The 126,934-nt window shown below is 42.3% G+C and overlaps 3 protein-coding genes across 6 annotated transcripts; all 3 read right to left on the bottom strand.

The window, feature by feature from the left end:
• Positions 1–6,898: 6,898 nt before the first annotated feature.
• Positions 6,899–16,697, bottom strand: SLC35A2 (solute carrier family 35 member A2). 2 transcript variants are annotated; one of them, XM_070741257.1, is made up of 4 exons: positions 16,564–16,697; positions 13,122–13,304; positions 11,049–11,200; positions 6,899–9,500 (listed from the first exon to the last, which is right to left on the bottom strand). In XM_070741257.1, the coding sequence occupies exons 1-4, from the start codon at positions 16,616–16,618 to the stop codon at positions 8,760–8,762; spliced, it is 1,131 nt and encodes a 376-aa protein (XP_070597358.1). In that variant the 5' UTR covers positions 16,619–16,697; the 3' UTR covers positions 6,899–8,759. The 2 variants fall into 2 exon arrangements, with proteins under 2 accessions (XP_070597358.1, XP_070597359.1); XM_070741258.1 differs by lacking the exon at positions 16,564–16,697 and adding an exon at positions 13,951–14,115.
• An 11,169-nt stretch (positions 16,698–27,866) lies between these two features.
• Positions 27,867–38,251, bottom strand: PIM2 (Pim-2 proto-oncogene, serine/threonine kinase). Its single transcript, XM_070741260.1, has 6 exons — positions 37,947–38,251; positions 33,744–33,850; positions 33,319–33,369; positions 31,991–32,363; positions 30,165–30,341; positions 27,867–28,607 (listed from the first exon to the last, which is right to left on the bottom strand). Exons 1-6 carry the CDS (start codon positions 37,984–37,986, stop codon positions 28,441–28,443), a joined length of 915 nt encoding a protein of 304 aa, XP_070597361.1. The 5' UTR covers positions 37,987–38,251; the 3' UTR covers positions 27,867–28,440.
• An 11,506-nt stretch (positions 38,252–49,757) lies between these two features.
• On the bottom strand, positions 49,758–119,417 carry OTUD5 (OTU deubiquitinase 5). Of its 3 annotated transcripts, none has more exons than XM_070741254.1 (9): positions 118,685–119,417; positions 104,628–104,721; positions 59,238–59,302; positions 57,297–57,453; positions 57,032–57,180; positions 55,545–55,730; positions 55,167–55,377; positions 53,156–53,269; positions 49,758–51,512 (listed from the first exon to the last, which is right to left on the bottom strand). In XM_070741254.1, the coding sequence occupies exons 1-9, from the start codon at positions 119,255–119,257 to the stop codon at positions 51,391–51,393; spliced, it is 1,671 nt and encodes a 556-aa protein (XP_070597355.1). In that variant the 5' UTR covers positions 119,258–119,417; the 3' UTR covers positions 49,758–51,390. The 3 variants fall into 3 exon arrangements, with proteins under 3 accessions (XP_070597355.1, XP_070597354.1, XP_070597353.1); XM_070741253.1 differs by having other exon boundaries at positions 57,128–57,180; positions 118,685–119,352; XM_070741252.1 differs by having other exon boundaries at positions 104,628–104,718; positions 118,685–119,352.
• Between the last annotated feature and the right edge of the window lie 7,517 nt (positions 119,418–126,934).

The raw sequence follows: 126,934 nt of genomic DNA, 5'->3' as shown, positions 1-126,934 counted from the left end.
TCTTAGCATTGCAATTTGTAACAGACCTCTGGCAGAATTTGGCAAATACTAGGAACAAATCTTAGAATTCAAAATTATATACCAGGCTACTAGGACAGTCAATTAAGGGTATTGCTTCATTTCTTTAAAAAATGCTCTAATAGCTCCTTTACTCCTCTGGGAAGATACAACAGATCATCTAAATCAGGGGTGTCAAATTCATAATGTGATGTATCGTGATTTTCTCCCCACTTCGCTAAACTGGGTGTGGGCATGGCCAGCGCATGATGTATCCAATCCCAGGGCCGCAAGTTTAACAGTCCCGATCTAAATGAACCATGAATTGCTATTGGAGCCCCTATGGTTGAGTTCTGTACGTGAGGCAGATCTTAATGGGAGACCATTAAATTTAGCTTGGTAAAGTGCATCAGGCAACCAAAAGGCACATCAGAGAAAATGAGTCCGATCCTTCCTGTGTACTCAGTGCCGTGAATTGTTCTGTATCTTGTAAGCGCAGGCAGATTTCGTTAATCTAGGAAAGCATCACTGGCACCTTTCTCTGCGGCTTTAAGAACCTTTTTCTTTAGCTGAGACCCTGGAAAAAACAACAGAAGAATGGTTGACCTCAGTCAGGGACAGGAGAATTGTCAGCTCTTAAGATATTTCATCTGCCACTAAGCAAATTACTTATTCTCACTTTCCGCAATCTGGATATTGATTCACTAAACTAGAGGGTGATCACTCATATTTTTTTCTTTCTCTGCAATTTATGCCTTACCAAAATCATGAATTTAGATATAAATAATCTTCATTACTACCCTAGCCTTGATTGAACTATATACAGTACATTATGTGATCAGGGTAGGTAGCCTTATGTTGAGAATCTCAGCCTTTCAGAATTGCCATTTTTACCCCCAAAAAAATTCAACCCAGCAAACTTCTATCCTTTTATCCTTATGCAGGTGATTTTAATAATGGCTGAGTTTGCCAATAAGCCATTATTTTTGTTTACTGCGTTCTCTGAACAATCATGGTTTATGAACAATTTATAATAATGTATTAAAGCAAATCCCACCATGGATAACAACAAACATATATTGTCCTTAAAATATTCTCAGTCTATTGGTCCTTGCTGTTACCAATTGATTTTTAATTAAAGAAGAATCTCTTTTCCCTAGTCTGCCGGAATCAAAAACATTCTGCAACAGGTAACAACTATGGAGACCGTAGCAACTCTGTGATTCCCGATGGCTTTCTTGAAGACATTTCATTACCAAATTAAGTAACTTCATAAGAGCTAGGAGTAACAAAGAAACACATTTCAAGTTTGGATAAATTAGAAAACGAATTTTGTCTAGAAAGCAAGAGAAGCGTATAACTCTCATGATTTCTTTTGTTTGTGGAGGGTTTTTTTAAAAAAAAATTGGCCTGTTATAGTTTTTCCAAGTTCTTTATACTTTATGAGGACTGGGGCACTGGGTTTGTGAGGGTGGGGGTGTTAGAGGCAAAATAGTAGGCGTAGTTGGGAGGATCAAAGTCCTGCCTCTCTTTGGTTCATGTAGAAAGACGGGCATGATCAGTGATCACTCAGTTGCACACTCATTTTTACGCTGCTGACACCTTGTGGATATACCTAGAAAAACTCTTTGATGGCTAATCTAGCAGGATCGGAGAGCATGCCATTGGTTTTCCCTGACCTGAGACTTTTGAGTTGAGTCTCAACTTCTTAGGGCAGTTGTGATAGCTTTGCTTAGCATGGTACCCTTAGACCAACTGCCAGAATGGGTCATTTGTGGCCTTCCAAACAGCACTAAACCACATCTCCCAGCATCCTTCATTACTAACCAAGCTGGCTGGCAATGTTGGAGTGGCAGTTTGGTAACATCTAGCATACAATATGGGATCAACCCTATTCCTGATAGTACTGCATTGGGATCAGGGAAGGCATCTTCAAAGTTCTGTTTATCTTAGAGTTGTCCCCTTCTGGCCAGAGCCACCTAAAGTGATTGGCGTGAAATAAGCAAAGAATATATCTGAATCTGGGGTGGGTTCCTCCCCAGACCAGTTCAGGCGAACTGGTAGCAACTGCTAGTGACATCACAATGATGTCATCGACCCAGTTCAGTCAGTGCCAATCAGTGGGCGCCATCTTTTTTTAAAAAATTGCTTTTTTTCTTCTTTGCATGCACAGAAGCCGAGTTTCTGGCACTGGGCAAGACGGCACTATTTGTTTTCAGTTTTTAAATTTTTATTTTTTATTTTTCACATGCGCATGTACATCCGGCGCCCCCATGCGGCATGGGAGGAAGCAAAGCGGCAATGAGGTAAGTAGGAACCTACCCCTGAATTCTGAATGGTTTCTATGGGAAGACCCCTAATGTAGTAGTTATTCCATTTGTCCACTTAATAGATCCTCATATAGATTAGGGGAAACGGTGCCCATTTGGCAAAGCGGAATCCTATATAATATTATATAATCTTATATCCTATAGTTGGGGGAAAGATCAAAAGCAACGTGAGAAAATATTATTTCACTGAAAGAGTAGTAGATCCTTGGAACAAACTTCCAGCAGACGTGGTTGGTAAATCCACAGTAACTGAATTTACACATGCCTGGGATAAACATCTATCCATTGTAAGATAAAATACAGGAAATAGTATAAGGGCAGACTAGATGGACCATGAGGTCTTTTTCTGCCGTCAGTCTTCTATGTTTCTATATGCAGGTTCCATGTTGTACAAACAATGGCATATTTTTGAAAAGCTTGCTGGGTTTCGATTGCATCCCCAGCCATTTATACCAACCAATGGTCGTCTACTAAGTTAACCCAGATTCCTGGATTTGCAGGATGCAATGAATTATAAATGAACTGCTCAATCAGAATTGGCACCATAAGCTAGGCTAAAACCTTTAGTACCTTGTGGTACATTTTGTTCTGATTTTAACAAGGTTGCTACGACAATGTTGTCACAGTAACGGGGACACTGACCTATTTAGTAATTCCTACTTTTGCTCTTTGAGCCAGATCTGCAGGTATGGAAAGCCAGAATAAATCATGCCAACAAGCAATGTGGATTAAAGAAAAGAAAAACCAAGATGGGAGAATATTACACTGCTCAAAAAAATAAAGGGAACACTTAAAAACAGAATATAACTTCAAGTAAATCAAACTTCTGTGAAATCAAACTGTCCACTTAGGAAGCAACACTGATTGACAGTCAATTTCACATGCTGTTGTGCAAATGGAATAGTTGTGCAAATGAAATATTCAATGAGAATATTTCACTCATTCAGATGTAGGATGTGTTATTTGAGTGTTCCCTTTATTTTTTTGAGCAGTATATATTTTGAATTATTTCCTGAAGCAAACTCCAATTAGAAATTAAACTTATTAGAAGGAAAAGTCCTGCTTTAGCTGCACTTTTAGGCAAGAAAGCATTTAAAAACAATACATATATCTCATTCCAGACAGGGTAGAATTGCTTCAGAGAAAGGCATATCATTGAAAAGAAGGATAGGCTCTTGTCCAAGTCCTCTAGTCCAGGGATCTCCAAACCTGGCAACTTTACAACTTGTGGACTTCAACTCCCAGAATTCCTCAGCCAGCATATGCTGGCTGAGGAATTCTGGGAGTTGAAGTCCACAAGTCGTAAAGTTACCAGGGTTGGAGACCCCTTGCTCTACTCCAGTGTTTCCCAACCTTGGCAGCTTGAAGATATTTGGACTTCAACTCCCAGAATGGCTGAGGAATTCTGGGAGTTGAAGTCCAGATATCTTCAATAATTATCTCTCATATCTATCAAAGAAAAAAAAAGTAAAGTGCTAAAGCAGGAGTTATTTCCACAGCAGTTGTCTGTTGTGTGGAGCAAGCAAATATCTCAACTTGCATTTGAAATAGACTCCCAAAATGAAATTGAACATTGTGCTAAGACATAATTGCGGCTTCCTTAGTTGGTTAGCATGTTGTGTGAATCAAGTCCACTTCGGTTAATTGATATCCATTAGTTCATTATTAGTTCTATCATGGCTCAGCATTTTGCGCAAAAACTACGTAGGTGTTTATTCAATAAATGCATAGTTAAGCATATGTGAATCATGGCAACTATTTCTGCCTGGGAAATAGCCACAGAACTCACAATATTAATAACATTTTGTAGGAGAGATGACAGCAAACAACAGCTGGTGGTTCTAATCTAATTATAAATTAGTGCTCAAATATGAACGTCCAAAGCAGGAAAAATTTGTAAGTACGGTTACAAATCCAGAATGCAGAAAGGAGAAGTGGTAAAATCTCCAGGTAGTGGTCATTAGTAGTGAAAATTAATCCCCAGTAGTAAAATAAAATAGTGAAAATTAATCCCCAGGTAGTGAAAATTAATAGTTCCAAGGGAGGCTGAGGTTTCCCAAGAGATTTGCAGTACCATTTGGAGCTACCCAGAAAACAGGCTGGTTAAGTCTGTTCAAATCCCGCAAAGGTATGGCTAGCTGATGAGAGCTAAACAGCTTAAAATAGAAATTTTTACCGCTCCCTTTATTTCCTTGTTGGTAAACATAAATTCAGCACAAAAATCATTTGTTGTGAAAGCAGCTGCCTGCAAAGGCTCCTGGATTGGGGCTGAAAGGCGAAAGTGGAAATGGTACACTCCATCCCATAATTGGATACACCAGCTTGCGCTAATAGACCAGTCTCGTTGGAGGACAAAACACTTAGGCTATAGTTCAGCTCATGTAACTGGATCCTATAGAGCAGAATCCATGCTGAACAGAATCAGGCTGCAGTATAGAAATTCCTCTGATCTGATATGGCTCAGCGATTCCTAGTTCATCTGCAGCTCACATCAAGTATTTTACCTTATCCTGGGTGGATCCTGTAACTTTAAAAACAAAAATCAAATGTTCTGAAAGCAGTGGTTTAGATCTTCCAAAATTGATCAGTTAAGCAAAATGTGCATGGTTTTGCTTCCTTTTAAACTGTATTCCTCCTTATTCCGGTCTTCTTGTGAGATAAGGAAATATCGGGAGACCACAGAAAATCCTTTCGATGGATTTTTGAAAATGCCATTTAATCCTGTTCATTGGCCACTAAAATTTCACAGCCAGATCTTTAAAAGCTTTTGTGGACAGCTTTTTTCCAGATCCACTTGGAGATCTCAAGACTGACCCAATCCCATGCTACTTACCTACTACTCTTCCCCATGGAAACCAAGGTTTTGGTCTTTGCCATTTTACTTTCTACTTTAGCCATGGAGAGGGACGTATCAATTCAAGGAAGCAAATATTTCATCTGCAGTCTGAGCTGGTGCATCAGATCTGACAGAATGCTACATTGGGCCACATTCTCACAAGGAGAATGAACCTCCCCAACATGAACCATTTTCGTATACTCCAGATCTGGTTCCTTGGAATAAATCATGGGTCAAAGAATAGGAGTAATTACGGTACCTATGTTGCTACGCTGTGCCTACTATGTTTCCCCCTCTCCTTCTGCATCTTCAGTCAAACTTCATTAGAACTTCTTTTCCCAGGAAGGGTTTCTTAAAGAAATTGACTAGTTTTCCCAGCATTTGGTAGTAATTTTCTAAAATAATAATAATAACGCTCATGCCTATTAAGGAAATATTTTACTATCCAGAGAAGTAGGGAGCAAACCAAAAACAGATCAGCAGAACCTGGTGCCTGCAAATTTGCCTCTGGACCAGAGATGAACAATCTCTGGATCACAACAGTGTACCTTTAATAATTCTCCAGGGAAAGAGGGCTACTCAAGACTTAAGTGAAAAATAGACAAAACTCTTTATTTTGTGGGCCGGGATTTCCCCCCAGATTTTGAAAACTGTTTGGATTTTGCAGGATCCATAATAGGAAACTGCATCTCTCCTGTTTGACCGGGAGGGGCATCTTACGTTTCTTAGGATCCCGTCTTCCATTTTGGTTTAGGTGTCTGATCCCTGAAGTTCCAAAGGCCCGAGGTGGAACCTCTATAGGAGGCGGCGGCTATAATTCTCAGGAAATAATTTGCATGAGCCATTTTATTCCTCAGTTGGGAAAGGCAATATTGGATCATAATGCATGTAGACTTTGTAAGTAGCGTACATACACTTTAGATCAGTTTGAACTGGGAAGTACATCATCGGTTCCTGGCCCTTGAGTTATCATGCAATTCCAATTTCAACATGTTTAACTGTCGGTAAAGTCAAACTCAACTTTCAGGATTAGCGAGTGCGAGTGAGTCGCCCCGAGTCTGCGGAGAGGGGCGGCATACAAATCTAATAAATAAATAAATAAATAAATAAATAAATAAATAAATAAACAAAACAAACAAACAAATAAATAATCGAATGGAAAGAGTAAGGCTATGGCTGTTCCTTCTGATAGGGACGGATTGAGGCCTTGAGGCTGTCGGTGGCCATTTAAAAACCTGAGTGTGGTTCCCAAGAGCCCCTTTAAAAGCTGCCACCAAACTGCAACGTTTCACGTGACTGACAAGTCAATGGCTTTCTGCATTTCAATAGGCCGTCATGTGCATGTATTATTTCAAATACGACTATCCGCAGCTTCAGTCATTACACTCCATCGGATTCACAGGTATGGGGAAAACACTCTATGCCAGAAATTTTTGTTTGGATGTCCACCAACTGGTTTGAGCTACAGTTCCCATCATCCACCACCACCCCAGCCAACCAGCTCTTTGGTCACAGGCCGACTGAGGGGAGGACTACCAGGCTGATGAAGGCTGGTCAGAGTTCTGGCTCAGAATCGCCTCAATCCCTCTCCTTTAGAGGCAGCTGACCCCAATCTCAAGGGAAAAGGCCATCCCCGTTCTTGCCCCAGCCATCCCCCAGTGTTAATAGGGTTAGACATGCAGCACGAGACAGATCTACCCCTTTCAAGGCTTCCTCAATCATTAAGCAGTAAGGCTAAATAAATACACGCTCTTTATTCATCTGTAATTTATGTACATTGACAAACAGTACAGGCTTTCTTTGATTGTTTTCCTTAAAAAAGCAGAAGTCATTAAAAAAATGATTAGCAATGTAAAAAACATGTACATACACACTCACACACATCACGGTGACTTGTGTTCATCCTCCCTATTTCAAAAGGAAACAAAACTCACCTCCCACCCTCTTCACACACACTCCGGGGTTAGTGTACTCCCACTCAACCAACAAACCTAGTCAGTATAAAATACAGAAGGATTAGGGAGAGACAGTTCACACCCTCAAAAAGCCTCCTGTATTAACATAAAAAGGAAACTGAGGCAGAGAAGGGTCCTAACTTCTCAGAATCTCAGCCTCTCCTACCTTCCTGCCATTTTTAGGCTCAAAATTTACACAACATGTGAACCGTCAAGCTGGACAGTATAGACGATTGCCTGGAAGTGCAGATCAAAGGGAGACCCCTGTTTGGGAGTGAGGGTTGGCAAAGAGGGAGAACACATATTTCAAACGGGCTTTAGACATTCACTAATAACCCTGTTTTCATTTAATCACCTCTGCTCCTCACAAAATACAAAAGAAATGAATGGCACTCAGATTCTTAGCTTCTGCTCCATAGACTCCCCAGTGGTTGACCTGGAAATCCAGAAAGGCTAATTTTGGCTTTCTAATAGCCACAGCACCAGCAGATAGTCGTCCTTTTAATCTCTGGCTGATGCAAATTTCCCTTCCTATACTGTATAGACATTACATGCCCATATCTGGTGGCTCTATCCTAATAACCTTTACCCTGAGATTCTTTTTTTACTTCAAGCCAAGTCTTCCAGTCTATTTTCTCTGTCCGTAACAAAATCTTAAATTAATTACTAATGATTCAACATTTGCCCAGTAACTCCCAAACACTTAACATTCTGAATATACACTGAAGGAAGGAAAGAATTAACTACACTTCAAACTCGGTTCCCTTTCCACAATGACCCAACAACATTTGCTAAACAGTCAGAGTTGGAGAAGGAACAAAAGCAAGAATGCCAAGCAACTCAAATACCCAACACCTTGATTTCCCTGGCCTGGTACTGCCACATGCACGCAACCATACACAACCCTTCTTGTTCAGTTTTCATCTGCTTACAGTAGATAAATGTGAGAATTTTTGAGCAAGCGGCTCTAAACAAGGTAATCCCTGTTACTTTCATATACCTGGCATTTAAAAAAACAACCATTTGTACGTTCTCAAAGGGCAAATGACATTTTTCTTTTTATGTGCTGATATATATCCCCCTCTCAATCCTTCTTGGGATTATACCTTGTGATTGTGCACTTTTATTAAAAGTACACTTCTTTATAAAATTTCTCCCTGCTGACCAGACATAAGGAAGTTCTTGGGACAGAATATTCCCAAAATAGTTCTGCCTCAAGTTGCTTTTCAGAAGGGCAATGTCATCAAGGGAGGGACAATGGAGAAAGAAAGAAAGAGGAAAGTTAGAAGTCAAAGAGAAGGTGACCAATCCAAGCAAACAATGGCAGATACCAGCTGAAGTGTGTGGAGAATTATACATAAATATGTAATCGGATAAAATAACACTTTATGGGTTTGTAAAATGGGCAGCTGAATATGTTGGGAAGCAGATGAGAGAGAAAGGAAGACAAGGTGAGTGGTCAGCACACAGTTAAGGACAGAAAGACTAAGGCAAAAGAAGGGGAGGAGATGAAAGAGCAGAGAAGACCTAGGGAAAGGGAGGTCAGAAACGGAAAAGGTGGACATTGCGAAAAAGGGCTCCGGGTTTTGTGAACTCCACAAGAAACCAGTGACAGGTACTGCAGGAGGCGTTCTGTTCTTCTCAACTGATCAGTACTGACTTGGACAGGAAGCCGTCTGTAGTCACGGAAGGAAGTTCCTTGTTTTGTGCTCCATGGCTCTGCTGCTGGATAGCTGCACCCACCAGGGATCGACTGGACAATGGTCCCTTGGGCAAGCTGTACAGATAGACAGCTCCTATGACCAGGCCTGCTCCTAGAGCAAAGAGTAGGTTGAGGTGGAAGTCAAAGAGGTAGATAGAAGCCACGGTGGACACCACAATGGAGAAGGAGGTGGCAAAGCCTTTGAGGATGTTGTCGGCATACTTCACAACCAGTGCCACCAAGAGGCCACCAAAAGCCTGATTCAGGATCACGCCCCACACCAGTGGGGTGTAGCCAAAGAAGAATCCATGCTGAGCTACGGCTGCCCCCTCCGTGGACCACAGCCCCAGCAGCCCCAGCAAGGTCCCGAAGATGCCCAGTTGAACGTTACGTAGCCAAACCGAGGCTGTGCTGCCTTTGAGGATCTTTTCAAAATAGACCCCAGCAAAGCCAGACGAGAGGCAGGACACCACCACGGCCACGAGTCCCACCATGTAGCTTTGTTGCGTCCCCTGGCCTTTGTGGGCTGGTTTGCCCCCCGCCTGCTGCTGCTCCACCTGGACAATGGCTACACCGGCAAAAAGGAGCAGGAGGGAAAGCCACTGGAGACGGGAGAGGCTCTTGCGGAGCATCAGCACCGAGAAGACAGCTGTGGTGAGGATCTTCAGCTGGTAGGTGACCTGGGAAAGGCAGTGAAGTTTAGTAGCCACCCCAACGTGCCATGAATCAGGAAGCTGCCTGCCGCCAAGCCAGGGGCCCAAGGATTAACTTTCCCTAACCAGATACCTTCTGGGATGAGTGGAGCTGCAATTCCCCCAAGCTGCTGGGAATTCTGGGGATTGTGATCCAATCAATCTGGAGATTTCTTGGATGGGACTAAAGAGAACTACACAATCTAAATCAGTGTTTCCCAACCTTGGCAACTTGAAGATATTTGGACTTCAACTCCCAGAATTCCCCAGCCAGCGAATGCTGGCTGGGGAATTCTGGGAGTTGAAGTCCAAATATCTTCAAATTGCCAAGGTTGGGAAACACTGATCTAAATCACTATAGGGATCCAGATCCCTCTTCTGTTCTTGTTCCCTATTTGCAAAATGGGACCAAAGTTTCAAAATCCTGCCCCACTGATTTAATCCACCTTAAATCATTAATCTTATTTTTTTAAAAAAAGATTACTGAAAACTAAAGTGGTTTAGAATCAAATATCGGATGTCCAATGTTGTATGTGTATCCTCTAAAAGTGGATCAAAAAATGAAAATTGGAACAGTTTGGCTAATTCAGCATCCCATTATTGTTCACTTTCCTTTTTAAAGAGAGGAATTCTCTACTATTTGTGGTAGTGTGTCTATTTGTTTGAGAATAGCAAAAATACATATTCTTCCCAATTGATGATCAGAAATGAAGTAAAGGTTCCGCTCGCACATATATGTGCTAGTCATTCCTGACTCTAGGGGGGGTTTCAAAGTCGAAGAGCCAACGTTATCCGAAGGCGTCTCTTTGGTTACGTGGCTGGCATGACTAAACGCCGAAAGCACACGGAACACCAAAGGTGGTCCCTGTTTTTCTACTTGCAATTTTTACGTGCTTTCAAACTGCTAGGTTGTCAGAAGCTGGGACAAGTAACGGGAGCTCACCCTAGGGATTCAAACCACTGAACTGCCGACCTTTCGATCAACAAGCTCAGGGTCTTAGCCGCAGAGCCGTCATGCCCCTCTACATATAAATCAAGTATATTAGACCAAATCATAAAAATACTCAAAATTGTGCAGAGCAAGAGATTTGCTTAAGCTCCACAATTTACATAAACATCATTCAGGGATTTTTTTTTTTTTTAGAAAGACAGAAAACAGGCTCCCTTTGCAATTCATCCAGATATATATGGTTTTGAAATAATGTGACATTGTCAGTCTTCTCCAGGCAGGTAATTACAGTTCCCACCTCTGTGGTGAACAAGCTTAATGCCACCCAGGTAAATGAAATCAAACAATAACATGGAGAACTCTTTGTATTTCTAGACTTCATAGGATAAGAACGGGCCAGGAGATTTAAAAGAACACAACTCAGGATCCTCATCTTCATTACTGTGATGTGGGGGAGAGGAGCACATTTTAAAAAAGAAGAAGAATGGCAGGTATATATAAGTAGATGAAACTGAAGGACATTCTCCTTTGGAAAGATGCTTCTAACATTTCGGAGAGAGGAAGTGACAGTAGGAGGAGCATCTCACCTGGAAGGTAGCTGCTGGCAGGTTGGAGATGGCCACATACTGCAGATTGTTTTGCAGGGTGTAAATGAGAGAAGGCACTGCTAGCTTGAGAGTGTCCATATACTGTACCAAGATGGAATCGTACAAAGAGACAACAAACTGTCTCAGATTACCTGGAAAAGGATACAGACAAGAAACTGTTTCTTGCACATATCAAGACACACACACACAAAAATTCAGTCTTTTTTGCTTATGACACGTTGCAAATATTTGTTCCTTTCCTATCTTTGAGAATACTCAGGACAAGCCAAAAAAAATAAATCCCAACAACCCAGAAATACTACTCTTCCCTGAGTACATGGTGTGTAATAATTCTTTTTCCAGTGCTTGGACTTAAGAAAAAGTCCCAGGTCTTTATAATTGAGAGGGGGGAAAACGTCACACAAGGACTTAGTGTCTTCATTGCACATCCTAGAACAATGTTTATCAACCTTGGCAACTTGAAGATATCTGGACTTCAACTCCCAGAATTCCCCAGGCAGCATTCGCTGGCATGGGAATCATGGGAGTTGAAGTCCAAATATCTTCAAGTTGCCAAGGTTGGGAAACACTGTCCTAGAGCAATGATGGGGAACCTTATTTCCCCTAAGGTGCCGAAAGAGTGTGGGTGTGCGCTATCGTGCATGTGGAAGAGTCCACACCCATAATTCAGTGCCTGGGGAGGACGAAAACAGCTCCACCCCCAGAGGCCCTCTGAAATCCTGACACAGCCCATTTCCCAACTTCTGGTGGGCCCATTCACCCTCCCCAGACTTCCCCGGAACTGGGGGAGGGTAAAAACACCTTCCCCATCCCCCCCGGAGGCTCTCTGGAAGCCAAAAACGCCTTCCCAGAACCTCTGTGCAAGCTAAAAGTCAGCTGGCTGGCACACACATGCAGGGTGGAGCTGAGCTAGGGTAATGGCTCGCGTGCCAGCAGATATGGCCCCGTGTGCCACCATCACTGTCCTAGAGTTTACAGCCCAGAAGAGATCCTTGAGTTAATTTCAATAAAGCTTCTATGAGTAAACAGCTAAGACCCCTGGCAACACAGGGGAAGAGCCTTCTCTGTGGCGGCCCCAACCCTCTGGAACCAGCTCCTCCCGGAAATTAGGATTGCCCCCACCCTCCTTGTCTTTCACAAACTCCTTAAAACCCACCTCTGCCGTCAGGCATGGGGGAATTGAGACATCACCCCCAGGCCTATATAGTTTTATGTATGGTATGCTTGTGTTGTATGTTCTTTTAAATTATGGGTTTTAGATATTTTTAAATATTAAATTTGTTCTCTCTACATTGTTTTATTATTGTTGTGAGCCGCCCTGCGGAGAGGGGCAGCATACAAATCTAATAAATAAATGAATGAATGAATGAATAAATAAATAATAAACTGTTCCTGCCGGCGGTAGAGAACTGGAGTGGTGAGATTTGAACTGCTGAATTACAGCTAGCAGTTAGCTGAAGTAGCCTGCAGTGCTGCACTCTAACCACTGCGCCACCCCAGCTTTTAATAAAGCTCAGGGATAAACTTCCTCCATTATAGCTCCCTCTTCTCTAGAATGATATCCCATCCGCAGATCAGACTCTTCCCTAGGCAGAAACACACATCTCAATCCAAAAGACTGTTAATGAAACATAGAAACATAGAAGACTGACGGCAGAAAAAGACCTCATGGTCCATCTAGTCTGCCCTTATACTATTTTCTGTACTTTATCTTAGGATGGATCTATGTTTATCCCAGGCATGTTTAAATTCAGTTACTGTGGATTTACCAACCACATCTGCTGGAAGTTTGTTCCAAGGATCTACTACTCTTTCAGTAAAATCATATTTTCTCACGTTGCTTTTGATCTTTCCCCCAACTAACTTCAGATTGTGTCCCCTTGTTCTTGTGTTCACTTTCCTTATTTAATCCTTTAACATATTTAAATGTTTTGATCATGTCCCCACTTTCCCTTCTGTCCTCCAGACCATACAGATTGAACATGGAACAAGGTTGAGAGAAGCAAACCCTTCCCCTGAGGGCCTCCATTTTCCTTGGGGGTGTATTCCCACCTCGCTTTTGGATAAAGATGAGCAGGAGGCAGGTGATTCCCTTAAGAACTTCAGCCATAACCACCGCTGTGGTAGCAAAGAATCGGTCTCCTGGCAAGGTGCGCACATAGCGAATGCTGAGGATGAGAGAGGCATTTTGCACCACCAAGACTGCCAAACTAATGTACTTCAACTGTCGGTTACCTAGAAAAAAAAGAAGAGTAGAAAACAGCTCAGTATCCTTCTACCAGTGTCACTCCCCAGGAGATTCACAAGAGACACTGCACTGAGAAAATGACCCCCATCCAGAAACAGCACTAGAAATTTTGATGGAAGGAATAATTGTGAACCTCTGGGTCCCCTTTAAGTTTCTTGTACTGGAAACCACTAAGACGGGTGTTAGAACATGGAGAATCAAAGTCTGAATTCACACAAATCAACAGACACACCTGCAGATCAGTTCCCACCTTCTTCCCTTAGGTGCCAGCCCACTAGCTAGGATGAAAAATGAGGATTGTCAACAAGGACAATCCTGGCTGACACAACCGATCTGCAGTCTCATTTTCGTAGTCCCTAGACTCCAGCTTACACTGTCAAAATTCAATGTCAGAGCCACAGGTTTCTGCAAGCACCATTTTTCTTATCAAAATGTATTTGTCCTTTACATTTAACTTAACTGGGGCTTATTTCACTCCTTAATCTGTTGCCTCTCCAAAGGGCCAACAATGTCAGCCACCACCCGATTAAATTTCCAACACTAGTTTACAGATGTAACCGAAGTTCAAAGTGCAATCCTATAGAGGCAATTAGAAGTCTGAGGAATGGAAGTGAAAAACTCTAACTTACCCACCTTCGTTTTCCAAGAGCAGGAATCTTAATAAATTGCTGGGAATAGTGTATGGGGTTTTTTTGTTGTTTGAAATGTGTCTGGTTCTGATAAATATAATGAGTGGTAATAGGAACTTAGATCCAACACATTCAAGCTTCTTGACGTCAAATAGAAAAATGTTTTCTCTCTAATCTAATTAGCAAATAACAAAAGTAATTCAGAAACAATATTTTTCATATCTAATGACCCATTATCTCAGAACTCCAGCATTATCAAAAAAAGGTTAAGGATTTTTATCCGTCTGTGCCAACGCTTAAACAGGATTATTTCTTTTGCTCTGTTCCTTTTGCCTGTCAATTTAAGAGGCACATTAGACAGGAAGTGGAGGGGAAAATATATAAGCCTTACCTTGCAGAACCACATTCCTTTTTCTGGAACAAAAGCTAATTTGTTTCTTTAATGAAAACCAAGCATAAGGAGAATAATGTTTCAAAAGGACATTTGTAATCTGTTGCACTTCAAATATAGTATCTCATTACCGGCTCAAGGTTGACTCAGCCTTCCATCATTCCAAGGTGGGTAAAATGAGGACCCGGATCGTGGGAGCAATATGCTGGCTCTGTTAAAAAGTGCTATTGCTAACATGTTGTAAGCCGCCCTGAATCTAAGGAGAAGGGCAGCATTAAAAAAATCAAGTAAATAAATAAATAATAATAATTGTCTGCAGTTGGTCCTTGACTTACAACCATTCATTTAGTGACCATTTAAAATTACAACAGTACTGGAAAAAACTGACTTATGACTGGTTTTCACACTTATGACTGTTGCAGCATCCCCATGGTCACATGACCAAAATCCAGGCATTTGGTATTTGTAACCTACTCAGCTAGCTTCCAAAGAAAAGCTAAGTCAATGGGGGAAGCCAGATTTTCTTAACAACTTCATGATTCACTTAACAACTGCAGTAATTCATTGAACAACTGTGGCAAAAAAGGTAATAAAATGGGGCAAAACTCACTTTAACAACTGCCAAACAAAGGAAATTTTGAGCTCAATTGTGATATTTACTACTTGTATATATGAAATATTTCAATTAATTTTGCCTGACAATGAATTGCTCCCGAATCACACCTGTCATCTTAAAGACAGGACGGTTTTATCCCTGATATACCACACTAACTTTGAAATGTACCTAAATTAGTTTGCAGTAAGTAGTCTATTTTAGGTAGACCATTTGTCCACAATAACAACTACCCCAGCACATGAGGAGACTCACATTAGCAAATTGTGTGTAACTTAATGTTTTCAGGATTATCCCCAATACCTCTTACTCAAAACCTCAAGAGAACTCTTCTTGCAGCCACTATGATAACTACCAGACCTTCCAATGTGCTTTTTAAATTAAGTAATTGCCTAACATACCCCACTCTCAGCAGTAAATGGGATTTTCTCTCTCTCTCTCTCTCTCTCTCTCTCACACACACACACACACGTATGTATATATATGAGTGTGTGTATGTCTGTATACTGTTGAAAAAGATAAAGGGAACACTCAAATAACACATCCAAGATCTGAATGAATGAAATATTCTCATTGAATACTTTGTTCTGTTCAAAGTTGAATGTGCACAACAGCATGTGAAATCAATTGTCAATCAGTGTTGCTTCCTAAGTGGACAGTTTGATTTCACAGAAGTTTGATTTACTTGGAGTTATAGTGTATTGTTTAAGTGTTCCCTTTATTTTTTTGACCAGTGTATGCACACACATACATACACACACACACACAGAGTGTTTCCTGAAAAATAAGACCCTGGGTTTTTTTGTTTTGGATCCCTGAAATATGGGCTTGGCTTTATTGCCATGTACTCAAAAGCCCGATTGGGCTTATTATCAGAGGATGTCTTATTTTGGAGGGAAACAGGGTACATATATACATATACACATATACATACATACATACCGTACATACATATACACACACACACACATATATATACACACACACATGCATATATATATATATAGAGAGATATATAACAAGATCTAAATAGATCTATACTAGGCTCCCTTCCTTTTCACTTATCAGCAAAAATATGTAAGCATACATATATACATATATATGTGTAACATATTTTTGCTGAATTTGAAAATGAAGGAAGACTAGTATAGATCTATTCCGGCCTTGTTGTGGCCTTATCAGCTAGCCATACCCTCACTGGGATTTGAACATGCAGCCTTTGCCTTGTAAGGCAGAGAATTAACCTCTAGGCCACAGGATCTCATCCTCTCAGCTTCTACACACACATTCATACATATACAAAGAGGGGGGGAGGGAGAGAGAGAAATATGAGGGAAGAAGGATGTGGAGGGTTATTTCATTTCTTCAAGAATCCCCATCCCTTCCAGCACATTAGCTACACTTCTCTCTCCTTTCACGAAAACAACTCCCCTCCCCCCCCGCCCGAGCCCAAAACTCAGACAAGTGTCGCTGGAAGGAGAAACCTTCCCGCAGAAGGAGGCAACACAGCCTCTCTGGAAGGAGATGAGAAATCGGTCATTTGGGGAATATTTGTAATTTGGTGGCTACACCAGGAGACACTGGAAACGTCCCTCCTCCTCCTCCTCTCTCACCTGCCGTCGCCACCGGAGCGTCAACGCCGCCTCCCGGGCCCCCAGCCGCTGCCATGGTGGCAACCGCGGGGCAGCCGAGCTTTCCCACTCTAACGGATACTTCCGCATCCTACTTGCCAACCTATTTCCGCTTCTGGGAAAACCATAGAGAGGGCGCAGAAAGCAAGAGGGTAGGCGGGGTCAAATCCCAGGTTTGGTAATAGCCTTCCTAGAGCGTCACAACGGGGGAGGGTGGGGCGAGATGGTGGTGATGTTGGCGAGAGCGTCTGGCGGTTTTTGCAAAAGAGACCGATCGATTCCGTATTTTTCGATTCGTGAAAACACAAAAGTGTTGGGATGCCTTTGCAGGAGCCAGAAAGCTGTAGCCCAAGGGCAACTGGTTTGCAGAGGGTATTGATCAGAGAAGGAGGAGTAGTGCTATGGGAAAGGGGATGAAGACGAGGGTTTAGCATAGTGGTTAAGGAACATGGCTAGAAACCAGGAGATTGTGTCCCATTTTAGGCATGAAAGCTGGCTGGGTGACTTTGGCCCAGTCACTCTGTCTTCAGCCAATGATATCAGGCTCAGGCAACAAACTGGTCAGTCAATTAATGTTGCAACCAGGTCATCCTGATACTCCTGCCTTTTATTTTCCCTACATCAACAGCCTTGACAGGGTATGTTGGGAATGACCTATAAAGCCCTACATGGCATCAGACCAGAATGCCTCCGCCTTCTGCCGCATGAATCCCAGTGGCCGATAAGGTCCCACAGAGTTGGCTTTCTCCGGGTCCCATTGACTAAACAATGTTGTCTGGCAGGCCCCAGGGGAAGAGCCTTCTCTGTGGTGGCCCTGGCCCTCTGGAATCAACTCCCCCCCTGGAGATTCGAATTGCCCCAATCCTCTTTGCCTTCCGTAAGATGTTGAAGACCCATCTATACTGCCAAGCATGGGGGGATTGATTTCTCCCCTTACCTTTCCTGACTCAACATATGAGATTGATATGATTGTTTTAGAATTGTTAGTTTTTTATAACAATGGGGTTTTAAATACAGTTTATATTGGATTTGTATTTTATTGTATCTATTGTTCAGTAGCATAATTGGGCTGGACTCCGCTAGCGCTCAGAGCCACAGAGGCAAGCACATGTCACCGTTCCACCTTAGCAGCCCCATCTCTGAGTATGAGCCAGGGTGTCACAGTGGTTAGACTGCAGCGCTGCAAGCTGCTTCCGCTGACTGCTGGCTGAAGTTCACCAGTTCAAATCTCACCAGGTTCAAGGTTGACTCAGCCTTCCATCCTTCCAAGGTAGGTAAAATGAGGACCCAGATTGTTGGGGGCAATATGATGACTCTGCAAACCTGTAAACAGTGAAGGGCTACCAAAACTTTTACCACTGTGAGCGTGGCTTATGCAAGACGCCCTGCATTTTCTTTCAACATCTTTCAGTGCAAATTGGGTGCTATTTTTGCTACCCCACTGCATTCCTCCCCATCTGGGCAGCAGCCCATCCTGGCTGTAAAGCACTGTGAAGCAGTGTACAAGTGCTATTGCTATACTGCTATTGCTATTGGACTGAGAGAAAGACTGGCCCAAAGTCACCCAGTCGGCTTTCATGTGTGGAACTGGGGTTCGAGCTCACTATCTTCTGGGTTCTGGGTTAGCACTTCCAAAACTATATGAGATGCCCCAATACCAGGCACTCAATGTATCCTCAACCAAAGCATTCAACAAACTAGGGAAATTGTGCAAGAAGTGAAAGAACACTTTAAGATTGGAGAACCAAACATAACTTTAAGAGGTGCTTCTGGTGAGCTTAGGACAAGGCAAATGGAGCATCCATAGGATGTGAAATGAATGAGACTCAGACAAGGAGTACAAGATGGTTCCGTTTATTCAGCTCTCTCGAAGTGACTTCAGCAAGGAACGCATCTGAGCTGTCAGTGTCAAAACAGCCCTTTTTATACCTTTAAGGCTCGCGCCTAAAAGAAACGGCCGTGCGTCTTAGCCAATCAGACGCGGCCAAGGTTTATTCATAGTTTAAACAGTATTTACAAGATCTTTTCTTTTACAGAGTTTACATTGGTTATATACAGACTTAACACCCCTCCCTCATTAGTTGAGTCAAACTGTCAATCAGTGAGCCAAGTGACGTAGTCCTCCAATCGATTGGGCCGGCGTGACGTGCGCTCAGACCTGCGCAGATCATTACCGGCTGGTATGTCTATGGTGGAGGTTGGCTCGCAGTTGTCTCCTGTCCGCGGCTGGGCCCAAGTTGGGGCTCTGGCCTGCGGAGACAAGTATGCTGATGGCGCACCGTGCCCAGAAGAGGAGGAAGGCTCGGCGTCGCTGGAGGATGCATCTGGCCGTGGTAAGTCCTTTTGTAATTCCAAAAGTTCGAGTTGCGAATTAATGTCTGCTTGGGGGGAAGAATTTCCGTTAGCGGCCGGCTCTTCATTTGGTGTTATGCGCCCCCTTAAATGATCGATGTGCCGCCTCCATGTGCGGCCATCTTCCAATTGTACCACATAAGATTTTGGGGCTGTTTGTTGCATTATTTTTCCTTTCAGCCAACTCAACCCCCCATCAAAATTTCTAGCAAAAACAAGTTGCCCTAGGTACATATTTCTTTCAGGTGCTATACATGTTTCATCATTTACATTTTGAGTACAATAACGAGGGTGCAACCTGTCCAGGGGAGACCTTATTTTTCGACCCATTAAAATCTCTGCTGGGCTTTTGTTTGTGATGGAATTTGGGGTGATATGCTGCATTAGTAGAAATTGATCTAATTTGTGTTGTATTTCCCCTGGGCCTGCCCTGCGCAAGGCTTCTTTGGCCACACGTACATAACGTTCTGCAAGGCCATTAACCCATGGCGAGTAAGGGGATGTGAGTGCGTGTCTGACCCCTAAGTTGCTTAAAAAACACTCAAATTGTCTGGCAGTCAATTGTGGCCCGTTATCTGAAACTAGGATGTCTGGGCACCCATGTGTGGCAAACAAATGGTATAATGCCTTAATGGTGGCACAAGTAGTAATGTTTTGCATAGCAATGATTTCCACCCATCTGGAGAAAGCGTCTACCACAATTAAAAAGTTTTGAGTTCCAATAGGCCCTGCGAAGTCAATATGAATGCGGGACCATGGCCCAGTGGGTCTTTCCCATTCCAGAGGTGTTGTTTTCGGGGGATTGGGTCGTGACTCCTGGCAAGGGTCACAGTTTGCTACCCATTGCTCAATGTCCCTATCTAAACCTGGCCACCAGAAGTAACCCCTGGCTAAACCCTTCATTCTAACAATGCCTGGGTGGCCTGCATGCAACATACTTAGTACCTTCTGTTTTAATGTATTGGGGATGACCACCCTGTCACCCCATAACACGCATCCCTTCAAGTAGGATAATTCCAACCTCTTAGATTTAAATTCTGACAGCCCAGTCTCCTCAGAGTCTCCCAACCATCCTTTTTGAATACAATTGATTACTTTTAACAATAGTGAATCCTTCTTAGTGTGCTCAGCCACCTCTTTGGCAGTGGTCAGGCAGTTTTCCTCAAGGTCAATTAGTAAAACATCCTCTGTGGGGGTTGGATCTGAGACTAACTCGGGCATGGGGCATCTACTTAAGCCGTCAGCATGGTTTATTGATTTTCCCCCCTTATGTGTTAGTTGGTATTGGTATCCAGACAGGAATAGAGCCCATCTTATTAATCTAGGGGACATGAAGGGAGGAGTTGGTTTATTGGCAGCTAGAAGACCAAGCAGGGGTTTGTGATCTGTTATTAGTTCAAAATTCCTCCCACAGAGATAGTAATGGAATTTCTTAACGCTAGAGACTAGGGCCAATGCCTCTTTGTCTAATTGGCTGTAATTTCTCTCTGCCATGGACAATGTTTTAGAAAAGAAGGCGATGGGGGCCTCTGTATTGTTTGGCATTATGTGAGCTAATACCCCGCCAACCCCATACGCCGAAGCATCGCACGTGAGCCTTATGGGCAAAGTTGAGCTATATTGAACCACTACGCTTTTAGAGGTCAATAACTGTTTTATTTTATGAAAAGCTTCGCGCTCCATTGTGCCCCAGGTCCAGGGAACTCCCTTCTGCAGCAGTCGGTGTAGCGGTTCTGCTGCCGTTGCCTTCTGTTTCAGAAAGACAGAATAAAAATTAAGGAGGCCCAGAAATGCTTGGAGTTCTGTCTTATTATTTGGCTCGGGTGCTTTGGTTATGGCCTCTAATTTATCTGCTGTGGGGTGTATTCCCTCACTGTCTATTCTATAGCCCAGAAATTCTATGCTATTGGCTCCCCACACACATTTGTCTGGTTTTACTTTTAACCCCTTAGCTTGAAGTCTAGCCAACACTTCTCTGATGCGCATGTTTAATTCTGCTTGGTTTTTTCCTGATATAAATATATCGTCAAAATATGGGGAGGTTCCTTTTATACCTGCTAATAATCGTTCCATGAAACTTTGGAAAATGCCTGGGGCGGTGCTGACCCCGAATTGCAGGCGGGTGCACCTGAAAGCACCCCTATGGGTCACTATGGTCTGGGCCAGGGATGTGGCCTCATCGACCGGAAGCTGTTGGTACGCTTGCGCCAGGTCGATTTTTGAAAATACTCTCCCTTCCCCCAAGGAATGTAGCAATTGTTGGACTACTGGGATCGGGTATGGATGGTGTTGAAGGGCTTTATTGATAGTGGCTTTGTAGTCTGCACAGACCCTTAAGGAGCCATCAGGTTTAACTGGGGTGACTATGGGGGTTTCCCATGGCCCTTGTTCTACAGGGACTAAGATGCCCTGGGCAATCAGTTTGTCCAATTGGATGTCTAGTTTAGGCAATAGCGGTAGGGGTACTCTGCGAGGCTTAAGTCTGACTGGGGGTACCTTGGGATCTAGAGAGAAGGAGATAGGGGCCCCATTATAGGTGCCCAAAGTAGGGCTGAAAACCTCAGGAAATTCTTGGATAAAGTTAGGAATATCAGGTTCAGCATTTACATGACAAAGACCCAGTATTTCAATACCCAAAGGAGACATCCATGTTAACCCCAGGAGGGAGTGTTTGGCTCCCTCAACCACAATCAGAGGAAGAAAATATTCACAATTTTTAAATTTTACAGGCACATCTACTTTCCCCAAAACAGGTATGACATTACCTTGAAAATCCCTTATTATTAAAGTTGAGTTAACAAAGTCAGTTTTAAGAAAATTTGGCATATACATTTTGAATTTGTCCCAAGGCATAATAGAATGCTTAGAGCCTGTGTCTAATTCTAGGTTACAGGGTTTGTTATTTAAAAGTAGCGAGATGATAATCTTGTTCCCGCCTTTAGCAGTTGCGCAATTTACGTAAGTTTGTGCTTTACCTCGTGCGTAGTCACGGTTAGCGGTAGAGTCGTTTCTGCGATTGAAGCCTCTGGAAAATTTGTTGTCTCGCGGTTGTTGTGCCTGGTTGTTGAAACGTTGTTGGCGGGGTGTAGAGAAGGACTCCTCTGGAAGGGGCGCTCTGCAAGCCTCGGCGATGTGCCCGCGTCGATTGCAGCGGCGGCAAATGGCGTCCCTGAAAGGGCAACGCTGTCGTGGGTGATTTCCTCGGCAACCGGGGCATGGGTTGGAGGGACGTTGGTATCTGGGTTGTCTGGCTTGCTCGGATGGCAGCAGGAGACAGGTGTCGTCGTCCGTGGCAGCTGGGCTGAGGTCATCTGTGGTTTCGGCGCGGGAAACAGCAACGGAGATTTTGGAGACGGTCTCCTTCTTTTCGTGTTCCTTGAGTTCTTTGGCGGCCGCGTCAGCTACTTCGGCTGTTTGAGCCAGCTTGATAACTGACTGAAGCGTTGGGTCGTCCTCTGTCAGGATTTTGTTTCGGACCGTCGCATTCTTCATCCCAAAGATTAGAGCGTCTGTGAGGCGAGCTTCTGGGCTGTCAAATTTGCACTTTGACAGTACCGTGCGAAGTCTCATGGCGAATTGATTGATTGTCTCAGACTCACGCTGGGTCATCCTGGAAAATTGATGTCTGTAGACTACGGCAGGCTTCGTTGGTTTGAAGTGGTTTGCAAGTCTTGCTTGGAGGTCGTCCCACGGAACGGATTTAGCTGGAAGCGGGTCGGTGAGCGTTTGGACGAGGTCAAAAATCTCAGTCCCGCAATAGTTCAAGAAGATCGCCCGCTTCCTGTCGTCTTCAGCTTCTCCCATTCCTGCCGCTTCTAGGAAGATTTCAAATTTCGCCATGTAGGCGTCCCAAGACGACTTCTCGGGGTCGAAGTAGTCGGGAGCCCGGCCGATCTGGAGGTGATTCATGCTTGACTCGTGGATTCTTCGTTCTCTCGTCGCCAGTGAAATGAATGAGACTCAGACAAGGAGTACAAGATGGTTCCGTTTATTCAGCTCTCTCGAAGTGACTTCAGCAAGGAACGCATCTGAGCTGTCAGTGTCAAAACAGCCCTTTTTATACCTTTAAGGCTCGCGCCTAAAAGAAACGGCCGTGCGTCTTAGCCAATCAGACGCGGCCAAGGTTTATTCATAGTTTAAACAGTATTTACAAGATCTTTTCTTTTACAGAGTTTACATTGGTTATATACAGACTTAACAGGATGTGTCACTCAGAAATGGATGACAGGTGGGGGTTCTTGGCCCACCATCTCAAACTCACTTCAACAGAAAATAAAAGTCTTTTAGCCTAGGTCACAGAAATCTCAGCAACTGGACTGATGTCATTTGAGAATACAAGTTGTCTCCCAAGTTGCTAAGAAGGCACTTGCAAGATTGGAGGCTTTCCTCATTGTGAGAAAGAAACAACATTGCCTGTTTAATGTATGTGTGCAACACCATGATACACATACATAAAGGTAGAACATCATGATTGCATGACACTCCAACGTGGGTCCAGGAAGTATCACTGCATGTGATACTTCTGGGACACCTCTGGTTATAGAGTGAGTCAAGACAGAGCAACCACCCAATCAAAACTCTGCCCCTTTGTACATGTGCACTATTGTGTTACACAAGCAAAAAACCACACCATGCGAACAATTCAGTGGAGGCCACTGGTGTCCTTGTTAATTAAAAAAAGCCCCAAGAGTACCACATTCTTGTGAGTCCAGTTTCCCCTATTATGTAGCATCACAGTGGTATAAACCTTTATTGAATGCATAATTTTACTTATTATATGGTAATTTGCTCTAACCTGGTGTTCCAGGTCTTCCAATGGTGTACTTGTTGTCACTGTGTCCATCCATCTTGCTCCCGGTCATCTTTTCAGGTTAGAGTCTTCTCCAGAGAGCTAGATCTTTGCATATTGTATCCAAAATGTCCACTATTATAAAGGATGTTCTGACATGATTCAGAGCAAGTGAAGGGCCAATTGGATTCTTAGGATGTTAGAAAAACAGATCAATTGATATAAGGATGGCTGTGGCACTTCCGAATGAAATTCCTCTGGTTGACTCCACTTCAGCTGGTCACTGCCTTAGAATTAGCTTAAGGGCAATATGTGATATCAGGTCAAACATGCATTTGGAGACCTCAATTTACAACCACAGTTGGGACCAGAATTTCCAAGGTTAAGGAAGGCAATTGTTAAGTGAGCCACACCCAATTTGATTACCTTTTTTGCAAGTCGATCATATGGCTGTTAAGTGAATCTGGCTTCTCCCACTGACTGCTCATTGAAAGGTGTATGGGGAGGTCACAAATGACAATCACAAATGACCCTGGGATGCTACAACGGTTGTAAATATAAGCCAGTTGCTAAGCACCCAAATTTGGATCACGTGGCCATAGGGATGGTGGGATGATTGTAAGGGTGAGGACAGGTCGTAAGCAGGGGTGGGCTACTGCCTGGACGGGGGGGGGGGGGGGGGCGCAGTGGGGTAGCGAAAATGGAGCTCCACCCCAGAGCACCCAATTTGCCCAGAAAGATGTTGAAAGAAAATGCAGGGTGTCCTGCATAAGCCACTCCCACAGTGTGGTAGTAAAAATTTTGGTAGCACTTCGTTGATCGTAAGTCACTTTTTCAGTGCTGTTGTAACTTCAAACAGTTGTTAAGTGAGGAGTCCTCATAACAATGGAGTAGTAGTTTGGAAGAGTAGTAGTTTGCCAATAAAACATGTTAACAGGGGATGAAGCCTGGGGAGAAGCTAGCGTTTCAGCTCATTGCCCTCTGAAATCATCTAGAACAGTGTTTCCCAACCTTGGCAACTTGAAGATATCTGGACTTCAACTCCCAGAATTCCCCAGCCAGCGAATGCTGGCTGGGGAATTCTGGGAGTTGAAGTCCAGATATCTTCAAGTTGCCAAGGTTGGGAAACACTGACCTAGAAAGCAGTATCCAGCTCCAATGGCAGAAGTTATGATATATAATGCCTCAAATTTGCTCTTCTTACCAGATGCTGCAACTGGGAGGGGCCAGAGCCAGCACATCACGGATGCAAGCAGAAGGCATACAGGTGGACAGACCAGCTTTTGTCAGGGTGTAGCGACTTCCTGTGTACTCAGGAGCTAAGTAAACTCTACTGTGATGCTGGAGTGCGTCACTTCTTGAACTTGCTTGGCATTTACCAGACTGGCACCCTGGAGGGTGGAATTTACAGGAACTTGTCTTGTTGGTTTCATTAGACTGGCATTCTTCCCAGTAATTGGAATGTTCTGCGTTTAATGCTGGGCGTGAACCTCAGGTCAAATCCGGGTGAGAGGGAAGCATAATGTTACCTGCGTTCAGTTCTTTCTTTAGGCAGGTCTGAATATAAATAAGGCTATCCATATCTAAGGGTGGTGAATCAAGGGGAGGAACATACAATATGTGTGGGGTGCGTTTGTGCACAAACTGGATCCATTATGATGTTGGAGGAGATATTAGCAGGGATAACTTTCACCTAATTGGGAACCAGCAGCAAGGGCAATAAGGTTGGGCAACCCAGGTATGCAGCTTGCTATCCTATTCTTTCATTTTCAATCCCCAGGACCTTTTAAGACAGATCTCCAAATTACGAGGGCAAATTATGAATGCTTCTAAGTTGCTTCTGAAAACAATGAACTGAAAACATTGAGCTGCTTTTTGAAATCTGAAGGAGCACTGCACACCAAGACAACTAGACACAAGAATAGTTTTTCCCCAAACGCCATCACTCTGCTAAAAAAATAATTCCCTCAACACTGTCAGACTTTTTACTAAATCTGCACTACTCTTACTATTAGTTTTTTCTCATCATTCCTATCACCCATTTCCTCCCACTTAGGACTGTATGACTGTAACTTGTTGCTTCTATCCTAAGATTTTTATTAATATTGATTGTTTCCTCATTGCTTATTTGACCCCTATGACAATCATTGTTTTACCTCATGATTCTTGACAAATGTATCTTTTTCTTTTATGTACACCGAGAGCCTATGCACCAAAGACCAATTCCTTGTGTGTCCAATCACAGTTGGCCAATAAAGAATTCTATTCTATTCTCTCTCCCTCCCGCCCTCCATGATGCAGTGTCTGGTAATAAACATTCTTACTTGACCCTGATGTGGCAATTATAGATTTTGTCATTAGCAAGAGGCATTTAATAGGCAAATGTGAATCACTGCAGGTGTCATAACATGTGAACCGCAGAGGACATTGAGTTCCTCAGAAATTTGGGACGAGGCTTTTCAAGTGCAGTCTTATTTGTGTCTGTCCAATTGGAAACTATGACTGGCGCAGCAAGTGAAGGGTTACCAATTTTTTTACTACCACAGGAACAGCAAGAATCCTTTTCAGATGTTTTTTTTTTATGTTGTTCTCCTTATTGCACTTCTTTGGAGGGCTAGGGGGACAAAATCACAGTAAATACTTTTGCTCGTCTTAAAAAAGCTTGGATCAGACCTTAGTTAGGTGGTATATGGGAAGCCATCCAGATACCTTCACAGCTTTTTAGCCAGTCTGGAAAGCTAAAAAAAACATATGAAGAAATCTACATGATTAGTTGATTGGTTATTTTGTTATTGTTCTGGTTAGCTCTGGCCCAGCTCCTGCCCCAAGGACTGTGGATGTGGGGGAGACATCCACATGCTGCAGGCCTGTTTTGCCCCCAGTGGAATCTGCTAATGAAGGCTCCTCTGACCAAGAAGACATGAGTGACAGGGAGGAGAGTGTGGCAGACAGCTCAGAAGGAGATCAATTCTCTAGCTCCTCCTTGGATTCAGAACAAGAGTTAATGATACAGCCATGCATGCGGAGAGCGATGCATAGGCAACAACAACTGAGAGATTATTATCAAAGAAAATGAGGCCACCTGTGGTTGGATGGGGCTGTGGTAATTAGTGAGGCTGCTCTAAATAGCATCCTGTGGGTTTGGCCATTGTGGAGGATTATCTGATCCTCCACAGTGTTTCGTGACTGCTTTACTGACTTTGACCTTTTGTGTGCTGATTTTTTCCAGCTTTGAAACTAAACCAGGGCAAAGTGTCTTTCTCTTTGTGAAAGAAGGACTGTGAATTGCCTCACAGCTGCAAGCTAAGTATCACAGAACTGATAAGGGACTTGTACAAATTACCAGTTTTTTTGGAGACGAGTGCTCTTTGCTATACCAAAAGAGGGCTTGGTTTAAGTGAATTTTCATTATAAAGAACATTGTTTTGAATTTTCAAACGTGTGTGGGTCTGAAATTTGTACCTGTGAATTTTTGGGAGGATTCTACCAGAGAGCCTGACAGAACAGTTATCAAATGTATATAGGCACTTATTTGCCCAAGAAACTCTGGGAAAACCTTCTAACTATATATACTGCTCAAAAAAATAAAGGAAATACTCAAAGAACACATCCTAGATCTGAATGAATGAAATATTCTCGTTGAATACTTTGTTCTGTACAAAGTTGAATGTGCACAACAACATGTGAACTTGATTGTCAATCAGTGTTGCTTCCTAAGTGGACAGTTTTGATTTCACAGAAGTTTGATTTACCGTACTTGGAGTTATATTGTGTTGTTTAAGTGTTCCCTTTATTTTATTTTTTGCACAGTGTATGTCCAAATAGTCACCAGGGGCACAAGCCTGGTCCAATGGAGATTATCTAAGTGATAAAACCAAGGCTTTGGGGCACTGTTTTTTCAATCTCAATTATTTTAATACGATTGGTCTCCAGTTCTCAGAATTCTCCAGCTTCAGCTCAAAAGGGCATTAAAAAAAAGACCTTTCCCTTCAGCAATATAAGATTCTATCATCCCATCACCCCCACCCAGACCCAGGCAAGAAACACTGCTTGCTCTTAAGATTAGCTTCCCTCCCAGAAAGACAGAACAGCTCTTGAGCTTTAATGAGAAAATGAAATTGATGAGCATCTTAGTGACAGCAACAAGGATTCAATTCTGTTTTATTAAATAGAATTCCACTCAGGATTTTGACATTAAGGACCATGATGTCTTCTTTAAATACAGTTTTTTTTAAAAAAGAACACACACATCGATAAGCCAAAGTTTTGCATGTAAACCAAACACCACCTCTATCCCATTCCAGCTCTCCTTTGGCCAGAAACCTTGAAGAGAGGTTTGGAAAGGAGGGTACCAGAAATCCACCCAAGAATTCTCTTCTCCAAAAATGTGCAGGAGTCCTCGTAAATAATAATAATAATACCCAAGTATTTACACATACTGAGATGTCCTCTCCTGGCCAAAGCCAGAACTGAAACATCTTATGGACAGCTAAGAGGAGATTAAGCTTGGGTCAAATGAATTTGCTTCTCCCAGCTCAAGTTCCCTCTCATAATTCAGTTTTCTTTAGAAAAACAAAAAAAAACAAGCCTGTAGAACCAGGTTACACTTTCTCAACCAGTAACTGAATCCGGTTGTTTGAGGTCCGGTGGTACCACTTGGACTACTGCCCCCATCTTAGAGGGGAAAGGCACGGCCAGGGGGAAAAAGGTTTAGTCCTTCAACCGCTGCTGTTGCAGACTATAGCCCTGGGCGATGCTGACCCTTGCATTTCTTCAAGGTGAGAATGGGTATCACGTTTTAGCCAAGGGTGCAAAAGCACTTGCTCCAAGGTGGGTCGTTCGGAGGGTTCTGGAGACAAACACCACCGGATAAGATCTTTGAGGTCTGGGGGGAGAAAAAAGAATCACATTTAGAAATAGCCCTCCGTTTGGAAGTTTGATTTGATTTGATTTATTGGATTTGTATGCCGCCCCTCTCCGGAGACTCGGGGCGGCTAACAACAATAATAGAACAGTATATACAATAATCCAATAGTAAAAACAATTAAAAACCCATTAAAGTAAAAACCAAACATACATACAGACATACCATGCATAGAATTGTAAAGGCCTAGGGGGAAAGAGTATCTCAGTTCCCCCATGCCTGATGGCAGAGGTGGGTTTTAAGTAGCTTACAAAAGGCAAGGAGGGTGGGGGCAATTCTAATCTCTGGGGGGAGTTGGTTCCAGAGGGCCGGGGCCGCCACAGAGAAGGCTCTTCCCCTGGGTCCCGCCAAGCGGCATTGTTTAGTTGACGGGACCCGGAGAAGACCCACTCTGTGGGACCTAACTGGTCGCTGGGATTCGTGCAGCAGAAGGCGGTCCCTGAGGTAATCTGGTCCAGTGCCATGAAGGGCTTTATAGGTCATAACCAACACTTTGAATTGTGACCGGAAACTGATCGGCAACCAATGCAGACTGCGGAGTGTTGGTGTGACATGGGCATATTTAGGGAAGCCCATGATTGCTCTCGCAGCTGCACTTATTCTTGCAGGTGCAGTTATTCAGCACCCCTGGCTTCATGAAGTAATTCTTGAGAAACTTTGATTACTTCCTCTTAGTCCCAAGAGAGCAGTGGTTCTCAACCTGGGGGTTTGGGGGTTGAACAACCATTTCACAGGGGTCGCCTAAAACCATGGGAAAAGACAAATTTCTCATGGTGTTAGGAACTGAAGCTTCTATTCTGGCCCCTTGGAACATATTGTTACAACCCGACCAATCAGGCGTTTACAGTGGGTGTGTCCCTCTGACCTTCCTGCCAATCAGCTCAAAGCTCTGTTGGGAGAATTGGCGCTAGACCTTTGGTTGGAGGTCACCACAACATGAGGAACTGTATTAAGGGGTCACGGCATTAGAAAGGTTGAGAATCACTGCAAGAGGGTAACTAGCTTCTAAGGCTCTGGTAAGGGATAGAAAACAGATACGCAACTGGTGGTGCCTTCAATATGCTCTCTACTCATGCAGTGGTATTCTGCAGTGCACCAGAGGGCCTCTTCCAAGTCCAGTCTCAGATTGGTGACAAACTGGGGAGCCCAAAAAGCAGGTCTGTGATATTAATGGGGCAGCTTTGAATATGGGGCAGGCTGGGATGCCTTGTTGGTTCTTAAACAGATCTGATCAGATGGAATAAAGTCATATTGTCATATTGTTGTTAGCCGCCCCGAGTCTACGGAGAAGGGCAGCATACAAATCCAATAAATTATTATTATTATTATTATTATTATTATTATTATTATTATTATTATAATATCTGAATTTGAAAGTAGATGTCTCCCACCACCCAGCTGAGAATGGAGGAGGAATTGGTCCATCCTGGCCTCCTAGAAAGTTAGTTAGATGAGATGGGCAGTGCAGACATTAAATAAACACACACACACACATAAGAAGCACTAGAGAGGACTCACCAGGAGAGACAGGAGTGCGGAACTGCACACTGGCTGCCAAGATTTCCTCGTCTCGTTCAAACGGGATATCCCCACATGCCATGTCGTACAGCAGTATCCCCAAGGACCAGACAGTGGCTGGGAGAGCATGGTACTGCTGGAATTCCACCCACTCTGGTGGGCTGTACACACGGGTACCTGAAGAAGAAGAGGAGGGGAAAAAACAAGCTGGGGTCAGGCTCCAAAAACCAAGAAAGGTGTGTTCAGGTGCTCTAAGCCAGGGGTTCTCAACTTAGAGGTCAGCACCCCTTTTGTGGTCAAACGACTGTTTCACAGGGGCCGCCTAAGCTAAGACCCTGGGAAAAGACAAATTTCCCATGGTGTTAGGAACTAAAGCTTCTATTCTGGGGCCTTGGAACATATTTTTACAATCTGACCAATCAGGTGTTACAGTGGGGGCGTCTCTCTGACTTTCCTACCAATCAGCTTAGAGCTCTGTTGGGAGAAATGGCAGTAGACTTATAGTTGAGGGTCACCACAACATGAGGAACTGTATTAAGGGGCCGCGGCATTAGAAAGGTTGAGAACCATTGCTCTAAGCAGTTTCTTTTATTGTTCCTCACGGTTGACAGAAACTCTGCTAAATTAAAGCAGAGCACCTGCCCCATAAAACATACATTCTGGGAACTATTAGGGATCGACCCTCTTTACCTTCTTTCTCCTACCACAAGTCAACTACACTGTGTTGTTTTTTGTTTCTCTGGAATGTATTCCCTCCCTCCCTCCTGTGAATCCAGACAACATTCCACCACAGTTAGTTTCACCATCACTGAGTAATGAGCAGTGTGTTTAGTTTAGGTTTGGATTTAATGTCCTTATGTGGTTTCCCTCTTTACATAGCAATCTGGAATACTTCCTCTGCTACAAATTGAGCCAGGCAATCAAGGGCTGCCCAATCAGTGTGTTCTGGGGATCTGCCCCAAAGCCCTCCACTGAGATTATCATGGTATAAGGCTTCTAGAGTTGTTAACCTGATCCTACGCAGCTTCTGCTCTGGCAATCTCACACTACTCACCAGAGCCTACAAAACCTTTGCCAGACCCATCCTTGAATACAGTTCATCTGTCTAGAACCCATGCCACATCTCAGACATCAACACCCTTGAAAATGTCCAAAGATACTTCACCAGAAGAGCACTCCTCCACTCGAAACAGAATGCCCTACGAAAGCAGACTATCAATCCTAGGTCTAGAAAGCTTAGAACTACGTCGCCTAAAACACGATCTAAGTATTGCCCACAAGATCATATGCTGCAACGTTCTACCTGTCAATGACTACTTCAGCTTCAATCGCAACAACACAAGAGCACGCAACAGATTCAAACTTAATATTAACTGCTCCAAACTTGACTGTAAAAAATATTACTTCAGCAACCGAGTTGTCGAAGCATGGAACTCATTACCTGACTCAGTAGTGTCAACCCCTAACCCCCAACATTTCTCCCTTAGACTATCCACGATTGACCTCTCCAGGTTCCTTAGAGGTCAGTAAGGGGCGTGCATAGGTGCACCAGTGTGCCTTCCGTCCCCTGTCCAATTGTTTCTCCTTATCTCATTTATCTTTTCTTCCTTTCAAATTTGTTTACCTATACTTTTATATCTTTTCTTCTATTCTTTTCTTTACTTATATTACTACATATCTATTCTCTTCAATGTGTATTGTGTATTGGATAAAATAAATAAATATGACATCATTTAGGGCAGCAATTGGGCTTGCTGGTTGAAGGAGGTTATGATCCAGTTCATCTGGGGACCAGAAGACTGGAGGAACACCATACAGACACTCACCATCAAAATCTGTGTACACCGAATCCCTCAACAAGGCTCCAGATCCAAAGTCGATGAGCTTGAGGATGCCACTGCGCACATCCACCAGAATGTTCTCATCTTTGATGTCCCGATGGACCACCCCTTGGGCATGGCAGTGGCATACTGCTTCGACCACTTGCTGGAAAAAGTGTTGGCAAAGCTTCTCTGCGAGTGGGCCCTGCTCTGTGACGTAATCAAAGAGATCTTGGCAATGCTCAAGGCGCTCCAGGACCAGGAAGCAGCTTTCAGGAGTTTCGTACCAGTCCAAGAGGCGAATCACGCCACGGTGCCCAGTTCCCGACCCAACGAGTTTCATCAGTGTCACCTCCAGAGGAGCCACAGTTCCATTGGGCTGAAATGGGAGAGAGAGAAGGATTTAAATGGAGAGGCGACGAACAAAAATACTAAAGGCAGCAGCCTTCCCCAAGTTAATATCTAATAAAGGTATTGGAGCTGCAATTCATGGAATTCCCTGCTCTCTTTTTTCTTTCTTTTTCTTAGCCAGAAATCTAGGAATTTCTCATTCAAGACTCTTGAAGAGACCCTATTACAGTAAGTTGAAATAAAATGTTAAAAAATTGCTCACAGCCTTGTCTAGAACCAGGTTTTATTTCTAGACAATAGTCCTAAAACTGCTAAAATCATAGTGTCTTATGAAGCAAACATGGGACATGGTGACTGGACCACAAAGCTGGAAAGATGGGTTATTATAAACTAACATCATCTCGAAGACCACCATTTGTTCCAATCTGCTGCAAAATATCCAAGTGCTCTAAATCTATGTTGCAGAATTCTGGCTCACTTCTCGCAAAACTATAATTTCCAGCCTTTCCAAAGGAAAAGGCAGAATAGCATCCAGAATTGTGAAAAGTCTCCAACATCCCCAAATTCTCACAGGGAGAAAGTCAATTCAGTGATGCTGCTTCCTTCTTCTCCCTGTTTATGCTCAAGGTCATTTCAGAAAAGTTCTACTTACTGAAGTGCTAGTGTTACCCTTTTGTGTACACCGAGTAAAATTCCCTTGCCTTTCTAACTCTTCCACTCATCGTGAGTTATACAAATCATGAAGGGTGTTTATGAGATGAGACAGAGAGAGAGATAGGATGCAATCTACTTATCTTGGAGCTACATATAAAGCAGCACAGGTAGCTAGGAAGTCATTTTTAGCCTGGCTCTAACCCATGACCTCCATTCTATCACTTGTTCTTCTCTTCCCGCCACTGGTCAGTCAGCTCTAATGTTTTCCCACTCCTCCAAATTTAACTAGGGTTGGAACAGGTATATTCCTTGATATTCAGCATACTCACCAACTCAGCCCGCTCGGTAATCTTGCTCTTGGCAATGTGTTTGATTGCAACCTATTGAAAAAAAAACACAGAAATCTGAGCTCCAACACTCATCTTCCTTCCCACTTATAGAGGCGAAACAGAATGAGATTTCCTTAGCCCAAACCCTCTCTGAGCTACAGTTTTTTTATTCTGTAGAACTCTCAATTTCCTGATTCCCAGGTACAGAAGGTGCTCATGGAAATAATAATAATAATAATTATTATTATTATTATTATTTATTAGATTTGTATGCTGCCCCTCTCTGATGACTATTACCAAAAGCCACATAAAGCCTAACTGCTATGAGCCATCATAACATCCCTACACAAGTTCCCAAGCACATTGCAAGGTATACAAAGCAGAGCCACGCTTTTGCTTCTATGTAGCATGGATGGCCACCTCACCTGCAGTCCGTCAGTAACTCGGTACCCAGCATACACTGTTCCAAAGCCACCTTTGCCAAGCAAATTGCCTCGCTTGTACAGCGCTTCGAAGGATTCCTTGTCCTTGCCTAGAAAAATGCAAAAAGAGAGAAATTATAAATTTGCTTTAAAATAAATAAAAATCAATATGACTTTTTACACATGGGCAGGGTTTCCATGAAAGAAGGGTCAAAGGAGCTTCACCGGGGAGGGCTGCCACTCAATCTTTTGAGACAGTGGTAATTTGGCATTCACCCCATTTAGGGCAGCATTCCAGCAGCAACTCCGAGCACCCAGAGGCACTGGTTTTTGCACAGAATCCCATCTAGTCTCATCCAGCTTGTCGATGGGGAGAAACTTGAGAAACTTTAAGACATTCTGTCCATTTCCAGGGTGTTGAAATGGGCTTTCAGATGTGTTTTCTCAGATTATTTTTATTGTTACTCTTGGATCACTTCAAGGCAGGGGAAATGAGGTGGTGGCAAAGTTTCAGGTGACTCACACCTGTGGCATCTGGTCTCAGCCCCTCCTTCCGGGAACCAACTCTGTACAGTTGACACAGAACAGGGCAACCTGGTGAAACACCTCTCCGAAGTCAACTCTTAGCACAAACAATATGGGTGGGGAGAGGAACTCCTGGGTCAGGATATCATGGGTCTGACTATTACTATTTATATATCTCTTGCAATGAGTGGAAGTTCCCTCTTTTATGACAGTGGTAATCCTCCGTCTGAAACAGCTGTCTAACAGGAACAAGTCTCTGAATGACGCTTTCTCTAGTAAGTCAATACAAAGAAGGAGGAAGATTGCGTCTGTTGTTACTCTGCTCATATCCTGCCTTGGGCACAAAGCCAGCTGGGTGACACTGGGCCAGTCACTCTCTCTCTATCAGCCCCGGGACGAAAGAAGGCAAGGGTGAGCCACTCATAAAAACTTTGCAAAGAAAACTTCAGGGACTATATCAGAAAGTTGCCAAAAGTCAGCGATGACTCAAAGGCAGAGAGAGCTACTGTACTTCTGTTTATGATCCCAATCCCACAAGGCCAAACACTTTTGGTCAAACACACCTTACTGTGGGCTGATCTATACTGCTCAAAAAAATAAATAAATAAAGGGAACACTAAAAAAAACATATCCTAGATCTGAATGAATGAAATATTCTCATCAAATTTTTCATTTGCACAACTATTCCATTTGCACAACAGCATGTGAATTTGACTGTCAATCAGTGGACAGTTTGATTTCACAGAAGTTTGATTTACTTGGAGTTATGCTCTGTTGTTTAAATGTTCCCTTTATTTTTTTTGAGCAGTGTACTGTATATACAAACCCACATTTAAATCCACATACACAATCCAGGCTGCCATTTTCTCCTAACAGCTGACCTCTATTCTTCCTGATACTGTACTAAAGACACAAGGATGAGTTGGCAACCTTCCCTAACAACCTAACAACAATAACAGCAAGATTAACTCAGCCTTCCATCCTTCAGAGATGGGTAAAATGAGGACCCAGATTGTTGGGGGCAATATATGCTAACTCTGTAAACCACTTGGAGTGTAAAAGCACCATGAAGCGGTATATAAGTCTAAACGCTAAATGTTATAATGCTAACAACAACAGTGCTTCTGCTATTTACTCTATCCTAAACCAGTCTTTCCCAACCTTGGCAACTTGAAGATATCTGGACTTCAACTCCCAGAATACCCCAGCCAGCGAATGCTAGCTGGGGAATTCTGGGAGTTGAAGTCCAAATATCTTCAGGTTGCCAAGGTTGGGAAACACTGTCCTAAACAACAGATAGCCTTGTAAATGAATCACTTCTGTTTAACCACCAGTCCTTTGTGAGGACAGTGAATAGCCCACAAAATTTATTTACTCGATGGTTGACTTAATCGGATTACTAGCAAGGGGCTGGGAAGCTCTCTTGGATTTGAAGGAGAGCCTCAGGAGGAGGGAAAGCTTCCTGAACAGATGGAAGGAGAATAGTTGTGAGAAAAATAGCGAGATAGTTCAGAAGATATAGAGAAACAAATGACTGGCTGGAATTAAGTTAGGACTGTGGTGGGAATCTAAACATTTGCTTGCCCCTTTCTCTAATTTAATATAATTTATTAAATTTATAGCTCCCCCCCCTTCTTCTGACAGACTCCAGGCAGCCTATGACTCTAGCCAATCCTGAGAAGCAAAGCAGAGATTAGCATAAGATCCATCTGCCAAAGTGCTGTCTTTCTAATTGGAAAAGCCAACTCAACTCAGCATCTTAGGCCCCAACGGTTCATTCTTGGAAGGGACCAACTTGCACGCGCGTCCTTTGGGCAGCAGAGGGCAGCCCTGAGCCGCGGCCGCTCGCTTTCCCGCGACCAATCCCTAGCCGGTTAAGGCAGAGCGAAGGTTTCGCTCGTCGCTCTCTCGACGCGCAGGCGCGAATCGCCGAATATCAGATCTTTACACCCATAATGTATCTGAGGGGATAGAGAAACTGAGAGCGCGCACCCGTGTGCGTTGCGAGCTGTCGGAGATCTGCAACAGGTGCAGCTCCTCGAGTCCCAGTATAACCCGTCCTAAAGGGAGGGAAAACCCCAAACCTTGACTGTTTACGGTGTCCTGTTGCCTCACCCTTAATCTTGGTTAGTAACTTTAATAGACAATAACTCTGGTTAAGTGATGGTTGGTATTGCAGCCAGTCCTACTGTCCTGCTGAGGTTTGGCCACCTTAAGAGCGTCTTGTTTATTACAATTTCTCTCTCAATCCTAGCCTCCAGACCAGAGGTCTTCAAACCTGACAGCTTTAAGACTTGTCGACTTCAACTCCCAGAATCTGGGATTCTGGGAGTTGAAGTCCACAAGTCTTAAAGTTGCCAAGTTTGGGAACTCCTGCTCCAGGCATTTCTTCTTTAAATATCTATATCCGCAAAGATTTAATTTATATGCGGCCAACTCCGGAAGGTCTCTGGGTGGCTTACAGCAAAAATATCATTCTAAAAACAATTTTTAAATCAATTTTTAAAAAAACTCCTTAATAAAAACAGTCACGCTTTTTATGGCCAGATCTAGAAGGTGTTTCACTCAACTTGCGCGCGTCAGTGAGAAACCGTTTGTTTGACAAACGTGGTTTTGTTGTTGTTGTTGTTGTTGTTGTTGTTGAAGTTAGGACTGTGGTGGGAATCCAAACATCTGCTTTCCCCTTTCTCTAAGAGCCTTGCAATGGTCCATTACAAGGCGACACACATTACAGGGGTCCTCAAACTTGGCAACTAAGGCTTGTGGGCTTCCAATTCGCAGAATTCTCCAGCCAGCATAGTTCTATATACAGTATTCCAATAATGTAGATCAGGGCTCCCCAAACTTGGCAACTTTAAGACTCATGGACTTTGAACTCTCAGAATTCCTTATGTTGAAGTCCACACAAGTCTTAAAGTTTGCCAAGTTTGAAGCCCTCTGATTATTATACAAGAATATAGTAGGGGTATAGGGTTTATCACTGGGCAATTTCCCCAGCTGCAGTCTGTCAAGGATGTCTTGAGGTAGCAATTAAAATTGAAAACCCTCCCGCTTCCCCAACCACCCCGCGCGTTTCTGAAGTTTTTTTTTTTTAATTCATCGTGGAAAAGAATCCACTAAGAGTCCTTACGAAGTTGGGCGGCATATACAGTAAATCATTTCTGTAACTAACTAACTAACTAACTAACTAACTAACTAACTAACTAACTAACTAACTAACTAACTAACTAAATCTCCGAGTCCTTGGAGTGGGCAGCATACGAATCTAAAATAATAATAATAATAATAATAATAATAATAATAACAACAACAACAATAATAATAATAATAATACAACAATAATAGTAATGTAGGTGGAGAGTCCTTAGGGAGTTGGGCGGCTTATCAATTCAATCAATCAATCAATCAATCAATCAATGGGGGAGAGGCGTGATGCCTTCGGATTAACGGAACAATCTGGGTTCACACAACCACGCGGATCTAAGTTAGTTAAAAAGGTCTTTGCATGGTGGGTTCGTTTTTTAGCGCATCGTGCTAAAATCCGGCCCGTTTTTTTGATCTCGGTTCGGCGTCTTGCTTTTAGAAGCCAGAAAGCGGATTCCTCCGGTCGTCTGCTCGAAAGGGTGTGCGAGGCCGCTTACAGAAAGCCAAAGCGAGGGGTCGGGAAGGATCCCAGCTCACCTGCGGGACTCCATGCGACTTCGCTGCGTTGTGGGATCATCGTAGCCGACGCGGCCAGGTAAGTCAAGTCCCCGGTTCCGATCCAGGAGCGAGGAGAGAGCGGGAAAGAGCGAGAGCGGAGCTAGGCTGCCTTAAGCCCCGCTTAGCGAGCGCCCTTCCCCGGCATAGCGACGTTAATTCACAAACAAACAAACCAAAAAAATGAGCAATCCTCCGCCCGGCAAATCCGTCCGTCAAAAAACTCTCGCTCCTCGACTCGGCTGCTCCTTTTTCCCCCCACGACGTTCCTTTCCCTTCCGCGCTCTGGCCTATCAGGGAGCCGAGCGCATTTGCATCGCCCCGCCCACCCACCTGCGACTATGCAAATGAAGAGGGGGGAGGAGGAAGCGGAACGCGGGGAAGTCCCCGCCCCGCGTCCTGGAAAGATCTTGCGCAAGGGGCGCGAAAGAAATGAAAATAAACGTAAAAGCGGTTTTACGTTGTGGAAACGGAGCTTGCTCCGCCCGTCTTCCATGGGCTGCTTCTAAGGAACGGTCCGCACCCTTAGCTCCAAAGAAGCGAGTTTCTCGGAATTTCAGTTTATTCGAATGAAGGCGGAAAAGGAGGAGGGTGGACTTCCCTTTTCCATGGTATTCTAGTGGTATCAATTTATAACTCTGAACCGAGAATCAGGAATTGGTCCGTTTATTACTCTTTTGTACAGGGGTCCCCAAACCTGGCAACTTTAAGACTTGTGGACTTCCAACTCTCAGAAACCTCCAGCCTTCTGGGAATTTATAGTAGTAGTAGTAATAATAATAATAATAATAATAATAATAATAATAATAATAATAATGATGATGATAATGATGATAATAATAATAATAATTATTATTTAGATTTGTATGCTGCCCCTCTCATATTCATAACAACAACAATAATAATAATAAATTAAAAATAATAATAAAAATAAAATAATAATAATAATGTTGAGACTCTAAAAAGAGTACAGAGAAGAGCAACAAAGATGATTAGGGGACTGGAGGCTTAAATATGCAAAGAACAGTTGCAGGAACTGGGCATGTCTAGTTTAATGAAAAAAAGGACCAGGGGAGACATGAGAGCAGTGTTCCAATATCTCAGGCGTTGCCACAAAGAAGAAAGTGTCAACCTATTCTCCAAAGCACCTGAGAGTAGGACAAGAAGCAATGGGTGGAAACTAAACAAGGAGAGAAGCAACTTAGAACTAAGGAGAAATTTCCTGATATTTAGAACAATGAATCAGTGGAACAGATTTCTTCCAGAAGTTGTGAATGCTCCGACACTGGAAGTTTTTAAGATGTTGGATAAGCACTTGTCTGAAGTAGTGTAGGGTTTCCTGCCTAAGCAGGGGGTTGGACTAGAAGACCTCCAAGGTCCCTTCCAACTCTTGATGTTGTCATTATTTTATTTTATTTATTTATATGCCACCCATCTCCTAGAGGAGTTGTAAGTCCACAAGTCTTAAAGTTGCCAAGTTTGAAGATCTCTGATATTCTTGTACCGTCAAAAGAAGTAAAAGAGTTGAAATGGAAATGGTCACATAGCAAGAACAACTGATGGCAGGTGAACTAAGAATGGATCCCGCTTGATAAAAAGCGTTTGCGGTGGATAAACAATGGCTCAAATGCTGATGACGACATCCTGATTATAATGGTTATTTACTATGAAACGCTGTTTGTTTCCCTTTCTGGCACAGCATCTACCTCTGGGCATACAATGGCTGAAAATAAGTTCCACAGGTTGTTTTTTATTACGCATTTGTAGTGGAAACTTTTGAATGGAGTCTTTAAAGATTGTTATGGTATTTATGTAATTGAAGAAGCAAACACCCTCCCCCCTCAAAACTCTCCAGTATTAAAAATCCAGCCTCACCCTGTTTGCTAATCCGGTCACCAATGGGGAATCAGGCTCTACGTAAAGATTGATGGGCTGGGATCGGTGGGTAGTGAGTCAGGCAGGTATACTCTGCTGGGGTCTTACTGAGGTTCTAAAATTTTAATTTAATTTAATTTATTAGACTTGTATGCCGCCCCGCTCAGCAGACTCGGAGCGGTTCTGAAAAACTTGACCAAAAACTTGACCAGAGCAAACAAAACAGGCCAGGAGAAGCCAGCCTGAACTTTTAAGCCAGTGTAAACATGACAGTGTCTTTCTTCTCTGTGACTGGTGTGGTTCATATGTGCTTTCTCTCCGTGTCCCTGTTTCTCTGTCTCTGTCACACACGGAGCCACAAGAAATTATCCTTCCTAAGTGAAATAATATGACACACCTTCACTCTATAAGGGAGATGGATATTCTCTAAAGATGGGAGAGAGGGGAAGAGAGAAAATTTGCAATACTGTACTGTAATACATACACTACAGCAGGGGTCTCCAACCTTGGCAACTTTAAGACTTGTGGTGGACTTCAACTCCCAGAATTCCTCAGCCAGCAAAGCTGGCTGAGGAATTCTGGGAGTTGAAGTCCACAAGTCTTAAAGATGCCAAGGTTGGAGACCCCTGCACTACAGCTATTTTGACCTGCTAAAGTGAAAATGATCTAGCAAGAGCAGAGGTCTTCAAACTTGGCACCTTTAAGATTTGTGGACTTCAACTCCCAGAGAATTCTGGGAGTTGAAGTCCACAAGTCTTAAAGATGCCAAGGTTGGAGACCCCTGCACTACAGCTATTTTGACCTGCTAAAGTGAAAATGATCTAGCAAGAGCAGAGGTCTTCAAACTTGGCACCTTTAAGATTTGTGGACTTCAACTCCCAGAGAATTCTGGGAGTTGAAGTCCACAAGTCTTAAAGATGCCAAGGTTGGAGACCCCTGCACTACAGCTACTGTATTTTGACCTGCTAAAGTGAAAATGATCTAGCAAGAGCAGAGGTCTTCAAACTTGGCACCTTTAAGATTTGTGGACTTCAACTCCCAGAGAATTCTGGGAGTTGAAGTCCACAAGTTTTAAAGTTGCTATGTTCAGTGACCCCTGAGCAAGATCATTAATAGAAGTGAGATGCCAACAAGGGTGAAATGCTCCTGGTTCGCTCCTGCCTGTCAGGGAGCCGGTCACAAAGGGAGCATGAGGCTCCTCCCACCTGCCTGGATTCCGCCATTTTGGGTTCTTTTACCCTCTGTGTATGCACAAAGCGCTCTGTGCATAGACAGAGGGTAAAATAACCCAAATGGTGGCGTCTGGGTGGGTGAGCAGAGCCTTGTGCTGCCTTTGCGACTGTCTCTCTGACAACTGACAGGCAGGAGCAACCTGGGAGCATTTCAGCCAACATATTTATTTGTTTATTTGATTTTTATGCCGCCCTTCTCAGACTCAGGGCGGCTTACAACATGTTAGCAATAGCACTTTTTTAACAGAGATAGGCTATTTCCCCCACAATCCAGGTCCTCATTTTACCCACCTCGGAAGGATGGAAGGCTGAGTCAACCTTGAGCCGGTGATGAGATTTGAACCGCTGACCTTCAGATCTACAAGTCAGCTTCAGTGGCCTGCAGTACAGCACTCTACCTGCTGCGCCAAACCCGGCTCATATAAAATGGAGACCAGTTTGTGAGGAGACATGATGCTTGTAGACCAGTGATGGCAAACCTTTTTTTGCTCAAGTGCCAAGAGAGCATGCACGTGTGCTATCGCGCATACTTGAGTGCCCCCACTTATAATTCAATGCCGGGGGAGGACAAAACAGCTTTCCCCACCCCACGAAGGCCCTCCAGAGGCCAAAAACGGCCTGTTTCCCAACTTCTATTGGGCCCAATAGGCTCGTGTTTCACCCTCCCCAGGCTCTAAAGGCTTCCACGGAGCCGGGGAAGTGTAAAAGTGCCCTCCCCCACCCCCCTGGAGGTTCTCTGGAAGCCAAAATACCCCTCCCAGAGCCTCTGTGAGGCAAAAATCAGCTGGCCAGCACACACGTGCACGTTGGAGCTGAGCTAGGACAATGGCTCAAGTGCCAGCGGATATGGCTCCATGTGTCACATGTGGCACCTTTGCCATAGGTTCGCCATCACTGTTCTAGACCAAAAAGGATGTATTTGTGTTTTGTCAATACTTCTAATCTCGGTACAGATAGTCCTCGACTTACAACCATAATTGAACCCCAAATTTCTATTGCTTAAGCAAAGAATTTTGCCAGGCTTTAGGACCTTTCTTCCCATAGTTGTTAAGTGAATCGCTGCAGTTTTTAACTTAGTAGCATGGCTGTTAAGTAAATCTGTCTTCCCCGTTGCCTTTGCATGTCAGAAGGTCCCAGAGGGCAAACACACGATCCTGGGACACTGCAACTGTCGTAGATGCAAGTCAGTTGCTGAGCATCCAAATTCTGGTCACGTGGCCATAGGAATGCTACAAAAGTTGTAACTCTGAAAAACGGTCTTAAGTCACTTTTTTTCAGTGCTGTTGTAATTTAGAATGGTCACTAAATAAACTGTTGTAAGTTGAGGACTGCCTGGACTTACCAATATGACGATAAACATACTTAAGAATTCACAATTTGGTTGGATTCACACACGTTCAATAATAACTACATCACATATTAAAATGGGTTTGTGAATCTAACTACCATATTTTTCGGAGTATAAGATGCACTTTACTCCTGCCTAAAAGAGTGGAAATGTCGGTGCATCTTATACATAGAATACAGCCATTTTTGGCCCCAAGAAGCCCTGCCCCGGGCCTGTTTTTCACATAGGGTGCGCAGATGGTTTGTGAGGCCTGCACAGTGCTCCTTGGAGGAAGGCACAGGCACTTTCTGCAGGCCTCACAAACCTTCTGGGTGCCACATTTTTGCAAAAAAAAAAAAAACGGGTTAAAAAAGTTCATTTTTTCCAAAACCGGAGGCATTTTGCCTTACCTCAACTCCCAGGAGCTCTCTGCAGGCTTCCCAAACCTTCTGCGTCCCCCCCACCCCCGTTTGTTTGTTTTTGCAGTACAGGTGAAAAATGGGTCATTTTGCAAAAAAATGGGATGTGCAGAGGGTTTGTGAGGCCTGCAGAATGCTCTTGGGGGCTGAAGGAAGGCAAAAATGTCCCCATTTTTGTGAAAAATGAATCAGGTTTTACGAAAAATGAGGCGTGCAGAGGATTTGGGAGGCTTGCGGAGTGCTCCTGAGTGCTTTTTTCTTATTTAACTCTTAGAAATCTTGGTGCATCTTATACACCAGTGCATCTTATAATCTGAAAAATATGGTATATTTACCTGATATAACATCTTAAAATTTATACGCTACCCAACACCTAGAAATTCTGGGTGGTTTATATCCTCTTCTTTACTTTTATCTGCCATAACTAATCTCTATTACGCATGCAAATACAAACTTCAGGGTTTTTTTAAATTCTGGGTTGAAATTAATTTGATGCATTTTGTTTTTGAGTTGCATGCCAAAATTCTTTCCTGGTGCCCTCAAGCACCTTTTGTTTGCCAAATGTTCCCTAGTCCAGTATTTCTCAATCTTAGCTGCTGTTACGATGTGTGGACTTCAACTCCCAGAATTCCCCGGCCAGCATCACATCACTGTGACAGCTCAAGACAAATCTAACCTTTGTTCATGTAAACAATATCACCACTTTGATCCTATTTCTGTCACCACTACCGCAGTCAGCCTCCTTCAAATGCTATTGAGGTTGAGGAACAAAAGTTTATTTTGCAAGCTTCAGTGATTTTAAAAGAAATTTAAATCACTTGATGCAAATGCAGGCCGGCCCCATAAATTAATACTTCAGACAAACCTGAGAGAGAAATGGAGGGAAATCTCTGAAGCTCGGTGAAACAAGAGGTCAGCCTCTTACAACAGATCGGAGTTGCAGCCTTGGTCATCCTGTCCACGTCAGTGGAGAGAACAGGAGGGAAACCAATTCCTCATACCTGTTGAAAATTCCTTGCTTGACATTTTCTGGGCAAGTCCCAGAAAAGACTGAAGAGCAAGTGACTCAATCATGCCTGTCTTTTTTCCTGGGGTGGATGGAAGGCATGAGGAAAAAGACTTGGGAAGGACCCATTGCTCCTCGGTGTGGGTCCTGCTGCAAAGCAAGCCCAACAGGATTCCTTTGACTGGAGTCATTTGCTTGCACCTGTGGGTAGCCAAGCCTGAAGAACAAGGTCCCAGCTCAACATTAGCTTCTGACTGAGGCAGGAGGCTTTATTGAGAGGCACATGTGGAACCTTTGCTGTGTCTGCTCTGGCCTCCACTAGTTCAGTGTTTCTCAAATAGTGGGACAGGCCCTCCTGGATGTGTCACAGAGTGATGCCGGGGACGGGGAGCGCATGTCCCCAGGGAACAGGCCTTTTTTTGCCACAGGGAGTAGGGGGTTTTGCACCGAACAATAGCACACAACACAGAGTAGGAGATATGAAGTGCATATAACAAACCCTCAAGCGATACCATGGAAAAATATTTAAGAGGGATGAAAAGAAAGGAGGAGAGAGACGGAGATAATGAGACTAATGTAAGTCTCCCGGAAGCTAAGATGAGGAAATTTGCCGAAGGCTATGTAGCGCTTAGCTTCACTGTGACTACGGTGGGAGACGAGGAAACACCGGGATGTTTACTATGTCTAAAAATGTTGGCCACGGACAGCATGAAGCCAAATAAATTAAGGCCTCACTTAAACACATTATACCCCAATCACGTGATAATTCTTTTCAGCAAAAATGTGCCAATATTGCAAACAATCATTCTGGTGGAGAGTTGGGGGGGGGGGGAGGGCACAAAATGTTTACTTCTTCCTGGGGGAAAGAACAGAAAATAATTGAGAAACACTGCACTAGTTGGGTACCGATTCACAACTACTCCTTGAACTGACTTTGCTCTTATTCACGAGTAGGGGTAACATGCTGTGGTCAATCCAGGCCAGGGGTGGGTTCCACTTTGCCACCGGTTCGCATTGTGACATTTTGTGCGATTTCGCTTCTGCGCATGCTCAAGGGAATTTGGCCCGAAATACAGCTGATCATCTGTGCTTCGGGCGAAGAAAGAAAGGTCAGTTTTAACCCAGAGGTGGGCAGGGGGGCTTTTTTTTTTAAGCACAGAACTAGGAAGAACCATTCAGACACAGGAAAATTGGCCAAAAATTCAGGAATCTGTCTTCACATGCTCGGGATAGACAAGTTTGTATCTTACTGAAGGTCAATGACCCAACAGCTATTCTCAACCTGATCTGGCCAGCCTGTCAAAACTGTTGCTGGGGATGTGGCCGCTGCACATGCTACAGCTATTAGAAGCCACAGGTGCGGGCTGAGTGACTGGTGGGGACCAAAGATGGACAAGCTGCCTTAAAAGCTGCCCTAAAATGAGCTGCCCCGAAAGGACATCACATACTCCAGCACCAGAGGAGCTACCTCTAACTCAGTGTGTCCCAACCTTGGCCATTTGAAGATATTTGGACTTCAACTCCCAGAATTCCCCATCCAGCAAATGCTGGCTGGGGAATTCTGGGAGTTGAAGTCCAGATATCTTCAAGCAGCCAAGGTTGGGAAACACTGCTCTAACTGAATACCGCATACACCCCTATATAATAAACCAATAGTCATCAACTTTTTCTTGAAGCAAAATTGATGCCAGGTCAGGTCAGTTAAAGTTTAGTCTATAATTGGAAATCCAGCTCCTGCAGCCACCAAGAGCCTCCAAATAGGTATTGTTGGGGAAGTATACTCAGGTCAACAGTCATAACTTATGGAAGTAGTGAGGTTGCAAAAACACTTGATCCATTAATGGCATCCATGTACTTTAGGGTATTCATACAACCTACTGAACTTTAGTCCCCTACACTGGGTTCACATAACACACTACGCTAAAAGGTGGCTGCCAAGTTTCTGGTTCAGTGAACTGCACAAATATAACCAGCGTTTGATGAGAACTTAGATATATTTTACTATGAGTATCTCCTCTATAACATTCATTATGTATTTTACTATGTGTATATAGATATATACCCACTGAAACCCTCATTGTGTATTGGACAAAATAAATAAATAAACAAGACCAGTTCTGCTGTCACATCAGTAGCAGCATTATAAGTTTACATGTCCTTCCTAAGAACTGCCTAAGGCAGTGATTTCCAATTTTTTTCCTTCATTACCTGAAAACATTTATCAGAAAATCTTTAAGGACCAATCATAAGTCCCTTCCTTCAGCACCACTGTAAGTTCAGTAGTTGAACAAATGGCTCTAACTTGTATGACTTTTATTAGCAAAACGCATCTTTGAGTAGTCTTTATGTCATTTCAACAAATTACCATTGGTAAATTCATTGGGTTTTGTCTTAATAGGAATACACTGGGAGATTTTCAAGTGGTTTTTTTTTTAGTATGCACTGCAAACTTTAAATCAATTTTAATATTCTTGTTGTGACATGTTGACTTGTTGTAACCCAAAGAAAAAACACCTTTACTCAATTATGAGTGATCTACCCAAATTTTGAAAGAACTGATCTCTTTCCTCCCCCACCCCCTTCCATTCTTAGATATGTCGCTACCATCCTCATTCCACTTTACTTATTTTTTAATTACTCCAATGTTGGAAGCAGTTGCATCTTCTTCAGATCATTATATCCTGAGATGTGAAAAAGAATGTCAGAGGACAGTTGGAGGATTTCCCTCCCACTCCACCCCACTAAATTTATCTCTGCTAGCCAAGTTGCAGTGCAAACCTACCCACATGGTAGAGAGAACGAGACTCAGAAAAGTGTAGCAGTATAATGTACTAGCAACATCCACATCGGAGGCCTTCAAACTTGGCAACTTTAAGACCTGTGGACTTCAACTCCCAGAATTCTGGGAGTTGAAGTCCACAAGTCTTAAAGTTGCCAAGTTTGGGGGCCCCTGATCCACATTATTGAAATATATAGGGGGGCCTTGTGTCTTAAAGCAGAGAAAAGTATAGATGTGGAGGGTTTTTTGGTGGGGAGGGGGGACCAGGATAAACTAGCTTATCAAGTATTTTAAATCTAACGTTGTGTTATCTGATCTACAAGATGCAACAGGAACTGTTACCATCCGGATATTATTTTTATTGCTCTTCTATTTACTAAGCTTCATGCAAATAATCTAAGAAGTCACTAGCAGTCAGATAAAATGATTCCTGCCCACTTCCTCTTATGTTGGTTTTCTGCTTGTAGTTATTTACAGGGAAGTATTTCCCTCAACACAGCAGCCAAAGCATATTGAAAGGACTTTTTATTTTGTCAACTTGGCACTCCCGTGTCTCTTTCTGGTCCAAGTATGGATCAGTGCAACATACATCCTTAGCACGTTAACCCTCCATCGGTCTGCCTATGGCAGTGTTCCCCAACCTTGGCAACTTGAAGATATCTGGACTTCAACTCCCAGAATTCCCCAGCCAGCATTCGCTGTCTGGGGAATTCTGGGAGTTGAAGTCCAAATATCTTCAAGTTGCCAAGGTTGGGAAACACTGGCCTATGGTATGCTCCAAAAACATTGGACTAAGCTCCTATCACGCCCTCCCCCCCTTCCATCACCATATCTGCATTTATATTTGGAAGCCAAAATAGTTCAAAACCACTTTTAATTGACCCAAATGGCTCCTGCCCCACTGGAAAGCAACAGGGTTTATTTTGAACCCTCTGCCCTGACCCAACAGAACTCTTTCATTCTTAGTTTCAGCAGTCCCAGTACTACTTCCAAACAATTCGTCCTTTTGGCCACACCTTGGACTTGAACGTGACAAAAAGCCAGCAGAGAGTGACTTCAAACCTACTACTTTGTCGTTAGGGTATCTCCCTTAATATTTTCTGGGGAAAAGTGGATTGTGACTACCAGACCAGGTTTCTCCAGCTCTGGACAGCTTAGCACAGTGATGGTGAACCTGTGGCATGCATATCTGAGGGCACGTGAGGTGTTGCCCTATGCTTCTTTTCAGCCATTTTCATTCTCCTCAGGCTTCAGGAAAGCTCCTGAAGCCTGGGGACAGCGAAAAATGGCCCAACAGGCCAACTGGAGGTTCATTTCCAAACTTCTGTTTGGATCATTTGGCTGTTTTCTCCATCCTCAGGCTTCGAGAGGCTTTCCTGAACCTTGGGGATGGTGAAAAACAGCCCAATGGGCCTACTGGCAATCTGGAGGCTTTAGTGAGGCCTGTGAGCATGCGCGAGGGGGCAGCGCAGGGGGGTTGTGAGCATGTGTGAGGAGGCAGCATGAGGGGTTGTGTGCATGCACCACAGGGGGAGGACACTGCATCAAGGGTGAGGGCATGTGCTATCGCCCGTGCACCCGAGCCAAAAAAGGTTTCACCATCACTGCCTTAGCAGTTGCGTCTAAAATCTATCAGCACAAGCTAGTTTGCAAGCAGAGTTGAGAAGTGACTGGCATTAGCAGACAGGAGTTTGATGGCTGCTATTTTATCAGCCAGCGCCTCCCCTCCCCGTTCAATACACAAACATGGAAAAGGGATGCCAATTCCTGACTGCCACATGTCAATTAAAAACCTGTTCTCCCTCAGGTGTCAGCACAGGTCATAGAAACCCTCACAGCAGCTTGTTGGCTGAGAAAGGGAGCAGACAAGGAATGAGGCCCAGATGCAAAAAAACAGATCCACAGCAGATGAGCTTGATCTTTTACTCCCCAGCAGAGACTGAAATCCTGTATGCAAAGATGACTTTCAGTATCCACTAGGTCTATCATGCTGCTTAGGATCTGAGTTGGTTGGTTTTCAAGGAGGTAGCCCTTATGGCACTAATGATGAGAGAAATTGAGACATTCCTGTTATTTCCTAATATCCCATTGCAAAGGAACTCTCTGGCCCTTTGCAAAGGAACAATGACTAAATGGTACTGAGCATGGATATCCACCATTTAAGGCATCTCAAAAACTATTTGATTGGTTCTATTGGGTCCAAGTTGTCCCTACATGGTTTTCTTCTGCTGACACTGATCTCACATAAAGTGTGTTTTTGATCATGGGGCCTTCATTACTGGAGGGGCAGTCCTTGGGTGGAGCACATGAACCTGCTGGAGAGAGCCATGTGGCATTTACATTTTCAGCAGATAATCAATGGCTTTCCATTTCCTACTTGGGTGACTTAAAGCAGTGTTTTTCAACCAGTGTGCCGCGGCGCACTAGTGTGCTGCGAGACATGATCAGGTGTGCCGCGAAGCTCAGAGAGAGAAAGCAAGAGAGAGAGAAAGAGAGAGAAAGCAAGAGAGAGAAAGAGCGAGTGAGAGAGAAAGAACAAGAGAGAGAAAAAGAAAGCAAGAGAGAGAAAGAGAGGGAGGGAAGGAGAGAGAAAGACATAGAGGGAGGTAGGGAGGGAGAGAGAAAGAGAGCAAAAAAGAGAGGAAGAGAAAGAAAGGGATGGAGAGAGAGAAAGAGGAAGGGAGAGAAAGTGGGAGGGAGAGAGAAATAAAGCAAAAGGGAGGAAGAGAGAGATAATTTTTTTGTCCAAACTTTTTTTAGCCCCCCCCCCCCCCTTGCTCAATGTGCCCCAGGGTTTCGTAAATGTAAAAAATGTGCCGTGGCTCAAAAAAGGTTGAAAATCACTGACTTAAAGAACTGCCCATCAAGAAAAGCAAACAAACACAATTGTCCCAAGGTCTTTTTTCAACCGGACTCGTGGACCAACCATAACTCCTTCATTGGCAACAGAATAGTTTTCTGGAAAGCAGAAAACTCAACCGCACACTTGAGAAATAGCAGCGTAAATATTGTAGTTCATGTAGACTATCCAAATTCATTTCCTTCCTCCCCCCACCCCCAATGCAGAGAAGTTTGTCATCCAGCGTGCACAAACAAACAAACCAAAATTAAAGAAGAAAATACAATGAGAGAGAGAAAAGAGCGTGCAGGAGGTCAACTCTGCCTATATTTTTTATTTCAGGCACCAAATACCACTTTTAGACCAGCCATCCGTGGAGTCTCCAGGATCCCATCTTCTAAAGCAGCAGACTGACTCCCCTCCCCACTTTTCAAAGATGCCTCTTTGAAGGGTCAGGGAGCAACAAATGGGGGGGGGGGGCAATAATGTCAGCGTATCTCCTGTCCATCCAGGAATTTGGGACTCAGCATGAAGATGCAAGAGGAGCTGAGCACATGGCTTCTTTACATCGGACCGTAAAGAAACACTTGTTCAGACCAAGGCTTGGACAGTAAAATGGCCACAATAGGTAGATTATAACTACATTATGTAGTGAGGAAGACACCACACCTGGAAAAAAGGTAAGATTACCAGAAATACTTCCTTCCTTGGCTTGTTTTGTCTGCTTTAAACTTTCAAGCCAGTCCATCATTAGCAGTCCAAGACCCAGGAGAGGCTCCCCGGTTTGAACCAGCCCTTAGAATGGGAGTCACAGTCTATTTTTGCCCCCCTGCCCCGGAGAGCTTGGCATGCCTCCACATTAGCTGCAGCCTCCATTTCATTATTTTCTACCCGGAGTCCATTCGGTTCCCAGTTCCCGTTCCTCTTAGCGTTACCCTAAGGGCAGACCTGCTCAGGGGGAAGTCCTGACACTGACCGGTGAGCAGTGCCCCCTCTCCCTCTGCTGCTAGGCACGGGAGAATCGAAAAGGCAGCAGCAAGAGGGACCAAGGCCAACGAGGCACAGCCCAGGAGAGCAGCTAGACCAGATAGCTGGAACGACCCCGTTGGCAATGGTGGAAGAAGTGATGCCCGCCGGGCGGTCAAGAGCCACACGTGAACGAAGAGGCGGGTGGGAAGAGGAAAGAAAGGCTATTGCACAGTGAAAAAAGGGGGGTAGAGCATCTTACAGACAGAGGGGGAGCAGACTTCTCTTTGGAGGAAGGCAGAATGATTTCATTGGCTGCAGGTTTAAGGACCGGCTTTGCTAAAAAAACATTTCTCCTAGAGCAGGTGAATGTGGCTGAAAGAGAGAGAGAGAAAAGCAAGCGGTATCCTATCAACTCCTCTTCTCCTTGCCCCCCAAATCCCATGATTCCCCCACAGCCTCCAGGGTCAGGGAAACCAGCAGCAGGCCCGACAGTGGCGTTTTCCTTCTAGCGAGGCAGCTACGCGCGCTCTCCACACCCCGAAAGCCAGTGTCCGTTCTCCTCCCCCTTCCATCCCCACCCCCACCCCACCTGCAGGCAAACTCCACCCCTCTGATCCAAAGGGGGGGGGAGGGCTCTCTCGAGGATCAGTTCAATGACTTCTTTTAATAATGGGGGGGGGGGAGGAAACGGCAGATGAAGGGGAAGCCCAGCATGCCCCAGTTTGTGAGTTTTTCCGGCTCCTTGTGGGAGGGGTCCTTGTCCCTCTCTTACACCTGTCTGTTTCTCGGCGCACCAGAGGGGAAGAGTCTTCTGCGGAGAGTCAAAAGTGGGGGAGGCGTGAAGGGCAGCCGGAGGAGCCTTGATCAGCAGCAGTGGAGGAGGCGGAGGAGGGGAGGGGTCCCGGGTGTTATATCATCCTTCCTGCCAAAACATGCACCGAAGGGGTGTCAGGGCGAGCGCAGAGAGCTGGAGCCAGGTATCAACTCTTGTCGGAACCACTGTCTCTGTGCAGGGCGCCTTTCTTCATGCTTTCCAAGTACTCCTGTTGCGAAACAGCCAGCACCGAGGCCAAGATCTCGTCGTCTTCCCAGTCGCTCAGACCTGGCCAAAGACAGGCAAAGAGGGGCAAAAACAGTCAGAGGAAGGGAGAGCAGAAGGAAGCTAGGTCAAGTGAGCTTGGCTTCAGCCTCTACCGGCACTGTCAGTGCACAAGGATGGGGAACTGTACTCCTTCCAAACCCATTTTGCACTGCCACCTCACCCGTTCTTTTGACTCCTCTTGGCCACCGTCCTCTTTAACACACACACACACACACCTGGCCAGGGTTTATTTATTTATTTATTTATTGGATTTACATGCCGCCCCCCTCCAAGGACTTTTGCAGAGACTTTTCACGTTTAACCACTTGCGGCTTTCCTAGGTTCATTTCTACCACGGACGATACAAAACTGGTATCGGCACATGGTGGAACACATTCAATTTGAAATTATGGGAATTAAAATGAATACGATCGATGAAAATAAAGTGGAAAAACTGATGGGAAGATGGGACAGGGTTAGAGGCTTTGTGGCTAGTAGAATTTGAGACCGAGCCATAAAGAACAAATTGGAATCACTCTACACTTTGCAAACACGTTGATGTTCCTGGTTTTTAAAAAAATTATAAATTAGTACACCCTCATTTGGTGGAGGGACTGAATGAATGGTGGAAGGTCTTAAGCATAAAACGTATCAGGAAAGACTTAGTGAACTCAATCTGTATAGTCTGGAGGACAGAAGGGAAAGGGGGGACATGATCGAAACATTTAAAAATGTCAAAGGGTTAAATAAGGTCCAGGAGGGAAGTGTTTTTAATAGGAAAGTGAACACAGGGACAAGGGGGCACAATCTGAAGTTAGTTGGGGGAAAGATCAAAAGCAACATGAGAAAATATTATTTTACTGAAAGAGTAGTAGATCCTTGGAACAAACTTCCAGCAGATGTGGTTGGTAAATCCACAGTAACTGAATTTAAACATGCCTGGGATAAACATATTTCCATCCTAAGATAAAATACAGAAAATAGTATAAGGGCAGACTAGATGGACCATGAGGTCTTTTTCTGCCGTCAGTCTTCTATGTTTCTAATATTGTTGGGTGGCGGAAGCGCAATTCACTGTGCACTGTTTTGTGTTGTGTGTATTCCTTTATACTATAAAAATCAATAAAATAAAGTTAAAAAATAGATTCATTTCTTCCAGAGTCCACAGCTACTGAATTTGGGTGAGATTCCCACCCTTTCCCATTTGTTTAATTGGCTAAATTCAACCAGTGTGTGCACTGATGGTAATTACAATGCCCTTATATTTTGAATATATTTTTCTTTTCCTGTATCAAAAAGTAAAACACAGACAGATAAATGATCACCATCACGCTGTGGATAAATAAACATTTAACGTTTGGTTGTCCTGGAAACCTGTGTGGTTGCAGCTACTAGCCAACGGTCATCTTGTGTAAAAGCCAGCTCTTCTGTATAAAACCTGGAGAAGGGCAGTTTAAACCTTTACATCCAGTCCACAAGATTAAGGATCAAAGGTTGGGAGCATTTCAACACGTGAGATTCTGTAGAGTGAAACTAAAGAGACCGAGTATAATGCTGGCATGGCTTTGAGTGCCAGAAGGCGTTGCTTTTTAAAGGTATGAAAGCTGAAAACCGGCTAATCCAAGATTCCTCTCCTGCCTGCAGGGCAAAATGAGGGCACCTACCGAATGCTGTGGGCGACATCTGTTGCATTATTGCCCGGCACTCCAGGGCTGGATACAACGACACTAAGGGAGGGGTTACTCGTCCGCCACCTGCAGACAACTGGCTGCTTGTACCTGGGAGAGGTGAAAACTGCACAATGAAAACTTTGCATTGCAGGGTTCAGAACTGAGCGCCCTATTGCAGACGGTTATCTGCAGACTTGGAAGTTTACACAACTCTCTTTAAAAGAATGCCAACAAATGTTTGCTGCTGAAAAGTTAACACCTGCAAGATCCACATTCCTTGGAAATGCAAAACGTCTGTCACAACTTTTGCAAGGCAGAAATCTGCATAGATAAAAGGACTGATGAGACAATACACGATTCCTGAGAATTTCAACTTTCAATATTTTTTTTTAAAGGGTAGCTACCAATCTTAATGCAATGCAGAAGGGTTAAAAAAACCTGGTGTGGATTCTGCAGTGACACATAAATTATGACCTAAGTTCATCATCCATTTACTGTTCTCTCTGCAATAGAATCATTCAAGGTGCTCTTTAAACTGTGGGTAGATGGGTTGCACTGGTTGGTTTTGCCACCCATAGGCCAGAAAACAAAGATAAAACTATGATTAGGAGATCCTTTCCCAACAATGGCGCTTCAGCAGAACATGGCTACGAAGATCTGCCTGGAGTGGGATTTAACTATTAGATGTTAAGCTATTCTTGTCTCTGGGTTGTTCTGCTCTTTGGAACGGCTTTTAGTTTCTAACTCCACAAAGCTAAATCTTGTGTTATACGTATTTAAGAATTTCCGCCTTTGCAGTTATGTATAACAAAGAAAAATGTATAATAAAAATAAGTTTTAAAAAAAGAATTAGATATTTCGGCTGAAAAGGGCATTATCTCCAACTGTTGTTCAGGCAGACTTTAACACACTATTATATTTTCATTAATATAGTTTCTCAAAGAGCTCAATTAAAAAGTGCCTGGCAATTTTCTGAATGTATGCAAAATTAGCTCTCTCGTTCTTGCTCCTGCTCTTCAAAAGGAAGGTCCAGTCTCTGTGAGTTAAGATGTGTTATAGTTTGTTTAGCAGCATCTGTAGTATGGTTATAATACTATTGCACAAGTGACTTGGTTCCTGGATGAAAACCCAGGGCAACTATTTCCGATGTAGTCAGGAAATGGACAAGTTGCATAACCATCCCTGTCTTTGGCTGAGAAATGAAAAGACATAGAAGCTTTGCCCCCCACCCCCACCTCCAAAATCTTGCAGGTGAGTTGTTATACTGAAATGATGTGCAGGCACTTGCTTGACATGTCTCAAGGAAAAAAGTCAATTTCCCAATTCATTTAGCAATCTTTTCATGTAATGGTCTGGGCGCCTCATGTCTGAAAACTTATGGTAGGAAGTATTTAGGGATGTTGCACGACAATAATGCAGTCTTATATAAAATGTAGCAATCCAGGGATGCCCCAGACATTTTTGTAAGAGAATGCTACTTAACATTGGGAGGCCACAGGCCCTGTCTATGGATGCTGTAAGAATCATGCTGCATGAGGACATTATAGAGCAGTGCCTGGCAGCATGATACATATAGCATTATATCCAGTGAAGGGCTGCTGCTACCATGTGCTCTGCACACCGCTCTGCATCTCTGGTGGGTGCAGCTGCATGCCCGAGTGAGATTTTGCTTCTGTGCATGTGCGGGGAGCAAAATCTCATGAGGGGATGTGCACAATCGTGAGATTTTGGTGGGTTTTTTTACTTCCGCGCATGCACAGAAGCAAAAAACCCACCGAAATCTCATGCGCCTGCGTGTCTTCTCGTAAGATTTTGCTTCCTGCCCATGCGCAGAAGCAAAATCTCGCTCGGGCATGCATGCGCGCATGCTGGTCGTCCTCAGCTCTATGCGCAGCTCCATTTTCGCTACCGGAACACACACACCCTGTCCAGATAGGAACCCAATACCGATTATACTCCATTCCACAATCTTACATCATTGCACCCCAATCCACAGAACACTCACCTGGAGCACAGGGCGAGGGGGGTTTGGTAAGTGCTAGAGCGGCGGTGCTTCCAGGAGAAGGGGGTTTGGCTGCATTCAACTCGTTGTGCAGGTCAGGGTGTTCTGGGGAGGAAGCTGAACTGCGCTGGCGTGGGGAACGGCCACTCCATTCTTCCAAACCGCTTGCCGCAGCCGCTGTAGCAGAGCTGCAAGTAGCACTGGCTTTGCGTGGCTGAGGGAAGAAGAGCGGAGGCGCTTGTCAGGGGACTACGGACTTTTTGAAACTTTCCGTGGCCGAAAAGGACTAGTTACTCATGCCCATCCCGCAGTCCTGCAGGGACCCCCGAGGTATCCCGACGGCTCTTATTTGTCTCCCGTGCAAAGAAAAGAGAGCCGAACCTGTCTGGCCTGCTTTTCCTGGTCACGCAGCCACTGCAAATAAGACTCTCTGGCAACCTGTTCTTCGATGGCCTCGTTGGTGGCTTCCCAGTCGGTCGCTCGCTTTTTATCCTCCAGCATCTGCTGCTCGATCCAGGACTCCTCTGAGGTCTTGATCGCATTCTTCATCAGGGACTGTTCTGCATACTACAAGGAGCAAAAGGGAATGTAGCAAGCCCACTGCAGTCCCAACAACCCAAAGCCTTTTTTTTTTCTTAAACAGAAGCTGCAAAATGTGAATATCCCTCCAAAATTACCAGCACTGGGGTAGAACGGGAAGCAATTGCCCAGTGGTCACCTAGAGAGAACAGACAACAGGTAGGTGGCTCAGTTTCTCCTCGATACAAGGAAGAGATGGATTAAATTGCCATAAGAAATATAGAAACAGCCTTGGAGAACGGCTGCTTTGCTAGATCTGGGAAGGAGACCAATGGTAGTCTCCTGGCAACTAAGGGGCCACGACTGGAACAGTTTCTAAACCATGGCAGCTTCAAGATATGTGGACTTCAAATTTCCAGAGTTCCCCAGCTGGCATGAAAGGATGCGCTTGAGCCGCTTGGCCAGGTGGTTAGTTGGGAAGTGTATAGAGATATCGGGAAGATTATGGTAGTAGGCCATGATTTGAGCAGATCTCCTTGTCCCTACAGAATGTGGGACCTCCGACCTATCCATTACAGCAGGGTGTTTCTCAATCTTGTTGACTTCAAGATGTATGGATGGGCTGGAACATGTATGAACATGGTGGCTGCAGAATTATGGGAGTTTGAAGTCCATACATCTTAAAGTCATCAAGACTAAAAAAAACCCTGCACTACAGCTTAAAAAGAGATACCTGTTTTAAAAGGTATGTTTGAAGACAGAAAAAAGTAGGGTCAAATTAATTTTTTATCAAATGTGACAAAGCTCTATTGGAGCAACTGTTTTATTATTTGGAAAACAGGTGCATGTGTTAAAACTCCCCCAAATCTTGGGTGCATCCAATGTTGCCATCAACGTATATCTTTGAATGAGACAGAAAGCGAAAATAACATAATGATTATAAGGAAAATAATTATAAGGTAGCCATAGTTAAGCACTTGAATTGTTAAAATTCCATCAAAATTAGAGTTTGCGTAGGGTCCAGGTATTAATCTAAGACATATTGGAATGCAGCTCCAAAAGCCAACGTAGACCTTAGATTCTTCCCCGCCACAAATGTTGGAAAGTTGTGCTCCCAAAACACACCATGCAGGTTTCTCATAACCCTCCTGACTTCTAAAATTCTCTTTGCCTCAATCTTCCAAAGCCGGGCCGTGGCCACGTTCCGGGCTATTATCCCGGATAATAGTGAAACTGATAGCCCAGGTCATGAAGCACGTGAATGGAACAAGACATTGGCCACCAACTTTTTGCCTATCCTAAAAAGCCTCCCCCCTCTCCTCACCAGATGTTGACCAGGAAAAACTCACCCCTGGCTTGAAGGAGGGCAGCCCTAGTCCCACCCCAATGGTAGCCTTGTTGGGGTTCACCACGGAGTTGTAATGTATGTTGCGGTGATAGCTCACCCGGATGGGTTCATCCTCATTCTGATGGATGCCATGGAAAGTGTTGATGGGCTCTGGAAGAGGGGGGGAAAAATGGCAGGACAGGATGGGTGGCCTTGGCAGGGAAGCAGCCAACGCCACTCGCCCAGGCGGATGTTCAGAAGAATTGGGGATGCAACTGGGCCTGTACCTGTGCCGTACTGGTAAACCTCCACAGGTCGGTTGTACATCTCTGCCATAGCCTGCATCTCAATATGGTTGCCGTGACAGTTGTTTTTCCGTTTGCGGTTAATGTAAGTGGTGAAATCTTCTGTCACGTAGTTGGAAAAGTAGTCAGCGTTCTTCATCTGAAATGAGGGAGGGCCTCAAGGTGAGAATGAAGCAGCAGATGGACTCCCAGGTGGGCAAAAGAACCAAGGGCAGCAAGACAATATGTTTCCAAAGAAGGGCTCTCAATATAAATATCTGAAGCTTTATCCAGTCAGTGAAAAGAAAGGGGGGGGGTCCCTTAGTAAGGGATACAGTGTTCCCTCGATTTTCGCGGGGGATGCGTTCCAAGACCGCCCGCGAAAGTCGAATTTCCTCGAAGTAGAGATGCAGAAGTAAATACACCATTTTTGGCTATGGACAGTATCACAAGCCTTCCCTTAACACTTTAAACCCCTAAATTACCATTTCCCATTCCCTTAACAACCATTTACTCACCATTATTACTGGTACTCACCATTGAATAAGACACTTAGTGATCCTGATATTTATAAACATAATTATTTATTAACAATAATTAATTTTTTTTGTTATTTATTTGCAAAAATTATTAGTTTGGCGATGACGTATGACATCATCGGGCGGGAAAAACCGTGGTATAGGAAAAAAAATCACTAAGTATTTTTTAATTAATATTTTTTGAAAAACCGTGGTATAGGCCAGTGATTTTCAACCTTTTTTGAGCCGTGGCACATTTTTTACATTTTAAAATCCTGGGTCACACCACCAACCAAAATGACACCCTAAGACACTTCCCTCTCTTTTTCCATCCCTGTCTCCTCCCCACCCTTGTGTGTGTGTGTGTGTGTGTGTGTGTGTGTGTGTATACACACTCTTGAACCATTTCCAAAAACAGGTGAGGGTTGGGGGTTTTTTTGTCTCTTATTCTTTGGGTGCTTTTTATCATATGCTTTAAATCAAGAGTCACTTCTCTCTCTCTTTTGTTTCTCTCTCTTGCCTCTCATTCTCTGTCTCAATCATTTTCTCATTTCTCTTTTGTTCCTCTCCTTTTTGCTCATTTATCTCTCTCTCTCTCACTCTCTCTCTTTCTCTCAGCAAAAAGTTGCGAGACTGGAACCTGAGCTTCCTTTTCACGGCACACCTGACCATGTGTTGCGGCACACTAGTGTGCCACGTGTGCCACGGCACACTGGTTGAAAAACACTGGTATAGGCTATTCGTGAAGTTTGAACCCGCGGAAATCGAGGGAGCACTGTATATCACTGGAGCTCAAGCAGTGGGAGTCATGTTTAAACAAGGCCACCTCTACAACTGAGTTAATCCAGAGACTCCGTTTGGAGAGGAAGGGAGGGGAGCGGGGGGGGGGGGGGGGGGGAGAAGAGGAAAGCAAATTCTCCTCCAGCATACCCAGAGTAATTTTGCAGAATCCTTTCCCTCCGGATGAGATTGTGCAAGGCCAGGGCTGCCCCTACCGCTTGCAAGCCATTCGCAGATGGCCGCCTGAACCTCAACCTTTAGAAGCAGCTGGTTAATACCGAGATTTAGTCTTTGACACCTTTTGATCTGTGCTAGCAAATTTGGGGGAGGGGAACAGGAATGCTTTGGGTTTCTTCTCAAGGGTGAAATGCGGCTATTAGCAAATTTTTAAAAGGGGGAGGCCTCTCATCCCCTCCCCAACTGGCTTGGTAACTGATGACTTTAAGTAGCAGATTCAGAGCTTCAGGTTTCAGGCAAATTCCTCTGCAGGAAAAGGGGCTCTTTTTTCCAGAGACAGCTGCCCAGGAGCCTAACCTGATCTGCCCTGGTTCTTGCCAGGATGCCTGACAGCTGCAGTCCTGAATGTCAGACTCAAGAGATGGCGGTGGATATCTGCCCTTCCACAGAAACCCCCGCTCCCACTCACCAAGTAGTCCATGCAGTGCTTCCTGACCACTTCGTGCATGTCTTGGTCACCGTATACCTGATCAGCTAGGAAAAGGGAAGAAGAGGAGAGCGGTGTCAGGGCAACATCACAATTGGCTTCCGGAGAAAGGGCTAGGTGCAGAAGTCTAGGCCTCAATCCTTTCCCCCCTTTGCATCTAATGGGGAAGACTATGTGACTCCTGGGAAGGAGATGAGATGTAGAGCGACCCCATCGTCAGCAACACCGGAAGACCAATTTCCCAGCCTTTCTTTTCATCTTAACTTTTTAAGCATTACTATTTAATATTTAGAACCAAGGTCTGTTCCTCACCCAGCCCTACTCTTTGCTTTTTTTTTCTTTTCTTTTGGTGTGGTATCTTCCAGGCCACCAGTATGTAAGCTACTCAAGGATCCTGACAAATGATCAATAAGAGTAAAAAAATAAAATAAAACCGAGGTCTTTTGGAATCTGCAGCCAAGAAGGCCTCAACCTCAAATCAATTTCTTGTTATTTTTAACTGGGATGGAAATTCAGTTCCAGATTTTTTTTTTCTGAGCAAAGAAACAAGTTTTTATTTTTGATCTTTCTTTAAAATGCAAATTGTGCAGCGTAAGAGTATTTGTGAAGAGTAAGTAAATAAATAGATAAACAATCAAGGGAGGAAGAAATAAGAGATGCTATAAGAGACATTGGCTTCTCTCCTTCATCCAAGATGAAATGCAAAGCCAGCAATCATTATTTGGCTTCTACAATTCAATACTTTCTTGAAGGCAAGTACTACCAATCCTATGTTTCATTTTGAGGGATCTGATTGATCAAATTCTACAACTTCCATCAAGGTTCAAATCCTCTCATGGCAGATAAACATGGAATTAGAGATTTGCCTTTATAGTATGCAATTTTATTCCACTAATACCATCTGCAAACGCATCTTTGTTATACGTTTTGTTTAACCCACCATCAGTTAAAAAATATTTGATCAGACATCCATTAAACTGGAAAAAAAATTTGTTTCCTCTTTTTTCTAATACTAAAATAGTTTCCCCCTTTTGCCATAACGTTACCCTTGTACGTGCAGTTCAAAAATAAGTCAAACTAAATCTTCCACTGAGTAATCTAGCAATCAAAACCTGAAAGCTCTGGTTCCATTCTTCATCACCTAAAACCACAATGAGGGAAGAAATGAAACCGTAATGAAACTGATAAGAGGCGCTTGCTAAAAAGGCAACGAAAAGCAAGGCAAAGCAGCTTTCCCATCTTAAAATGGAAGTCCCTGCAGGTTAGATAAGAGATAAATCCAGAGGCAAGTGAGGAAAAAGCTTATGGATGCAAAGTTCAGGAGGATCACGCAAAACGAGAGGAATATTCTGGAAAACAAATTAGAGAGCACCGTAATGTAGCAAAGAAGCATTTGCGGAGAAGCGCCAAAACTTCTTCCTATTTTGATTTGTTTAAACAGTTTCTGCTTCCGTATCCTGCGCTAACTGACATAGCAGAATTGTTGAATTAACTAAATTCAATCAGTAGCACTAGATTTGGGGAAGTTGATCTCATTCAGACTGATCTGGAAAAAAAGTTTCCAAGTTCTGTTTCTTATTGAAGCACAAATAGATGGGTTCAAGTATTTTTTGTGAATTGGGGTCGGGGAGTCAAATCCAAAGAAAATGGGAAAGGGGATCACAAAGAGGAATTCCTTGAGAATCCAATTAAACACGAGGAAATCAGTATGATAGATATGTAGTTTTGGATCATACTCCACAATTGTTGGTGCAAAAGGGGGCAATAGGAAGAGGTGAGAAGAGAGGCCACTGGGGCCTTAAAATAAAAAATAATTTTATTTTACGTTTATTGAATACACTTAGAACACACATGTATACAAAGCAAACTAATAAACATGCAGAGGTACAGGGTGCATTCCAAAAGTAATGCAATTGAATTTCCTGCACCGCTCCTATTGGTCGGAGTGGGACCGGAGTGGGACTTGGAGTAGCTGGGGGGGGGATGCTAAGCTTTGCCATAAAACCAGTCTCATTGCTCTCCAAGCTGTGGAAGCGGCAGGGCGTCAGTTTCTGTAAACCTCTTTGCCTCGACTGTGTCACGAAAAAAATGGAATTGGAAATTTCAACTGAACTTTTGCAACATATAGAAATTGAACCTGATTATTTGGACAACGTCATCACTGGTGATGAAACCTGAGTTTCTAAATACGACCCAGAAACAAAATGCCAAAGCTCTGAGTGGGACACCGACCAGTCCCCCAAACCCAAAAAGGCAGGAATTAGCAAATCAAAAGTGAAAACAATGCTCATGGTCTTTTTTGACAGTAAAGGAGTGGTCCATAAGGAGTTTGTTCCTCAAGGACAGACAGTTAATGTTGCCTACTATGTAGATGTGCTGGAAAGTCTCCAAAATCAGGTCATCAGGACGAGAAAAGACATCTCCATTACCTGGCAACTCCATCACGACAACGCGCCTTGCCACAACGCGCTACGATGCGAGTTCCTGGCCAAACACCAGGTGCCAAAGCTGCCCCCCCCCCATAGGCCTGACGTCGCCCCAGCAGACTTCTTTTTGTTCCCTTGGATTAAGGCAGCCCTGAAAGGAACCCATTTTTCATCCATAGAAGAGATCCAATCAGCCGTGACGAAGACCTTGCGAGAGGTCCCCGAAGATGCCTTCCTGGGCGTGTACCGGTCATGGCAGAATCGCTGGAAAAAATGTGTAGAGGCCCAAGGACAGTACTTTGAAGAATTTTAAGTGTCTGTGCAAATCTCTTCAATAAATTACTTTAAAAAAATAATTGCATTACATTTGGGATGTACCCTATACAATTTCCCCATAGACACAGTAAGCTTACTTTGGTTTGTATCGACATATATACAATCTCTATATGTATATATTTACATTTTATGAATTACTTGTGCTTTCTTTGTTTTTTATTTCTTCTTTTATACTGTTATGTACAATAATCTTACATTCTTCTATAAAGACTTCATATTATCCATTCAATTATTGACAGTTCTAATTCATCTTTTACTTATTCTTTCTCTCTTCCAACCATTCATATAATTTATTTCATACTAAGTAGTATTTGGTTTCTTCTTTTTCTTTTATTTGTTGATTTGTCCATTTCAACACAGTCCAATATTTTTCTAATTATGTTCTCATCTTTTGGCATTTCCTCATTTTTCCAGAATTGCGCATATGGTATTCTTGCTGCTGTAACGATGTGTATAATCAAATAGTATAGTTCCTTTCTATATTTTTTATCGATTATGCCCAGTAAAAATAATTTGGGTTTCCTGTCTAGATCTTCTTTTATTAATCTGATTTTGTTCCAATACGTCTTTGCCTTTAAACAAGTCCACCATAGGTGATAATAAATTCCATTTTCCTTCTTACATTTCCAGCATATTGGGGATGAGCTTGGGAACATCTTAGAAAATAAAATAATTTTTATAATTTTGCAAAAGAAAAAAAATTGGGCTTAAAAACTTCTATGTGTTGAAGTTTGTTTCAGAAGGGCAATCCTTGGCGCAGGGGCCTTTAGCGAACTGTAAAATGCGGTCTCCACCAGGCTCTCTTTGCAGATCATCCATCTATTCTCTACAGGAGATAGAAGGAATTACAGGTACTCTTGACTTACAATTGTAATCGGGGCAGGAGTTATACAGTAGTTGTAAGTCATGCCAATCATTAAATGGGCCACCATCTGATTGTACCTGATTCTACAATTTTTTTTGCAGTAGTTGTGAAATGAATCACTACAGTCATTAAGCAAATGTGATGGTGGTGAGGTGCAATGGTGTGTTGTTGTTTTTGCTGGAAATTGCAGTCATGCGACATTGCATTTACAACCATAATTGCGGATTGGTTACTGAGCACCAAAAATGCAATTATCTGATTTTATGTGTGTGTGCGTACACATCAAAACTTCAAATCTGGGTTGTAAGTAGCCCTGTGTGTGCAATGGTTGTAAGTAGTAGACTACCTGTAATAAGGAGATATCCTCAACCACACAGGCAGTACTTTGCTGCTGCCTTTTTCCAGATGCCTTTCATTACAGCTCTCATTAACAACTCTGATCAATGACTGTAGGAGGATGAGGGCAACAGTCTAATGCTTGTTGGAAAGCAAAGCCCATGCGACAATGCAGTGCGCTAGAGCTTGTAAGTTGCCGTAGCAATTATGAGGGAGAATTTGGTGCTTTGCGTCTTTCCATTCGGTGGAGCCGGCATAATAGTAATAATAATAATAATTTATTAGATTTGTATGCCGCCCCTCTCCGAAGACTTGGGGCGGCATGGCAGAGGAAGAACAAGGGCAGCGGAGGAAGCGGATCTTCAGAAGCTGGAAAAAACTGCACGCCCGTCCTCCTAGGATACGACCTATGGACCCCTTCGTAGAGGGCATCATGTTCCACCGTGCCTGCTTCCTGCCTCTACCTAAACCCTTGTGAGCCACAATTCCTCCCATTTTCTGCACCGTGCCTTCTGCCCTCCCTGTTTGCATCTCTTCCTGAATTCACAACCGCCTAGCAGATCTGCCATTGCTTCAGGCATAGACAAGACTCTTTGTGCAACTCCTCTGAAGCTCTCAGGAACCACAACATCCTCACGGGGTATATCTGGAGCAACAGCAACAAACACACACACCACCACCACCAACCATCATATGAAAGGCATATCAATGAGAGTAGATGTAAAGCAGCAGGTTCTTGTTGCTCTTGGGTGGGGCGGGCCAAGGTCTTTTGAAGAGGTTTAAATAAAAGTTATACCGTCTTCCCTGTGCTCAATTGCAAATTAAAGTAAGCCATTCAGAGATCCAATCCCTTACTGAAATGCATAGCTCCGAGCCGGTTTTGGAGGAGTGTCGGACAACTGTTCCATGCATTCTGCCCTGGTTGCTTCTCAGACTTCATTTGAGAAGTCAAAGGATGGACTAGCTAGCTTTCTAGCACCAAACGTTCTCCCTTTGTATTTTTTTTCCCTTTTAATGTTATTGACTGGTTTATGTTATAGACTGCAGAGAGTCACTGGGGAGGTGGGTGACATCAAAATTATAGTAACTAAATACATACCTAGGCATCTACTGGTAGTCCTCATTTAGTGACCACAATTGGGACCAGCAACTTGGTTGTTAAACAAACCAGTCACTAAGTGACCGTGCTCTTATTTCAGTTCTCCTTGCAAAGTCCGTAAAGTTATTTTTTCAATTTTATCATAACTGCGAACAGTTGCTAAATGAGGACTCCCTCTACTATGATTGGAGGGGTGGTGGTGGTGGGGAACCCTGGCCTGCCACAAGGCTGCACGGATTCAGAAATTAGCAGTGCAGGAAAAGCAGAATAGCCAGGAGAGGAGCCCATCGCCTGACAATAACATGGCGTTACTGAAGGAACGCCATCCTCAAAGCCACTCTGATACCAGTGAAGTTCTGGAACTTTATGTACAGTGGACGAGAGAGGAGGACAGGAGCTATTAGATGCGGCCTCTCTCAAGGACCCCAGAGTGGGAGACACCTGGTCTCATTAGAGGTCATTCTCTTATACCATCCCCTCTTCAGGTAGCGGCGACAAAGCAACAGCCCCAAATGATATGTTGTTCAAAAACATTTTGGCGGGCTGCTGCGCATTGCATCATGGGAGCAAGTGACTCATCTCTACCCCCCCATGTAAACAAGGATGTGGTTTCCTGATGTGGAGAAGTGAAGCCAGCAGTTCCAGCAAATCACATGGGGCATGGGCTTTTCTCCGAAACTGGGGTTGCGGTTATGCTAAGCTTCGGTTTTGTTGGTGAATGTGCACATTACACACAGATGCACCAACTACGGGTTAGAAGTAGAAGAAACAGGTATCACTGGGACTTTGGGTCTCTGCACTATCTTCAAAGCCATGCATGGGTTGTTTTTGTTTTTTTCATTTTTAAAGAGGCCTCTGTGATGCTATTCCCTTAGCCGGGTGCTTAAAACACAGAGGAGGAAAGGCCATAGAAAATAAAGAGGAATGTTAAGGATCTCGTGGTTACGTTAAAAAGCATGTGACAGCAAAAGTGCTGAACAACAAAAGCTTCTTACTTTATATGTTCCTTTTTCTTTTACTTTCCAAGAATGCTGCTTAGCTCAAGAACTGATCTGTTTCTCGTGAAAACTGTTGGAATGGACAATTGCGTAAATGAAACACTTTGCCAAGCATTCGCCCGTATAAGCTATGTTATCTGCAGATACCAAGAATACCATTCTAACCCAAAACATTAAAAAAAACCAAACAGAGAAGGCAGGCTTTCCCTAAATCCTGAGGTCCTGGACTTCAACTCCCACCATTTCCAACTGGCAATAATATCCACGTGAAACAAATGTGCATCAAGGGCATCAGGATAAAGAAGTCCAAGTTTTACAATAAGGTTGACCACAACCCCATAGTATCGTTGCCTCTCTTATCTGCACTTTCAAAACAGGATGAAATTCAGAGAATTTTAGGAGTAGCTACTCTGGTTCAGTGTGTATGTGTGTGTTTGTGTGTGTTCAAAACCGATTAAGATGCTCCTCAATCCTGATTAGTTCATATTGCCACACATTTGCATTACGGTATTTTTTGAAAGACATGGGAAGAAGCAGTGAAGGCTAACGTGACCGGCTCACACTTTTTTCATCGTCAAGCCAAGTGCTAACAAGCTGATCCATCTTGCTTAATAATTAGTTGAGAACACCAAGCAGTGCAACAGGTACTGATGAAACCATCCTTTAAGGCTAACTGACCAGTAGCCAAGTCACCAGGCTGTAGATGATGTCACGAGCAAACTGACGTCAAAGCTAAGTCACATCAGCATTCAAGCCATCCTTTTTACATCGACCTGATTGAAGGTTGAACATTTGGGTCACAGGATTCTGAATATTGTCTTACGATGTTCAGAGAGGTGCGCTACTGTTTTGACATCAAATAGCATTCTCTGCGCATGAGCACAAATGGACCGGGGAAAACCCCAAAAAATTTATAATCAGAAAAACTTGTTTTGAAAAATCAGGGGGGGAAACCCCCAAAGCGTTCCAATGAAGGCCAGAGGTAGAATGAAGAATGCAGACTTGGAGGTCAGACAACAAAGGGGAAGAAGTGGAAGAAGCTTTCCTGGTCAGAAAACACTGGACACTCCATTTCTGGGTGTCCTTATCACTTGCAGGGTCTTATCAGAATGTCATTTTTTTCTGGGTAGAATTAAATTACATTAAAATGGGAAGTAGAGGCAAGTGACTAATCTCCAGAAGGTCAGCTACAATGCAGTTCAAAGAACCCAATGCTCTTTGATCTCAAAAAACTTTCAACCCACACCCAAAAATTCCCTAAAACATCTAAAAACAAATTAAGCAAGGTGTTAGATTTAGAAGGGAGTCTATCTGAACTAGATAAAGCACAGGAAAGATTGTTTTAGATAGTAGTTAGATAGTAGATAAATTAGAATCAGTATAGTAAATCATTGCTTTCTTGAAAAACTCTTTCCCTTCCTGAATTGATTGATTGATAGATATAAACAAACAAACTAAACTATTTCAAGGATCAAGTTCAACCATTCAGTGAATCAATTTTACTTCCTTTATTTATCCGAGTGATAAAAGAAACCCCCAAACCTGAGGACAGGGAATCAAGTTCTATCTCATTCAAGGAACCAAGTTATCTTTATTGATCAAATCCCTTGTCATTTTCCTTCCCCATTCAACAAAGGCCGAGGCCACAGCGTGCCAGTAAAACATTTAGGACTTTGCTTGCAAAAAAAAAAAAAAAAAAAAAGGCCACCAATTATTAATAGGTTGATTGAAAATCAGGATTGACTCTCAACAGTTTACAACAAACAAAACATGTAATGAAATCAAACAATGGAGCAATATTATAATAAACTATAAATATGCAGCACTCCAAGCGCTTTGCGGAAGAATTCCATCTTCAAAATTATCCTGAGAGATTCCAGGCTAGGTCTGACATCCTTCTAATCCACTACTTTTTGAATTTCTATTCAAAAGTTGCAGAAGTAGACCTGGCCAGAACTTCAGAATTTGGGGCTACAGTATGCAAATGCAATTGAACAAATTTATTATTGGAAGGTAATAACGCTTGAGAAGAGTATCATCAGAGAGAGTGCAGATTGTGAGGGTTGCTTTCCATGGACTAGACACGCCACAGCATAGAAGATAACTGTACAAAATACTTTACTTGTGGCACACAACTTTCCCAACTATAGGTCTGCCGTTTAACTCCACCCTCCTTGGTTTTGCAAGTTGATGTAACCACACAAATAAGACCATGCATTGTTGGGATTAGGTGCTGCCTCAGGGTGGTTATATCTCTTCTGGTTGTTACCAAGCTCCAGGCCAAGCTCTAAACCAAGCTCCAGGCAGGAAACACACAACAATAGTCTTCTTATTGTAGCTTGTTGTCTTGGCAATTGACTGATAGTTTTATACTTAGCATTAACATTTAAACTTATATACCGCTTCACAGTGCTTCTCTAAGCGATTTAGCATATATTGCCCCCAACAATCTGGATCCTCATTTTACCCACCACGGAAGGATGGAAGGCTGAGTCAACCTTGATTATACTTGCCTATAATCATCATATATTCCCAAACTGTGCTTCCCGCTTCATTGTCTGCTTGTTGTCTTCTAATCCCCTTTTTCTACACACCCACACTTTTGTAGATTAAGAGGATAGATGGGGTAAAAGTTGCGTATGAGCACTGGCATGTTCCTAAAAGCGCCAAAGTGTGGCTCAATTAGCTTGACATCTAAGTATTTGTATCTCCTTTCAAGGTTCTGGAGCCTGTAAACCAGAGGTCTTCAATCCTGGCGACTTTAAGACTTGTGGACTTCAACTCCCAGAATTCTCCAGCCAGGATAGCTGGCTGGAGAATTCTGGGAGTTGAAGTCCACAAGTCTTAAAGTCGCCAAGTTTGAAGACCTCTGCTGTAAACCTTTACCGCTCTTTGGGAGAAAGCATGGGCTTAACTGGAGGGAAGTGGGAAGCATTATTTGCCTTCTTGTAGCTACCCAAATGGAGACAGCCACCTGAGCATCATTGCTTCACCCAAATAATACAGGCCTTGCTTAAACTGGGCACTGTAAACTCCCAAGTCTTTGGCACCACTTCAATTGGGTCCCTTTCTTTCAATCCATCACATCCATATGCAGTCAGCTATCCTTTTCATGAACTAATGTCATGCAATGGGAAAAGACTGGTTCAGGCCGCAACAAATTGATCAATCCTTATAGGGCCACGTGGGTGTTCTTTATGTTGCAACATGCCTCCCTCTTGAAGTGGTTAAAACAATTAATTGCAGCTCCGTGACATGACATTACTTTCTGACATCCAGGAAGATGACACTTTTTCACTTTCCTGTTTTTTGATAAACACACAGACAGAGAGCCTATCACCCTTTCCACTCACCCTCTCCCGCCCACAGTTGCACGCATGTGCCTGTGTGCGCCTTTCCCAAGTCATATTTTCCTGTCTTAACCCTTCTTAACCATGGTCACGTTTTGCTTCTCTTTGCAGCTGTAGATAAAGAGCCACTTCAGAGAGACTAAACGAAACTGAATGGAACTGGGGGAAACTTAACAAGTATTTTATCCAATCTCTGAAAATAAAATAAAGGGGGGGGGGGAGACAATTTGGAGGCTTGGATCTGTGATCATGTCTCCATAAAGGTGATTTTTGAAACTTCTTTTTTCAGGATTTGGGATAAGAGAGAGGTAATATTGTGCATAATATTCAGAATTTTCAGCCATTGTGGCCGTATCTAGAAGAGATCAAGTTGGAAAAGTCTTCAGCATTACGGTGCAGCCTGGTTTTGTTCCAGTTTTAAATCTCCTCTTCTACTGTGTGGCAAGTAAGAGCTTCAGATAACAGGTTCCACAAATGTCTTCCATAAAATAGTAATGGACACACATTCTAAGTTGAAAATTCCCTGTAAATAGCCTTATTTAAAATTCATCAATGAGGTTTCCCTGGGTTTTTTTTTTTTTTTACATAAACTTTAGGGTGAAAAAAAAGAACAAAGCAGAACATTTATTGTCAAGAAACTATAGGAGCTGCCATGCTAATTTAAAAAACAAATAGTGCGTAGGAGTTAAAACATATAACAAAAGGGGAACCTAACTTTACACTAAAAATCCCCTAAGGTGGGAAATCGGAGTGTATTTTGACAGAAACTGAAACTCTTGGTTGCAGTCAAGTGAGCTCTTTGTAAATGGGATTCCCACAGTTCCTCCCACACTGGTGGCCCCTGCTGTAAGATGGGAAGGGAGGGGACAGGACAGGGCAATGCAAGTGGGCTGCAGGCAGCCTCGTCATGGCCTGCTCACAATGACGGCAACAAAACGTCAGTAAGCAAAAGACACCTCATTTAATCTGTGCCTCAAGGTTCTGAGCCCTGTTCTTGTTTAGTTTTCTCTTTGTGCTATCTCCTTTTCGGTTCTTTGCCAAGGACGTTGGCAGATAATTATTGCCTCTTGAAGGATTTTAAATAGTAGTACTCCTGGAAATTCCTCTACAGTAGCCCTCGACTTACCAAACGTCCATTTAGTGATCCTCTGAAGTTACAAGGGCACTGGAAGGTAATAACTTGGGACCGTTTCTCACACTTACTGTTAAGACCAACTTGAACTTTCACCTGTATTCCGCTTTGCTTGCCGCTTCACCATGAATGGGGGTGCGTGGATTGGAATGCAAGGGTGTGTGTGTGTGTGTGGAATAATAATAATAATAATAATAATAATATTAATAATAATAATAATAATTTATTATTTATTTATTAATTAGATTTGTATGCTGCCCCTCTCCGCAGACTCGGGGCGGCTAACAACAGTAAAAAGACAATATAAACAAATCTAATATTAAAAGTAATTTAAAAAACCCCAATTTAAGGAACCAATCATACATACAGACATATCATGCATAAATTTTATAAGCCTAGGGGGAAGGGAATATCTCAATTCCCCATGCCTGACGACAGAGGTGAGTTTTAAGAAGCTTATGAAAGGCAAGGAGGGTGGGGGCAACTCTGATATCTTTGGGGGAGTTGGTTCCAGAGGGTCGGGGCCGCCACAGAGAAGGCTCTTCCCCTGGGTCCCGCCAATAATAATAATAATAATAATAATAATAATAATAATAATAATAATAATAATTTATTAGATTTGTATGCCACCCCTCTATGAAGACTCAGAGTGGCTCACAACACCAATACATAATACAAATCCAATTATTAAAAACAAAACAGTTAAAAACCCTTAATTTAAAAACAATCATACAACCCGAACAAACCATACATAAAACAGAGCGGCCAAGGGGAATCAATTTCCCCATGACTGGCGATATAGGTGGGTTTTCAACAGTTTGTGAAAGGCAAGGGGGGTGGGAGCAGTCCTAATATCTGGGGGGGTTGATTCCAGAGGGTTGGGGCCATCACAGAGAAGGCTCTTCCCCTGGGTCCTGCCAGACGGCATTGTTTTGTTGACGGGACCTGTAGAATGGTCTCCTAGCTCCTTGCCATCTGGCAGTTTCCGTCCACTCAAGGACACCCAGAGCAGGTGCCACAGCGTGATTGGCTGGTTCCCAAAACAAAATGAACAGAAGCGATTGGTGGACATCATGGATTGTGGGTGGCTCGTGGGGAAAGAGGAAATGAATTACGTGTGCATTCATGTGGGAAGCTGAGAGCTGGTTTCACTTCTTCTGGGCCAATGTGGAATTTATTCAGTAAAGTTTATACCCTTGGTAAAATAATACCCCAGGAGTTTCTTTTTCTGGATTTGCCAACAGGACAGTTGACACTCATGGCCATTGCAGCACCCCCCACAGTAACAGGATCAAAATTCAGATGCTTGGCAACCGGCATATATTTATGACAGTCACACTATTCTGGGATCATGTGGTCACTATTTGCAACTTCCCAGCCAGCTTCATGCAAAGTCAATGGCGGATGCCAGATTCATCCAACAACCACATTGTTCGCTGAATTGCAGCGATTTGCTTAAAACCGTGGCAAGAAAGGTTGTAAAATGGGACAAAACTCACTCAACGACGGGCTTGCTTACAATGGAAATGTGGGGCACGATTGTGGCTGTATGTAAAATACTTCCCATGCTAGAGGAAAGAACTTTAATCTTTTACATGAAATAGGACAAATAATAATTTATTAGATTTGTATGCCGCCCCTCTCCGAAGAATGCTATAAACTGCCCTGCTCTGGTGTGAGGTGTATTTTATAAAAGACACTCTAAATCTCACAGATTTAAAAAATAATAATTTAAAAGGTATGTAGAAACTATAAGAACGGTCTATTAGTGGTATTGTCTGTTCTGAGAAAGATATGGCTGTGCCATTTGCCCTACATGGATGTGCACTTGAGTTTTGGAGAGGTAGTTGTATATTAAACTCAAGTTACACATTTCATCTGTTTCTGTGAATCCTGTCCGGCTGAGAATATAATTTTAGCTGCTTCCTTTTAGTGGTCTTAACAATGACTCTGTGTCTATTAAGCCGAAATGGATTCAAAAAGGTGCATGCAAAATACAGAAGAAAAGCAAAAATATTAAATGAGAGCAATGAGAGCAAAATGGTCCACTATAGACAGAAAAGAGTCTTTAAAAAGGCCTGTTCAAATTACTGGGCCAGCTTTAGAGGCTAACCAGTTAGAATCTAATGTTTGCCAAGATAATAATGGAGTTTAACAAAAGTTTAACAAGTAAAAAATCCATCAGACAACAAAACAGACTACGTAATTGATTGTGAAAAGCCAAAGAGATATTCTTTGAGTATGGTTTAAGTATTGTAAGATTTTTTTTTTAAATCTATCTCCTTTGGATGTTTACCTAAAGGTAAGCACTAAATGGAAGGCAGATGTCCTCAATATTTTATTTTAATTGGTTCCAAAATTCCATCTTGCCTGATATACAGTCTTAGGAGTCAAACTGGAAAACGTCAGGGTTTATTTACATATCAAACAAATATCTAGTGAAAGGAAATAATCTTTCAGCCCTGAAAAAAAAGCTTCCTTGACTATACCGGACAGCTATTTTTTCAAATAGAGCCTCGGACAAATAGATCAGCTGAGGAACTGTATAATTCAAGAACAGGTATATCTTGGGGAATCTTGAATAGACACAAGCATGAGATGAGGGAATGTAAACAATGTAATGATTAAATAGAAATTATAGGAGTGGAGAAATTGTACCAGGAAGAAAAGTTGAGAAGACCCTAGCTATTTAGGAGAAGGTTGAAGGTACAGGAGCTACTACATCAAAAACAAATGTTGATGTTGCAAAAGCAACTTGAGTCAAACAAAATACACAGAAAGTTTTTTGATATGGATGCAAACTGGCTTGAAATGAGCCACAGGGGTAACAGCAACTTAGCAAGTGCTTGAGAGAGAGAAAAAACCAACTGAAATTGTAGCTATTGAATCCAATGATAGTATATTGAGTCAACTCAAAGATGAATTTGTGTCTCTTAATTTGAGCAGCCTCTGTTCAAACTAGAGAATTAAGAATGAATACCAGGTTGCATTGCTACCAGTTAGAACAGGGGTGTCAACTTGCGCTGTCATGGCATTACGTGATGCAATGGGACTTTTCCGCCTTTGCTAAACTGTGCAGGGGCAGAGCCAGCACGTGACGCATCTGGCCCATGAGTTTGACACCCCTGAGTTAGAAGATTAGCAGTTAAAACTTTCTCCCTCTTACATCATAAAAGGTATAACAAAAATAGAGGTAGTCCTCAACTTACAACCACAATAGAGCCCAAAATGTATGTTGTTAAGTGAGACTTGCCCCAATTCACAACTTTTCTCACCACATTTGTTAAGCGGATCGCTGCAGTTTTTAAATTAGTAATACGGTTATTAAGTGAATCTAGTTGCCCCACTGACTTTGGCTTGCCCAGAAGGTCGCAAAAGGAGATTGGTACATGATTCAGGGACACTGCACCTGTCATAAATGTGAGTCAGTTGTCAAGCACCTGAATGTAAATCACATGATTCTTACAATCGTAAGTGTGAAAAATAATCCTAAATCACTTTTTTCAGTGCCATTGTAACTTTGAAATGTCACTAAAGGAACCCTTGTAACTCAAGATGACCTGTACATACAATTCCATCCTTAGCCGTAATTCCCATTGCACAATTTTTCCAGTTAAAATCCTTTCTTGGAACACAGCTGGATGTAAAGCTTGCATTTGTATTTAAGGGCTTGATTGAATTAGTCTCCAAATTTGATGTGATTGCACTTCAAGAAATTTCATTTATAATTAAAGGAGATAATCTGTCACCAGGAGATAACACATGGCTCAAACCTGCTTTGAAAATCAAAGATAAGAATAGAGCAGCAATTGGTGCTCTCTCAATATTTGTTAAAGAAGACATAGGATTGTCAAGTAAGTTGTGGTCAATATTGACACGCCCTGGAATTGAATAGGCCTTTATTTAAAATCCCCAAGTGTAATTGAAATCCTGGCAAATAATATTCCTCCAGTAAATTATTTGTACAATTCTGCAGGTAATCTGCTTCCTGTTTGCAAAATTGAAATAGATAAATAAATAAATCCAATTTACCTAGATGTGCTAATCATAATGTCAACGGACTTTAATGCCAGAACTCCCTTAAAATTGATGGACTAATGGAATTTTCCAATGTATATTTAAGCAAAATAGAACATTTGTTTTCTGGCATCCCAGTTCATACTGGAGTAGAGAGCAATCACTAACTGATATCTACACAATTGTTCCTTGAAACTGATCTAGCATTCAATATCTCTGGCTGACAGAAGATATTACAACATTTGAATTGAGTATATGAGAAAAAAATTAAAATTGCAGCAAATGAGCTTGTTCAAAGTTAAAACTTTGTTTGTTACAACCTTGGATATATAGAGAGCACGCTCCTTAAGATATAAAAGAAATGTATGATATAAAACAATGAAAGAATATTACCAAATAAAAGGTTAAACTTTCCTGACATCAGAGGCAGGACGAGTATCCAGGCAATATTGTGTGTTCTACAGAATCAAACTTTGACATTGTACTACATGCTTATCAGCCCATGTGTTCTTTAACTGGACTTTTTATTAATAACACAGGTCAGATTTAATTACATAAGGAATTCAAAATCTATATAATTTGGTATCAATCCCAGAGATTGTTTACGATTTGTTTATGCCTTGTTGTGAGCCGCCCCGAGTCCGCGGAGAGGGGCGGCATACAAATCTAAATAATAAATAATAAATAAATAAAGATCTGAGAACACATGCAAGGAAATTAATGAGAAAAGTACCTAATGCTTTAGATGACAAAGTCTTTAAACTTAGGCCTGATCTTAGACAAGAGTATAATAAAAGTTCTACTCCCAAAGCTTTAGCTTATTGCAAAAGTTAGACAGTTTTAAAAGGAGAATATATAAACAAAAATCCAACATGCTTTTTGTTGATTGGTGGTTTTGTTCAGGAATATAATTTTTTTCTTTGAGAAAATACTTTTCAGGAGTATTGTTCATTTGCACAAATAGTCTTCTTTTATTATATGGAAAATTAAAAAAAATTATATAGTCACTAAATGTAACAAAGCCGTGGGGAAGTTTGGCCAATTTGTATATTCAAGCAAATAATATAGGGCATATTCACCAAAAATGGAAGCTTAGTATACTAGTAGTAATATCATTATTTAACATAGGTAATTAAGTGGACCTCACAAAATATGGACAAATTTCTTTGCTATTTCAGCAAAAATGATACAAAATTCCTCCCCCCGAAATTGGTGGATTGACTGGCCAGAATAAAATTTCATTTTAGCAAAGGAACAGGTTGGTTTTAGTCAAGGACAGTCACTCATCAATAATCTTATCCCTTCTACTAACAAAACTACTGGTATGTCAAGGACGCATATAAAGCCTAGGTTAAATCTATTGTTGACAGGCAGGATTTCCATATGCCAATAGTTTTGGATAGAAGATTAAATATTCTGTTAAATGCCAACCATTACCCATAATCCAGGTGAGGTTATGTAAAGAATCAAGCAAGTTTACCCTGCATTGCCTGAATAATGACTTAACAATTAACTGCGGGATTATTAAAGTGGTGGCTTTCTGCAGGAAAAGGAAATAGTATAAGTCCGTGATGACGAACTTATGGCGCCGTGCTACAGGTGGCATGTGGAGCCATATCTGAGGGCAGGCAAGCCATTGCCTTATGTCAGCTCCAGCACACATGCATGTGCTGGCCAGCTGATTTTTGGCTTTCCGAAGGGCAGAGGGGAGGCCGTTCTCACCCTCCCCAGGCTTCAGGAAAGTCTCCAAAGCCTGTGGATGGCAAAAAACAATCCAACAGGTCTACGGGAAGTTTGAAAACGTTCAGAAAAGTTTTTCTTCATCCACAGGCTCTGGAGGCTTTGCTAAAACCTGGGGAGAGTGAACAATGGCCCAATAGGCCTACCGTAAGTCCAGAGGCTTCAATGAGGCCTGTGCACATCTGCAGAGAGTGGGGGGCAGCACGGGGTGGTGGTGGTTGTATGCACATGCATGGGGGGAGGGCATCGTATTATGGGTGTGGGCACCAGAGCAAAAAAAGATTTGCCATCACTGTTACAAGTGATTTTAAAATCCCATAGAGTGGAATAGGTTGGATCTTTTCTTTATAGCAGTGTTTCCCAATCTTGGGCACTTGAAGATATTTGGACTTCAACGCCCAGAATGCTGGCTGGGGAATTCTGGGAGTTGAAGTCCAGATATCTTCAAGTGCCCAAGGTTGGGAAACACTGCTTTATATGATCCTGCGTTGTTTAGAGGGGAAGGAACTGAAGGTAAAAAGTATACCAATTTTGAACAGGCTCTTGACAACTAAGGGAATTGAAAATGTTCAGCATTGTTGCTTTTTTTTCTTTGATTTTAGGAGTATCAAGAGTTTCCGCAGCACATATCATCAATATAGTAGACCTAATCCATTTTAGATATAAATAATAGTGTTCTGTTTTAAGGTATATATTTAATTTCTGGATCCAATTAACTCCAATGAGCAAAGAATAAGCTTCCTATTTTTTTCTAAATAAGCACATGGTTAAAATCCTTGACGAATTCTGCTTATGTAAATTTTCAAAACTGGCATTACACGATGGTTGTAGAGATTTTATGAATACCCAGTACTAATGTAGGAAACATTTTCAAACAAAGAATGTTTGGTGTTAGAGGACAGAGGGTTACAGCAGCTCACTCAATTACATTCCCAATGAAATAGCTAGTGAGAATTAAATCCTGATTTCAAGAAGAAAAATATTGGCCCTTTCCAATGAAAAGGGATTATCAGGTAGTCTTTCGTGTCTCAAATTTGAGCCACTGGATATAATGATTCAACCGGGCAGATTCTGAGTTATCTCCTTGCAAGACAGACTTTGTGTATTGGAGGGCAGATGAAATAGAAGATCTGATATGTTACCCATTGGAATGCTGCTGGGTGCTAAATATAGGGATCCCTATTGATTTCCATTCCTTGATGATATGAGGAATTGGAATGTTGAAAGTAAGCTGAAATGCTTCTTATAAGATAATTTACAACTTGTGACACAGCAGGCTGCTTTTCATGCTATTAGAGCAGCTAGGTTAAAGGAAAAGGGTTAAAGGAAAAAGGGACTGTAGAATTTAATTTATTTTATTTATTAGATTTGTATGCCGCCCCTCTCCGAAGACTCGGGGCGGCTCACAACAGTAATAAAAACAATATAGCAGTGGAACAAATCTAATATTAAAAAACATATAAAACCCTATCATTATTTAAAAAACCAAACAGCACATTCATACCAAACATAAAACAAAGTATTAAAAAAATAAATTAAAAAAATGCTGCAAATTATGCCTATATCTTCCAGGATTTTGACTAGGACTATTCAAAGTTCTACTCTACATCGTTAAAATCATTTAAAAATATTCTTATAGGTTGAAAGAATTAGATCTAAATTTTGACATTTATAATTTATCAGTTTTAGATTATATAGATTATATAATCATAACATTTGTTTGTACTGTATATGAAAAAAAGAAGATGAGTTATCCAGGGATAAGATGACTCCATATGTGAATATAACTGCATGGACATTACTGGAATCATACATGTCTATTTACTTTTCAAGCAAAAATGGGGAACTCTACTCATCAACAAAAGCAAGACTTGGAGCTAGCTGTGGCTGAGTTCATGATCTTGCCAAATTCCAACCAATGAAAGCAAATACAATGATCATGTTAACAATACATAATCTCTGCAATATTCCACGAAAGAATGTGACGATGATAAAGGATAGATTTAATGGATTAGATTTGATAAACAGAATGTCTAAAGAACTCTCCGCTTAAGTTTTTGATACTGAAGATGGAAGCGTTTTATTCCATATTGTACAAACCAGGAAGTGGCGAACTGATTGTCTACTGATATATTTTTAAAAAATATGTCAAGAAAGGCTTTAAGCAGAAGGCAACAACAAAGCGAAATGTATCCAACTGAACATCAAATTCCAAAGATCAATGAAGAGATAAGGAGCTGTATTTAACTAAGCAACACTCCATAGACCAGTGATGGCGAACCTTTTTTCCCTTGGGTGTCAAACGAGCGTGTGCATGGACTATTTTGCATGTGCAAGTGCCCACGCCCATAATTCAATGCGTGGGGGGAGCGAAAACAGCTTCCCCCACCCACCAGAGGCCTTCCCCCACCCACCAGAGGAAACAGCCTGCTTCCCAACTTCTGATGCGCCCAGTAGGCTTGTGTTTCGCCTTCCCCAGGCTCCAAAGACCTCCCTCATCCCCCTGGAGGCTCTCCGGAAGCCAAAATCACCCTCTCGGAGCCTCTGCGCAAGCTAAAAATCAGTTGACATGCATGTTGGAGCTGAGGTAGGGCAATGGCTCTTGTGCCAGCAGATATGGCTCCGCGTGCCACCTGTGGCACCCGTGCCATAGGTTCGCCATCAGTGCTATAGACAACACATTAAAGAAAAATAGTAAAAAGAAAGGAATGTGTTACACAAAAGTAAGCATAATATGGATTCATATTATCCATAAAGGGAGAAAATAAGAAAATAAATGGGGAAACTATACACTCCTCAACTTTCACTTCAAACAAAGGTAAGGCCAGACATTTTGGAAAGTGAATTTAAGAAAATACTATTAAAAGTAAAGATAAAGGAGTTGAGGAAATACCAGCAGAACTCTTTTAAAACTTGGAAGATGACGGCAATTAACAGTTTGTAAGTGCCTATAGAAAACATAGTAGAGCCCAAAGTGATGGAAAAATATCAATTTATATTCGTTTTCATATTAACCTTCTAGAAGACTGTGAAGATCTGGCTCTTTGCCCAGGCATTGGGCCAGAAGCAAACCCAGCAAATGTAAATGTAGAGTTAATGAGGCATTATGGGTCTGGGGTTGGGATGCATGGTGTTATTGTGAGATGCTGTTGGTTATATTTATTGTGTTCTGATAGAATGTTATTGTGCACCATATATGTTTTCCAAATAGATAAGTATTTTTCAATACAAAAAAGAGAGCAATACAAAAGAATGCTCAGCCTCAGACTATTAAACAATAGCATTTATTTAATATGCTCAAAATATTGCCACCCAAAAATCAAGAATACATTAAACAGAGGCCATCGGAACTACAATGGATTGTTAAAAAAACAGAAAGGGTTCCCAAAAAGATGTTTGTTTTTGCTTTCTTAATCATACAAAGGCCTCTGACATCACAGACCACAAGTAATTGTGGGCAGACCTTAAATACCAGAGTGTACCAGACCACCTACTCCTAACATTAAAGAATCAAGTTAATAAAACCACTTTCATGTAGAAAGTGAGTAAAATTTAAGAAATCTCTTGTTGAAGGAGGAAAAAGAGGGCAAAGGCCACTAAGATACACTGTATTAAAAAAATCCCTAAGATAATGTCAACTGCGAGTTTCAAGTCAACAAAAACAGATGTGGAAGCAGTAACAGACTTTTATATTCCTGGCCTCGAAAATCAACCAAAAAGTTAATTTGAAACATAAAATTAAGACTGCCCAGGAACATACTGTCAAGGCTAAACTCTTCCCAGTTGTAGCATCTGGCTATGATAGCTGAATCAAAGGGACGGATGAATATCAATCCTGTTAAACTGTAGTACTGGAGAAAATAGTTCAGGGTATCTTGAACAAATAATTTAATGTTCGACATTTACCCAAGCAAGATTTTAACAGCTTGATACAATGGTTAGATTTGGGAGATTCCACTCTATCCCATACAATGAATGTACTGTACCTGTATCTGTGGAGCTGAAGAGGTAGAAGATTTGACTCATATTTTATTTGATTGCTTTTTATATAAGGGGGAAAGAAATAAGTACTTTGATCCGCATATTAAACATATGGCACAATGGAAGGCCCATATTAAAAGAACATACCTCACGTGTGGCCAGAATCTGAAAATGACATTTAATATAGCACAATTTCTGACTAAAATGGTCTGACTGAGATCGGCGTATGTGGGCCTGATTGGGGTAGAATGTAGGGGTGAAAAAGAAATATAATTGTGTTTCATTTCATTTTATTCTATTTTATCTATTCAATTATTTTTTATCCTGTAACTATTGCATTTTACCCTACTCCCATTTTAAATTGTTTGTTACAATTTTATTGGTAATGTGGGCATTAATGTTCTGACCATTAATGTTATGTGTGGGTATGATTGAGTAAATTGATTGTTTTTTAAACTAATGGGTTTTTAGCTATATTTTTAACTATTAGATTTGTATACTTATTGTTTGCATTGTATGTTGTGAGCTGCCCCGGGTCCCCGGAGACGGGCAGCTACAAGCCAAATAAGTAAGTAAGTAAGTAAGTAAGTAAGTAAGTAAGTAAGTAAGTAAGTAAGTAAGTAAGTAAGTAAGTGTGTTTGAACGTCGGTATGGCCCATAGACTAATCAATCAATAAATATATTTGTGAAGTAAAAACAGGCAACCCAGTAGAAGCACCAACAATGAAGCCAAAGCTTAAGTACTTTGGACATAGATGGCAATCCAGAAAAATTGCAAACTATACAGGAAAAAAGGTTGGTAAAAGATAGGGTGACTAGCAATGATTTTACAATGATTTTTCCTAATCCTTGAGAAACTGTTGTTGATAAGTAATTTTGGCAAACTTGTCCATTAGGTCACAAAGCTGGTAACAACAAAAGCTGTATCCACACACAATAATTAAATCGTACAGACTGAGAGTCCATCTAACCCAACTTCTGTTCTGAGCAAATCTCTTTAAGAAGCCCCCTAGAGAGGACATTACCAAGAGACCAATATTGAAAAGCATATTCAGATACAGGAAAGGTTGTGAATGGCATCAGGAGTCAATTTTGTAATGGGACTGAACTTTCCTTTCCTCCATCAGGAGTCGGAGCAGGCACAGGTGATGTAACAACACTAAACTCTAAAGGAGTTTCAGATTCACCAGATTTTTAAGAGGCTTTAGGGATTTTGCCTTACTTAGTTGTAGCAAGCTTGTTGGCAGCTTACAGTGTGTGCATGTAAACTTCCTGTCCAAAATTGAAGACAATCTACACTGCTGCAACTCAATGAAATTAGGGGTTGTCTTCTCAGAGGTTTGGAGGGATAAAATATTGCTTGCTTGTTGTGCAAACAACAGCTAACAGTCTTATGTCTCATAAAACTACGTTTGCTTGGTACACATATCTCTGTACTGACAGGCATACGCGGCTGTTTTAAAAATATCTCCGGGACCGCCTTCTGCCGCATGAATCCCAGCGACCGGTTAGGTCCCACAGAGTTGGCCGTCTCCGGGTCCCATCGACTAAACAATGTCGTCTGGCAGGACCCAGGAGAAGAGCCTTCTCTGTGGCGGCCCCGACCCTCTAGAATCAACTCCCCCTGGATATTAGGACTGCCCCCACCCTACTTGCCTTTCGCAAACTCCTCAAAACCCACGCCTCTGCCGTCAGGCATGGGGAAATTGATTTCCCTGGGCCGTCTCCACTTTATGTATGGTCTGCATGAGATGGATGATTGTTTTTATGTTAAGGGTTTTAAACTGTTTTTTAAATATTGGATTTGTACTGTTTTCTTGTTGTAAGCCGCTCCGAGTCCTCAGAGAGGGGCAGCATACAAATCTAATAAATAATAAATAATAAATAGCTTGAATTCTAAATTTTAACAATATAGGTAGTCCTCAACTTACGATCACAATTGAGCCCAAAATCTCTGTTATTCAGAGAGACATATTAAGTGAATTTTGCCTCCTTTTATGACCTCTCTTGCCAGTTGTTAAGTGAAACACTGCAGTTGTTAAGTAACACAATTGTTAAGTGAATCTAGCTTCTCCCTTGATTTTGCTTGTCAAAAGATTGTAAAAAGTGATTGTGTGACCTTGGAACCCAGCAACAATCATAAGTAAGCACCAGTTGCCAAGCATCTGAGTTTTGATCACATTATCAAGGTTGTGTGAAAAATTGTCATAACCTTTGTCAGCGCCCTTGTAACTTTGAGTAGTCATTAAATGAACTGTTGTAAATTGAGGACTGCCCGTAATTCCTTTGCTTGAAGAGTTCTGAGCCGAAATACATCTGCTTCAAGCTTTGAACATTTCCCAACTAGAAGATTTCTGTTAAAATGGAATAACTTGTCTTGAACTCAAAACAGCCGCATTGAGCGTAGTTGTTTCAATTTCAGAATTTTTTGCATATCCATACATGCTCTCTGTAGCACAAAGACTCTTACATCCCAGCCACTTTCAGTGCATATTTTAAACAAGTTTACCTAGTTACTAAATTTTGCAACAACTCAATATAGCCAATATTATAACAGCTTGTATGTTTATATAATATTTTTACAACACCTTCTACCTCTGATGAGACAAGGTCATCACTATATTAGAAACATAGAAGACCTCATGGTCCATCTAGTTTGCCCTTATACTATTTCCTGTATTTTATCTTAGCATGGATATTTGTTCATCCCAGGCATGTTTAAATTCAGTTACTCTGGATTTACCAACCACATATGCTGGAAGTTTGTTCCAAGCATCTACTACTCTTTCAGTAAAATAATATTTTACTGAATATTAATATTTTAATGAAAATAATATTTTCTCATGTTGCTTCTGATCTTTCCCCCTAACACCAGAGGTTAGTTGGGTTTTGGAAATTAGGCTTTTGGAAAGCTATGAAAACCGTTGTATTCAGGAAGGCTTTGACCAGCAACAGGTTGGTTATACAGTGGTACCTCTACTTAAGAACTTAATTTGTTCCGTGAGCAGGTTCTTAAGTAGAAAGGTTTGTAAGTAGAAGCAATTTTTCCCATAGGAATCAATGTAAAAGCAAATAATGTGTACAAACTCATTGGGAAAGAAATAAAAGCTCAGAATTTGGGTGGGAGGAGGAAGAAGAGGAGGAGGACAGTCGCTGCCCAGAGTGAAGGGAACGTTCTTTTTCTCTGGGCGCTGGCAGAGGTTTATTCCCTCTCCAAGCGCCCAGAGAAAGGAAAATGCTCCGTTCGCTCTGGACTGCCAAAACCTCCTTAAGCGCCACCGAAAGGCACCTCTGGCAGCCCAGAAAAGACCAAGATGGCTGGGATTAAAGGGGGAATGGCAGAAAACTGGCCGGGCCTTTGTGCCACTCTCAAATTTTCTGGGAAATTTTTCCAGGCTCGAGTTCTTAAGTAGAAATTGGTTCTTAAGAAGAGGCAAAAAAATCTTGAACATCTGGTTCTTATCTAGAAAAGTTCTTAAGTAGAGGCGTTCTTAAGTAGAGGTACCACTGTATGTCTCTATATATGGGCTTTTAGATTGAAATGATTTGAATGGAACATTATCTTGCACGCTGGCTTCCAGGTGCAATTCAGGTGCTGATTATCACCTTTAAAGGCCTGCATGGCACAGGGCCAGGTTACTTGCAGGGCCTTCCGTCTCTGAGAGTTTCTGTTCATTCCATCAAATCTGACCAGGAGTGTGTGCCCCAAGTCTCCTGGATTAAACAGCGCAAACTGGCAGGACCAAGGAGGTGTGCCTTCTCTCTTGCAACATCTGCCCTATGGAAGATCCTCTGGGCTGAGATTTGGAGAACCTGTCCCTCTTAGACCCGATTCTTTCCCATCTAATTTGTTAGGGACAGGATGTTAGGGGAGCACAATATATTTGTTTTTGTAAAACTATTATTTAGTGTTTTCTTTACTTTTCTTTTCTTTTCTTTTGACATGCTATTAATTTTGGTTATGGGGATTTTTTTCACACATTGCTTATCACCCAGAGTTATGGTATGTATTTAAGTTGGGTTGCTACATAGACTGCCTAAACCGGGGTGTCAAACTCGATTACATTGAGGGCCCCACCAGGGTTGTGTTTGACTTTGGGGGGGCGGGATGGGCGTGGCCAATTCGACGTTATTCATGTTGGGGGCACCTGTGGTGGCCAGAGTGCTCTACTAGCGAAAACAGGCTCCCAAGCTGTCTTCGGCTGCAACAGCTTCCTGAAACCCTCTGCCAGCAAAATCAGAGCTCGAGAGAGCTGCAATTATTTAATTGGATTTGTATGTCGCCCCTCTCCATTGTATGCCTGAGGAGCTCCATTTTCCCTGCAGAGGCACTGCAGGCTGGTCCTTCGCTGTATCTAGGGTGGCCTTACGAGCCAGATCTAAGTATCCTGTAGGCTGGATCCAGCCCCCAGGCCTTGAGTTTGACACCCCTGTTCTAAACAAACAGATGAACAAATATCACAAATAAAATGATTGTGTGGTTGTGCATTGGGGGGTTTAATTGTTGCCAGCTGCTTTAATAATGGGTAGCCCAAAGAGATTTAAAACCAGTCAATCAATCGATCACTCAAACTTTTCATACTTTCAATAACCGTTACAAAACAGATAAACCCAGTTGTCACTATTCATATTATACAAACTAGACGGAGGCATTGGCAATGTTCCCCAGCCATGGGGAATTTCTGACCAGCTCTCACAAATGCAAAACTTTAACAGATTTACTATTTATTTATATCCCTGTCTACCCCACAGATGCTTCATGCTTTTTTCGTTTTGTTTCTGGGTGTAAACTTAATAATGCAAATGAATTTCCTTGTGCTCTCTTGGGACTGTTTTATTAAATCAGACAGCTCACAAGACGCCAAGGGGAACATCTTAAAAGTAGCTTCTGAATTCCTACAGTTGACTATGGCTGCTGAAGCCTGTGTGGATTGACATCCCTTCTATATTGCGTTCCGGTTTCTTTTTTCCCCCCCTCCCCACAAATTGCTAAGTGCAAGGCAGGCTCTGAAAAATAAAGCAAGTTTCTTGGAATGCCAGCTACTGCGTCAGAATCGAGATTCCCAGTTAATGTATGTAGCTGATAGGAGTGCAAGCGATTTCTGCCAAACAGACGGAGTAAACAGATAAGGAGACAAAAAGGAAAAGCAATCGGAAAAGAGACTTCCTGATTAAGAATGAGCAGAACTGGATATTGAACAATAAACTCACTCTATAAAATCCAAAGTGTGGTGCATTAATCCGGAGTCAGTCTCATGCAAAATTGCCTTTATCTATTGCAGAAGGATTGTGCTCATCAGTTCAGTGAGGAGGTTAAGAGGTGCTTGGACTATGCGATAAAGAAACAAGAGACAACTAACAAGGGCCATCAAAGAATCCAAGGATATCCCCAGATAATCTCACTACATCTGAGCTTCTGGGCTGTGAAACACACACACTTGCATACCTAAGATATGCATTCCTTACTCTACAATATAAAACAAGAGATTTTTTTTCCCCCTCTCTGCCCCCAGGACTGCTGGCAGGCAAAGAAAAAAAAGACATTATTGCTAGAGATCTGGAGCTCTGCAGAAATATGTTGAAACCAGTCTTACACACCTGCTTTGCCAAAGGAATTGAGTGAGTTGAAGGAAGAGAGCAAGCCAAGGAAAGGCTGTGTTTAGGAATGCCAGAATTAACAGTGTGGTTTTGGTAAGACAACAGGCTGTAAGAAATTGTGGTTAACCATGAGAGAGTGATAACATTTATCAACTGGTGACAGTAAGAACAATTGACTCAGAGACTTCTGAGAATCCTTCAGTTACACTGCAGATCAAGCTACCGAGGGAGGTTTTTTAAATTGCAAGAATGGTAGTTCATCATTTTCTTTGAATCGAACTAAGAAGTAGTAGGCTGAAGGGGTTAGAACTTTACTGATTAAAAAACTGGCATTCTTGAAAGGCAACCCATTGTAGCAAAATACTAGAGTCTTAAAATTATTGCTCTTTTCTTGCTGCAAATAACCCTTTGCCACAAATTTTTAACAGATTTTTTTCATTAAAAACAAGCTATATTGTGCAGGTTACATTTATAAATTATCCATAGCTCCTTCTGGAATATCATTTGTTTTTCTTAAAGGAAAAAAAAGACAAAATATGTAGGTCGAAGTTGAATGAATGTTGTTTTGTCTTCAAGGCAAACCTATTTTCTTCAGCCATCTCCAGCCTCCAATTCTGGAAACACCCCTTTATCGGTTGTTTTGCCCCTTGTCATCATCATGGGATCAGGAGCTTCTTCTTTCTTGTGTCTATTTTTCTTCTTGTGACGCTGCAAGGCATTCTTTTGTAACATAGGAATTGTCTCCCTGGGCAACTTTAAGACTCAGATAAGACAACCTCCGCTAAGGCTTGAAATGTTTCTTTTTCTAATCTCTACCCTCATTAGAATACCTGAAAATCAGCAGCAGCAGTTTCGGAAATGCGCAGAATTACAGGACACATGATTGGCTGTCCCCATGTAGTCATAGGATTGCTATTGGTTCAAAGGAAGGGCAGCAGCTCTCCCCCCCGCCCCTTGCCAGAGCTTGATGGGAAAAACACAGCCTTGGATACTGGAGAGCAAATGAATGTGTCACCTCACAGCTTGGCTACTGCAATGCACACTAAGTGAGGCTGCACTTGAAGACCACCTTGACGCTTCAACTGTTCCAAAATGTGCCTGTTTTATGAGCTCTCTTGGTTGCCCAGTTTGCTTCCAGAAGTGAGACCTCACCTACAAAAAGATATTGACAAAATTGAACGGGTCCAAAGACGGGCTACAAGAATGGTGGAAGGTCTTAAGCATAAAACGTATCAGGAAAGACTTCATGAACTCCATCTGTATAGTCTGGAGGACAGAAGGAAAAGGGGGGACATGATCGAAACATTTAAATATATTAAAGGGTTAAATAAGGTTCAGGAGGGAAGTGTTTTTAATAGGAAAGTGAACACAAGGACAAGGGGACACAATCTGAAGTTAGTTGGCGGAAAGATCAAAAGCAACATGAGAAAATATTATTTTACTGAAAGAGTAGTAGATCCTTGGAACAAACTTCCAGCAGACGTGGTAGATAAATCCACAGGAACTGAATTTAAACCTGCCTGGGATAAACATATATCCATCCTAAGATAAAATACAGAAAATAGTATAAGGGCAGACTAGATGGACCATGAGGTCTTTTTCTGCCGTCAGACTTCTATGTTTCTATGTTCAAAGTGCTGGTTACCTATAAAACCACATATGAAATAGGGCCCGGTTACTTGAGAAACTGCCTGTTTCCTATAGTATCTACCCAGCCAACTTTTGCAAGGTTGGCATGCTTCGGATTCCTTTGATTAAACATTGCCATCTATCAGGATCCCAAAGCACTTATCTGTGGTAGTGTTTGCCTGTGGAATAAGGTTCTTCCTGAGATCCAACTGAGCACCACATGGGTGCTGTTTCAAAAGCAGGAACCACGTGCTGCTTTTGATACCTGGCATTTTGAAGACCTGGCATTTTGTCTAGACTTTTCACAAACACCAGTGAAACCCTTTGTTTGTTTTGCCACCCAGTCTGTCATTTTTGCCATCTTTTCCTTCAACTTTTTAATTATAATGCCCTTGGTTTGACTGCTGTGAGCCACTCAAGAGTTTTTGAGTATACGAGGTATAGGAATGGAAAGAGGAAGAGAAAGGATTGGATTAAATTCCTGGAATTCCTTTAAGATTAATTCTAGGGGTTGTTATTGACGGGTGGCCTTGGGAAGGAAGTAGAACTAAACTGGGAAACACTGCTGATGCAGATACGGATTTTGACATTACAAAAAATGAACAGAATGTCCTCAGATAAATAAAGAATGTTCTGAATGGCACAGGACAAGGAAAATCATAGCAGCAACTAAGAGTGTCTCTCTGCCTGGGCACATCAGCTGGAAATGGAAGCTGGTCATCACAGGGCCTTAGTCAACTAGAGATGCAGGAAGGCAGCTGCATGTATCAGCACATGCTAGAGGGTACACTAGCAAAGAAGTTGTAACAGAAATAAGAATTGTTTTTAAGCAGGTTGAAAAAGAATTGCAATGGTGTCTCATTTTGTCAGTCTCACAATGAGTTCATTAAAACCAATGGAGGTATCTTCCAGGATAGAGTGGAGAAGGACAGGTCTCTTTAGTTTAGGTTTAAGTGGCACTGGCAGTAATCATCACAAAACAAGGCCACCCACACAACTCATGTTGTTTCAAAATTAAGGTGGCAGTTTCACCATGTTTTCAGTTTGAAAAGCATTTCAGCTTAATTAAGAATGATTTGGGAACCTGACCAGAAAATATATAGGAGCTGGAAAATGTATTTTGTTTTGAACTCAGAAAAAAACAGCTCCATTTCAAGTGTTATGATTTGGCTATATTCCAATTGGGAAGAACAAACTCAAAATGCTTTGAGTGTTTTCTTTTAGTCTAGAAATAAAACTCTGGGATTTTATTTATTTAATTATTTTGAGTTTAAAGTATCTAAAAGAGATTGTCCGAAGCTTGAAACAATAGATTGGTAATGCGTGTTTTGTTTTAAGCCCAAAATCACTGAAATAACCATTTAGAAGTCAAGATTTATGGCAAACCCCTTCAAACAGCAGGGGTAGCACAGTGGTTGGAGTGCAGCACTGGAGGCTACTTCAGCTAACTGCTAGCTGTAGTTCAGCAGTTCAAATCTCATCACTGGCTCAAGGTTGACTCAGCCTTCCATCCTTCCGAGGTGAGTAAAATGAGGACCCAGATTATTGGGGGCAATATGCTGGTTCTGTAAACCGCTTAGACAGGGCTGTAAAGCATTGTGAAGCTGTATATAAGTCTAAATGCTATTGCTATTGCTAATTATGATCTGTTTATTTTAAAAGAAAGCATGATATACAGTATAGAGACTAGATGATGGAACTGTCCACAAGAGAAATAGTTCAGGGGTCAGCAACCCGTGGCTCTGGAGCCGCATGTGGCTCTTTCATCTCTCTGCTGCGGCTCCCTGTCACTCAAAATATACATCACAACTGCCAATGTGTCACACCCACTGAAGCACAATTTATTAAGCTTTTTGACCCCCAGTAGACCAACCATGGATAAGTCGAAGAAAAGTAAAGTTTCAGAAGAAAACAAAATCTTTAATTCAACCATATATGCTAGTTTTGTGGCCGCTTAGGAAATAGTCAGAAACGGGAAGAGTTTTTTGGCTCCCGGTGTTTTCTTTTTCTGTGGGAAACTGTTCCAAATGGCTCTCGGAGTGTTTAGGGTTGCTGACCCCTGATTTAGTTATTTTTCATGAAATGGATCCATACAAATTACAGAAGGAGTCCCATCCGTTCTTCCTTTGAAAATAGATAGGGACAGGTATTGCCAATCTGACTGCCACAAATGCACTGGGCTACTTTGTCCACAGTCTAATAGAGCCAAGTAACATTATACTGTATAGGGGTTTCAGATACACATCCAAAGTGTCAGTTAATTGAAGCAAGAAGAAAACATTCTTTTCAGTTTTGCCAGTTCTACTTCACACTCCTAGCCATTTGTATCAAATTATTGAAGTGTATCTTTTTTTTGTTTTTGTTTTGTAAATAAATTAGTTTCTAGTGTTTTGTAACACTTTCTGCTCCATCTCCCATATATAATATACTAAAAGGCTTCTAGTCATTTGCTCCACTCCCACTTCTCTCAGAAATGCAGTGTCACTAAAAAAAAAAAAGCAGAGTCATGCTTTCTCCAAGGGTTCTTGGTCTGCTGAGTCAGCAATTGCAGGGTGTGTTGCTATGATCTTCTATGGAAGGCTTTATCATTAGGCAGCAGCTGAAGCTGGGTAAGGTACTGTAATGCCTTATGCTGCCCCCTGCAGACCACAGATGGGAACTACTAGTCATGAACTGAATTTCGTTCATAGAAACATAGAAACATAGAAGACTGACGGCAGAAAAAGACCCCATGGTCCATCTAGTCTGCCCTTTTACTATTTCCTGTATTTTATCTTAGGATGGATCTATGTTTATCCCAGGCATGATTACATTCAGTTACTGTGGATTTACCAACCACGTCTGCTGGAAGTTTGTTCCAAGGATCTACTACTCTTTCAGTAAAATAATATTTTCTCATGTTGCTTTTGATCTTTCCCCCAACTAACTTCAGATTGTGTCCCCTTGTTCTTGTGTTCACTTTCCTGTTAAAAACACTTCCCTCCTGAACCCTATTTAACCCTTTAACATATTTAAATGTTTCGATCATGTCCCCCCTTTTCCTTCTGTCTTCCAGACTATACAGATTGAGTTCATTAAGTCTTTCCTGATACGTTTTATACTTCAGACCTTCCACCATTCTTGTAGCCCGTCTTTGGACCCGTTCAATTTTGTCAAATACAAAAACACTGTACATAAAAGTACATAAATCATGGAATAATATGAAAGCGTAGATTCCACAGTACTGCCTAATGTAAGCTTTCCTACCTTGCTCCAAGAGGAGCTCCCCCCACCCCATTACAACATTCCTTTATTCCTTCCCTATCTTTCAAAAGTAGCTTTGTTGCAGTGGTGGGCTTACGAGCCAGAACACTAAATTGCGCTCACCGCCGCGGCTCGTAGGTTCTTGCAGGACCAGTGCGATTTTGCTACTGCACCTGTGGAGGAAGCAAAATCGCGCATGGAGCCATAGGTAAAACCTCGCCAAAACACAGGCATAATTTTGCTACCTCCACAGGTGCAGCAGCAAAATTGCGTTGATCTCGCAAGAACTTACGAGCCAAGGTTAGCGTTCCGGCTTGTAGCCCACCGCTGCTTTGTTGGTATAAGCAGTGGTCTCCAACCTTGGCAACTTTAAGACTTGTGGACTTCAACTCCCAGAGTTGAGAGAACTTCCCTAGTAGAGCCAAGGAGCTCTGGAAGTTGAAGTCCACAAGTCTTAAAGTAGCCAAGGTTGGAGACCACTGTTTTAAACTGCTTATACCAACAAAGCTACTTTTGTAAGTAGCTTGTGTATATATTAGACCCAAATAAAATATGGTTTCTTAAGCATTGGTGACTTACCTACAACCAATGTTCTTTGAATGGTCCTTTGTGCTAGTAGAGTTTTCTTCAATGGGAACAGTTTCAGCACTGGAAGATTTCTCCTGATTAATTCACTTTTTAAGGTGTTTGTCTATCACTTCCCATTTATTGTTCTGCAATGTTTTCCTTAGCTCTCTGCTTTTCTTTGAGCAGCATATGAGTTCCAACTGAGAACTTTAAGAGGCTGTAAAATTTTTGGGGCAGGAGATCTGAAACTCATGCACCTACTCAATACCAAGTGACCAGATGTGGCTTCCACCAAAACCCTTTTGTATCTAAAAACGAACACAAAGATTTGATGGAATAGGAAAATCACCCGAGACCAAGTGGATTAAAAGACAGGGGTGGTTGTCTGTGTGAATTCATAGACAACCATAGTAGAGGAAAAGAAGGATCTTCCTTATTGTGATCACCATAATGCAAAAGAGTCTTGGAGGTGCAGTGTTTAGGCTACTTCTGTTGATCACCAGCTGCCGGCAATTTGGCAGATTGAATCTCAAGGTTGACTCAGCCTTCCATCCTTCCAAGATCAGTAAAATGAGGACCCAGATTGTTGGGGGCAATATGCTGACCCTTTGTAAATTGCCAAGAGAAGGCTGTAAAGCACTGTGAAGTGGTATATAATCTAAATGATATTGCTATGCTACACTATTGTACACATGTGTGTGTCAAGAGCAAGCTTTTTACCTGTAAAGGTATGATCATCACAAGGGAAAAAACAGAAGAGAGTATGGCTCTTTCAAAATCTATATCTCTTCGGAAGCACAGATCCCAATCTACAGAACTACTTGGTCACTTGGCATAATTCCAACCATATGGCAGAATTACCCTGGAGGAAAGATCTAATGGGGTCTGTGCTGTTCTGGAGGGAGTGCAGATTGGAAGAGTACAGAGTACTTTGATCTGCTTGTAAAAAAGCCTGACAGCGGCCAATACACATTTGGAGAAATGCTGCACAAAAAGGCTGTTCCCTTTAAGTAACTCTTGGAAGATGAGAAATAAACAATGGCTCCAGCAAAACAGCAGAACACTAAGAACACTGTCATTCCTCAAAAATTAAACAATAATTTCAGAGGTGTTATGAGATAGGGAAAATGATATGCTGGTTTGGAGAGGAAATATCTGGGCAAAAGGGAGAATTCCTTGCAAAATCCAGAGATTTCCAATTTGATGAGCCAACATCACAGCTATCCAAAAAACATTTTATCTCAATGGGAACAAGGGAGAGGCTGCAAGTCAAAAGCAATAGGGGAACTGAAGGACAGAGATTAGCTTAGGCTTTAATGAAACAATTAGAAAATTGGGGGGGAAACCACCTCTTGACAAAGGGGAAAAAAGGAGAACCAGCAACAGAAATATTTCTACAGAAAAAGAATAAAGTCTCACGATTACAAAAGGAAGGAAGAAAAACCAAAAAGTCATGATCTTGACACTGCAGGGAATCTAACCCCTGCTTAAGCACAAAATATCAAAGGATGTTCATTTAATTGCCCAAAAAAGCCATCACAAAAGGCTTCCTCCAAGAAGCAAGCATAATCTATTTTTACCTTGTCTCAGAGGTATTGCACAAATGAAACCTCCAGGTCTTAAGATAGAAAGAAATGAGTTCTGAATGGGAAAAAAACCCAGTCTTATGATGGAAGGAGAGGAATATGGATTGGCTGGGAGCCATAGATATTCCCAAGGAAAAGACAGCAACTGGGCAAACTGCAGTTATCAAGGCCACCAAGATACAGGAGCGTAAAAAACAAAAGTCTATTAAAAATGGAGAGATATTTCTGAGAAGGTAAATGTCTACCCTGACCCTAGTGCAAAAGGTTAAGAACTCTCTAATATCCAATTAAGTAAACAGACTGGCTCTGGGATTGCCCCAACAGAATTTTAGGAGGGATATCTTTTTCATTTACATTTATAGACTGCTTGAAATGGCTGATCTAGGCAACAAGGATCAGCTATTCTAGGCGTACGAATTGTCGAAATGAAGATGGAGTGAGGGATGCAACTATGTCACATCCATAATTCAAAGGAGGGGCAAACTTTTGCAATGTTGTTTCAGATGCCATAGAATTGTCTGTGATATAACTTGTGGCCACAAAACCAGCAACAACCCACTTTGGAAGGCTTCATATACAGTGATACCTCATCTTACAAACTTAATTCGTTCCGTGACCAGGCTCGTAAGTAGAAATGTTCATCAGACAAAGCAATTTTCCCCATAGAGATCAATGTAAAAGCAAATAATACGTGCAAGCCCATCCCAAAAGTCACCCATTTTGCCTTGCCACTGGGAAACTCCGCCTCCGGACTTCTGTTGCCAGCTGAAGCACCCATTCTTGCATTGCTGGGATCCCCTGAGCCTCTCCTCGCTGGGATTCAAAGCAGCGCTGGCAAAAATGAAGGGAATCCCAGCAAGGGGAGGCCAGGAGAATCCCAGCATGTCGGCTGGCAATGGAAGTCCGGAGGCAGGGATTCCCAGCGAGGGGAGGCTCAGGGGAATCCCAGCGCTTCGGTTGGCAACGGACGTCTGGAAGCGGGGATTCTCAGCGAGGGAAGGCTCAGGGAAATCCCAGCGCTTCAGTTGGCAACGGACGTCTGGAGGCGGGGATTCCCAGCGAGGGGAGGCTCAGGGGAATCCCAGCGCTTCGGTTGGCAACGGATGTCTGGAGGCGGGGATTCTCAGCGAGGGAAGGCTCAGGGAAATCCCAGCGCTTCGGTTGGCAACGGATGTCTGGAGGCGGGGATTCTCAGCGAGGGAAGGCTCAGGGAAATCCCAGCGCTTCGGTTGGCAACGGATGTCTGGAGGCAGGGATTCCCAGCGAGGGGAGGCTCAGGGGAATCCCAGCGCTTCGGTTGGCAACGGATGTCTGGAGGCGGGGATTCTCAGCGAGGGAATGCTCAGGGAAATCCCAGCGCTTCGGTTGGCAACGGACGTCTGGAGGCGGGGATTCCCAGCGAGGGGAGGCTCAGGGGAATCCCAGCGCTTCGGTTGGCAACGGATGTCTGGAGGCGGGGATTCTCAGCGAGGGAAGGCTCAGGGAAATCCCAGCGCTTCGGTTGGCAACGGATGTCTGGAGGCGGGGATTCTCAGGGAGGGAAGGCTCAGGGGAATCCCAGCGCTTCGGTTGGCAACGGACGTCTGGAGGCGGGGATTCCCAGCGAAGGGAGGCTCAGGGGAATCCCAGCGCTTCGGCTGGCAACGGAAGTCTGGAGGTGGGGCATCCCAGTGGCAGCGGCTTGGGTTCGTAAGGTGAAAATAGTTTGGAAGAAGAGGCAAAAAAATCTTAAACACCGGGTTTGTATCACAAAAAGTTCGTATGAAGAGGGGTTTGTAAGATGAGGTATCACTGTACCTTCCCAATTATGTAGAAGAATCAACATGTTTCATCGGGACTTGCCTGTCTTAGAAGCAGACTCTCCATCCAGGCATGAATGCTGCATTTAGACATGATAGACATTTGAGGAAAGGGTGGGAACAACACCAACTTTAATGAGATCGTCTGAAGGCAGCCATCAGAAGAAGGATTCCTTGACACAGGGCAGAACTGAGAGGAAGACTGCCTTGTCTCCATGTCTAGAGAAGCAAAATGGAGATACCACACACTGGAAGGAATGTATCCAAAAATGGGTGAAGCAAACAATTAGAGGCACAGCTGCCATATTGTTAAGTCGCTGCAGAACAATGTGGGTTCTAATTCTTCTTAGGGGATCTTCTGTACTAGGACCTAAATCATACCAAGCTTCAACAATGGTGAAGAAATAACTCTTCCATAGTATGAAGCACTCTTCCTCTAAAATTATTTTCAATGGAAGAAGGTAAGACTTCTCAGATAGCTACATAAGCAGAAAGGTTTGAGCTATGTTGTAACCTAACTTGAGGCAGAAATACAAGTAGGAAACTATAGATATAGTTCTCAAGTTAAGACCGCAATTGGAACTACAATTTCCATCACCAAGAGATGTGGTCATAAAGCATGACACCATGTGACCACATTGCTTTGCAATAGGAATGCTGACTATCCCTGTTGCCATTGTTAAATGAGGTCCACACATGACTGTGATAGGGGAAGAGGTGTGGAAACTGAGTCCCAGGCACCAGGTCAGTAGGTAAGAGCTATAAGGTAAACAGGCAAACCAGAGCTGCAGCATGGCCAAATGGTTGCTACTGAGTATGAGTGAGCAGGTACTGTGAACAGGTGCGGTGGAGTGCAGGTAGGCAGCTGCCAAGGGCAAGCATTAAAGAGTGTGGATGGGTGGGTGCCATAGGCAGGTACCACCGAGTGTGGGAGGGCCAGAGGTGCTACCCAGTATGGGCAAACAAATGCCATGAACAGGTGCTGTGGAGTGCAGGTGGGTACTGCGGGAACGTGCTAAAGAGTATGGACAGGTGGGCACTGCAGAGTGCAGGCAGATTTTGGATTTCTAGGTCGCCCTTTGCCAGCAGATGTGGATGCTGTAGAGTACAAGATCGACATTGCCACCTGAAGGCTCCTCAGGAGAAAAAGTGGCAACAGGAGACTTGCGATCCCCTGCCAGCTTTCCTATAGGATCTGCTTATAGGAAGCCAGCATGGAATAGTTGCAAATGGTGGTCACATGATTGCAGGACAATACAAATGTTGTCATGGCAAGCCAGTAGCCAAGTACCTGCATTGTAATCATGTAACTATGGGGATGCTTTGGTGGCTTGCAACTTTGAGAACCGGTCATAAATTCCCTTTTTCAGCACTGTTGTGACTTTGAATAGTTGCTGAAGGAGTAGTCGTAATCCAAAGACCACCTACATCATCTACATAATGATAATTAGAGAAAAAGAAATTCAATGAAATTGTTCTGCATTTAGAAAAAAAAATACTGGCCTCACAGAGAGTCCATCTAAATGATAAAAACAAAACAAAACTCGTAAATGCATCCATTTCCTATCAATTAAAGGAAGAAGTGAGGGTACTTTATTAAGGACACGTGAAAGTAATGCATCTTGCAAATCCATAAATGGGAGCCACATTCTCTTCTGCGAGAAGGGACTAATGGAAATAATTTCATTTTATATCATCACAAAATGAGAGCCTCTGAAAAATTAAGATGGGAAAAATCCAATATGGATCTGAGCCCATTCTTTTTAGTATAGTATATATTTAGGGGGGAAATCCCCATATACCACTCTCCTTCAGAAATGTTCTCAATTGCCTCTTTGTAAAAGGGAAATTTCCAGAAGTAATCTTTGGAATGCCTGAGAAGCAAGAGGACGATTTGAGGTGGGATTAGTCTGGCATTTGTTATGAAATCCATGCAAGATAACTGACTAGATCCAAAGATCATTCATTATAACTTGAAAGTAAAATAGGCAGTCTCCTAATAATCCATATGAGAAACGCCATGATCAAAATAAAGAACTGGGCATAGGCAGTACCAATATCTATCAAGAACCATGCAACAGAACAATATGCTCTTTCTATTTAAAAATAACGATAGCCTTTGTTTGAGATGCAAATGGCACCACAGAGAGTGGATGAAGGTAACAATCTTTGTATTGGACAAAACGTTTGAATCCTGCTATGATGCTGAGTAGCCTCAGTAGAGGGGTATGTGATTTGATGGTTGAATCTGAAAAGAATATGGAGTGGAAGGCCAATATGTAATGATCCACTTTGCTGTATTTATAAATTTATTTATTTGTAATGAATAGAATAGAATAGAATAGAATTTTATTGGCCAAATGTGATTGGGCACACAAGGAATTTGTCTTTGGTGCATATGCTCTCAGCGCACATAAGTTTGTCAAGAATCATAAGGGACACTTAATGATAGTCCGGCTGCAAATAAGCAATCCAATCATATTAGGAACCAATCAATATAAATTGTAAGGATACCAGCAACAAAGTTACAGTCATACAGCCATTTGTGGGAGGAGATGGGTGATGGGAACAATGAGAAGATTAATAGTAGTGCAGACAGTAAATAGTTTGACAGTGTTGAGGAGGATATGTAATTATCTAGCATATGTAATTACCGGTATCTGAAATCCAAGCCCTAAAGTGACTACAATGTAATTGCCCTCAAGGCAGCTGAAGAATATTGTTTCCTTTAAGCTGATAGTTCCAAAGGTGCTTTTTCAAGAGGCAACTGGACTTGTTTTGCTTCTCCCCCAAGAAGCTTCTTCAGCCCTGATCGGGATTGTGTTGTGGTTTGTTTTAGGTGGCAGGCCTCTTTGAAGGTTCTGACTCATTAAATAGGCAATTTCCTTAGCGCCAATGCTATAATTGTATGCTTGAAGAAATGAGGAAGTTGCCATATATTTCTGAGGATATAGAACAATGGTTAGAAGGATTGTGGCCACAGGAGCATTGATGTGCATCGTTTTTAAAAGAATCAGAGTGTCTCACAAACAATAACAAGACTGCATGACCTCCATTGAGGTAAGAGAGGTAACTTTCTTTGGTCTGAGACAAAGCCTGAAAAGATTAATAATAATAATAATAATAATAATAATAATAATAATAATAATAATAATTTATTAGATTTGTATGCTAGCCCTCCCCGCAGACTCAGGGTGGCTCACAACAATAATCAAATCTAATATTTAAAAGAAGAAGAAATATCTAAAGGCCCATTATATAAAACCATACAACATAAGCATACCATACATAAAACTATATAAGCCTGGGGGAAATGTCTCAACTCCTCCATGCCTGGAGATATAGGTGGGTCTTAAGCAATTTACGAAAGACAAGGGGGGTGGGGGCAGTTCTGATCTCTAGAGGGAGTTGATTCCAGAGGGCCGGGGCCGCCACAGAGAAGGCTCCTCCCCTGGGGCCCGCCAGACGACATTGTTTAGCTCCATAATGGCAAACCTATGGCATGCGTGCCAGAGGTGGCATGCGGAGCCCTTTCTGCTGGCCCACGCACTGTCATCTCAGGTCAGATCTTTGTGGTGTTTCTTTCGTGAGCTTCTGTTCCCCTGCAAACTACGAAACAGAATCTCACAAAAGAAAAAAGATCTTACCTCTTTTGAGCTGCCGGTGTCGGGGTGCTCCCATCAGCCAGCAGGTCTTTGGGTCTTTGCTGTGCATGCTAGCGCATGGTCTGAAATGCATGCATGCCAGCACATGTGCATTTCACCTTTCTGTTTGGGCATGCGCGCTTGAGCAGTTTGGGCACTCAGTACAGTATCTAAAAAGTTCCCCATCACTAGATTAGATCTTCAGGTTGGAGCCCTATACTGTGATAGAAAGATAAGAATGCACTGAGAAACTCTAAGAAGGGTTGAAAATGAGATGGGGAAAGAGGAAAGAAGACAAGAAAATAAAATAAATGTTGATAAAGCAGAAGGACAATCTTCTCCAGAACGAACATGTTCATACTCAATGATCAGAAACAAAGTGAAAGGGTTCAGGAGGTATTGTGCATACAGTCATACCGGGGATCCCACCAATTCCACAGCTCTGGAAGTCTCCAAATCAGGTTCTTGGCAGGCATACATCTATGTACATAAATCTCACAGGTAATATGAAAAAGCAACAATACACAGCAAGTAACTGCAGTTATCAGTTACTATTTTGTTTTCAAATTATGCTCATATAACTTATCTCAAAATTACACCACCCAGTCTGGAGAGAGATAACATTATGATTTCAAGGGTTACAGGAAAAAAACTTCACGTAGAATAGCAATATGCTGCTCCATAGTGTTTGCAGCAGGGATCTCTAACCTTGGTATCTTTAAGACTTGTGGACTTTAACTCCCAAAATTCTGTGAGTTGAAGTTCACAAGTCTTAAAGTTGCCAAGGTTGGGGACCCCTGATTTATAGCACTCTCTGAGCAGTTTATAGTGTCAACGTATTTCCCCCAGCAATATGGACCCTCCTTTTACCTGCTTTGGAAGGATGGAAGGCTGAGTCAATGTCGAGTCTGTCGAGTTTTCGGAGAGGGGCAGCATATAAATCCAATAAATTGAATTGAATTGAAATGATCGAATTCCAGGCTGTGGGCAGAGTTAACCCTCAATACTGCATTCTAACCACTGCGCCACCAGGGCAGAATTGACAGACTGACAGGCCAAAAGTGCCAAGTAAATGATAACAGGGCTAATGAAATTAAGCATCTAAGCAAGATGAAGAAGGTAAACAATAGATTCATACAAGAAAACAGTTTATGATATCTTAGGAAACAAAGTTGAGCTAGTAGAACCAAAAGTTTAATGGTTGAATAAAATTAGCTCAATTGCAGAAGGCATGCCAATTCTCCCAGAAACTCCATTATTTAAACAAAATAGGAGAACAGACGGCAAAAAGACAAGATGGAAATGATCTTAAGGTAATTAAAAGGAAAAAAACAGTAAGTTACTGTAGGGTACAGAAAGGAATGCTTGAAAAGGAGCACTTTAAACTGTAATATAGTCTAGTAGGCTTCTCAACATGCACTACATTTTGTATGATTTAATGCGCAAGTGTCTGAAAATGTAGCTCTTTGGGTCCCCTGATGGAGATTTATTGCTGCTCTGTGGTTTCCTGAAAGAAAAACCCTGTAGGATAAAACCACTTATGCGGAGGGGTTTAGAAAGGCAGGTAGACTTTCAGAAACAAAAAGAAGGACTTAAAAGCTATCTGTCAGCATTTCAAAAATAAAAAAGGGAAGTAAATGGAACGTCTATAAATTTTTCCATATGGAATGGGATATTATTGTTAGTGGACTTTCTACAGGAAGCACCCATTCAGCATTTAAAGCACAGCTGTTTTACAAGCTTTCCAAACCTCTCTGCCAAACTATAACGCTAGACTGTAACTGACATTTTAACATCTCAAGCCTGTAGCGATTAAAAAGCCCCATTTAAGTAATGATACAAGCTCTCTTTAGACTTCACAACAGCAAGGGAGAATCTGTGTCCACCAATGGTGCTAGCACGGTATTTATTATGTAGAGGGGTGGGTGGGTGTCAACTTTTGTAGGTTCTAACCAGGGTGGATTTGATTTAAATCAAGTCAATTTAAATCACAATTTAAATTATGGTTTAAAACACTAGTAAAAAAAGGCTCGATTTAAATTGACTTAGTTTAAACTTTAAATCATAATTTTTAAAGAGCAACCATCATCTCCCTCCCGCAGAAGCCCCTCCTGATCCACTACTGACTCACCAAGAGTTATAATATTGCAGAATATACAGCCTCATCCTACATAACTAAGTTCCATTTCATGCTTAATAAACTAAATAATTGATGTCTCTTAAATAGAAAACTCTCTTTAGATAGATTTTAACTCCAAAGGCTTTGTATTTTAAAAAATTGATTAAAAAAAAAAATCTGATTTAATTTTTTTAAAAAAATCTGTTTTTTTATTTTAAAAAACCACATCAATTTTTATCCACCCTGGTTCTAACTACTTAGAAGTATTATACAATTCCAGTCAGGCAAGAATAATAATGTTAACAGGCAGCTTGATTGTTGCAGCAGGTCTTCTTCATATATGGCCTCTGAGTTTTTTAGATTGCAACAAAAAGCGACTAGCTTACTTACCGGTATATGAATTGTCTTCCTCAAACTGCTGTATTCCAGTTATAATGTTATTGCAATTCTCAGCCAGCATGGGTTACAAAAGTTCTACAAACTGCAGTCACTCACAATACATTTGGGGAGCGTTCAGGAAGAGTCCTGAATTCAGGTTTACTGTAGTTTGTATACAATTTTTCAAAATTCAGCATGCTGTTGTTACAAGCAAGGATTGTTGGCCTTAAATCCTTGACAAATGAAGCATTCCTCCTCTGGCTGGATTAGTCAGCATTCCAAATTCAGACAACATATCAATGTATACATTTCCCACAATGAATACGTGAAAACAAAGAAAAACCAAACGATGGCAAACAGGTGACTGAAAGTAGCTTACTCTTTAACTCAGTGATGAATGCAGCCAATGAGTAAAAACGGCAACTAAATTGAATGTATTTACTGATGGAGGGATAGAGGCTAATTGCTAGTTAGTTTGTCTAGATTCATGACAATTGCATGATTATGTTGCAATTTGAATCCAGACCCATTATTGCATTGCTATATCCACTTAAATCTCAGATTTTTGGCTTTGTCGAAATGATGTTCCATCCAAATTTCACTACTTCATATATCACCTGCTGTATTAATGCATCATATTTAAAATTACCACTGATTATACTATATAAGAAAATGAGAATTATTTTATCCAACATTAAGTTATATGTGGGGCTGCACACAGACCAAACATTTTAAAGTAGAAATGAGGTTTTACTCAGAAAATTCAATGTGTGAGTAACAAAGTGGTCAGTAGTCTCATTACCACTAGCTAGCAGGAAATTTCTAGCATGTGTTTCTCGTAAAAGCAACCAGTTCACTAGGGTTTTTAAAGTAAATGTAGGTAGGCTGTGAAGAAATAGAAACAGAAAAGAGGGGTGTGCTTTCTCACTTAAAAGTAACACTGAATGGAAGTTTCAGATTTCTACAAAACAATTTAGTCACACACAAATTCCAAGAATGTAGTTTCAGGAACCATTTCACAATGTTGCAAACAACTGGTTAAAAACTGACTGGGTCTCCCATATGGGATGAGTTTCAATTATTTGAAGTTTGAGTACGAAGGCATGGTGTTTTGGCTAGTCAATCACTGAATACATTAACTTTTTGGTCCTTTTTAGCTTCTCTCACTCTCTCTAGAGATAGGATATACAGCTTGGTCCAAGAGCCAATTTAAAAGCGATGTAATTAAGCTACTTTTGAAAAACAAAATCTAACCTAGAGCCCAAGTATTACATTCTGTACAGACTGATACCTTTCTGAGCAAAGTATTTGAACAAATAGGCAAATGAACAGAAGCAGTCTTGAAAGATCTATGGGTAGCAACTATGGACTGCTGCTGAGTTCTGCCCTTGGTGTGCTTTTATTTCTATCCTCTGTTTGTCCCTGGACAGTTTTATTGTTACCCATGACTTTCAGCACTCCTGATACAAACACCCATCCCTACTTTTCTATCCTAGGTGATCTGCTTTCTATTTAATCCCATTTCCATAGCTAGCTGTGATACTGTTTGTCTGCTCAAGGTGATTATATTTAGGGTTGTCATTCTCTTTTTTCCCATCTGATTTTTTTTAAAACTAGAAATTGGAAGAAAACATCAATTTCCAGCAAAAATGTAGCAAACTTTGGTGACATTTCTGCTGTAAAAAGCCATAAATGCAGGCCGGTTGCTGAGTGCCCAAAATATGGTCACATGACTATGTAAAGTAGGTGCAGCCATTAGAACTTCAGAACTAGGTTTCGGTGATTTTTGGTTAATAACATCAAAAGGTTGCTACAGGACTTATGACATGACTAATAAGAACTACCAGTATCATATACAAATGTCCTGTCCCCCCACCCTGACACTCCATTTACCGGTCTTACAACATTATAAAAATAAAGTGAGCCCCCTTATTCATCCAGCAAAATGTTTTGTCAGACCTGGACACCTTTTGCCTGGAGAATTCTAGTCTTTTTTTTCTGGCTTTTTATTGAATCATCATCATATCCATCCAATACTCAGCTGCCGAAGGTAGTTACCAGTCTCATCATTCTCATCATTTTAATCCTATGCCTTTGCTAAGCCCTTTTTTGACTTATCCAGTCCCTAACCTTGCACAAAGTTCTGTTCCTCACTTTCAAAACTCTTGATTTTCTCTCAGCACTTCTTTTCCAACACTTATCCATCTCTACTATTCTCTTGTCCAAAGGTCTCCCAGTCCTGAAGTACCACTGATGTTACCACATGGCTGCCATTTGTTTAAGAAAAGGGGTTCAGGACCTCCTCAAATCTCATTATTTTGGGAAGGGTTTGGATCATTTCCTAGAGCTAGCTAATATAGATAGCCCTCATTGAACAATCACTTGAACTCTGAACTACGTTCTAAGTTACAACAGCACTGAACAAGACTTACAACTAATCCTCATATCTGTGGCTGTCGTCTTTCCCCACCATCATGCAACCTTCACTTCCAGCTTCTGACAAGTAAAGTGCATGGGGAAACCAGCAGATGGTTGCAAATGGTGATCATGTGACTTGACACCTAATGACCCAATCTGGATTCACTAAATGATAGCAACTAGAACTTACTGCAACTGCTGTCGTAAGTCAGTAAAGTTATGTGATTTTACGTTTTTATAACTACATCACTCAGTGACAGAGTGATGCAGTACTGATGCAGTACTATTAAGCAAAAGCTACCTGTACTTTATTCTAAGCAAAAGTCCATGGAACTGAAAATCAACACAGTCTTTTCAATCTTATTCTTACTCTTTTCCTCTAAGCTCTTCTTTTTTGTTTGCCTATGGAATTTACAACAATTATTTGGAAAAGAATACTATCACACATACATGTAGGATTCCACAACAGTCCACAAATGAATAAATAAAACTCTGCCAATGGAAACAGAGTTAGAGATGAGATTTTATTTCCAGCCAAAGCGCAAACTTTTTCTGCAGGAAATATTTACTTACTTTACTTATTAGATTTCTATGGTGGCTTTCTCGACAGACTCAGGACAGCTTACAGCAGGAACAAATACAAAGTACAAAGCGTGTAGAAATCTAATATTTAAAAAATTATAAAAACCCCATTTTCATAGAAAACTATCATCCAGATTTCAATCATCCACATTGATATACTCAAAGCCATGTATCGCCAGTAGGTACAAACGGAGTTATCTCATAATCATACTTTCTTCCTTCTGACCTCTATATCCCCTTTTCCTCCCAGCAAACTTTGCTTCACTATTCAACATTTGGCCTTAAGAAAGTATCCATTCAGAACTGCCATTGTCTTACCTGCTGTGAGAGTCCAAGCAATGGGTTAAATCTCGGCAAGTGATTGGGAACTAAGTTGATTACCATAATTGAAACATGCCCTCCGTGGACCACTGGAGAAGCCCACCAGTTTCAAAACGAAGAAGATCAAGGAGGACGTGTAAGTAAGTTCAATCCAGTCCTGGGCCGTAACAGCTCAGGCGGGTTTGGATTCTTACACAGCGCATAGAGAAGACTGTTCAGGTAAGTCAACGGCAGTTCTCCTATGTGCTGCTGTGAGAGTCCAAGCAATGGGATATACCCAAGTCTGAGAATCATGGGCGGGAGAAGGTTGGATGTACTAAATCAATACAAATATCAAGATAATGGACCAACTGACATTTATTTGCTCCTTAAACCTGTGAAATGGCCAGAAAAAAAATTATTTCCAGTTTGCAATCCCATAGGTTACCCACCAGTGAGTAGAAGTGGTGTCTTTAAGCAACAACTCTGCTTTGCCTATATTCCTATTTCCTCACTTATAAGGCAGGAGGAGGCATTCCCAATTGAAGAGGGTTCTCCGTTTTGAGGGAAAGAAAAGATCTAGTGGTAAAGAGGCTTTCCATTCCTGGCATATACATGGCAACAGATTCTTCCACAAATATCAATCAGATAACCAACAACAGGTATAGAATTCCAGAACAGTTTTTAGCTAATAAAATAATCAAGTATATGTGGATTGTTTTTCTTCAGCAAAAGTTAAAAGCTACTAACATTTCCTGCTCAGAAAAAAATACTGGAAGTCTGATTCCATCCCATCCCAATATTAGATCTTTGGCTCAGGTTAAAAGGTTACTTTCAACTCAATCTGAGTACCAAATTAAGTAAATTGCATTAGGGACCAAATGAAAAGGAATCGATGAGGTTAAAAGTGAAAAGGGGGCAGCAACAGAGTAGACAAAAAAGATCAAAACTATTGCCTTACTTCCAATGTGCCAGCAATTGGATCCTATTTTTAATAGGGTATTTGGACATTTGAATTTTTGAAAACCCAGCTGCAATATAAGTTGTTGTTGAATGTTAAATGTAAGTCATCCTTTTAATGATGAAATCTATTGTAACTAACACAATGTAAATATTTGACCTGAGGCTATATGTGATTTTAAAAACAGAGGGAGGAGATTCATTTCAGCTTGAGTGCTGCCTGCTGTCCAACCTCTCTAAGGTAGATCCCATCAGCAGGCAGGACTTACCCACAGCCCGGAACAAGCAGGCCCCATCTTCCTTCATCTGTTTTATGATGAACCCTTTCTTCTCTCTCAGCGCCTTCTCGAACCTGTGTTCCTGCTGGTGACAGGAGGGGCAGATGTCAGCAAGTTAGACAGCATCCCCATCCCACAAATCAGGGAGGGCAACATAACCAACTTTCTCTCCTGTTCTACCCATGATTACTTAATAGTACTTAAAAAAAAGAGGGGCCAGGCTGGAAAAGAAAGATTACCCACACGCAATAAGCCACTCTGTTGCTCACCCCAAGCAGCAATCATTACAACCCTGGCTTAATGCTTCCTTCTCCCCCTCCCCATTTAATTCCAAATGGTGCTGTAACCAACAACAGAATTATACATGATGGGCACAAATTGAAACATGCACAACTTTATTCATATATCGGTTTTATACTTTGCCTTTTTATTTATTTATTTTTTTGCCTTTTTAACTTGTAAATATGTAAGGCAGCTAACAGTTTTTTTTAAATTGAAACAGTATAAAACATAAATTAACAGTAACATTTGCATTGCATCCAATTAATTAAAAACCTGATTGGAAATGTCTTCAGGGACTTTCTTTAAAAAAAAAAATCCAAGAGATTTAGGGGCCAAACACAATTCCTAAAGAAGTGCTCCTTTTTCTGGGAGCAATAATAGAGGAAAAGGCTCTTGTCCTATGTGTGCCAGGGGGATGGATTGTTGACAGCATGGGATTCTTCCTAGGAATCTGGACAGATTGTCAGGTTTGCAACAGTGGAAATACAGTAATCCCTTTATTGATCCTAAGCCATTTAAGGCTTGACAGGCCAGCCCCAACTTCTTAGACTGAACCCAGGAAGCACAATTCCCATATTCAAAAGTCAGATTAAAGCTCTTCACCTTTCCTGCTTGCGAGAGGTAATGAAGCAGGAAGATAGCAGCTAAGGAAGTTGTACAGGACAAGGCACCTCTCCAGAGACTTCATGATTACAAGTTCATTTTGGTACAACTCCCATATTTTTTGCAAATACCCAGAGCTTTAAGAACAGCACTTAAATCATGCCTGTATTTGTATTTTTTGCATTCTCCCATCCCTATATCCCGCTCTGCAACCTGTAGGAAGATTAGCAATTTGCTTTTTTCAAAAGGAAAAAATAAAACAAAAGCATTCTTCACATTCTAATTAAATGATCCTTTGTTCTCTCCTAAACAAACACATTCAGTTATTTTTGAAGTAAATTCCACAATTTCATATGGCATCATTGCTTTAAGCATACAGGTAAGTTGCAATTAGTGTGAGTTTGAACAGCGCAATACTTGATTTACAGTAGTCCCTCGCTATACCGCGCTTCACCTACTGCGGCTTCACTTCATCGCGGGTTTCTGAGGAAGTTGATCGGCAGATTTAAACAGCCCGCCGAACTCGATCGGCAGGTTTTTAAAAATAAATAAATAAATAAATATAAAATTGTAAATACTGTATTTAAATACTGTATCTAAAATAAATACTGTGTGGGAAGGGTTTATAAACACTTAAAACAATGAAAACTTACCAAACAATTACAATATAAATACTTAAATAGGTACTATCAGTCGATAAATTCCCCATCGCGGATTTCACCTATCGCGGCCAGGTCTGGAACGTAACACCAGCGATAGGTGAGGGACTACTGTAATGCAAATTATGGAGTGATAGCAACTTGTGTTTAATGCACCTGCAGAATACAGGAGATGGCATATGTACTTTATTTATTAATTAGATTTGTATGCCGCCCTTCTCCGAGGACTCAGGGCGGCTAACAGCATATAATATAACAATACAGTACAATGGCAAATCTAATTAAATTTAAAATTACAATCTGAAAATCCAATCTTTCAAAACAATCATACCAGTTCAATCAGACAACATATCTCTCATTTTATTGGCCAGGGGGCTGAGACCTAATTGCCCCAAGCCTGGTGACATAGGTGAGTCTTAAGACAAGGAGGTTGGGGGCAGTGTGAATCTCCAGGGGGAGCTGATTCCAGTGGGCTGGGCCCCCCACAGAGAAGGCTCTTCCCCTAGGCCCCGCCAAGCGACATTGTCTGGCTGATGGGACCTGGAGAAGGCCAACTCTTTGGGACCTAATCGGTCGTTGGGACTCATACGGCAGAAGGCGATCCTGCAAGTAATCTGGCCTGATGCCATGTAGGGCTTTATAGGTCATTACCAACACATGTTTACCTTTGCGTATAGGTTTAACCTCTTTTACAGTGTTTAATTAATATGTAAATATTTGTGGTTCATGCTGGTGCCAATTATCCTATTTTTCATAGAAATATCACTTTGAATACTGTAAATTTGAATGATGCAACCATTTTATTTTATTTGGTTGGATTTCTATGCCGCCATTCTCTGCAGACCCATTTTGTGGGATTCATTAATTGTACTAATTGAGATGTACAGTAGTCCCTCGCTATATCGCGCTTCACCTGCCGCGGCTTCACTTCATCGCGGGTTTTGAAGTCAGCTTCATTTGAATGATTTTACCACACAAACAAGCACTAGAATCCCCCAGTGGGACTCCCAAATGATGAGCGGGGTGGGGACTGAGCTCCGGCGGAGGCCCGTCCCCTCGTTCAATCCCCCTCGCCAGTGCCGAAAGGAAAAAAAAGAAAGGAACGCGACGCGGCGGCGATTTCCAGACTGGGCTCGAGGGCGGAAGAGGAAGTGCTCGAGGGCGGAAGAGAGAGAGAGAGAAAAAAAGAAACAGCCGGGGCAGCTCACCAGGGACTTTACAGCCGGGGCAAGGCAAAAAACACAACATTTGGCCGAACTGCTGCAAAGAACAGAGTAAGTAGTAGTGGGGGGAAAAGGTTAGCCGGCCGTTGCTCGCCTCCAGGCATCCGGAGCTGGTGGGAAGGAGGATAAATTCCCCATCGCGGATTTCACCTATCGCGGCAAGGTCTGGAACATAACTCCCGCGATAGATATCTATATTGAATGGGTAGTTTGTTCAAGAAGTGATCACTTAATGACCCCACTGCATACTGTCTTCCAGTAATCTATTAAAAACTGTAGTCATTAAAAGTTGACCCCAACTTGATGGTACACAAGTAATTTGGGGGGGAAATTAATAGCAATTCAGAAGAATGCTACTCCAAATTCTTTGAGACTTTTGTCTTTGGCTCAAAGAGTTCCACTGCCATCTACTGGCAACAGCAAGAGCTAAATTTTTAAATCATCAGGATTTTTTTAAATCCCCTTTGTTAGCAGTTCTACCTTTTCATCATTCTCTATCAGCTCCAGTAGTATTTAATTTGAACAGATTAGGGAAACAGAATATTTGCAGAGTCAGGGCACTGGATTAGGGACATAAGGAGGACTAGGTGATAGTTCCTCTGGAAACCTCTATTGGTGTTTATTTTCCTTTTAATTCTGGCTTTATAATCTTGTAAACAGTCATGAAATGATTTTCCCGAAGACTAAAAAACAATCTCTACTCCAACATAAATTGGGGGGGGGGGGGGGGTTTGCTACAAGAATTACAAGAACATAAAGTAGACTTCTAATTAATGAATCCTGGTTTTTAAAAAGCAACACTGACTGCTCAAAACAATATCTTAAAAGCTTCATACCTGAAGCTAGATTGAAAACAAAATCTTCCAAATTCATATTTGTTTTGTTACTAGAAGTTTAGGTCTACTCCAATTGTGTACCTTTGGAGACAAAGATCAACAATGAACAAAAAGGAATACTGTATACCCTGGTTGGTGGGGACGGGACTATGGATGCTTCAAGTGCTATGTTTTGGTGCAAAACTTCCTTCTTTGACTACTTTTCAAACTGGGATTCTCACCATCAATTAATACTTAGCAAAGAGAAAACAGAGCTGGCTTCTCCATCTACCATAGTGTTCTCCAGATGTTTATGACTCTATGGCTTTCCTGCCAATTAAGCAGGCTTTATCACTGAAGAGGAAAAAATGAGGGGGGGGAGAAACAAATTTTATTGTTCTTTAAAATTATCCTGTGAAGATTCTTTAGACTTCTACGCATGAAGATCTCTATTGAATTCTACTACAGGTAGTCATCCACTTACCACAGTACATTCAGTGTGGCAGTTCAAAGTTAAGATGGCACTGACTTATAGGACCATTTTCAGATCTATGACCATTGCAGCAGCCCATGATCATGTGATTTACATTCGGAGCCTTGACATACTTATGACGGCTACAGTGTCCCAGGGTCAGGTGATCCCCCTTTGTGACCTTCTGCCAAGCAAAGTCAATGGGGAAGCCAGATTCATTTAACAACAGCGTTACTAATTTAACAAATGCAGTGATTCCCGTAAAAAAATGGGGAAAGAAAAGTCGTAAAATGGGATAAAACTCACAACAAATTTCTCATTTGACAACATAAATTTTGGGTTCAGTTTTGGTGGCTGTAACTTGAGGACCACCCATATTAGCAGGTAACAACATAATGTGACCATTTAGATATAACAGGCTTTAAAAGAAGGTACTGTATACTTTTCACTGGGTAAGGCAGGAACACTATGATGCTTATTCCGATTACCATATTTTTTGAGTATAAGAAGCACCTTTTTCCCTCCTAAAAGAGGGTAGAAATGTCAGTGCGTCTTATACACTGAAAACAATCATTTTTGCTGTCCCAAAGCCCTGCCCCTGCACCCCATTTTTGCAAAAAATGGGCCCGTTTTTCACAAAAGTGGGGTGGGCAGAGGGTCTGGAAAGCCTGCAGAGAGCTCCTGGGGACTGGGGGGAAGGCAAAACTGCCCCCATTTGTGTGAAAAAATGAAGGAAAAACAGCCGATTTTTCACAAAAATTGGGACATTTTTGCCAGCACCCAGGAGCTCCCGGCAGGCTTCCCAGACCCTTTGCCCACCTCATTTTTGGGCAAAAACAAGCAGAAAACAGCCCATTTTTAACAAAAAAAAGAGGGTGTGTTTTTGCCTTCTAATTACTCCATCTAGCATAACTGGAAGTTAAAGTCTACTAGTGTTAAAGCTGCGAAGTTTGAAGACTCCTGGGTTAGAGGTTAAGGATAATAATAATAATAATAATAATAATTTATTAGATTTGTATGCCACTCCTCTCCAAAGACCCGAGGAAGAATTCTGGGAGTTGAAGTCCACAAGTCTTGAGGTTTGTAAAAAGTGTACATGGTTGTAAAAAGTATTCTGCTACACTGGTATTTTAATAAATAATATATTACTAAAACATTTGGTTCAGAATACTTTTCCCCTTGTTTTCCACCTCTAAAATCTAGGTGCGTCTTATACTCCGAAAAATGCCGTAGTTCGTTAGAAACATTTCTAAGCAGTCTAGCACATTAAAATGCTGAGAGGAGAAATATAAAAAGAAAATTCCACTGTAATTATTGTTAAGAAATGGGTACACACTGTAGCCTGATTATATCACATACATGATGACTCTAATTTCCAAACTTCTCAACAATAGGTAGAAGAGCTAGGGAGTTATGGTTATTGTGATCCAGAGACCCAGAAGGTTGACCCAGGCTATGGAAACTTCCAAGACAGGTCAACAACACATCCAGACTTGATACTCCACAAAATTCACCATTCTGCAGACTCGCTATTCCCTATAGATCAGTGTTTTTCAACCGGGGTTACGCGAAACACAAGGGTTCCGCGAGGGCCAGCCAGGAGTTCCGCGACTTAATGAGGGGGGGAAAAAACCGACCAGAAGCAGCAGCTGTCGCTGCCACCTCCACCTTGCTCTGCTTTTGCCTCCTCCTCCTCCCAGAACACTTATTTGGGGACTGTGTCAAAGTCGCAGCCCCGCCCACTCATTATGGACGCCAGCGGCCTAACACCCCTCCCCTGCGTGCAGCATCCTGGGAAGTGTAGTTCTAAGGAAGCTTTCAGAAGTGCACCAAGAAGCCCTCGGCCGCCTTTTCGCCGTGATTCAGCTTTGGCTTCTGACCGCTGTTTGCTGCAGTGGCAGCAGCTCTGCCTTCGACAGCATTGCTTCTGATCTTTCCCCCAACTAACCTCAGATTGTGCCCATGCTGATATGTCTGCCCAAATCCCAGTGACTCTGGGTGGTTTAAAACATTTTAAAAAATACAACATAAAATACAGGAAATAACTGGGCAGACTAGATGGACCATGAGGTCTTTTTCTGCCCTCAATCTTCTATATTTCCACACAAAATCATGTCTTAAGGGCCTTTTGGAAAAACAACAAGGTGAGGGGGAATTGTATTCCTGGGGTGGTGATGTTCCATAAAGGGGCCACCACTGAGAAGGCCCTTTTTCAGGGATGCATAGAAACAGAAGATTGATGGCAGAAAAAACCTCACCTACAAACATTTTTAGATCGAAAAAAATTGGGGGCTTGCCTTTAAACAGTACCGGTACACGGTACAAGTTCCGCCAGAAATCTGATGACACCAAAGGGTTCCCCTGAAGAAAAAAGGATCAGAAACACTGCTATAGATCAATAAAAAAGACATGGAATATTCTGCTTCTCATGTAGCAACTCGCTATATTTCTGCGCTAAGCACAAAAAAGAAAACTCCATTATCCTTCACTTTGCTGCCCACTTAACATCTGCAAGAAATTCCTTTTTATATATAACTAGGAGATAGTGCCAAAATAGATAAGGTTATGTAACTCCTCTTTGGGATATGTAAAAAGAAAGATAAACCTTTGGTGCTTTGAAGTGAACAGGCACGAAGAGAAAGAAGACTTTTCTTTATATAGTTTGTGACTTTGCAGGGAATATTTCTTTATTTCAAATTTCATCACACAGGGTACAGTTGTATTCTCCATCCTAACGCAACACGAACAAGTCATCACTAGTTTACAGGATGAGGAAACAGTCATTCTCAGTCTCTCAACTATGCAACGGTAACAGTCTTGTTCATCTTCTTTCAGTTCAATACAAAAGCCACATAGGTATCACGTCAATTGTTTAAAAATCATTTATTTTTCCACCCTCATTGTCTTTTATCTACCAATTCACTTCCAAACTGAGGTTAGGAAACAAATATATAAATATATTGAGGGATGAAATTAGAGTTAGTAAGTGCATTGGGGGGGGGGGTGTTTAGCACAAAGGAAACCAGCTGAAATCATGAGTACAGCCAATCTGGTTATATACATCAAAATTGCAAGTGATCTTCAATCATTCATAAGAAATGTGTAAGACTCCTATCAAAAATCATGCTGAAAAATTGCACACACACAGTATAATCTGCCTAGCCATTTTGCAAAATATGAAAATGAACATCTTCCTTTCCTTATATCTTTAACTCGGAGAAGGACAAGGCCCAGTTTTCATTTATTCCAAATTATAACCATGCAAAATCTTAGCAACACTTAAATGTTTCAATGACATGTTGCATGCCAAATGTTCTTGGAATAAGATGCAATCCTTGCTCGAGTCCTAATTTATCTGTGATTATGATGAAGCATTACATAGTTTTTTATAGGTAGCCCTAAACTTATGCCCATTTTGCTTAATGGCAGTTCAAATTAACAATAGCCTCTGAAGAAAATTATTTATGATCTAAATTCAAGTTTACAACTTTCACCTTACCCACCCCCAAGTCACATGATCACAATCTGGCCATTTCACAACTAGCTCACATTTATAACTGGTTGTAATGTCCTACAGTGATGTAAGCATGATTTGTAACATTTTTTGTTCAATTTTCAGCAAAGCACACCTTTCATTAAGCTGGATTCACACTTATAATCACAGTAACTTGATTTATGACCATGGTAAAAGTGGTTATAACATCAAGTCTGATCATATGATCGCAAGGATTTGCAATCACAATGACTTACAACAACTGTGGTCTTATATTGAGAATTATCTGTATCTAAATAGTACAAACTCCTTTTCTGTGCAAATCTTAATTCTTAAATGGAACCATGCACATATGGAATCCATCTTCATTTAGTCAGAGCCCACTGAGCTACTTAGTAGCACATGTTGCAGTGTTGACCTAAGCAAAAATTAGAGAGACCCACTTTGGTGCAGTGGTTAAACATCAAGGTAAAAACCAGACCATTAGTTCTAGTCCTGCCTTAGGCACAAAATCAGATGGGTGATTTTTTGCCTGTCACTCTCTCTTAGCCCCAGGAATGAGGCAATGGCAAACCATTTCTGAAATCTTGCCAAGAAAACTGCAGAGGTTTTCCAAGCAGTCACCAGAATCAATACTGATTTCAAGACACACGCCCTCGGCCAAATAAAATGAAAAGCAAAAACTACATTCAGTTTACTCCATATGGGCCCCTCTAACTGTATTCTCACATAATCCTTGACCGATATATTGAATGAAGGTGATGGGAGTAACAATCCAACAAACGTAGATGCTTAGGTAGTGTTGTGGTTGGCTCTGGCCCAGCTTCTGCCCCAGGGAATGTGGAGGTGGATGCAGGGGAAACTTCAACATGTCACAGGCCTGTGTCATTGCCGACAGAGTCAGTTCAGAGTTTAGTTTCCTCGGACGAAGAAGAAGTGGGAGTGACTCGGCAGAGGGGGCTTGGCACACAGCCCAGGCAGTCAATCTCCCTTATCTTCCATTGATTCGGATGAAGACGTTTTAGATCCACGCAAGCGCAGAATTATGCGTAGAAGAGACCAAGTAAGGACATATTACAGGAGTGGATACTCTCTGTAAAACTATAGAAAGATGAAGGCAAAAATTCATCTACATTTCTCTTCAGACTTGCTAATTCATTTTTGATGAACAAGCAAGCAGATATACAGAGATCAGCATATACAATTAAGGGTCATATCTACTATAAAAAGTATTCAACAATAGTAGGACACTTCAGAGTAAATAACTTGTATTATGTAGGTCTTCGTTCATGAGCTCCATAATAACTGTTGCTTTATTAACATAATTTCTGGTCCTATGTTAAAATACTAGGGTAACATTCTAGCTGGCTTACAACTTGGATCTCTTATTCCTAGGGAAGTTGCTGGACTAATCCCCCCCTCCAACTGCAGAGTCTAGTTATTAAATAGTACTGTATACAGTGGTACCTCTACTTAAGAACGTCTCTACTAACAAACTTTTCTAGATAAGAACCGGTTGTTCAAGATTTTTTTGCCTCTTCTCAAGAACCATTTTCCACTTACAAACCTGAGCCTCCAAAACTGTAACTGGAAAAGGCAGGGAGAAGCCTCTGTGGGCCCTCTCTAGGAATCTCCTGAGAAGATACAGGGCCAGAAAAGGCGGAGAGAAGCCTCCGTGGGGCCTCTCTAGGAATCTCCTGGGAGGAAATAGAGCCGGAAAAGGCAGGGAGAAGCCTCTGTGGGGCCTCTCTAAGAATCTCCTGGAAGGAAACAGGGCCTCCACCCTCCCTGAGGTTTCCCCAATCGCACACATTATTTGCTTTTATATTGATTCCTATGGGAAAAATTGCTTCTTACAAACTTTTCTACTTAAGAACCTGGTCACAGAACAAATTAAGTTCATAAGTAGAGGTACCACTGTAATTGCCAAATGTTAATGTTCCACTTTAGTGGAACAGGTATGATGTTACAACTTTCTAAACCTCTGAAACAACCTCATAGTCACAAGCATTTTTTTCACCAAAAGAGGAAGACCCAAATAGTGGATGACAACAAGTAACATAGACAAATATGAATTCTAACAAAATATAGCCCCCCTCCTTTTTTTAGAAGGGCAAACTGCCTAGCCTAACCCTAAAACACATTGCTCGCATGCCCCAGACTGTATTACTCCTCATAATTATTGTTGACAGTCATGTGCATTTTAACAGAATATAGTACACCAATTAGGATCTGGCACATTAGTACCACAGACTTACAAACAGGGTATCAAGCTGGCCTGTCTCAAAACTTAATTGAATTGCACTGCAATTCAGAAGCCTTTAAGTGAACTAAGAGCTTTTTGATTTGATGGTTTGTGATTATAGACAAATTAACTTGCCCCAAACTTTTAGATACATCAATATAAACATTTAATGGGCTTTTTCAGTTCACAATGCTTGGCGATTTTCCAAAGCAACTTGCTTTGTTGTCTAATTGTTGCATTTAATAGGTTTTCCCTCAAATGCTGGACACAAACTCACAGTGCTACAGTTTAAAACAGCTGCTTTGCCTTCTTTTTCTATGTTGAGGGAATTTGGCTTTTTAATGTATTTAAATTGCTGCATCTGCCAGAACCTTAAGTTAAATTCCAAGCCAAGTGCTCTGCTTCAACCATTTGACATCCAGATTTTGTATCCATTCTAAAGAAGGCTAGGTTGATAGTGCAGAATATTCCAGCTATTTTTTGCACATTATCATCACTTATCTCTTTAGCTGAAATAGCTTTGAATGGTTTAATTTTACTAAAACAATGCCTATAATCCAATACAATATGGAGTCATCCTACAGCAGATTTAAAGGCAAGGAAAGCACAATATTTTAAAGCTAAAAACATGAATAAATTTGCTCTATAGCCACTCAGGTAATGCCTAACTCAAATTAGCTTCCGACTTGTATGTTAGAACGAAGAGAACTCACTTGTATTTCAGAATTTCAACAGTTTTCTAGTTTCTTCAAGCCAAGGTTTTGAATGACAAATACAATACTTCTTCCACATGTTCCATAAAACCTATCTTATAGCAACTGAACTAAGAAGGATCAAACATACTGTCATACTGTCAAGAAATGACAGTATACTATAAAGAAAGTTAAAACTTAAGCATGCTGAAATGTTATGTAAGAAACATCTTGAGTGGAGTACAAATGAGGAGATGCTGCCTAGGAAATGATCAGATAAGAGAGGGCATAGCAGATAGCTGCAAAAGGAGTAGAGAAATAGGCTTAGAAGGGACCCTCCCTAACCTCTTCTCAGACTGCAAAGGAGACAGCAGGAGATTTATATTTTCAGACCTGCAAGATTCTGTTAATGTAACCTTACAATAAAGCAGAATTAGCTCAACTCATGTGTCTGGTTTACCTGGGAAGTCTGACACATGCTTAACAATGGCCCTATTGAGAACACCATAGGGCCATGATGGCGAAGCTGTGACTCACGGAGCCAGAGCTGAGGGCACGTGAGTCGCTGCCCTGTCAGGGCACTGGTCAGCTGATTTTCAGCCTTGGAGAAGGCCATTTTTGCCCTCCCCAGTCTTCAAGAGGCTTCCCTGAATCCCCCAGAGTGCACAAAACGGCCCAACAGGCAAACCGGAAGTCTGTTTTTCCAAACTTCCTGTTTGCCCGTTGAGCCATATTTTGCACTCTGAAACCTGAGGGTGAAAAAAGGGCCCAACCTGGGCATGTATGCATGTGTTGACTAACACACACACACTCCCATTTTTAGCCCGCAAGAAGAAAAAGGTTCACCATCTCTGTCATAGGGGCAATTGATGGATCAAAAAGAAGTCTGTTTATTCCTAAAACGGAAGGGCTCAAAGCTTACTAATCACACATTACCTTTTAAATTCAATTAAATATTTCCACTTGAAAAAACTCCCATTGTCCAATTTTGAAAAACGGCTTATTTAAAAACAAACGTTCTGGGTTTCATAGTGAAACATTCGTGAAACCTAATCAATATTATATAGCCACACATACAGTAGATGCATATAAATGCTGGAACCTAACTTCTGAATAGTATGCTTGTTGGACTTGTAACCGCCAATTATTAGTATTTCTTCCATAATACTTTTCCTCAGTCTCTCCAATGCACAATAGGCAAACTCTTTCTTGTACAGATATCCCACACATTGTTAGGCAATTGCCAAATATATAACTATAATCATAATCAGTAATAATCAAGCATGGAGATCTATATCTGCAACTCCTCCAAATTGGCAGAAAAAAAAATATTTTCACTGACTTCTACCACTATACTTTCTCAACCTAAAACAAACCAGCTTTTTTTCTGATTATGATGGAGCTCTTGTGCCTTTTTTGCCCACACCTAATGTTAAAAAAAAATTTTTTTAACCCTCGGCAGGTATAATCAATTGATGTGCTATCCTGATTGTGATTACATACGAAATAAAAGTTAACCATCAATCAATTAGCCTAACCAACTTGGTAGAGAAAAAAGTGAAACTACCAAAATAAGTGAATTGAATCTACTGCATGAAAGTTCAGGCAAAAAAAGTATTTTGGCAGGCAAAACAGGAACCAGAGATACAATATCATTATTGCTGCTATGTAAAAACAAACTGGAATCTGTGGAAGACAGTTTTCTCCTCATATGGAGACTGAATGTTTACCTTTTATTCCCAAACAAAACATAGCACTCCAGTGAACTGCCTTCCACTTCTTCTTCACATATTTGAACCCAGAGGATCTTTTTATCCTCTCATCAGTATCCTCATTCTCCTTTGCCCCACATTTATTTATTTAATATTTATTTATTGGATTTGTATGCTGCCCCTCTCAGTGGACTCGGGGCGGCTCACAACATATCAACATTAAAACAGTGTACAAAATACAATTGGATCCAATTGTTAATTGGATCCAATAGTTAATTTAAGACATTATAAAAAGCTAAATATCAAAAGTCATTTATTCAAATACAAACCAAGCATACTAAGCATTTAGTGGCTAGAGGCTGGGGTCTAATGGCCCCAAGTCTGGCGGCATAAATAAGTTTTCAAATTCTTACAAAAGGCAAGGAGGGTTGGGGCAGTATGAATCTCCATGAGGAGCTGATTCCAGAGGGCTAGGGCCCCCACAGAGAAGGCTCTTCCCCTAGGCCCTGCCAAGCGACATTGTCTAGTTGACGGGGACCTGGAGAAGGCCGACTCTGTGGGACCTAACCAGATGCTGGGAATCATGCAGCAGAAGGCCGTTCCATAGGGGTGTGCTGCTGCCTGGATGGGGGGTGGGGGAGACGGCAGTGGGGTAGTGAAAATGGAGCTCCACCCCAGAGCACCCAATTTGCACAGAAAGATGTTAAAAGAAAATGCAGGGCATCCTGCATAAGCCACGCCCCACAGTGTGGTAGTAAAATTTTTGGCAGCCCTTCACTGCCTGTAGGTAATCTGGTATTAGTATAACTTCATATTCCACAATCACCAAAATCATGGTCACTATCAGCTAAGCAAATTTAGCAGAAGAGGTTCACTTTCCTATCCACATCCTCAATTACTGTATAGTATACAATAATACCTTACTACAATAGCCCCCCCTCCGGATATACCTTCGGGACGGTCTTCTGCCGCATAGCTCCCAGCGACCAATTAGAGCCCACAGGATTGGTCTTCTCTGTCCGCTAAGCAGTGTTGGCTGGTGGGACCGGGGGGGGGACTTCTCTATGGTGGCACCAGCTCTCTGGAACCAATTATCTCCCAAGATCTGTACTTCTCCCACCCTACTGGCCCTTCCGGAAAGCCTTAAAGATCTGGCTCTACCAGCAGGCCTGGGGCTGTTGATCATATGATACATCTCCAGATCACAAGAAGATTGTATGATTTTATTGTTTTTTAAATTGTTTTTCTATTGTCTTTTTAGATGCTGTGTGCCGCCCAGAGTCCTTCAGGAGTTGGGCAGCATATAAATTAAATAAATACAGAAATAAATCCCCTTTGGAACTAACAACTCTTTCTTAAATAAAAATGGCAAATGCCTACTACACCCAAAGATATGGACAAGATTATTTCTTCCTGATGCAATCCTGACAATTTATAAGCAATTTTTTTTGTTAATACACCAATGCACTCAATTTGCACACATTATTTGCCAGGGGGAGCCAACTAAAAAAATTAAAGCTGGCACAACTCCACCCCACCCCCCAATAGAAAAGAAGGCATAGTAACCAGTTCATACACAGTCGCAGATGGGTCAGGAAAGTCGCACCCATGGGTTAAACTTATTGAGAATATGGTGGGGGGGGGCCGAAGGGGGGGAACAATTTGGTAGGGCAGCGGGTTTGCTTTTCAGCCAGTTCTCGGCTGACCATTTCTAATGTATTTTTTTTTGGGGGGGGGGGGTGTTAAATAACCCATTATTGTCTTAGCAACTCTTCCTTTGGTTACCACATCGGACGCCCGTCCAGAGGCCTCCTCCCTTCCCGATCTCCGGGTCCTTTCGCTAGAGGGGTACCTGTTCTACGGTGGCCGGGTCCATGCTCTCGATGCGGGCCGCCGCCGTCTCGTACTCGTCTTCGCTGTTGTAGCCGGCGCCGACCTCATCCTGCTCGGGACTGTTGCCTCCCCCTCCTCCTCCCCCAGGCCCCGCCGCCCCGCCGCCGGGCCCCCCCTGCCGCCGCCGTTTGCTGTGGCCGGGCCCGGAGCAGCAGCCGCCGCCTACTCCGCCCCGCGCTTCGGCCGCACCGGGGTCGAGTAGGCCGAGGCCGGGCCCGTCGCCCCCGGCTCCAACGCCGGGATTGGGCGGCGGAGGGGACCCGGCGGCGGGGGGCAGCCCCCAGCGCGGCGGCGGGGGAGGCGGCGAAGCTCGGGGACGGGCCCCGCCGCGCCCGGAATGCGGATCCCCCGGGCCGACGCCTCCTCCGACGCCGCGCGGGTGGGTATCGGAGCCGGGGCAGCCTCGGGCATCAGGGCCGCCGACGCCGCCTGGCCCTCCTGGGCCGCCGGGGCCTCCTCCTCGCGAGCCGGGCTGGTCTCTATCCCCGTCTCCGGCAGCCGGGCAGGCCTTCTTCTTGGGCAGGATCGTCATGGCCAAAGCAGGGAGGGAAGGGGGAGGAGGACCGAGGGAGGAGAGACCCCTGCGCAGGAGCCTCGCGCAAGGAGGACCCGCGTGTCGAGGAAGCAGCGGCGGCGGCCAGACCAAGACCGCCGCGCACCGAGGGCCGACCGCCGCCGGGTGCCCGGATGAGGAGGGCTAAGCCACGGGCAGGTTACCCGGATGCGGAGGGCTCGGGGATGGGTGGGTGGGTGGGGGAAAGAGAGAGAGGGAAGCAAGGGCGACGTGGGGGGGGGGGGGCGAGGAGTCGAAAGGGACGACAGAGAGAGAAGGTGGGAGGAAGTGCCCGGATGACAGGCTCGAGCACAGCGTATGGCCGTCCCACGGCGGCTCGGCTCGGCTCAACAGGGGAGGCGGAAGGAAGCGCAGCATTCAATGCCCGGAAGGCGGCCCGAAAGGCAAGCGGCCGTCCTGAGTTTGGCTGAAAAAGGGGCCTCCCCCCCCACTACAGCTTCCGGGCCCCTTGCGTTCTCCTGACAGCGGCGTCTACTACGGCCCATCTATGGGCCCGGCCTAGTGTCAACATCAACACAGCCGGCCTCTGACCCCGGCGAGCTCGACTTCCGTTTCCACGCCCCTTAGCGACAGCTGAGGCGGTCCCCGGGCAGGCCTTAGCAACCATCCCTTTCTTTTAATGGTTGAGCGGCGCCTGATTTAAAACATTCATGGGCCGGGAGGGACGGGAATGTTTCCCCTGAATAGTCAGCATCGCTGTCAGTTAATTTTGTTACTCTGCCTTTTTATTTCTTCTCCTCCTCCTCGCTCCACCGTTGACCGAATGTGGGGGGCGGGAGCTTTTCCATCACGCTTAGCGGCAGGCTTCGTTCCGATAGGGCTAAAAGAATATAATTACCGTTCCTTAATTCGTCAACAAATGCAAATCTCGTTTGTAATTGGCGGAAATGAGCAGGGGCTCATTTTTGATTGGCTGGGGGGCTCTCCCGGGTGTAAAAATTGATAGGTGGAGGCAAAAGTTCTTGCGGCTTTTTTTTGTTGCTGAAACTCTGCAATCTGATTGGCTACTGCGCGCTTCCGAGTTTCCTGATGCCTAAACCCTCCAGATCGAGGAAGTGTGTTCCGGTGCTTGAATATTCGTTTACTTGAACTCGGTGTTATCCCAATAGTTGAAACTACATTTCCCAGAATACTTATTCAAAGGCCGTGCTTTCTGGGTATACCGGGAATCGTAGTCCCAACGTTTCTTACTGTGTCTCCGAAGCATGTGAACCACAGCAACAAAGTCGAGGGTGAACTAAACAGATTGTTTTTTCTTGTATAAATTATTTTTAAAGAGAGGAAGTGAAATTGAAATCAGTTTTCACTTTATACACGCACTTTGAAAAATAGAAACAACAAAACAAAAAGTTTTTTTGTTGCTAGCTGCAAAGTCGTGTCCGACCCATCGGGACCCCATGGACAACATTCCTCCAAGCCTTCCTGTCCTCTACTATCCCCTGGAGTCCATTTAAGCTCACCCGACTGCTTCAGTGCCTCCATCCAGCTACCTCATTCTCTGCCTTCCCTTTTTTCTTTTGCCCTCAATCTTTCCTAGCACTACGTCCTTCTCCACTGAGACCTTCCTTCTCATTAGGTGGCCAAAATATTTGAGTTGCATCTTCAGGATCTGGCCTTCTAAAGAGCAGTCAGAGTTGATCTCCCCTAGGACTGACTGGTTTGATCATCTTGCAGTCCAAGGGATTCGCAGGAGTCTTCTCCTGCACCATAGTTCAAAGGCCTAAATTCTTCTCAATTCTCACAACAAAGAATGTTCTTTCTGCGCCAGCTCAGGAAGCTCAAACTGCCCAAGGAGCTGCTGATACAGTTCTACAGAGGAATCACTGAATCTGTCATCTGCACCTCTATAACTGCCTGGTTTGCTGCTGCAACCCAACAAGACCGACACGGACATCAGAATAATCAGAACTGCAGAAAAAACAATTGCTGCCAACCTGCCTTCCACTGAGGACCTGTATACTGCACAAGTCAAAAAGAGGGCAGGGGAAATATTTACTGACCCCTCGCATCCTGGACACAAACTTTTTCAACTCCTACCCTCAAAACATTGCTACAGAACACTGCACACCAAGACAACTAGACAGAAGAACAGTTTTTTCCCGAACGCCATCACTCTGCTAAACAAATAATTCACTCAACACTGTCAGACTTTTTACTAAATCTGCACTTTTATTTCTACTAGTTTTTCTCATCATTCCTATCATCCTTTTCCTCCAACTTAGGACTGTATAACTGTAACTTGTTGCTTGTATCCTAAGATTTTTATTAATATTGATTGTTTCTTCATTGCTTATTTGACCCCTATGACAATCATTAAGTGTTGTACCTCATGCTTCTTGACAAATGTATCTTTTCTTTTATGTTCAATGAGAGCATCTGCACCAAAGACAAATTCCTTGTGTGTCCAATCACGCTTGGCCAATAAAGAATTCTGTTCTGTTCTATTCTATTCTATTCTTTGTTGCTCAACCTTCCTTATGGTCCAGCTTTCACGGCCATACATTGGAACTGGGAAAACCATAGCCTTGACTACAGGCTTTTATAGACTACAGTATATGCCAGTGATGGCTAACCTTTTTGCTGTTGCGTGCCCAAAGTAGGCGGAGCAATATGGGCATGCACATGCCCATATTCATAATGCAGTGGCCCCTATGCACACCCTGCGCATGGACACGCAACTCCCCTCACTGTCACCCTATGCATGCACGCTGCACCTCCCCCCCCCGGCCTGTTTTGGGCCTGGTAAGCCTCCTTAAAACTTCCTGGGACCAAAAACTGACTGCCAGAGGGGTGTGCTGCAGCCCCTCGTGGTCTGTTTTGGTGTGGGGGGAACGCTGTTCCCGTGCTGCTCCTTCCCCCCTGCAGGCGTGCAAATCCCTGCGCATGCATATGCCTCTCCTATATGCACCCCATCCCTCACAGCAGAGACCTGAAAATCAGCTGGCTGGGGGGAGACATGCCCAGTGGAGCTGACCTGGACGACACCTGTGCCACGTGTGCCATAGGTTCGCCATCCCGGCTATAGGCAAAAGATTTTGGAGTTTATTAAATACAATACAATGGCAACAAATATAGCAAAAACATGGTTTTAATACAGGCTTTCCCAAAGTGAGGTGTATCTTCCTTTGGAAAGTGCAGACCCAGACCAAAGATGGTATGAAGAATCTTTTAGTTAATAAATCCGCCTAGCTTAAAAATCTTTTTGTATTGTTTTCAGTATTCATTTGTATTCATTTTAGTGTTTGGAATTTTTTTCTTGGGGGGGGGGGCTATATTAAGATAATACTAAAGGGAAGTGTGATGGCAATTTTTTTAAAAAAGTAGCTGTTTTAAAAGGGCATTTTTCATACATATGAACAAGAGTTTTAAAGGACATTACATACATTACTGAATTTAGAAGCATTGTTTCTGTTAGCGGTAGCAGCTAGGAAATCATGAATACTGACTCAAGCAAGAGGTTTCCGTGCATGAGGTTTTTATACTTTTGTTTCTCTATGCTGTAATCTAGCAGTTTTTTGTAAACCCTCTACAGGTAAATTCTCAATTCACAACCATTCATTTAACAACGGTTCGGAATCACAATGGTGCTGAAAGAAGAGCGTCCTCAAAACTATGATTGTTGGGCCACCCTGCAGTCACGTGATCGCAATTTCAGTACTGGTCATTTAGGACAGTTGGAACAACTGCAGTCATGTGACTAGGTGACCTTTCCACTCAGATCCCAACAAGCAAAGTGGATGGGGGAAACTGGACTGTATGATTTGCTTAACAACCACAGTGATTCACATAAGGACTGCAATAAAAACGGGGTCCAGTCACATGATAACTCGCTTAATAATTTAATCGTTTAGCGATCTCACATTCTGGAAATGTATGACTAGAGACAGCATAAAGCCCTATATGGATCAGGGCCAGATTATTTATGGGACCGTCTCCTGCCACATACCTCCCAGAGACCAATTAGAGCAGTGTTTCCCAACCTTGGCAACTTGAAGATATTTGGACTTCAACTCCCAGAATTCCCCAACCAGCAAATGCTGGCTGGGGACTTCTGGGAGTTGAAGTCCAGATATCTTCAAGTTGCCAAAGTTGGGAAACACTGAATTAGAACACACAGAGTTGGCCTCCTCCAGGTCCCGTCAGCTAAACAATGCAGGTTGGCAGGACTGCGAAGGAGGGCCTTCTCTGTTGCTGCACCGACTCTATGGAATCAACTCCCCCCCAAGGTCCATAAGGCCCCCCCCTGCTGGTTTTTCATAAGGCCACGAAGACCTGGCTATGCCGGCAGGCCTGGTGGCCCTAAATCAACCACTAGCTTGCCCATGTACAGTATATGAATCAGTATGAATGATTAGTACGTAGGTAACTGAAATGTTTTCAAGTTTTAACTAGGGTTTTAGAAATTAGTTTGTTTTTATTCACTTCTTTTTATTGTTTTGTTACTTGTAATTTATACTGTTGTAAGCCGCCCTGAGTCCTTTGGAATTGGGTGGCATAGAAATCAAATAAATAAATTTGAACCTCACTGTTATAGTCAAATTATGTGATTCAAGTTGTTTGTGGAAGCAGAGGGCAGAATATATTAAAATATCCCTGTTCAAAGCTATGTGGTATTTGCAGTGTTCCCCACCCTTTTCCTGATAACTGAATCACAGTAAAAGATTTCTGGATTCAAATTACCCTAAATGAATAAACTGTCCTTATTTTAAGGATGAGATTTAAAAAACCCAAATGTAGTAATGATATACAATTCCATATCTATTCATACGGATCTACAAATCTTATGCATGTCTAAGTATCAATGTACTTTCAATAATAATAATAATAATAATAATAATAATAATAATAATAATAATAATAATTTATACCAGCCCGTTTAGACTTGCCTTTCCATGCCAACAATGTATGCTTTAAAAACATTGTTTTTATTGAGAAAGGTAATCTGGTTGAAGCTTTTCTTCTAGATTTTAATTAGAAAAGGTTTTATAGAATAATAATTTGAATAACTTTCCAAGTGATATATTTATAATAACAGAAGTGGCTGATATTTGACCTCAATAAGTGGTTACAGTGTATCCATCCCCAAATTCTCTGATAACTTCCCTACATGGAATATAAAGAGCACAAAGCTTCTTTGGAGCTCTCATCCAATGTTGTTTATTGGCACAAAACTACAACAGTGTCCAACTTCTCTCTTCAATATCTTCTCTCTCAGTATACTTCAGTAATGATGCCTCCTGACCCTCCATTAATCCCATCCCATATGCTTGATATTATATTTCTCTCTCAAAATACATACAACCCAGTCCAAATCAGTTTTGTTTCTCCTATTTGTACTCAAATAGGAACCTGAGTTGGTGTGAAACTACAATTATACACATCACAAGCCGACACAGCATGAGAATAAAGAGAATTATTTTCTAGTCTAGCCACTTTTCTCATTCCTGCAGGGCTAAGCAAGAACTTTGTCATATTGAGGGCTAAGTCCTGAATATTCATATATTCAGCAAAATGGACGAGTAACATTGTCCCAGACTTTCCATCACCTCAGAAAGTGAAAGGATTTGTTTGCATATCAGAAACAAAAGTCAAACGCCTTGCATATGGTGAATTAACAAGTTAGAGAAAGTTCCTTCTAGCTATTTTTGGTGACATTATTTTTTTACTTTTAGAGAGGAACATTCAGACATGTACCTTTACCACAACATTCTTGAAGCAGCAAATTATGTAATCTGGAACAAACTTTGCAAGTGGATTCTGGTGCATTATCAGATCTGTAAGAATTCTCAAAAAATAAAGGGAACACTTAAACAACACAATATAACTCCCAGTAAATCAAACTTCTGTGAAATCAAACTGTGCACTTAGGAAGCAACACTGATTGACAGTCAATTTCACATGACGTTGTGCACATTCAACTTTGTACAGAACAAAGATATTCAATGAGAATATTTCATTCATTCAGATCTAGGATGTGTCCTTTGAGTGTTCCCTTTTTTGAGCAGTATATATACTTTTGGCCTTCGTTTGAGACAGATCACAGATGGTAATCTGGAGATTGGAGAAGGGAACTGTGTGGAAGAAAATGCAGACTGCCCTTTGCATATAGTAAAATCTAGGAATACTGTATTGCTATCAGTTTCATGAGGATAGAGAACTTTTGTTCAATTTAACCCTGAAGCAGTTGGACACCAGGTACTATATTCTACATTTAGGGTGGTTATAAGTGAAATTTTCATTGTGCAGTTGGGCTGTTTTATTCCAATTAAAAATAATAATAATAATAATAATAATAATAATAATAATAATAATAATAATAATATACACCACACATTATGTCAGTACAACACAGCAAACGAGATCACTATGCTGGATTTCGTATTTCATCACCAGTCGGGCGCTTCCCAAGAACCTAGGACTGCGTGATGTAGCGGCGAATTATGTTTGCCGATCCCAGTAAAGCAGCCTTTTGCAATTGACAGATGGAGATTTTGTCAATTCCAATGGTTTTCAAATGTCCGCTGAGATCCTTTGGTACTGCGCCCAGCGTGCCAAGTACCACTGGGACCACTTTCACTGGCTTATGCCAGAGTCGTTGCAGCTCGATTTTTAGATCTTCGTATTTCACTAATTTCTCTAGCTGCTTCTCCTCAATTCTGCTGCCTCCTGGGATTGCGATATCGATGATCCATACTTTCTTTTTCTCCACAATCAGGATGTCTGGTGTGTTATGCTTCAGAATTCGGTCAGTCTGAAGTCGGAAGTCCCACAGTAGTTTCGCTTGCTCATTTTCGACCACTTTTTCAACCACACCTTATTATTATTATTATTATTATTATTATTATTATTATTATTATTTAGATTTGTATGCCGCCCCTCTCCGTAGACCACCTGATAGCACCATTAATGGGGGGAAAAAACCAACCAAGAGATTTCAGGCAAATGAACAAATGAACAAATTATATTGTGTTCCTGACCTGTTTGCATGGCCTTTATATTTAAAAACTGCAGTTGAATTTCTAGTTCCCTTAAGAGAGAAAAAAGAATAAAAGACATAATATTTTCCTTTGATATCATTCAGATCCCAGTACATTTTTGATCAGCATTAAAGTTCACGGAAGAAAACTGACAGCATTTCTTTTAACTTTCCGACATATGGAGATATTGCTTTACTTGTGGTGTGAGAAACTCTGGTGCATGAATGAACAGCAGCCCTGAGAAACAAACAGAGAGGAAGAAAGGCCAGAATATGCCTTATGTGGGTCTGTCTGAGGATACTAACTTTCAGCACCCCGCCATTTGTCAACTACTTGCCATTGTACAAGCTGAATTTAGGAATTTGACCTGAATGCATTTTCATTGCATTCATATTCACTAATCTATTGCTGCTTTGCAGGCCTCCAATCGAGCAGGTGGGTTTTTTTTTGTAATTTGGCATCACCGATTCCAATAATTTTTAGCATGGCCAAATTTCATGCTGGCTGAGGAATTGCGTGAAACAGCCCAATATACTGTATGTGGAGGGCAGCAAATTGTGGAAGACTCTATGACATTCCCTAAGTCGTGTCTTAATTCAGTGTTTCCCAACCTTGGCAACTTGAAGATATTTGGACTTCAACTCCCAGAATTCCCCAG

This window comes from Erythrolamprus reginae, chromosome 2, assembly GCF_031021105.1.
Source record: "Erythrolamprus reginae isolate rEryReg1 chromosome 2, rEryReg1.hap1, whole genome shotgun sequence".
Lineage (NCBI taxonomy): Eukaryota > Metazoa > Chordata > Lepidosauria > Squamata > Dipsadidae > Erythrolamprus > Erythrolamprus reginae.
The sequence above is the reverse complement of the archived record's forward strand: the minus strand, read 5'-3'. Positions and strand labels throughout refer to the sequence as shown.

Excerpts from the sequence above, each read along its gene's own strand:
- SLC35A2 (XM_070741257.1), bottom strand. The coding sequence starts at position 16,618 with ATGGCAGCGGCTGGGGGCCCGGGAGGCGGCGTTGACGCTCCGGTGGCG. Across the intron at positions 13,305-16,563 it reads CGCTCCGGTGGCGACGGCAG|GTAACCGACAGTTGAAGTAC; the intron begins GTGAGAGAGGAG and ends TTTTTTTTCTAG. Across the intron at positions 9,501-11,048 it reads TGCCAGCAGCTACCTTCCAG|GTCACCTACCAGCTGAAGAT; the intron begins GTGAGATGCTCC and ends TGCCTTTCCCAG.
- PIM2 (XM_070741260.1), bottom strand. The coding sequence starts at position 37,986 with ATGATCCCACAACGCAGCGAAGTCGCATGGAGTCCCGCAG. Across the intron at positions 33,851-37,946 it reads AGTCGCATGGAGTCCCGCAG|GCAAGGACAAGGAATCCTTC; the intron begins GTGAGCTGGGAT and ends GCATTTTTCTAG. Across the intron at positions 32,364-33,318 it reads TTACCGAGCGGGCTGAGTTG|CCCAATGGAACTGTGGCTCC; the intron begins GTGAGTATGCTG and ends CTCCCATTTCAG.
- OTUD5 (XM_070741254.1), bottom strand. The coding sequence starts at position 119,257 with ATGACGATCCTGCCCAAGAAGAAGGCCTGCCCGGCTGCCGGAGACGGG. Across the intron at positions 59,303-104,627 it reads CTGCTTGTTCCGGGCTGTGG|CTGATCAGGTATACGGTGAC; the intron begins GTAAGTCCTGCC and ends CCCTTTTCCTAG. Across the intron at positions 53,270-55,166 it reads CCCCTCGCCCTGTGCTCCAG|GTACAAGCAGCCAGTTGTCT; the intron begins GTGAGTGTTCTG and ends CACCTCTCCCAG.